The sequence below is a fragment of the Dromiciops gliroides genome, chromosome 6 (genome assembly GCF_019393635.1).
Source record: "Dromiciops gliroides isolate mDroGli1 chromosome 6, mDroGli1.pri, whole genome shotgun sequence".
In the NCBI taxonomy this organism is placed as follows: domain Eukaryota; kingdom Metazoa; phylum Chordata; class Mammalia; order Microbiotheria; family Microbiotheriidae; genus Dromiciops; species Dromiciops gliroides.
In genome coordinates this window covers 49,162,110-49,284,005 of record NC_057866.1, presented here as the reverse complement: position 1 = coordinate 49,284,005, position 121,896 = coordinate 49,162,110, and the positions used below count along the sequence as shown (strand labels likewise).

The 121,896-nt window shown below is 40.5% G+C and overlaps 2 protein-coding genes across 4 annotated transcripts in view; both read left to right on the top strand.

The window, feature by feature from the left end:
- The first annotated feature begins 1,740 nt into the window (after window positions 1-1,740).
- On the top strand, window positions 1,741-72,220 carry SLC6A5 (solute carrier family 6 member 5). Its single transcript, XM_043973339.1, is given in 19 exon segments — window positions 1,741-1,989; window positions 3,341-3,865; window positions 6,191-6,329; window positions 10,409-10,540; window positions 11,087-11,260; window positions 18,915-18,999; window positions 19,001-19,034; window positions 19,036-19,055; window positions 21,685-21,753; window positions 21,755-21,815; window positions 26,710-26,844; window positions 31,380-31,483; window positions 33,784-33,908; window positions 47,176-47,288; window positions 48,045-48,176; window positions 50,228-50,327; window positions 62,945-63,045; window positions 66,975-67,142; window positions 69,505-72,220. Coding segments are annotated over 19 exon segments (2,376 nt in total). The 5' UTR covers window positions 1,741-1,986; the 3' UTR covers window positions 69,661-72,220.
- An 11,164-nt stretch (window positions 72,221-83,384) lies between these two features.
- NELL1 (neural EGFL like 1) overlaps window positions 83,385-121,896 on the top strand; it is a 909,424-nt gene continuing 870,912 nt past the window's right edge. For all 3 annotated transcript variants that reach the window (XM_043971020.1, XM_043971019.1, XM_043971018.1), the window contains exons 1-2: window positions 83,385-83,759; window positions 94,735-94,863. In XM_043971020.1, coding sequence (XP_043826955.1) covers window positions 83,711-83,759; window positions 94,735-94,863 — 178 coding nt within the window. In that variant the 5' untranslated portion in view covers window positions 83,385-83,710. The remainder of the gene's footprint in view (window positions 83,760-94,734; window positions 94,864-121,896) is intronic.

Below are 121,896 nucleotides of genomic sequence, written 5' to 3'. Positions count from 1 at the left end.
GTTTCAGTCTACAAACGCTTGTGCCCAGGCATGGACCTCCAGGAGGTTAGATGAGCTGTCTTCCGTAGCCGCGATCACCCCTGTCGGGGGCCCCAGGAAGAAACAGAATCGTGATTCTTTTCTCCCCCACCTCTCTGCACCCTGGCTTACTCTGGCTCCCAGCGCGCCTCCGAAGTGGAAAGGGAGTGTGGACCCTGCTACCATTGTTTCCCCTCAGTAGTTCTTTACTAGCCCTGCAATGTAAAACATTGCACTGACAAAGGCAATCAGCCTTCTCTACATGCTCCCTTCTTTCAAAGGTGGAAGAGGGAGGGGAGAGTAGAGGCTGCGGGTAGAGGCTTTCTGCGGAAAGACCTGAGCTTTTATCTGTCTGGGTCGAGTGCAGCTGTGTGTACTTGGGTGAAGCGGGAAGGTGGGAGGGAGACAGGGGTGGGAGGGGGTGGTGGTGGTGATAGCCGCAGTCTCCACAGCTTCTGCAGGAAGACTTCGACTGCCTGCCCTTCCCCCAGTCTCCATTGGCGCAAACCGAACACCCAATACTATGTGGGTTAGTGGCGGTCTCTGCATTGTTCTTCCACTGCGTGGGGGATCCGGAGTAACGTAGTTACTGAGGTGACATAGAAGCTTTGGATCCCCAAATAAGGAGTTGGCTCAATGGGGGTTGGGTAGGGGGAGTGAGCGGGAACAACCTGTGATGTTGGATAAGGGCAAACCACAACCGTTCTTTCAACTCTCTCTTTAGAACCCTCCCCTTCCCTCCCACTCCACCCCCCCCCCCGCCCAAGCCCCTCGACCCTGTTCATGGGGAAAGAGGTTAATAAGGTTGGAAGGTCGGTTCTTAAAGGCAATAGTACTGTAATTTATGTCTTCTTGTCCCCCAGTCTCACTTTTCCGGGGAAAGATTTTTTTTTTACCTAGGAGGCATCTTTAATTCTCGTCCTCACCGCCCCCCGCCCATCTTGCGGCAGCACAGCTATACAAACTATGACTTTCTCTGTTCCACGGAAAGGGGTTGACTTTTTTTTTAATTGAAGGGAGCAAAGAAGGAGAGAAGTGGTGCATTTCCCTCCCCCTCCACTTACAAATAGAACTAAAAGTCACTCTAGGCTTGAAAATAACCCCTCTCCCTCCTAAAATCTTTCCCCTCTTCCTTGGGGTTAGAGGAACTATAGACTTCTTTCCCAAAAAGGGGCAGGGGGGAAGGACATCACCATTCCTCTCAGTGCTCTTGCTTATGTTAACGAAAGTTTAACATAAAGAACGTAAATATAAATGGATTCCACGAATCTTATTTAGAAAAATAAAGTGTGAGTGAATCTATGTATACCCAAGGACCCCATACATAGATAGGTGTTCCTTTATTATGAACACCCTGATCCTTTTAAACACCCTCAAACCTAACTCAGCACTGAGTACTGCTACTCAATAAAGATGGGGGTATCATTTTAGAATTTGACGCCCAATCTAGAGATCTGAGGAGACACCAGTCGGGCCTTGTTGATGAAGAGAAGGGACCACAGGCAACAACAATGACTTAACAACGGAAAAATAATGGGCCCAACCGCTTCTTTCTGGAGCGACGCTTCCTTTCGCTTTAGGTGCAGTGGGACGTGTTCCTCACATGTTTCCTTTAATTAGAAGGAAGCAAACTTCTGTCTTCTCCTCTAGCTGGGTTCGCTTTAGTAATCAGACCCCTATGAGTCACGCTGAACGCGCAAACCCCCTCCCGCCTGAGTGACAACCGGCCGGCGCACTCTCCGCTGTTGTTGTCCCTTTAAAATCGGAATTCAAGGGGTAATGATTTATCAAACTCTTATTATCAAGAAAATGTCAAACGAAGGGCACCTTGCTATGCACTGACGCAAACCCAAGCTTTCCCAGGGAGATATAGAAAGCTTCGCTCTGGACGAGCAAAATCCATTCTACTGTTTGTCCTGCAGGATCTTGTCTTCTACCAATTCAATCTGTTGCTTATTTAAGACAACAATGGTAAGTGCTTGTTTCTATTCCTTTTGGAGATGAAGAGGGTTGAGGAAAGAGGGAGATTCGCTTTAGAAATCAATGTTTAAAAAATGAAACTGGTGGATTTTCGGGAGGTGATTTGGGGGAGGAGAGTCTCGGCGCCTCAGGTATTTATATTTGTAAGTTTCCTGATAGCTCCCGGGTGCTGTCGGTCTGTTCAAGGTTGGAGGTCTCTTTGAACAGACTAGCCTGCGAGCGCTGTTCGTGGTGCTGAACAGCTAGATTCCTGAATACAAGGCGGAGTAGCCCACGGATATAGAAGCAACTGTGAAGGGACCCTAGACAGAACCACAGGTATTTGAGACTGATAAAAACCGAAGCCTATAGATCGGTGCATTTGTGAGATTGGACGGGGCCTGTTCAGATGTAGATTTATTTGTTGGTTCTAAGGTTTTAAGACGCCGTGAAAAGGTAGCAAAAAGAGTAGGGGGTTGTTTTCATTCCTGGGGGGTACGAGAGGGAGGACAATTAAGAAAATAAATGAGAATTAACAGCTTGCTTGGAAGCCATCGTATCAGATTAACTCTGGAAGGAGATTGAACTGTTGGAAACGGTCGTTCTCAGAAAAACTTTACAAATTCCTTTAGACCTTTTACAGATTTCGAGGAATGCCAACACGAGAAGGTAGTAACCAGTGCACACATTTTATCACTGCTTTTTTCGGTTTTTACACCCTCTTTGTTTGGCCGTGGAGCTCATCCCTTCTTCCCTATTTGACGGTTAATTATGTGGCTTTTTGAGAGCTCGGGATGGAGCAAACGGTATGGCGGTATGAGCAGGGGGACATTTTGGCTAGTGCTAAAGCTCTGGCTATATAGAATCTGCTGCCTGAGCCGCAGCAGCAGCTTGTCCATAGCCGAAAAAAAAAAGACAGTGTGCATTGTTGAATGACAAAGGAAATGGGGCGGAAAATTAAAGAATCTTTCTACACTGGTGATGGGGGAAGCAGGCACCCTACAGTCGTGATGTGAAACCCAAAGAGGCCGGGAGCACACAGCTGTAGAGATATTAGCTCCCGCCTCTCTTCACTCCTCTTACTTACCTCTCCCCCTCCCAAAATCATTCTTTAGGCTCTGCCTCTCTCAATTCACCCTTGAACTGGGAAGGCATATTAGCCTATTCATGAGATGTAGTCATTGAAGAGATGGGCTAATTGAAAAATATTGACTTGTCTATATGAAATCCTCACTCCAAATTACCTTGCTAGACATTTTGGAGCCGGTTATAAAATTATTGAAATATTCTTTTATCTGTGTACAGATACATATCAAAAGTATTGCGATTTTCTTTTTACTCGAAAGTGACATTGTGTTCTCAGGATTCCTCTGGACCGAAGGATATGAACAAGCCACTTGCAAATAGCTTGGAGGCTTCGGGAAACCCAGAAGGCTCCTCAGTCACAAGGACCAGTGTGGAGCCCGATCCTGCCCCTGCCGCCCCTTCCCAACTGACTAGGATTGCCAAGTCGGCTTCCAATGGCATTCAAACTTTCCTTTCGGAAGAAGCCAAAAGCTACGAGTCAGAGCGGACCAAAGTTGGCATCTGCAGCGCTAGGGCGCCGCTAGATTCTGCCTCCTGTCAGGATTCTATCGAAGCCCCTGCCCTGCAGACCATTCCCCCTACTGGGGGCCCGGGCCCAGGCAATGCTCAACATTGCAGGATTCCGGCCCTTCGAGGCGCCAGCATTGGAGGGGATGAGAGCGGGAGCCCGGGCAAGGGCACTCTGGAGAAGAACAGTGCCCAGGCTGCAGGTTGGATAAACATGAGCCAGAGCACCGTGGTGCTGGGCACAGACGGTATCACTTCGGTTCTGCCAGGCAGCGTTACGACTGCTACCCCCGCGGTAAGTTTGGGTTTTGCCTATCCCTCCCCGAACGCCCTCAGGCTGGCAAGACTTTTTTAGGCTTCACTGCCCTCGGTCCTTCACTGCCCCGCTTCTGCTAATTAGGCAGAGAGCCAGGAGAATAAGCGTTAGCCAAATGTTAAGATGAAACCAGAGTAGGAAGAGTCTTGACCTGTGGTGAATGGGTGGGTGCAACCAGAGGCAGTTTGGGGACTTCAATGCTCCAGGGTCTCCAAGTCATTGAAAGGGAGCTGAGGATGAGGGCATGGGATGTATCTGCTGAAGCGTTGCTAGGGCTGTTATTATGCAAGGCATAACTCCAGATCAGTAGAGGGTGGTAGTTGTGGGAGGGGACAGAGCTGACTCCAAAATATGAGTTGGAGCCTCAGTAGCATGTTTGGTCAGGGCAGAACCACTTCTTTTAACAGGTATAACCCTTCCTATTTGTGATTAATTTTGTGCCCTTACTGCCATTGTCTGTCCAATATCTATTGGAATTATTTATGACAAAATGAACTAAAAAATTCCAGGGTGGTGAAGTGTTAGCATACCCTCCCCCAAAACCCTACTCCCATACAAGGGTAGGCAAATGCTGAGGAGCTGAAAGTAGCACTTGAAACAATTTGTCGAAACATGGTCAGCCCTTTGCCCTTTCCCTATGGTAGATAAATGCCTCTTCCCTTTAGTTCCTTTCTTTTTCTTCCTTTCTCTCCCTTCCCATTATTTTCCTTTGACCTCCTTTCCTGCCTACAGTCTAAACATGTCAATGGTTCCCAAGGCCATTAGCTAAATCTATTGGGGGGGCCCTTTTCCACCTAGGAGTTGGGGAGCTGAGAGTTACAAAGATTGCCTGCTTGGGATCAGGTAATCCTATCTGCAGGATTTGAGGTGAAAATTCTCTTAAGTAGCCTTTCTTCCCTGAACTCCTGGTCCTTCATTTGAGAATCCCTTCTTTATTCTTCTCCCTCCATGTTCCTTTGGCCCCCTTCCCTCCCCCCCCCCACATCTCTGAGTCAGATTAAATATGTATCAGAGGGCTCTAACTCTTAGGCAAGAGAAGGGATTGTACTGAGATGGAGAGGATAAAGGCAAAGGACACATTCCCTCCACTTGCTTTAAAAACAAATAAATTTCCATGGAGCAAAGATGTTTTACGATTCTTTCTGGGCCTGCCCTCCGCAGAATCAAAAGCACTTAGCCAGTTGGTAAAAATGCAGATGGACAGAAAGACTTGTTATTTTTCTTTCTACCTCTAAACTGTCCTTGCTTTTTTGAATGAACAGGGCAGAGCTTCAATTCCATTCTGTCCCTTTCTACATGTCTCCCTACTCTCAGACCTATGGAAGGAGAGAAGGGAATATCCCAGGAAGATCTAGTCCTTATTCTTGCCTGATTTAAGACCTATATCCCTCCACCCCCATCGCTCATTCTTTCCAACCTTTGCCTTCTCCTCTCCTACCCATTTATTCCCTTCGAATTTCTTCTTCACCTTTTCCTTAGCATTTTTCTTCGTAAATTATCCCATTTTCAGAGGATCGAGATAACAGGGTCCCTTTTCGAACCCAATCGACAAAAAGGTCATAGAACACAGGCTGGTGACATCTGAGATATACAGACGTTTTGGAGGAGGAAGGGAAAGGAGCTGCAGTGGCCAGGGCCCCTAAAATCCCAGTCTAGTGACCTGCTCCCCACCTTTTAAAAATTTGTTTGCCAGACAGACGTCTGTGGGACCTGCCTCGCCATTCCTGAAAGCCTAGTTCGTATATTAGCTGCCCGCAGGGGTGAGGTATTTGGGCGAAAGGCTTCTTTCAGATATCCATTTCCAAAGAGTAAGATTCAAGGGAAAAAACAAAAACAAACCAAACAAGGTTTTGGACGACAGTGCAGAATGTACTTCCCTGCTATTCTCTCCCACTCTACTGCCCTGAAAATACCTTGGAGATTGTTTCACCATTTCGAAAATCTAGACCTTTCCACCCCTCAACCATGCCTTCCCTCCAACCGTAGTAGAAAGCACTTCCAAGCTAAGCACACCCCTCCCCCATCCCACCCGATGTAGGAGCTGTGCATACAACGTCCCTAGGTTACGTAGTGAGAAAGAGTTCAGTGAGCTTCCCCAATTTTGCTTTAGCTCAGGTACCTACGGAAAGTGCTTGGTCAGGTGTATTTTGTTTGGTTGGTTTTTTGGTTTTTTTGAGGGGGGAGGATAAAAGAGGAGGGATGGGCTTGGAGGGTGAGGGGTGAAAAGGGAAGCATGAGGAACTTGCTTGCGGAATGGACATTAGGCTTGTTATAGGACCGACCAATGTGCTTTTCCACCCCCAGGATGACGATGAAGGGGATGAGAATAAAGCCCGAGGGAACTGGTCTAGCAAACTGGACTTCATCCTGTCCATGGTTGGGTACGCAGTGGGGCTGGGCAATGTCTGGAGGTTTCCGTACCTGGCCTTTCAGAATGGGGGAGGTAGGACTTTCTGTTCTATTTCCTCCGGGAGGGGTTACCGGGCGCGGCTACTGGGCGTTATACCGGGTGTGGGAGGGACGGTAATTCCACCTGGAATGGAGTTCTGGGCTGTTTCCCACAGTACTTGAGGGCTCTGACACCATCCAGTCTCTTGCTAGTTACTTAACCGTATAGATTCACGATCCAAGTAGGACTCACCACTTACAACCCTGAGCATGGGAAATTAACCTGGGAAGTTTGGGCTTGGGGTGTGGGTCTATTTGCTTTAATAATCACCATCCTGTCCTCGGGACAACGGAGTCCTTTATCACACCCCTCTCCTACACACACACACACACACACACACACACACACACACGCACACGCACACACACACGCATACGCACATGAAGCAGTAGGGTCTTAATCGGTCTTTGCATTAACTGCACCAAGAATCGTGTGCGCTAAGGCTGATCTAGGCGCCTAGAATCTTAAAGGAGATTGAGATCCTATCCCTCCAGGAGAACACACTTAAACCAAAATTTTACAACCCAGAGATTCCCCACTCCAAAGAGGTTATTAACAGTAACTTGACAATTGTTCTACTTATCTGAAGTGGTTCCATGCTGTCTAATGTGAGTACCATATTAATTAATCTGGTATTAATACTTGTTAAAAAGAATTGAGTGATGGGGAGGTGACGGTAACTTCTCGAACATATATGACTGCACACACAATCATACACATTGGCAGGACACTCTTTTCGGGGAGCTAAATACGACCTCGAGCAATTTTTGTTGCTTTCACCTTTACTGCGAGTCGAAGGGACTCTTTTGGAAGGGGGAGCCTTTTCTAAATGGGGTAGGCGTCCTCTAACAAGCGAGAACCAGTGGCTGGAACTTTCAGGGTCCTCGAGTTCTCTCTTCACCCGCCCGGATTAGATGGTTCCTTACTCTTTCCGCGCCTGCTGGAAAATTTAGCAAATTTTGAAGTGACCCAAGGCGCTTCTGACTCTAGTAACTACTTTCGTAGTTTGCTTTGGGACCGCAATTCTATCTAATCTCTGATGTCCTCGGGCCAATCCAAGTCACTTGGCTTGGCTGTCCTAGAAGAGCTATCTCTAAAGTGGAGGTCCGACTTTAAAGCCCCCAGTACATCTCGGCTCCCCCATCTCACTTCGGAAATGCTCAGTGTTGAATAGCGAAAAGGTAGCTCTCAAGTCCACCTGTACTGGTAGTTCTGTGAACCAAGGAAGTCTCTTGAGTCTTGATTCCTCCAGAGGACGAAGGTGGCTTCTAGGGCAACGAAAGGATAGAAGTTGTGTTGATTGCCCACTCTCCCCCACCTGGAAAAGCTACGTAATGCTGCCAGGAGGAGGTGTGATGAGTTGTGCAGTGAGTCAAGAGAGCTGGTTTAGGGCTCACCCTGACACATACTAGCTGTGTGACCTTGGGTGAAGCACCCTTTCATTTCCTAAGCACCTCTCTAAAACTGAATTCCAAGGTGTGATCGGCATCTCTGAGGGAATTTCTACGGTGGGAATTCTTCACACAATTGTAATCTCAAATCGAGATGGAAAAAAACAAACATATTAGCCCCCCTCCCCCTCCCAAATACTCACTCGGGGACACAACTTTTGCCATGCAGTTAGTATCTATAAGAACATGTAGAGATGTCAGTAACTAAGGTTCTTTTTCCCCTCAAGAATAGTTTTGCCCTGTAATTAGCTGGGGGCCATGAATATGGATATTAAAAAAAATACATATTTTTTTCCTCCAACTACTTTCGAACAGAAGTTGAAGCAGTTCCTTGAATCATTAAAACCAGCCTTGGATTCAAGAGTACTGCGTTCAAATCCGCCCTCAGACACTTTGACCTTACTAGCTGTGTGACCCTGGGCAAGTCACTTAACCCTCATTGCCCTACAACAAAAAAAGAAATAAAAAAACCCATTATTCTGAGAAAGGATCCCGCGACCCCAAAAAGGCGAAGGGCCCTTGCTGTACTTGTATTTCTCTATTCAGCTTGCTTAGTTTTCCTACAGCGTAATGTTGGCGTTTCTGAAATTAAGTACCTAGCAGGTTTGCTTAAATCCATTTTAGTTATTGACTCGCCTTGGGGGCTTGGTAGGGTTCCTACTTTTTCTACCGCCTCCAGCACTAGATCTAGGATCCTTCCTTTTTCCGCACGGTACCCTTGCCCTGGAGCCGGGCACCCCTGGCGGTTCAAATCCTGGAGGCCTCGGACTGAGTATCTTTCTTTTATACACCATCGTTTGGGGGAATTGGAGGGGCGCTTACAGCCACGGGAGCATCCCCATCAACCCTCCCCCCCCCCAAAAAAAAAAAAGAAAACAAGCGCAGTGAATTCCAAGCAAAAGAACTCTGGGCAGTTGGCCAGGCTGTTTTCCCGCGCGTCCCTGAGCTGAGCCAATCATTTGCCTTCTTTCCTTGGCGGGGGCGGGCAGGAGAAGAAGCCCCTGGAATAAAGCGTTCTCAGCGTTTTTCCGCACTGCGGCTCAGGAAAGCCATGTTCTGAGCTCACCTTTCTTTGGAGCTTGGGTTGGCTGGGGGAGGGATGCGGCCCCTGAGGTTTTTCTAGAAAGGTTTATAGGGAAAAGATAGATCCCCACGTCCTGGGGCAGAGGAGGGGTGTCCCACACAAGAGCTCACTGCTGGGCTTGCTGAGTCTGCCAAACTGGCACTGCACCTACCGAGTCCTTGAGATCCTCTTGTTCAGCCTGCTCCCCTTCCCGTCCCCTCTCCGGCCACAATCGGGCACTCCGGATCTGTGACTGGCTACCTACCCCTGCAGCGAAGGAGCGCCCACATTATAGAAACAATCTTCTTTCACCACTTCTCAATCTCGATGCCCTCTGGATGGGAGTCTATGACCTGTCAGTCAGTTAGTTTTTAGTAAGCTCTTACGTGTGCCCTAGACAGTGCCAAACAGTGGAGTTATAAATAAAATTCACACACACACACACACACACACACACACACACACACACACACACACAGTCTGAAAGGCAGGGTTGACCTGGTTTTCATTTTCAGGAGAAACTGAGATTTCATAAATTCTAGAATTTTAGAATGGGAAGAGAATTTAGGGATTAATTTCAAGCCCCACCTAAAGCCAAGATATTCTGGCTAAAGATGCCAGTCTGCCTTGGGTGTTTTCTTGGATTCCAGGCCCTTACCACAGCACCTAATCACACCACCCCCAGTAGTGGCCTTGGCGTCAAAACCCAACCAAGCAACCAATACATCTTCCCACATGCAATGAAACACTCTTCAGGACATCAATGGCAGGTCATTCCACATCCTTGCAGAAATGTGCAAAGATGCTCAGATGATTCGAGGTGGTAAAAGGATAATTTTAGCAATCAAGTACCCAGTCTTGCAGATATAAAGGTGTTCTCCTAAACAAGAGTGATCTTATGAATGTTAAAGCAACCTGCCCCCACCCCAAACCAACAGCCAGCATGAAATAGTGGGATGTCTGCTGGTTTCAATCCAGTTCAAATCTTTTACTGTGGTCACAAATCACTTAAACTCTTAAGATTTTATTGACTATAAAATGAGGAGGTAGTAGTAGACATCCTCTGCGATTCCTTTTAGTTCTTTTTTTTGGGGGGGCAATGAGGGTTAAGTGACTTGTTCAGGGTCACACAGCTAGAGTCATGTGTCTGAGGCTGGATTTGAACTCAGGTCCTCCAGGAAAAGGGCTGGGCTTTATCCTCTGGCTGCCTGGCTGCCTTTCCTTCTAGTTCTTAATCTATTATCCTAAGATTAAAAAAAAAACTTCATTAAAAAACCTGAAATGACATGTCATGAATCAGTTCAACCAGAAGTGTTTTATAAAAATAATTGAAGTAGAGTACTAAAATATAATGTAAGATGGATACGAACCCAAAGATGGCTATCTTATGCTGATTTCTTACCCAAACTATCTGAGAGTTACTCCAAGGGTTAAGGTATAGTGGTACAGATGGGCAGGTGCTCTTCTTCCCTGCCCTATCTTGATGGCACATATTTTTTTTAGTCTTACTTTCTCTTTTCTGTTCCTTTCCCCCCCCACTTCTTGCTCTAATATCCAAGGTGCTTTTCTCATCCCCTATCTGATGATGCTGGCTCTGGCTGGTTTGCCCATCTTTTTTCTGGAAGTATCATTGGGGCAGTTTGCTAGCCAGGGCCCTGTGTCCGTTTGGAAAGCGATACCTGCTTTGCAAGGTGAGTTACTCTGCCCCTCTTCCCCAAAACAAGTCTTTGTTTAGTTTTCTTTTTCTCCCCCCCCCCAGGACACCCCAGTCTCTCTCCAAGCTTCTTCTTTAGGGGTAGTTACTATTAATTGTAGCTCTGGAATCTGGCACCATGTAACAGTGACCTTGGTATACCAAGAAGCAGGAAAGGGGTAGTCAGTCTTCAGTCCACCAACTCCAAGGCAAAGAGTCATTCCCATGGACACATGCCAGTTCCCAGCTTGCTCCACTGCATTCCAAACAGCCTGCCTCCTAATATCCAGGAAGGCTGCCTCACTCCCAGATCTGTTTCACTTAATGCCCAGCATTAGGAAGGTGCTTCAATCATGAAGTCTAGTTAGCCTAATAGTTTGACTTTCTTTGTTCTACTATTAACATTTTGGCTGCAAAAGATTCCATGTTCTATGCTCCTTCTTCTTTTCCCCTTCCCCCACAATAGTCCCTGGGGCAAATATCTGCATGGGATGGGATAGGATTTGTATTTGTGTTTACTAACCTGTGGTGTCTGCCTCCTTAGGCTGTGGCATCGCTATGCTGATCATCTCAGTTCTAATAGCCATATACTACAATGTGATTATATGCTACACACTTTTCTACCTGTTTGCCTCCTTTGTGTCTGTGCTACCCTGGGCTTCTTGCAACAACCCATGGAACACACCAGACTGCAAAGACAAAACCAAACTTTTATTAGGTAAGTTTGGATCAGCCCATATTTGATTTTCCCCCTTAATTTTAAAGATCTTCATGTGGAAATGTCTTTGTGATGTGACACAGTTGGACCTGAAAGAAAGCTGTCTATGTTTAAGGTTTGGGGTTAGGAAATGAAGAGAGCTGTCTTTAAAGGGTGGGGTTAGAAACTGAAGATTTGGGGACATTTATCTTGATTCACTTTCCACCTCTGAGTTAATACTTGAAAGATCATGGGAAAATCACTTGCACATCAAGTCACTGGCCCTGTTTCCTCATTTGTAAAAAATGGGTACCATTTAGTCCAGCATTCATATTACAGGTAAGGAAATTGAGGTTCAGGGAAATTGTGACTTGCCCAATGTTAATTAGTAGAACTCAGACTTGAACTCAGTTTATGTCTCTAAGTCCTGTATTCTTTCTACCATACCTTCCTGTCTTTGGAAAGAAGGAAGAGATGTGTGTTTGTGTGTGTGTGTGTTTGGGATATTTCCCAATAGGTGTGATGCTCTCTAACATTTTTTTAACACGATTCCTGGATCTGCTACTGAATAACTATGCGATGTTAGATAAGTCAAGTGACTGATATGGATTGTTTTTGTGAGGCTAGTATGAGGTAGTGGATGAAAATGTGCTTTGTAAAATGTTGTATATTCATGAGGGAATATGATGATTAAGATTAATATTTGTTAATTAAGTTTTCTTTGAAATTTCTTCAGTTGTCATGAAAATTTCTTGATACCTCCTTGTTAAATATTTGAATATCTCACCATTCATAGACTACTTCTGTTGTTGACAGGGTCTGTGTTGTTTGAAGAGGAAGTCATGAGGGTCAGTTAGAATTGCCTTTTCCCTCTAGTGTTGAGGTCTTATTTACACCTTTGAGTAATTTGGAAGGGAAAGATGAATCTCCCTCTCCCTCCAGAAGATATGCAGATGCATAATTAAACACAGTTTGACACCAATATGCTTTAGCCAAAAGAACATTAGATATGAAGTCTAGAAATCTGGGTTCTAGTCTCAGCTTGGCAACTTAATAGCTGTGTGACCTTGGACAAGTCACCTAATCTTTTTTAAACCTCTGTTTTTTCATCTGCAAAATTGAGGGGATATTGCCTGCAAAACCTTCTTACCGTTGTTTAGGGAAAAGTGCTACAGAAATGTCAGTAATCATTACTGTTTCTCAAGAGAGCTTTAACTTTGAAAGGTTAAAATACAGATGTCAAATTGAAGCCATCATTGTCCAGTAAAATGCTTACAACCAAAGACTTAGGAGGCACCTTAGGCCAACTCAAGCATCTTGTATGTAAGGAAACTGAGGCTCAAGGGGATTAACTGGTCTGTCCAAGCAAGGTCATATAGATAGTAGTCATCAGAGTTATGACTTAAATCTGGGTCCAGAGCTAGTGTTCTTTCTAATATAAAATCCTACTTTCTTATTTGGGGGTTCTTCCTCAAGCTACCATGAAGTCTTGGCACCTCCAAGGATTTTGTGTTCAGTCTTCTATGCAGTCACAGAATTAAAAAATCTGTTTGCCATAACTACTGGCCCCAAACCACCCTGATATATAGTTATTCTTACACTCCCACCTAGCCATCTGCCCTTGGCATGGGAGCCTGAATATCCCTTCTCCGTATTCTTTGGCTGTAGGAATCAAACCAAATAATGGATTCAGGCCATTTTAGATTTAAAGTTAGCCTGGAATCTTGCCCTGAAGTCCTGTGAGGCTATTTCATAAAGCAAGGTTATACCTTGGAGGCCAGAGGACCTCCAAGGAAATATCAGCTTGGAGCAGGGAGTTTTATCCCTGATTTAGCAGTTTGAGGATGATTTCCTCTGAGACACTGCAGAACTTGGACTCTGCTCTTGTGTTGTGCTCAATGTGAGCCTAAAGGCCAAATCCAGAACCCAAGTACCCCAGATCTTTCTCTCTCTCTCTCTCTCTCTCTCTCTCTCTCTCTCTCTCTCTCTCTCTCTCTCTCGGTGAGGCAATGTGGGTTAAGTGACTTGCCCAGGGTCACACAGCTAGTAAGTGTCAAGTGTCTGAGGCCGGATTTCAACTCAGGTCCTCCTGAATCCAGGGCTGGTGCTTTATCCACTGTGCCACCTAGCTGCCCTCATTTTCTCTTAAGAAGAATGTGGTTCTCACTCATTCACTCATTTAGTTTGGAGGGAGAAAGGTCTCCACCTCCCTCTTCCCTCCATACCTTGGTAGTTGTTACTAAGAATCAGTTGACTCCAGGAGCATCTGTGGTCTTGTAAGTGAAGTACAGTTATTCTGGGTGGATGCCTTATTTAATGTTTGTGATCATGGGCTAAAAAAAAAATCTGGGCACTCTGATAAGTACCTATTAAGTGTAGACCTCCTGCCATTAAATGTTTGAAAATGATGAATACTGTGTTTTACTGTCAATTGGATGTATTAAGTTTTTACCACATATAGCTTGAAATGCCCATGTGCCATTAAGAGTTGGATTTTCAGGGGGCAGCTAGATGGCACAGTTGATAAAGCACCGGCCCTGGATTCTGGAGGACCTGAGTTCAAATCCAGCCTCAGACACTTGACAGTAGCTGTGTGACCCTGGGCAAGTCACTTAACACTGCCCTGCAAAAAAAGAGTTGGATTTTCTGGTGTTAAAATGGCAGTATCTAATACTGTGATATTTTAAAAATGTATACTGTTTTGCACCCTCCTGTGGGTACAGCACCTTTGCCAGCTGCCTGCCTTGCCTGCTTCCTCCTCCTCCAGTATTAGTTCTGTATGGGAGAGTAAAAGACAAAAAGAAATAAAAGATTGATTCCTACCCTTAAGGAATTTTTAGTCTAGATGGAGGAGTAGCTAGGTGGTGCAGTGGATAGAGCACTGGCCCTGAAGTTGAGAGAACCTGAGTTCAAATCTCACCTCAGACACTTACTAGCTGTGAGACTCAGTGCAAGTCACTTAACCCCAATTGCCTTAAACAACGAGAGCCATCTCCAGTTGTCCTGATATGTATCTTGCCCGTGGACCCAGATGACTCTGGAGGAGAGAGTGAGATTGGTGACCTTGCACAGCCCTCCTTCATTTAAATCCAATTCAGTGAAAGTCCTGACATCACCTCCTGATGTCATGGTCCTCTTTTGGAGAATGACTGACAAACAACAGCAACAACTCTAGAGCTGGGTTCAAATACTGTCTCTGCTACTTATACCTGTGTAACCTTGGATACATCATTTAACCTTGTGGGGCTTCAGTTCCCTTCCAGTAATATGAGGGTAATTGGATTTATGGCCTCTGAGGTCACTTTCAGTTCTAAATCTATGAACTTACACTATGGTTTTCTTACAGATGAGGTGTAGGGAATAAGAATATCCTTGGCGATTTAAAACATGAACCCTTCCTTAAAGAACTCAATAATTTAGCAGCTATGACAAGTAAATTGGTTGTTCAGAATATGAATATAGGAAAGAGGTGAAATTGTTTATTTTGATTATATCCCTATAGATTATAAACTTGGTGGAGTGTAGGGTTAAATGTTGAATTTGGAGGTAGGGGGATATGGGTCCAAGTCTTGGTTACATTTCTCTACCTATGTTAATGTGGGCAGAAATCACTTTAAGTTTCTCTGGGTCTTAGTACCCTCATCTGTAAAATGAGGTGAATGTGACCAATTGCCATCTAGGACCCCGCAAGCTCTAAATTTGATTCTATGAGTTGTCTTTTTCTAATTTTATAGCAATGTATGTTTCTCTAGATTCCTACCAGAGAAACTTTGAGTAAATTGAGTAGAGGTATTTGTATGACTGCTTGGGGATGGTCTACTAACCTTCGGTGATTTTGATATTGAGGATTCACTTAAGTTGCTCACTGCTCTAAAAACTTCAGTGACTCCCTATTATCTCCTGAGCGAAGACCAAGCTTCATTGCTTGCCAAAGTCCTTCAAATACATCATTTCATGTTATATTACTTTTCCAGTTCTATTCCTAATAAATTTCCTGCCATGCATTAGGTATTTCAGCAACCTGGTCTCCTTTTGTCTTCTGAACATTGTGTCTATGGTGTGTTGCATTGAATTTAAGGTAGTTCTATATGCTTGAATGCTTTCCTTTCTTCACCTGTCGAATACCTACCTATCCTTAAAGTTCACTTCAATGTCATCTCCTCCAGGAAGTCTTCCCTGATAGCCCTTCCTTTTTGGACCTAGCCCTTAGTTTTGCTCTCTGCAGTGCACTCATCATGTACTATTGTGTAGTTTGTTTGTGTATCACTATCTATCTATCTATCTATCTATCTATCTATCTATCTATCTATCTATCTATCTATCTAGTCTGCGTCTGTCTGTCTGTCTGTCTGTCTGTCTGTCTGTCTGTCTGTCTGTCTATCTATCTACTATCCTCTCGGGGCAATGAGGGTTAAGTGACTTGACCAGGGTCACACAGCTAGTAAGTGTCAAGTGTCTGAGGGTCGAATTTGAACTCAGGTCCTCCTGAGTCCAGGACCTGTGCGTTATCCACTGCGCCAACTGTGTAGTTTATTTTTGTCTTACTCTTTGAGATCTTGGAACTGAGTGGTTCCAAACCTGCATCTCTCTAGTAGTGTTCACATAGCAATAGAAGTTAGTCAATATTTGTTGAATTGAGATAAAGAATAATTTCCCAGTAAAATGAGTCCTGTTGACTTTTTGGAAGAATGGGCACTCTATACCTAGCCCTGAAAGATAACAGAGACACGACCTATTTAAATATATAAATGTATCTTAATTTTAATTAGAATCTTTAATTAAATGAGCCACTCTCTTCCTAGTCTTAAGAAAGAACATGCTTTCAGTTTATTAAAATTGCCGCAGTAAACATAATTCCATCCTCACAATTAACGTGATCATTGTTTCCCTTCTTTGTTCAGGGTTGGTGAGCTGCAGAAAACGGGCTGGGAAGTTATCACTTTGTAGGGAGGGGTGCTGGGTTTAAGGGCTGGAAAGCACACTTTGCCCCTGGTGGTAGAAAGGGAATGCTGGAGAAAGGAGAGAAGGTCTGTACCGCAGAGTGGTGCAGTGCAGCAGAAGTCAGTGACCTTGCCTCCTCCCAGCACTCTCAGAGAGATATAATCTAGTGAGTGACTTGTAGTCACATGGTTTTTCAATGTCTTCTCCCCCATTTTTTTTCCTCTGCTTCAGATAGGTCAGAAAGACTTGCAGTTTGCTTATTCCCTACACCACCATGTTAGGTAACCATTTTCATGAAATGCTGCAGAATTAGAAATTACTGTCCTGCTAATTACAGAGACGCCTGTTTTCTGGGTTTAGTAATTTGCAAATAAGCCTGGGTGTTGGTGAACAAATGTTTTCTGGGTAAATATTTAACAGTTATTATATTGGTCCACCTGGAATTCCTTGTCATTTTGTTAAGCAGCACTCTGGTGATGATGGCTGCAAGGCAGTAGGTAATTACTACGTGACTATATAAGGAAATCTTGATTCATGGCTTGAAAAGTAGAACTAGGAAGAGATGTGAAGCCACGAAAAGGAGGCACTGAGCCATGCCAGGAGAGAATTGTTTAACACATGCTTTCTTTTTGTTTTATGCTGAAAAATGGCAGATTTAGGAGACTGTGCTAGTAGAGGGGAAAAAGCATTGGATCAAGAGGCAATAGACTTGAGTTCCAGACCCAGCTCTTCTACTAATTCCATGTATAATCTCACAGACCATAGATTTGGATCTGGAAAGGACCTCAGTGATTATCCATTCTGGTCTGTGTTTCAGAAAGGATTAGACACTGGGTTTGGAGTCAGGAAGACCTTAATTTGAAACTTCCCTGTGACTCTGGGCAAGTCTCTGAGCCTCTGTTTCTTCTGTTGTAAAATTAGGATGATAACAACAGCCCATATCATAACTACTAGCTAGAAAAGCCCTCTCTCTAGGTAATCTTACACTTCCACCTAGGGAGCTGCTAACAGTTGTTGCTAGGATCAAATGAGATTGCGTATATAAAGCACTTGGAAAATCTTAAAGCACTGTATAAATGGGGACAAAACAAATCATGACCTCCTGCCATTTTGTAGATGAGAAAAATGAGGCCCAGGAAGGTAAAGGTTTTGCCCAAGGTTACAAAGGTAGAGAAGCAGCAGAGTTGGATTCATACCCTGGATCTCTGACTCTAAGATCAGCCTTCTTTCTATTGTACCACACAGTGCCTTCCGTAGACAGATTTAAAGGATCTACTATGGGCCAGACACTTAGTAGGGAACTGGGGGAAAAAAAGGTAAAAGCAGAACAACCCCTACCCTCAAGGACTCAATTCTAACAGGGGAAACTACATGTACACAAAAATATAACATATATGCAAAGCAGCATAAAGGGTGATGATAGGAGGGGAAGGCACTAGAAGCTAGAGAGACCAGGAATGGGCTCTTGTAGAAAGTGGCACTTGAGCCATGTCTTGAAAGAAGCTGGGATTCCAAGAGGCAAAGGTGCGGAGGGAGGAGTTCCAGGTATAGGGGATGCCAGTGTGAAGGTCAGGTTTCAACCACCTATTAAAACCTCTTAATCTTCCAACTTTCATTCTCATTCTCCTCCAGACTGTAATTTCTACTTCCAACTAGATTAATTAATTAGTGCATGAATCTGGTCATGTTACTCAAAAATCTTCTGTGACTCTCTTTTTTTGTCTCAACTAAAGTTTAGACTTCTCAGCCTGGCATTCAAAATATTTGACAACCTTGCACCAAGTCTACTCTATAGTCTCATCTTAAATTACTTCTCTTCACCCACCATGATCTAGCTAAACTGGAAGTATTCTCTATCCACAAAACGTGGTCTGTATGTTCCTGCCTACATGTTTTTGTTCACTCTAGTTCCTATACCTAGATCAGTCTCTTTCTTCCATTGAATTCTTGGCTATTTTTTAAGCAATGCAACATGCTAAATGAAGTCTTCCCTATTTTTTCTCATGGGTGTGCTAGGACCAGCTTAAACCAGCTAGTGAGAGCTGATTTTTAAAATTTAAAGTGTGAGCATTTATCTTCTGGAAATCTGCATAACCTGCCAATTCAGGGCTTGATTTATTGTTTGTGATCTAAATTTAAGAAAGTAATGGAATAATTGTTTAATAATTCAGATTAAACCTAAAAATGTGTCATGGTACATTCTACCTTGACCTACCCCCCCCAGTCAATTTTTTTTAAACATTTACCAGCACATCCCTGCTCATTGGTAGCAGTCATGACCTTTGGCCCTGATACATCATTGTTTTGAACTTCTCCAATGTATGTCTCATATATTGTGTATTGTAATTTTTGGTCTAGGTTTCCATGACTCATATAATTTTTATATCGCTCTTAACTTCTAGCACAGTGGTCTGTATAAAGCAGGTACTAAATAAATGCTTGTTAAATTGTTTTTCTTATTGGTTTGAAATCCAATGCTCTGGATCTTTTGGTGATTTTCAAGAGGTTTAATTTGTCTAATTCCAGAGGACATCACTCAGTATTTTCCTGAAATCACTATATTTGGGAACTATATTTAATCTCCATTTTTAGAATTCCTGAACATATGCAGATGCTTCTTTTTTTAAATATTTAATTTTTGCATCCCTCATGCCTGATATAATTCTTGGCCCATGACAGGTTTTTCATAAATGTTTGCTGATTGATTGATTTTTCCTCTTCATCTCCCAAACAGATTCCTGTTTTGTTGGTGATCATCCAAAAATACAAATTAAGAACTCAACTTCTGTATGACTTGCCTATCCAAACTTGACAATGTTAACTCACCAGCCAGGCCAACAAGACATTCGTCAGTGGGGAGTGAAGAGTATTTCACGTAAGAAGGAAGTTTCTTAGAGAACTTCCAATTCCCTTCCACAAGAAGAACACATGAGATCAATTGGTGAACATATAGCAGTCCCAAATCAGAGTCAGCCAAGGTTTTCTAGTCTGCAGATCAGAGGAAAGGGTCGCATCACTAATTTGTCACATCTCCCATATCTTCCTTACTGAAGTGGCAAATGCTGGGTTTTCTCTGTGGCATGCTGCCTGGAAGCTTCTTTACTTTGGTAAATGTCTTGTAGAACCAGCAGAAGGAGAGTCAGGTTGAATAATAGTAATTAGTGAGTCAAGTAATGTAACCCCCTAAACCCCCTCATACATAAAAGCTGGTTCAGGTTTGATGCCCTCAGTGGGTCAGTACCCACTCAAAACCTCAGCTCATAAACTCTTTCTGATGTATTTACCTTGCTAAGACGACCATGAAAGACACATTAATTCAAAGCAAAAGACAAATCCAACAGTATAGGTGAATTGAGCAGCAAGAGAACATTCCTTCCATACCCACTGGGTGTACAGTTCTCCCATAGTTTCTGTATCCCCAGCAGTAGGGTGCATATTCATGCAGAAATCATGAATGTTCATGCATGTATAGACTCTATACATGCAGGGAGTACGTACTTTGGTAGTTGTGTTTAGGGCACACTGTGTGTCTAGGGTAATTGACACTTCTGACACTACAGAACAATGTTATTCACGGGTGATGTCATCATGCTGTTCTCTGATGAGTTCCGTGTTATAGCTGCTGGGTCCTCTTTGCTGTCACTTTGCAGTGCTCTCTAAATTGCTCTCTGCTACCACCTTGTGTTTGCAGCTGCTAGTATACTTTTCCTTTACTCCACAGTTCTGGTCTTTTATACCACACAAGCCATTCCTAAGACTGTGAGTAACGTAGCTTAGCCTCAGAATCAAATCCTAAACCAGCAAAAGGTCCTCAATCCACAACTGTCTATTTTTAGGCTACTCTTTTCCCAAGGTTACTGTACCTGACACTACCTAGATTTGGGGTTGGAATATATATTTTTTAAGGTCTTCTCAAATTCAGATTGACAGTCTGGATCCCTTCAAACCATTTTGGGGACCTGACTAAAAAAAAAAAAAGCACCAAAGAATTATTTATGTGGCCCATTGTGATGAAATTCTTTGTGTGTGTGTTGTGTGTGTGTGTGTGTGTGTGTGAATAATGTTTCTAGTTGAAATGTAAATAAATATGAGGACAATAATAAAAAGACTAGGTAAGGTCTGAGATAATTGTCATCGGTATGCTGTTGTTTGTACTTTGTCCTCCAAGAGGACCATGACATCAAGATGTGATTATGACTTGCAGTGAATGGATTTAAGTGAGGCAGGGCTGTGCAAAGTCACCAGCCTCACTCTCCCCTACCCAAAACCATCTGGGTCTAGTGGCAAGATATACATCCGGATGACTGGAGATGGCCCCAGATACTGTGGGAGACCTTGGACTTTTTAAGCTAAGATCTTCCTTGGTCTGTTTGCCTGAGGCAACACCCTGTCAGTGATTAAGGCAAGTAAGGAATGAGGCAAAGAATGGCTTCCTTTACTCAGTCAAAACAAACAAATAAATAAAAATCTTCAACAACCTACTTCCTCCCAACGTGGGCAGGACGCCTTTAAGTTTAATCAAGATCATTAACATTTTCTCCATCACTTTCTTAAGTCAAGAGACAATCAACAAAACAATGAATTAAACCCTGGTTTGTAGTTTGCAGGTTTTCAAGCATAAGATTCTAGCAAACCAGTTCTAGCACACTTCTACATATAGACCATCTCTTTATATACTTTGTTCTCAGTTTCTTTCTTTATTACACATATCTGCCAAAATACAGTGCCTTACTGATCTCCTAAGAACTTCCCTCCTCTGGTAATAATACCCTTATTAATCATGGTTATGATAATAATATTACTAAGAGCAAAATTTTGATGAACTCAACCAGAGCTTTCAATTAATTGGAATTTCTGTCTCAAAAAGAGGAAAATGACAGGAAAATAAACTTTATTTCTACATACTTGGGTATTGATGTCTCCCTGGGTATGTTCTGGGGTCCATACATTTTACCTCCTATAACTATATACACTATATCACTGGACAACAAGAATTGAGAGTCACAGATTTTGGATCCTCAGCCATTAAATAAACATTACAATGATATACTCTAGAATTTACTTAGGAAGGCATTACATACATTTTAGAATGGCTTTGAATAGATGTATACAAAGAAAGGCTTACTTAGCTCTGGGAGGGTGTAGGGAAAGGGATTAACTGACCCAACAAAAAATGTACTTACTGAGTACCTACAATGTTCAAAGTATTGTAGATACAAAAACAACTGAAAAAAGATTATTGTCTTCAAGGAACTTCTATTACTGTTTTATTGAACTGTTAAGATATCCTGAGTGTCTCCAGCATGGTTAAAACCAAACCCAAGGAGGTATGCCTGCTTTGTGTAGCAAGGGCTCAAGTCACTGTATCCTCCTATCCATTAATTTAAAGTCTCTACCCTAGAATGCTCAGGGACTCGGGAGTGATCAGGTGTAGTGGTGTTAAAACCCCCCTCTGCTGTTGGTTGACTACAGCCTAACTTACTGTCACTGTCTTTTTGACTCAGGTACTTTGTGTTGAAGATTTCTGCTGGGATTGAATATCCTGGTGAGATCAGGTGGCCGCTAGTCGTAGTCTCTTCTTGGCTGGGTGATTGTATATGCATCCCTTGCTAAAGGCATCAAGACATCAGGCAAAGTAAGAGTTTCTCTTTACTTACTAAAGCTAAACTTCTGACCCACTTTCTAGGTGGTAAAGCATTAAATTATAGTTGTCACCAGAGGCAGTGCCCTGGGGTGTGATTGGTCACCTGGAGGCCATTGGAGGCAAAATGGATCTTATTTTCACCCATAAATAAGGCCAGTGAAGAGATGTGAAGAAGATGGAATGGCCCCCTGCAAAACCGCTCCCCAATTCCATTTTGGTTACACCTTCCTACAGTGCTGGTCTATGGTCTCTTGATCTCAACTTAATGTTAACCAGTCCTCACCAAGTATTGAGGACTTTGATATTAGCTGGTCAGATGCAATACCTCCTACAAGTGATAGTATTTAACAGGGGAGACCAAAATCCCTTTAAGAGCCAAGGTCAAAAAAACCCAACCAACCAACCAACCAAACAAACAAAAGAAACCCAACAACAACAACAAAAATATCCAAGGGCATATAAGTAGACTATGGATTTTGGGTGAGCAGGTGATTATGTTTGAGTGGGAATCCTTGGATTCCTGCTTCTAAATTCTTGCCCCTTATCCAAGACAGCATGTTAAGGTAGTGATTCTTCATGTTTTTGTGTCATGATCCCCTTTGGCATTTGTTACCTACATTCATAACTAAGGTAACTGCTGAATTTTAGTTAGAGGTTAATGTAAATAAGGATATTTTTCTCCATACAAGTTCACAAATGCCCTGAAATCTATCCATGAACCTTTTGGGAAACCTTGGGCATAGATTAAAAATCTCTGCTTTTGGGGCAGCTAGGTGGCACAGTAGATAGAGCACTGGCCCTGGAGTCAGGAGGACCTGAGTTCAAATCGAGCCTTAGAAACTTGACACTTACTAGGTGTGCAACCCTGGGCAAGTCACTTAACCCCAACTGCCTCACCAAAAAAAAAACTCTCTGCTTTAAGTGTTGCTGTACTAAAATAAGCAAAGAAACAAACAACTCTATTTAGAAAAAAATCAGACAAAATTGTGAGGTCTATCTCGGACACTTTTTGTCTCCCAGTACTCCAGGGAACTCCAGTCTACTTTTAACTTCTCATTGCCTTGGACTTACTTTCCTGATTTCTGCTATGTTGGGGCTTGCTGCTGCCCTGTTTCCTTCCCATTGAAAAGATTTGTTGAACCTTCCAATGTGTTAGTGACCTTATTTCCATTGCCCCAGGTTTTTAGAGCTAGAAGGAACCTCAGTCAGCCTACAATTAATTTCTCTTCATTTATTTTTATTTTATGTTTGTTTGTGGGGCCATGAGGTTAAGTGACTTGCCTAGGGTCACACAGCTAGTAAGTGTCAAGTGTCTGAGGTCGATTTGAACTCAGGTCCTCTTGAATCCAGGCTGGTGCTTTGTTTCAACTGTATCACCTAGCTGCCCATTTCCTTCATTTTAAAGATAAACAAGACCCAAAGAGGAGAAGTGATATATTGGGTCACCTAACTAGTTCTAGAACATCTGGGACTAGAACTCAAGTCTCTCCCAATTCCCTGCCTAATTTGTTTTTATATTGCTCCCTAAGCTGTAGTTTTTATTTAGTATATGAGAAGACTTGAACCCACAACCTTCAACTCCAGAGGCAGTTCCCAGAGAATAGAAGGCTCATTAGAGATTCTGGGCTCTCTCTTTGGATCTAAGTTTAGTGTAAACACTCTTCCCATTTCTATAACCTCTTTAGGACTCATTGGACCCTGGTTTTTAGCCAAATAACTTTCTAGAAGAAACATATGAGGTGTTTGGTTAGTGGTAATTACTCCAAAAAAGAGAACCAGAAAAACTCTGGGAATGATCTTGTAAGCTACAGAGCAAAGGTTGGTTGGCTCAGGGAAGGTGTAAATGGAAGGAGAGATGCTTCTAGGTTATGACAATTTGGGTGAGAGTAGGAATATAATTAGTGTGTACTGACCAATTTCATAAACTGAAGGACTTCATTTACCTAGAAAGTACTGGCCTTGGTGGTGAAAAGGAAAATTTGAAAACTGACAGAAAATGGAAATTTCCAAAATCCCATTTGCCAAATTCTCATAAGTCAAAAGAATGCTAGACTTGCATCATGGAGGAACTAGATTCTTGGCTTTGCTCTGCTACTATCCTTCTGACCTTGGCAAAATTCCATACTCCTTTTGGCCCCTAGTTTCCTCATATGTAAAATACAAGAGTTTGGACTAGTTGATGGTAAAGGATCCTCTGTCTCTGCATCCTATGGTTTTTATCTAGGAGGGTATTTACCCACTTCTTCCCACCACCCTGGAATATGGTCAGAACTCTTGAGTTTTATGTAGTTTCTAAAATTATCTCATCAGGAGCCATAGTTAATGGAACTGTGCAGATAGGTGTTTTATTTCAGAGTAGTTAACTTGTGGCTCTGCATGTCTGGGAAGGATTTCCAAACGGGGATTAAGTATCAATTACTTAAATGGGATATATTTAAAAAAAGTGACAAATCACTATCCATCATCCTGGCCAAGGTTGCAAAGGCCTTAATCACAATGCAGTACCTGGGAGTAGAGGTGAATGACCTGCTTAACTTTGCAGGAATGTTTGGTGATTGAAATTCCATGAACAATGTCACTGCAAAATGATAGAGATGTATGAGTTTTTTCATCTTTGCTTGAGGATGAATCTGCTTCCTCTGTGAAGTCTTTAAGGAGATTGAGAATACTTGGTCACTATTCTGTGTAGAATAGCTCTACAATAAAGAACAAATGAATACTAACTTGGATTTAAAAAAATACCCAACATTTTTATTGATGTTCTTTGGTCTTAAAATGGTTATTTTCCAATATGCCCTCCAACATTCATCATTTTCCCATCACAAAGCAAAACATGGGATAGTTGAAAGGGTGTGAAATTTGTAGTTACAAGACCTTAGTTGAAATCTTGGTTCTATCATATATTATCTATTTGATGGTGACCTTGGATAAATCACATACCCTAACTGGCTCTCAGTTTTCTTGTCTGAAAGTGAGAAAGTTAGACTAGATGACCTTTAAGATCCTTTCTAGCTCTAAATCAATAATCCTAGAACCAATGGACAAAGTAACTACATTGTCTCTCTCAAATCCTGTCAAAATTTGCTCTCAGATCTGTCATTCATACCAAAGTATCATAAAGTATTATCTCCCCCAATGGGTAGAGATATAATTTGCATTTTAGCAGGTACATTCAGCAGGAACTGAAAGGGTTAAGTAGCAGTGATTGAATTTCAGGCTTCAGTTAGTAAGTCAGAGGTGACATTTTGGAAATGGTGCCTTTTTTATGGCCCCTGAGATGGGTGCTTATTCATTCTGTCTTTTGGAGAAGGTTGAAGTCTCTCCTCAAACTTCTCTTTTCTAGATCAAATCAACACATTTCTTAGGTTTTTGCCTTCCATCTCTTTAATTATTTTTGGTGCATCATTAACCCTTCTCTTCCCTATGTCCCTCTCAAGTTGTCTAGTCCTGAGTCAGGCACAGCACAATGGTGAATGGCTGATTGGAGATGGTATAGTGGGAAGATCATCTTATCACTTCTATCTGATTTGATCCTATTTATCCTTCCCAATAGCATGTCTGCTTTGAAATAAATAAATAAATAAAGTTCCCTGTTACTGCATTGCTGACTCATGGTCCATTTTCTGGATGTTATTTTTTTCTGCTGCACTTGGATATGATTGTGTTCTTCCCTAGCATATATTTATTAAGAAATCAGAATGAGACTGATAAACCATTGGCTGACTCTTAGTTACCAAAGCACTATCATTTTTTTCAATCAGATCGATGAAGAAAGATTCCTCTTTTTCACTATTTCACTACAAGAAAAAAGACCCCCTAGGTTTTTTTTGTGGAGCAATGGGGGTTAAGTGACTTGCCCAGGGTCACACAGCTAGCAAGTGTCAAGTGTCTGAGGCCAGTTTTGAACTCAGGTCTTCCTGAATACAGGGCCAGTGCTTTATCCACTGTGCCACCTAGCTGCCCCCCCCCCAGTTCTTAATAGCAAAAAAGTCCCAGATTTCCTAGACATGACTAATGAACCTACTGCCTCTTCTAAAAGCCATTGTAGAACCAATGCCTACTCATTTCTTTCTTCTTTCCTGCCTCTACTACCTTTTACACATCTATTTTTTGAACCCCAAACCTGTTGCCATTTAGAGTGCAGTGAGGATAAGTGAGAATGGAGAGTATCTATTGGAGAGTAGGCTGCATGTCTGATTTCCATAGATATTATGGGGGTGAGGTTCTTCTCTCTCCAGGTGGGCATTGCTCCCTCTAGTTATATCACTGTAGGTAGATACTCTGTTAGTGTGGTGACATGCCTCTTTTACATCCATGTCATTAGGATTACTGATAAACTAAACTATGTATTGAATGTCTTTAGCCTTTGACTGGATGTGCACAACAAAAATAAGTTTCCTCTCATGTTTAAACATTCCTGATTTCCAGCCTTCTGAATATAAGCAAAAATTCTTTCCTCTAGAACCAGAATTCGTTAATTTTTACTATCAGGGACCCCTTTGGCAAAGTGCTGAAGCCTGTGTACCCCTTCTCAAAAATGTTTTTAAATCCACAAAATAAAATCCATAGGATTACAAAGAAAGCCAAAGGTTAACCAATGCTTACATGTGTTTTTATTCCTATCCAAGTTCCCTGATACCCTTGAACCCTTGGGTTTGGCAAACCTCAAGTTAAATACCCCTGCTCTAGAACTTTTGAATAATCCAGGTCTCTCTCTTCTCTACAATATCAGTTCCAGCAGGACTTGGGAACAGTAGACCTGCTATCTTGACAGCATGTCCACCTACAGTAGATGGTTCTTGGAGGTTTCAATGCATGAGCTGTCATAGGAACCAATGTCTCAAACCATTTCCTTCAAAGTAAGACTGTTTCTTGGCCTTTCTAGGTGGTATACTTTACTGCTACATTCCCTTATGTCGTACTTGTGATCCTACTCATCCGAGGAGTTACCTTGCCAGGAGCTGGAGCAGGAATTTGGTACTTCATTACACCTAAGTGGGAGAAACTTACTGATGCTACAGTAAGCTTATTATTTCACTTATGATGTTCTAGTGAAAGGTGCTGTGGGGTCGTGGGTAATATACTGGGTTTGGAATTAGAAAGAGCTGGGTTCAGATCCTGATTCTGCCATTTACTTACCTTGTGATCCTGAGACACTTTGCCTAATCTGTAGGACTAATCTATTAAGTTATTGTATTGGATGGGGTGCTATCAGTGTTGGTGGAGGGTATAATTTAGTAGGGTAAATAATAAGCTATATGATTCAGTGTGTAACAGTGCTAGACATGGAGTCAGGAAGGCCTGAGTTAAAATCTGGCCTCAGACACTTACTAGCTATGTGACCCTGGACAAGTCACTTAATCCTGTTTGCCTCAGTTTCCTCATCTGTAAAATGAGCTGGAGAAGGAAATGACAAACCACTCCAGTATCTTTGACAAGAAAACTCCAAACAGGGTTGGGGAGAGTCAGACACAACTAAAAAAGGAAGGCAACAACAGAAGTGGTGATAATAATAGCACCTACCTCCCAGGGTTGTTGAAAGGATTAAATGAGATAAGTATAAGGCTTTGTAAATCTTAAGGTGCGATATAAAGGTTAGCTAGCTATTTAGACTTATTTATAATGTATGATGGGTTGGGTAGATGTATAGGAGGAACCAACTTAGTATCAGCTCATCAATATTGCTTTCCTTCCCATCGCAATCTGGGAAATCTCTTGGGGTTGGTCTGCTGAGTATACAATGGAATATGGACATCCCTTCTAGAGAGAAAGGATGGTTTCATTCCTTTCATTGTAACTTCAGAGTCTAGCATAGTACCTGGTACATAATTGGTGTTTAATTAATGTTGGTTGATTGATTATTTATATCTTTATGTAGTCCTGGAAATAGATGGGACATATACATTTAGGAAATTTTAATAAAAAAGGAATTTAAACAATAAAAGATCTATATTCAATGTTTTCCAGATTGCCTAGAATAGTTTTCCAAATCTCATGCCTCATATGTGGTCATGTGATAGTGTTAAAATGAAAAATGGAATTCCCTTGATGATATTCAGCCTATCTCATGATGTCAGTATGGTAATAATGATTATGTCTAGGAAGCCAAGTTACACAGGTTGGAAATTAACTGCACTCAGCAAGCCGTGAAGCAATTATATTTCCAAAGGGACCAGACACACTAATTACTCCCAGTGTTCCAAAGTGGGCACAAGATGCATAGTTGTTGTTTTTTTCTATCCCAACTTCTCTCATGCTACATCACTGTGTTCCTACTTTAAGAAACCCCAGTGTACAAAACCCAATGGTGCAAATAAAAAAAGAAAAAGAATAAAGAAAAAAAAAGAGAAAATATAAATGAGGGTTTAATTGTTTAAGTGACAGGAGTTTTCTTGCTTTGCAAAAGGATTAATCTAGGTTTCCTTTATACATAGTATTATATGGTACATGTGCCAGTGGTCCCACAGTAATGCAAGGGGAAACCACTGCTTTTGAATTGGAGGAAGTTGGGTTGAATCCTTGCTTGGTTACCTGTTTAACTCAGTCAAATCACCTTAATGATCATCTGCAGAATTAGAGGCTGTACTTCATGACCTTGGAGGCTTTTCTAGCTTTAGAGCTAAGTTCTTATGAGTCCTAGGGACCATAAGACAGATTATATAATATAAGATATAGTATAAATATATATAAATATATATATATATATATATATATATATATATATATTTAGAGTTTGCAGAAAACTGGGAAAGGATTTTTGAAAAAAGTATCTCTGATAAAGGATTCATTTCTCAAATATATAGAGAACTGAGTTAATTTATAAAAATTCAAGTAATTGAATTTATAAAAATTCAAGTAATTCTCCAATTGATAAATGGTCAAAGGATGTGAATAGGCAATTTTCAGACAAAGAAATCAAAGGTATCTATAGTCATATGAAAAAATGCTCTAAATCCCTATAGATCAGAGAAATGAAGACAGCACCTTTGGGTGTAAGCCTTGGTTGGCAGTTTTGCTTTGGCAGCTGACATGGGAGTGAATCACTCATGAACACTGCTCTCAGCCCAGTGGAAGCACTGCTGAAGTCGTGTTGTTCACAGGGAAGGCTGTGATTCACCATTGATCTGTCAGCAGGCACTATAGTGCCCATCACTATAGTTGATGGGTTGCTCTCATTGGTCTTGAATTTGGACTGGGCTTTTGCAGTGTTGGCATCTGGCAAGACTCCACAATCCAAAGGACACTGTCCCTATAGGTGTAGGTGACCACCTCCTACTGCTTCCTTTGTTGTGAATTTCTGGCACTCTGCCCAGGGTCAGGGGGTTCAGTCATTGAGTCAGGATAGGATTATCTTGTCCACGTCCCTGGAGACTGGGGTTTTATTGTGCAATGCCTCTGGCACCATCTTGTCATATTTAATAAGAAAGATGAGGCACTGGGCAAGTCACATTCTTACCCTGGTAGATGTGCCTCAGACTGCATTGATGTGCTAGAGATTGGTTTTCAGAGTAGAAAGGACAATCTATTCCCAAATTTCCCCTCTCTCTAATGAATGAGAAAGAATCTATTAAGAATTTACTATGGGGGCAGCTAGATGGCGCAGTGGTTAAAGCACCGGCCCTGGATTCAGGAGTACCTGAGTTCAAATCCGGCCTCAGACACTTGACACTTACTAGCTGTGTGACCCTGGGCAAGTCACTTAACCCCCATTGCCTGAAAAAAAAAAAGAATTTACTATGTAAAAAAATTACTATGTGCCAAACCCTATGTTAAATGTTAGGGATCCAAATACAAGACAGTCTCCACTCTCAAGAAACTTACGTTGAAATTGGGGGATAAAACATATATAGGAGGATTCAGCTGCAATGTGGATGGGAAGACCCAGTTGTCCTTAGGGCTCAGTGGTGCAGATGGCAAGACCTAGGGGTCTTTCAGCTACATTGGTCTCAGGTGAGATCCTGGAAGGATTGAAGCTGGTGACTCACTGCTCATCTAAGCAGGGTGGCTCTGCCATCTTGTTAGTCTAAGGGGCATGGTTAAGGAGTCTCTGATGTCATACCATCTTAGATTTGGAGTTGAAAGGGACTTGAAAGGTTATCTAGTCCAAACTCTTCATTTCACCTATGAGAAAATTGAGGTTTAGAGAGGCAAAATGACTCTGACCATCATTACTTCACATACCCTTGTCTGAGGTAGCACAATCTAAAACCCTATCTTCACTTGTGAACTGGTAAACAAACCAATGATTACAATGTGTATAAACATATGCTTATAGATATTAAAAACAACTTTATAAGCATGTTTTTGAAAAGATTATATGTATATATACACAATATATACAGACACATACATATCTATCTATCTACATCTACATCTACATCTATATCTATATCTATCTATATCCCCTCACACTTATGTCAGTTTACAGGTCTTACTTTGTTTTATGAGGGTGATTAAAGGCTAAACATGAAGGGGGCAAGATGTGTTATCAGTTACATTATGGTGAGATGGAGGATATAAAATAATCATTTAGCAAAGCTATAAGAAGAAAATACGGGGAAGATTTGTGATATCCTTAATTTGGGAGTCCCCTAGTATGGGTAACATCTACTTTCAATAATTTGCAACTAGTCTATAATTTGGTAGATAAATCTTGGGATTACTTTTTCATTCATTGAGTCATTCGTTTATTTATGGTGAGTAGGGGATTTTTACCCTAAGTCACACAGCTAGTATATGTCAGAGGCAGGATTTGAATCGTAGGTCTTCCTAACTCTAAGCCAGTGTCTTATCTACTATATGGTACAGTCTTCCTGCAAGGCAGAGATAAGGACAGTTGTTATCAAGGACCAAACTCTTCTAGTGAGACCATTGAGTAGAAAGGTAGCTGTGCAAGAAAGAAAGCGTTTATCTGTGTTGGATTCCATTATGTGGCATATTTGATGAATTTCTCTATCCCAGCAAAACAAAAATGGGAAGCTTATTTATGGAGTAACTGAAGAATAGAACTTTGTTTATTGAGTAGAGCTGTTGGGCTGAAATATATGCTCTCCCAGATGGTTTAGTCCAAGCCTTTATCTTAAGTTTTAAGCAGGAGAAATCTGTTAGGAATATCCCAGGTCAATAATTGCTTTTTCCTATACATTGGTTTATACATCTGTAGACAGATTTTTGTGATGTCTATGTATTTCTTCAAATAATAGGTAAATATATTAACTAAATTACTGGATTTCATCCTAGACCTTGGGAAAAACTTTTGGCAAGGAATTCTAACTTAGGTTCTTTATTATCAAGTGTTATCTGATATGAGTTAGTCTACTGGGAGTCATTCTCTGGGCAGAATTTAGTTACTATTCCCTGGATCAACTTCTGGCTCATTGAATTCATATTGTAAACCAATATATTTGACTCATTCATGTTTTGAGATAGTATACATGCTGAGCCTCTTGGTATAAATCCTTTGGGATTTTGTGAAACTGGGAAAATTCTCCTTTTTAATTCCACTGAAATTTGCCCCTAAAGTTAATCTGACATTTCCTTTCCCTTGTTTTGCAGGTATGGAAAGATGCTGCAACCCAGATTTTCTTCTCTTTATCTGCTGCATGGGGAGGTCTGATTACTCTTTCCTCTTACAACAAATTCCACAACAACTGCTACCGGTAGGTTGGAATCTGTCTATTGTTGAGGTGGCAGTGGAGAGATGAGGGGGTTGAGAGCATGGAGTCCTAGGATTGAAATAAGAGTTCTGGGGTCAGAGATGGTGAGTCTATCCCTGACTCTTTTTTTTTTTTTTCAGTGAGGCAATTGGGGTTAAGTGACTTGCCCAGGGTCACACAGCTAGTAAGTGTTAAGTGTCTGAGGTTGGATTTGAACTCAGGTCCTCCTGACTCCAGGGCCGGTACTCTATCCCCTGGGCCACCTAGCTGCCCCCTATCCCTGACTCTTAACCTGATTGAAGAGCCAGTGTCTTTCCTAGGGGCAGGGAGGGAGTCAGTGGTAGGTCAGGATTACTGTACTGTAAACTCCTGGGAGTTTTGTCCTACAAGGTCCCTTCTTTCCATTCCCACAGCAGTTATCCTGATGTAGGTCATTATAACCCTAGGCCTGGATTATTTCAATAACCTTTTGTTTTTATATCGGTCACTACCAGGTATACACACTGGTCCCCAACATGAGAATTCCCTTGTAACAAAGAAAAATAGTTAAGCCAAGTCAACATACATGGCTATATTTGATGGCTTTTTCAACATTCTATATATCCATAGTCCATCAACTCTCCAACCAAAAGAGGGAGGATTATTTTAGACTTCATTCAACACCATTTACTGTCAACCTATTATAGGTAGAGTTCTGTGCTAAGTGCTGTTCAGAAATACCAAGAAATATAGGACATGACCTTTACCCTTGAGGAGTTCATAGTATGGACAGGGAGAAAAGACCTGCCTGCCTGAAAAGTAGATGAGAATATCAGGCATTGCTGTCCATGAAAGATGCCAAATGAGTGGTATGGAGATTAAGACTTATCAGAGCTCAGAGGAAGAAATCACTATGGCCTGGGGTCTTTGTTAAAGTTTTCCTGAATGAGATGGGATTATTTCTAGACTTCCAAGAATGAGAAAAATTTCAGTAACTGAAAGGAATGGTTAGAACAGCCTAAGAAAGATTTGGAAAACAATCAGTAGATTCATCAAACAGGAGTGGAGATATTTATTTGGGGAGAAGAACAAAACATATTGGAGCTTTATTAAAGAAGGCTAGGTGGCACAAGGGCAGCTACGTGGTGCACCGACTCTGGAGTCAGGAGTACCTGAGTTCAAATCTGGCCTCAGACACTTAACACTTACTAGCTGTGTGACCTTGGGCAAGTCACTTAACCCCAATTGCCTCACTTAAAAAAAAAAGAAAAAAAAAGAAAAAAGAAGGCCTTCAATGCTTGGCCAAGGTGCTTGAGTGAATAATGCCATAATTACTTCTTTTTAAAAAAATTGATTTATTATCTTTTTATTTTTTTGGTGAGGAAAATGGGGTTAAGTGACTTGCCCAGGGTCACACAGCTAGTAAGTAAGTGTCTGAGGTCAAATTTGAACTCAGGTCTTCCTGAATCCAGGGCTGGTGCTCTATCCACTGCGCCACCTAGCTGCCCCCATAATTACTTCTTGACGAAAATTTGTAGGCACATGGAAAATGTAAAGGTATACAGGATCCCTGTTATTTTAGAAAAGACTTCCAGCTAGTTCAGGTTGGACAAACATGGTCACTTGGGGGAAACAGAGGGCTTCTATAAGGATGATGTTTGGGAAGTAGGTGGAATTTCCATTCAGCTCCTCCTACCTCCTCTCTTGGATTCTTCTTCTACCTTTCAGTACCCTGACCCCCTAATCTGAGGCTGGCTGTTCAGTTCCTAGTGCAGTGTTCCAACCAAACGTGCTGTCTCCAGCAGTCCTTATCTTCCAATCCTTTGCTGCCATCTCTTTTCCCCAAAGCTCTTCTGTTCTACATCCTCTCCCCTCAGGGTCCTGCTCTGCTCTCCTTTGATAAAGAAATCCTGGCACATGCCATAATGGGTGATAAAAGACTGCCCTGTTATCCACTCCAGGGGACACATTCATATTTAAACTGACTTTCCAGAGATAGTGTCTTGACACAAAGATACTGGGGCAGATTTTTGGGTTAGGATACTCTTGTGAACCCTTCAGATTACATGGTGGAATTGTATAGGGGTCCTGCCTATATGAGTAGGCTATAGAGAAGAAACCTATGTATGATAAAGATGGATTAATGTTCCATTGACCAATCAACTAAGGTTTTCAGGTGCTTACTATGCTAGTCACTGGGAATAAAGGTACAATGAATGGCATAATCCTTACCGACAAGTCTCAGCAGTAGTTTTGAAGCCATGGCTCAATGCCCACTCCCACATGGTAAATGTAACATGATTACTCTTGTCTTTTCTCTTCAGGGACACACTCATTGTCACCTGTACCAATAGCGCTACAAGCATCTTTGCGGGTTTTGTCATCTTCTCTGTTATTGGCTTCATGGCAAACGAGCGCAAAGTCAACATTGAGAATGTGGCTGACCAAGGTAATGTACACAACCCACATTGGGATAGTTCTTTAAGAATGACACCACGCGTGTTACTACAATAATTGAATCCTCACTGGATCATGGTCACCTCCATACACTGCCTGGTATTCAGGTCCTCAACATGTGATTGATTACTTTCAGGAATAGGGGGTGGGGACAAAGTGGATCAGACCCATGGATCAGACAGTGGAAACTGGATGACTTTTATTGATTTCCCTGGTGTTTTCCAAGTCCTAGAGATCTGCAGACTAGCAAAGGGGATACTTTGAAAGATTCTTTTCCTGTAGCACCATTCTTATTTTTCTTCATTAATTTCAAAACAGAGTAAATAAGTTGTGAGGTTTACTTTAGTAGAAGGGGAATTATTTATTAGACTAAATTGATGAGTATAAAAGCAATGTCAGACACAACCATTCAGGTAATGACTTTAGGACAGTTTTGTGGAACTCTAATAATAACATGAATGCAAATGCCTTACTTTTAGAAATTATTTTTATTTCCAAAGCACTTTTATGAATTTCATCTCAAACCTACACTTTGCAAAATATGTCTATAGTCTTTTCTTTTCTTTGATAGGACAGGAGGAGAGGAGGAGTTAGGGACAGGGGAGAGATAGTAGGGGGAATTTATGGTATGATAATAAGAACTCTGAATTCTGTCATTTGACCTCTCTGGGCCTCAGTTTCCTCTTTTATAAAAGGGTTGGATTAATGGTCTCTGAGATTCCTTTTGGCCTTCAGCTTCTATGATTATGATTGGATGAGAGATGTTCCTTTCTACACTGTGTCTCCAATATACCTACTACAGTGTCTTGCATCTTTTTTTGCAGTGAAGTCCTATAATTTAATCTTTGTGGGAAACTATCTCTACTGTGACACATCTGTAATTTATAGTCTTAAAAACTTGCATGGGACATTGAGAGAAGGGACTTTCCAGGGTCACATAGCTTGTATTTGTCAGAAGTATGTTTTGAATTCAGATCTTCCTGACTCCAGGACCTGTATTCTTTCTACCGTCCAAAGCTCTCTTTCCTTTTGTAATCAATTAATCTATGTTAGTAATTGACTAATGAGGGGTAGCTAGGTTGTGCAATGCATAGAGTGCCAGACTTGAAGTCAGGAAGACTCATCTTCCTGAGTTCAAGTCTGGTCTCAGACACTTACTAGCTCTGTGACCCTGGGTAAGTTACTTGGCCCTGTTTGCCTCAATTTCCTCATCTGTGAAATGAGCTGGAGAAGGAATTAGCAAACCACACCAGTATCTTTGCTAAGAAAACATCAAATGGGGTGAAAGAGTCAGACATGACTAAAACAACTGGACAACAACCAACTGACTAATGATCCTAAGGAGGTGGTTTACACCACGGGTGAAAGTTTAACAGACAAAATGAAGAGGCAGAGCATTTTGTTAGTGGTTTTCCTGCACTACTAGCACCTCATGCCCCCCCCCCCTTTTCCCCCAATCTGTCTTCACTAAAGTTGTTCATTCAAAAGTGTGCTTTAGCCAACACAAACCAGCCTGGAAAAACAGAACTGGGAAATGCTACAAATTAGGGCCTGATTAATTGTTTTGTTGGTTAACTTTTCTTAAGAAAGTTTCAGTGATGCATATCGAACTTAAAATTTTTGGTGGGTACATTTTTTCCCCTTGGAGAGATGGTTGTTAAATTTTTACTGGCACACCCCATTTGTGATCTAATAATAGGAATCATTATAACAGAGCTGAAGGGGTTTAGAGGTTACCTAGTCCAATTCATTCATTTTACATGGGAAAACTATAGTAGGGGAAGTGACTTCCCCAAGATCAAACAGGAAGCGAGTAGCTAACAAAGCCAGGATCTGAATTCAGGTCATTTAATAACAGACCCTTCAGTGTGAGTAATATCTACAAAAAGATGAAAGGAACCTGTATGAATATAGGAAGGATCCAAGGAATAATGAGTTAAATGTTTATAAGTATTCCAGTGACAGTGACCTATCAATCATAGCATATGGAATTGACTGAAGGTATTAAGGTACTTTTCTGGAGAAGCACCTGGGAAAGGCAGAAGGGAAGATATAGGAACTACTTTAAAAAAAAGGAAGAAAGGACGACTGGGAATGTTTACATCTGGACAAATCTTAAGATATAAATAGCTTAAGAAATTCTAATTAATAGCTAGAAAATCACAGGGCATTGTGAAAGAAACTACCAGGGTTCTTGGGCATTAATTCTGGGTCGTTTGGCTAATAGGGAGAGGAAAGATTAGATCAATGCTATTGGCTCCACAGTAAATAGAAAGAGAGGATTGAAGCTTTGTTCTCTAAAACATATAACAAAGATGGGTTGGAAGTAGGTGTTTAGCAAAAAAATTTATTAACCCCTGGACTGGATAACCAATGGAATGGAAAGAGAATGGATTTGGCATCTGTCTGGGCTGTTTGGGCTGTTACCCAGTCTGGAGGGAAGAATTCAGAGTTGGATTATACCAGAACACAAGTGACCAATGGGCTATGATGTAAGTTATATATATATATATATATATATATATTTTAGTGAGGCAATTGGGGTTAAGTGACTTGCCCAGGGTCACACAGCTAGTAAGTGTTAAGTGTCTGAGGCCAGATTTGAACTCAGGTACTCCTGACTCTAGGGCTGGTGCTCTATCCACTGTGCCACCTAGCTGCCCCAAGTTGTACTTTTTATCCTTTTATCAAGGAGGGAAATGAGGAGTAAATGGCCAGTCTTTGAAACTGAGGATGGGACTCTGCCTGATTTTCTGAGCTTTCTACATACACAGAACATGGTATTATAGGCTCTAAAGAGAGAATGAGACAGCCATAGGCAGGATTAGCTTCATGTGTAGGGGGCCCTTCCCTCATTTAACACTTGCTTGAGGCTCCCCAGAGACAAAGCAATGGGGAATATGGCCAGAAGTCTTTTGCTGTCATTCTTATAGACCTTTTGGAATAGCAAGCACATTTTTGCCATTGTTAGTGATAGATCTGGTTATGCTGACTGGATGGCACTGCTCCAAGTCGTGTTCAACTGGAATGGCTTGTCTGAGCCCAGCTCAGAGGGTACCCTCCTGGAACCAGGTTGATGGCAGGGCACTTCATGGCCAATACCCTGTTGAATGACACCTTCAGACTTTCCACTGCAGTTAGTAGTTCCCTATCAATTCAATAAGCATGAGCAGTACTGCGTGCTGGGAGAGAAGCAATATTTCAAGGACGTGGCAAGAATTGGGAAGCAGCAAGTTTGTATTTAAGAATGGAACACTTCCAGACCTTGCTCCATATCTTATTGGTTAAGAACACTCATTCAAAGTGCTGGTGTAGGATTGGCACTTAATAAAGGCTTATTGATTGATGTAATTGATTCAAGTTGGGACTTTAACTTATTAGAACCCAAGTCTTCTGACTCCCAACTCAGTGCTCAACACAATATCATCCTGTTTACTTCTCTTAAAAGTGAAAAAAAGTGGGCAGCTAGGTGGCACCGGCCCTGGATTCAGGAGGACCTGAGTTCAAATCCGGCCTCAGACACTTAACACTTACTAGCTGTGTGACTCTAGGCAAGTCACTTAACCCCAATTGCCTCACAAAAAAAGTGAAAAAAGACTAATGAAATAATTGTTCATATTTATTCATTGATAAAAGCATTTATTAAGAACCTATCAGGGCAGCTAGGTGGTACAGTGGATAAAGTACTAGCCCTGGATTCAGAAGGACCTGAGTTCAAATCTGGGCTCAGATATTTAACACTTACTAGCTGTGTGACCCTGGGCAAGTCACTTAACCCCAATTGCCTCACCAAAAAAAGAACCTATTATGTCTCAGGCACTGGACTAAGTGTGGGTGATACAGAAAAAAATGAAACAATCCCTACCCCCAAGGAGCTTATGTTCTAGTGGGGATGGTGGTGGTGACATTAACAGAACTAGATTGGAAGAAACCTTCCAAAGTTAGAGGATCTAAGACCATAGATATAGAGCTGGAACCTCAAAGGCATCTTATAGTCTTAGTTGCCTAGAGCACTGAGAGGTTAAAGGACTTCCCCAGGGTCATACAGCCAGTTCTAGGTCATCTTGGAAGTCCAAGGTTAGTTTACTATCATCTATATCATGTTTTCCCTTTTGGGCATAACTATAGTTTAAAAATCTCATCTTCTTGGGAAAAGCTATGGGCTTTCAAATTTAAGAACTGAAAACTTGGATTATAGAACTAGGATGTTTTAGTAAAGCCATGTGTTCTGGGGAGAAAGGACATCTATGGTGACTTGGAACCTAATGCTGAAAATCCTTATGTTTTTTTTGTGAAATGATAGAAATAGAGCTCGTTGAAGTAGGGTGCATGAATGAAGAGCTTTGGATAGCTCAAGTTCAAAGTGTTTGTTTTTCTCATTGCTGAACAATGAGAATGAATATTCACAGTGATGAACCTGAGGCCATACAAGAGCCTCAATCATCAGAGAAAGATTCAATTATGATCACTGGATTCTACTTACTAAGGCAGAAAAGAGGATTTGGACTTTGCAAAAAGATTTTCCAACCACAAAGCTGACATAAAAGTTTTCTTGGTTGTTCTCAGTGAAATCAATTCATGTAAATGATTTGAAAATGGCAAATTTTGGCTTGACATCAGGAAAAATTTCCTAAACTAGAGCTATCCCCAAATGGAATGGCTGACTTAAGGAAGCAGTGGCTTTTCCCTCATTGGAGGTCTTCAATGACCACTTGTCTGGGATATTGTCCAGGGGATTCATGGTGAAGTAGATAGCCCCTCCTACTTCTGAGATTTTGGAGCCTTCTATCAGCCTTGACTACCATCTTTTGGGCCATTCTTCCCACTTCTTGAACTCTGAACAATGGGTAAAGGAGGCATTTTATGATTGACTGGTTGACCACTGGGTCTTTACATTTCTGTCAACAAAACTCTGAACAGGCAAATTCTTCCCATTGTGGTTCCAGGTAGTGTTTACACTGTTTAAACCTACTGCTATTTTATAAGAACTTTTATTAACTTCATATCTCTTATTCATGTTATTAGTTGGTCACTTAATAACTTTTCTGAATCTCTGCTTCTAGGGAGTCTGTATTAGTTTCTTTGAATAAATGGGTAAAGTTTTAAAAAAATAAAGCAAGTGGTAAGTACCATAATTTATTTTTTTCACTTAATAATCTGAATACTTTGATAATTAGTATCATAGATTTAGATGTGAAAGGAACCTTGAGAAGCCATCCAGTATAACTCCTTCCTTTTACAAAGGAGGAAGTGATTACAAAGATTTGCCCATGTCTCCGGCAGTAAGTAGCAGAGCTGGAGTTGTATCCCAAGTCTTCTGACTTGGAAATCCAGGATCCTGATTGTTTTATCATAGTTCTTTGATCATGTTAGAGTGCTTACTCCCTTTGCCCTTGCTGATTGTAATTTACCACTGACTTTAAAAAAGTATATTTATTTTTAAAGTACTCAGGAATCATTTTTTTTTTAAATTTTTGCAGGGCAGTGAGGGTTAAGTGACTTGCCCAGGGTCACACAGCTAGGGTCAAGTGTTTGAGGCCGGATTTGAACTCAGGTCCTCCTGAATCCAGGGCCGGTGCTTTATCCACTGAGCCACCTAGCTGCCCCCTACCATTGACTTCTAATGTTTTGTGGTTCTTATCCATGTTCTTTCATATATTCTCCAAATGCACTGGTGGCTTACCTCTGAGTTTTTTTTTTTTAATATTTTGTGGCTATTGATGTACTACCTAGTCTGTCCATATATTACCTCTCAATCTGGCTACATGAATGGTTTGCATCATTTTCTGGTCACACACGTAATTTTATCTTTTTTCATGTAGAATGCTCAAGTATATGTAGTAATATGCTGTGATGTACCTTGACCCATCTTTCCATTGGGTCACCTGCAGTTTTGATTCTTCTAAGATGCAAAATGGCTCTTGGTCTTCTGCGATGTTCTGATTTCAGTCCACTAAAAGTAGAGTAATTAGGTATTTTCTGAGGTTATAGAAAGTAGCACAAAGCAGTAAAGTTGACCATGGGTCCCTTGGTATGAGAGATAACTGAGTCAGATCATCTTGATGAAACTGCAGGGCAGAGAGTAGATTAATGTGAAATGGAACATATCTAGGGCAGCTAGGTGGCACAGTGGATAAAGCATCAACTCTGGATTCAGGAGGACCTGAGTTCAAATCCGGCCTCAAATGCTTGACCCTTACTAGCTGTGTGACCCTGGGGAAGTCACTTAACCCTCATTAGCCTGTAAAAAAAGGAACATATTTGCTGGTGTTTTTGTAGCAGCTTGTTTTCATAATTGATGACAGTAGGACCACCACATTTGGACCTCAGTATTTAACATGCAGTATGACCAAGTGTAGAAGGCATTGAAGAGAATGAAGTAGGGAAGAGCAGCTTCATCTGACAAGATCCTAAGCCAATTGCTGCCAAAGATGGCAAAATTTTAAAGACACTGGGCATATTTTTCAAGAGATCTCAAAGAAAGAAATAGTTTGAGTGACTACTCAAACTGTTTTAATAGTTTAATCCTCTAAAGAAGGAAGTAAACAATCCACTTACCTGTAAAGGTCAAGAATAAATCTTTGAGAAGTTCAGTAAGGTATCTTTTTTCTAATACATGTAGAGGTAGATGGACTATGCCTTGGGGTATTCAGAACTTGGTGCTTGGCCTAGACCTGCAGTCTGCACATGGAGATTCTAATATCAAATCTGTTTACATTAAATCCCAATGAACCAAGTATTTGAGAGAAACTGGGGGCATTACAGTGCCTTTTCATCCCAGTTTTTCCCCTTTGCCAAGAAGCCCTTCACAAACAATATACAAATACAAATTCCATCTTTGAATTCAGAATGAGAATTATTTAGAAAAATGACCACTGTCCATTTATTCACACTCATTCATCACAAAATATTTTAAACTTCCTATTCTGTATAAGGCTCTTGGGAGGGATGCAAAGGTGGAGGCTCTCAGGTAAACTGAATAAGAAAATACACTATTAGCAAGGGGGTAGAGATATTTTTTAGATATTGTTTGACATCCTTCTAGGTGAGAGTCAAATCCTGGAAATGTAATTCCTCTGAGGCTGCATTAACTTCTCTAGGCCCCCTAGAGATTATTAATTCATGCTCTAGGGCACTAATAGTACCCCTTTTCGATTGTGGAGTCATTAGCACATAAGGAGCCAGTTGATCCATGGAACTTAATTATCCCTCCCTGAGAGTGAGTTCAATCCTGAGGGAAGCTCATCTTTGTTGCAGCAGAACGCTATTCCAGACAGGGTCCTAGAGAGCCTCCCTCCTTGGGAACTCATGCACTCTCAGGGAAGGGCTGTTTCTCTTTGGAAGAATTTGTCATTCTAGGTGCCTACATTTCCCCCAAAGGATGCTTCATCCACTGGGCAGAATTGAGTTGACCATTCTATGAACTTCCTATCCCAATAGAGTAGATGGGCAAACTTTTGTATAAGCAGACTAGCTTTTTAGGTGAACTGGGAAATGTATATGGTAGTATATCAATAATCTATGAATGGGGATCATAGGATTTTTAGTTGTAAGGTTACCTAACCATAGAGACATCCTCTGTTTCGATCCCTTTCTTCATCTTCCAGAGGAGCAAATTGAGGAAAGAATTTTTGAAACAAGTATCTCTGATAAAGGCTTAATTGCTCAAATATATAGAGAACTGAGTCAAATTTATAAAAATTCAAATCATTCTCCAGTTGATAAATGGTCAAAGGACAGGCAGTTTTCAGACAAAGAAATCAAAGTGATCTTTGTCATATGAAAAATGCTCTAAACCACGATTGCTCAGATAAATGCAAATTAAAACAGCTCTGAGGTATTACCTCACACCTATCAGCAGAAAATATAAAAAAAAGGAAATGTGGGAAAACTGGGATGCTAATCCACTGTTTGTGGAGCTGTGAGCTGATCCAACCATTCTGGAAAGCAATTTGGAACTATGCTCAAAGGGCTATAAAACTGTGCATACCCTTTGATCCAGCAATACCACTGCTTGGATTAGATCCTAAAGACATCCCTCCAAAGTGAAAAAGACCTATTTGTACAGAAATATTTATAGCAGTTCTTTTTGTGGTGGCTAAGAATTGGAAATCAAAGGAATGCCCATCAAATGGGAATGGCTAAATAAACTGAGTTATATGATGGTGATGGAATATTATCGTACTATAAGAAATGACAAGCAAGTTGATTTCAGAAAGGTCTGGAAAGACTTATATGAACTGAAGTATAGTGAAGTAAGCAGAACCAGGAGACCATTGTGCACAGTGACAGCAGTATTGTTTCATGAAGAACTGTGAATGACTTAATTACTTTCAGCAATGAAATGGTCCAAGATAATCCCAAAGGACTAATTATGAAATATACTATCCACCTCCAAAAAAAGAACTGATAATGATTGAACAAAGACTTAAGCATGCTGTTTTCACTTTCTTTCTTTTGTTTGAGTTTTCTCGTACAAAATGACTAACATGGTAATGTTTTACATAAATGCACATGTCTAACCGGTATCTGATTGCTTACTGCCTTAAGGAGGGAGGGAATGGAGGGATAGAATTCGGAACTCAAAACTTTAAATTAAAATATTTATTATTTTAAAAGCTTTTTTTGAGTTCCAAATTTTTCTTTCTTCCCCCTCCCTAAAAATGACAAGCAATTTGAGGGATCCAAGATTCTTCAGGATTCAATGCTATGGACCCTTCTCCTACAAACCACCCCTTGACTTATTTTTTTAAAAATCTTATTTCTGTTGGTATTTTTTATTTTATGTAATCTTCATTTCTGAATGTCTCTCTTCTTCTCTTAACCAGCACATCCCAAAGAATAAATCAGAAAGAGGAAAAAAGTAGTTCAACAAAAGCAATCAAACTCATCAACTGTGTTTGATTGCATATCACCATGAGTCATAGCTAGTATTTATACACTTGTACATAGTATTTTAAGGTTTGTAAAACATTTTACATATTTTATTTCATTTGATCTTCATTAGAATTCTATGAGATAATTGCTTTAATTATCCTCATTTGACACATGAAGAAGGTGAGACTCATGTCTCACTCATGAGAGCTCATGGTTATATGACTTTCCCAAGGTCCATCTTGCATCTGAGGCAAGATTTGAACTCAGGTCTTCCTAGCTCTAAGCCCAATAGTCTCCATTATACCACCTAGCTGTCCTATGTTGGTTGGAGTCAGATTGTGAAAGGTGCCTCACATTTCCAGAATATAGTTTAGCTGTGCATTTATAAGATTATAGATTTAGAAATGGAAGGTCTCTCAAAGGCTACCAGTTTTAACCCTATCATTTTAGAACTGAGGAAAGATACAATGGAGATACAAAGATACATGGAGAGATACAATGACTTGCCCAGGGTCACATAGTAAGCAGCACCAGGGGCAAAATTGGAACAAATATCTTCCTGACATCCTAGTCCAACACTCTACCCGCTGAGCCACCTAGCTGCCTCATTTCTTCAGTTTATGCAGTACTTTGCACTTCAGTTCTCCAATTTCACAAAGAAGGAAGGAAAGAACATTTTGTAAGTTTTTCTCTGGCTTATTGAGTTTCACCAATCCATCTTTTTTCAAAACTTTTTAAAACACTCTTTAAAAAAGTGAAAGCTGAAATTATAGGTCCAGTCCCTATTCTCTTAAATAAACACAGCCTCATTAATGATATTTGCATAGCACCTAGATCAGTAAATTTTTTTTTGAATTGATGAAAACAGGATTCATCTTGGAGACAATGGGCTAAATTAATTTGGGGAATTCCATGTAAAGTGACTTGGTAAAATTCTATTTAGTTTCAAATCCTAAATGACATCCAGCCTTCTGGGGAAGAGGCATTTCTGCTCAAGATAACATTTTTCTGGAATCTTATCCTGGAAAACTGGTACAAATAGATTCCCCCTCCTCTATTCCTACCACCTTAATTCTGATATCTACTTTTATAAGAGAAAAGCAAACCAAGTACCAGGGGTTTATTTCAAACTGCTAGGTTTATTGTAACCACTAAGAGATTCCATAGGGTCCATATGCCTCCATTACAGGTTTCTATGACCTTTGTCCTGTATGGCAATGTCATGTTCAGAACCTATGACCCTGGGCCATTGGACCTACTTCCCTCATCAAACAATGGATCAAATATATTTTGCATAGAGTCCTTTATATTCTCTCAGTGATGCTCTCTTTGACTGAGAATCATGGAGCTGTGACCTTAGAAGACTCAAAGTGGCATGTGACCCCAAGGGATATGGTCAGATTTGTGAGCACCTACAACATACTTGTGCCCAAGGAGTGGCATAGAAGACATCAAGGACATGAATGACTAGAGAAAAAGTTGGGCCGGTCTTCACAAATTTTAGGGGGAACCAGTGGACAACAGGAGTGTTGTATTGGCTTCTTTGAAACATTTAAAGAACCAGCTCCAGATTTGCTACAACTATTTCCATTTCAACATTTATTATGTGCTTATTATGTGCAAAGCACAGGTATTGAGGATGAAAGAACAAATGGAAAATATTCCCCATTCTCAAGGAGTTAATATTTTACTGGAAGATAATTCTCTTCTAACCAGACTAATTATAATGAGAACATTCTATTGTCTAGTAATTTTGGATAAATGGAGTTTATAATAATAGATTTTTAAAAACAGAGACAGCTTGGTATAGAGGATAGAGCCAGTTTCAGAGCCAGGAAGACCTAGATTTATGTACTAGTTCGGACATGTATTGGCTGTCCACCCTCCATCATGGTTTGAAATCTGAGTGTCATCTTCAACTTCACAGTTTTTCAGCCTCTATGTCTGATCATTTATCAGGTCTTGTTTTTATTTTCTTGACATCTCTCATATATGCCCTTTTCCTCCTCCAATCCTTCCATCATCCCCGCTCCCCCATTCAATAAAGTACCATGGTTCCTGATTAGTACAGAATCAAGGACTTTTATAGCCCTTTATAATCTGGCCTTTTCTTACATGTCCAGTCTTTTTCAGTCTGACTCTCATCCTTATTCACCCTGAGGTTCCTCACATATAACAGTATCTTCTGATCCCAGGCATTTTCACCAGCTGTCTCTTGCCTGGGTTTTCTCTTCTCACTCTTAGCTTCCTTGGCTTCCTTTGGGTATCAGGAAAAGTTGTACATTCTTCAAGAAGTTTTTCCTTGTCCCTAATCTTGGTGTCTTCCCTCTGAGACTCCTTCCAATTTGTCCTGTATATATATATACATATATATATATATATGTATATATATATACATACATACATATATATATATCTATATATCTATATATATATATATATATCTTGTTTGTGTACTATTTCCCTTATTAGACTGTGAGCTCCTTGAGAGCAGGGACTGTTTTTGGCCTTTCTTATTTCCCCTTTGCTTAGTGATTAATTAGTGTTGTGTGACCCTGGGCAAGTCATCAAAGCATTTTGTGCTCCATGCCAGTGGTGTCAAAGTCAAATAGAATCATAGACCACTAGCCCTGTACATGAGGATCCCTGGGCATATTGACTTTGAAAACTACAAATTGATACATCATCTATGTTCTATTGTATTTTTATTTATTTAAAAATATTTTCCAATTACATTTTTATATGGTTGAGACCTCATGGAGGAGTGTTGCTATAGGGCTGCATTGGATTTCTTCTCCGCTTTAGGCAACTCTCTAAGACTATAAATGTTTGAAGGAAACCACAGGTTCACGTCCTATTTTTATCTGAATGGTAACTGAAAATGAACAGAGCTTAAATTCATTAAAATGGATTTTCTGTTTTAAAGCAGATTTTCAATCTTCCTCCTCCCCTGAATCTCCATGCACCTAGAAAACCAAGTTGTGCTCAAAGAGTACCCTTCTCTTGATGTACTTAGAGAATGTTGGAAGACATATAGCCTGACTCTACAGGCTCATCTATTCCGAGGGTACTCGGCAGCCTTCCACTCATGACTGGCTTGCTTTTATGCATTCTGAGCCATACTTGACTTCAGACTTTTCCTTTATGTTTCACACTGGGAGTATTTAAAAGTAGGGGTTATAGTCTGCTCAATACATAGATAAAGCTGTAGTGTTTTAGCTATTCAAGTCTTTATTTTTTAAATACCCCAAGGTCCTAGACAGCATTAAGAGCCAACAGCCTGAAAAAATTCATTTTTAAAAAGTGCTGTTATGTTTGAATTATAAACTCCAGATGCTGTGATTCCTATTTCACCATCTTACTTCAGTGTAGGTCCCTCAGCGCAAGACATTAACTTGTCTCTGCCTGTTCTAATGTACTATTTTTAAAGTATTTAACAAGGAAATTTACATCTGCAAAGTTCTTAACAGGAATAATTTCCTCAATAGTTGGAGCCTGTCCATGAGGTTGTCCCCATTTTAAGGAAGAGGAAACTAAGTCCTATAGATCTTTGGCTGTTGTCTATGACTTACCCATGGTGTGATACAGCTCATCTGTTGACAACAGTGGAATCGTTGTTCCACCTGGACTGATTTTGCAGAAAAGGACATTGAAGCCTGAATCTGGTAGTTAAGTAACTTCCCAGAGTCACACAAGTAATTAATTGAATAGGATCATGTCATAGGATCAGAGCTTTAGACCTGGAAGGGACGTTCTGGGTCATACAGGGAGTAAATGGAATACAATGAGTGATTTAGACAGGAAAAAGGGACATTACAGGTCATCTAATCCAACCTTTCTATGTTAGAGAGGAAGAAACTGAGACCCAGAGACCTCAAGAGACTTGCCCATGATCATACAGGTAGTAAGTGACAGTACCACTTGTCCTCTGACTGCCACTCCATCCTGCTTTCTGCTGTACCATGCTAGAAGCTGAAAAGCTGGGAACCCAAATCTAGTATTCTTTCTGCTTTATTGTATTGTCTCCCCAAGTCCAACCCTCTAATTTTACAAATGAAAGAGCTGAGGTCCAGAGAAGATGAATGATCTAACTAAGTTCACACACAGGGAAAGGTAATGGTATACTACAATACAGCTCACAATATGCATTTATTAAGCACCTACTATGTGCCAGCCACTGGGCTAAGCAGTAGGAACACAAATCAGCACCACATTTTGTCTGTGGGAGATGACTGCAGGCTACAACAGTGAGAGAAGATTTTGTGAAGGTCCTCTCCGCCACTTGAGCTTGGCCTGATGCCTGAATGTCTTTCCTGGTTTGTGCCTTGATGGTCTACATGCTATGGGCTAGTCTGTAATTATTTACATTTTGTCTTCTTCAGGGCCAGGTATTGCCTTTGTGGTTTATCCTGAAGCATTAACCAGGCTTCCTCTCTCTCCATTCTGGGCCATAATCTTCTTCCTGATGCTCCTGACTCTTGGGTTGGACACCATGGTGAGCAGCCTTGTTTTCTCGCCTCCTTGACTTTTCCCAAAGTACATCTAACAGGGCCTCTGTGGGGTAATGATGTGACACAATTGCCCTTTCTTCCAGGGGGGAAAAAGTAGCTGAAGAAGGATGAGGACAGTTAGGGACTTGATGATTTTCCCAAGGAAGGTGCAGAGAGATGTATGTGTGTTATTGTGTGTGAGGGGGGATTTCTGAAATTTGTAGGGGTCTGTGTTTCCAAACAGCATACCAATATCTATTCCATATATTTTGGTTGTCACTAGAATTTCTCACTAAAAATTATCAGAGGATGGGAGAGAGGAAGAAACTGATTCGGAAGAAAGAAAAATGATCAAGTTTTTAGGAAATGACTTTTTACAAATAATGTGGCTAGGTTTATAAGTTTAGCTAGTTGAGTATAAAGTGTTTTTCCCCTAAGTAGAAATCATAGGAGATGTAAATGATAAAAGAATCTATAGCTTTCTAACAAACAGAATAGTTTCCAATGTTCTGATGGATGAAGGAAGCGAGCATGTGTGGCTGTGGGGATAGGGGGTAGGTAGCAGGGAGAGAGAGAGAGTTCTAAGACATAAAACATCATCTTTCTCCTTGTCCATAATTGGCCATAAGATCCTAGAAGGTTCTTTTGGGTTATTAAAAGAGCTAACTTTCTTTTTCCTTTATAGAATGAAAAATGGCTGTTTTCATTGTGTTTGTTTAGGCTGAATGATGAACATTTTCCTTTACCATTAACCTTCACAGTTTGCCACCATTGAGACCATAGTGACCTCGATCTCGGATGAATTTCCAAAGTATTTGCGTACACACAAGCCTGTCTTTACTCTTGGATGCTGTGTTTGTTTCTTCATCATGGGCTTTCCTATGATCACTCAGGTAAGTTGTTTGTTTGGGAGTCTTTTGGGGAAATGAAGGCAGAGTAAGACATTGCTCTCTACTTTATTCATTCCTTCCTTCATTATTTATTTATTCATGCTATTGCTATGGACTTAGTACTTACTTGGCACTTTGCTAGACAAATGTTGCTGCCACAAAAATGAGGTTTGCACAAATCAATTAGGGGTTCATAAGGAGAGTTAATTCTGCCTTCATTTTGGCCAGTAGCAATGGATAGATGTATCCTTGAGACAGTATGCAGACATACAATGGATAAGCAAGCCCAAAACAAAGAAATCTGAACTTGCAAAACAGAGAAATTTCTGAATAATTATTTGCTTTAAAGGAAGGTCCACCACAAGATTCTTTTAAAGATCTAAGTTCCTCAAATGCATTTGCGTGTGTGTTTTTTTCTACAGATTAAACATTATTTGACATAAAGCTTTGGGAAGGGAATTCAGCAATGAAATTCAATAATCATTTAGCAAGCATTTATTATGTGTAAAACATCATGTTAGTTTCTGAGAATTCAGAGATAAAGGAGACATAGCCCTTGTCCTTGTGGAAATTGCAGTCTAGTTGGGGCCCTGAGACAAATTTATCATACAAATTAGAATTTGAGTAATATAAATCCATTAGGTAGAGGGGTTAGGAAGAGAGGATGAATGTTCAAGAATTAGGACCCATTAGACAATTGAGGAGCTATAAGAAATGCAGATATTATAGATTTAAATGATAATTGGATTATTGCAGCATGTAGTTCTAATTATTTGGAAATGTTTCCTTTATTGAACAGAGAAGAATTGGAACAGTTTGCTTTGTAACTTTCAACCACTACCCTGCTTGGGACCCATGGAGGACAATTCTGCCCTCCTTTTCCTTATGATAGCCTCGCAAAAGCTTGAAGAAAGCTATTATAGTGCTTCTAAGCTTTCTCTTCTCCAGGCTAAATATCTTCAGTTTCTTTAATTGATTCTCATATGGAATATTCTTGATATCCCTAAAAATATTGGTCATGCTCTATGGATAAACTCTAGTTAATTAATGTCCTTCCAAAAATATGGCATTCAGAATTAAGCCTAATATTCTAAATATGATTTGATCAGAACAGAGAACAGAGAGATTATCACCTCCTTATTTCTAGACATTCTATTTCATAGCATCACAGAGTTTGAATCGGAGGGGACCTCAATGGTCATACAGTCCAACCCATGCATGAATGGAATTGCCAATATAATCTAATGATCTTCTATTAATGCAACTGATGATTATATCAACATTTTCCCACTGTCTTTTTTGAAGTGTAATTTATTGTTTAAAGTAAGGTATGCTTATAAAGAGAAGTATTGGTAACACTCATATGGCTTTTCTTATATTGGATGTTGATCCTTTCAGTTTAAGAGATCAGATCCTTGCCTGTACTTGTTCTATTTATTGGCCTAGAATATTTTCTGAGACAGATTTAATAATATAACCAGATCCCCTTCTTATTAATTGAACTGAGGCATACTCAGTAGTCACAAATTATCCCCAACCTGGAGTAGTTATTGGTCCTCTCTATCAACTCTGCAGTGTTGAGTAGCAATGTATGCTAGTAAAAAGAGCTTAAGATTTGGAGTCAGCAAATCAGAGTTTGAATCCTAACTCTGCCACCTATGACCCATGGAGCCTTTTGGAAAGGTCATTTCTTCTTGATGGACCTCAGTTTCCTCATCTGAAAAGGAACTAATTTAGACCTGATGAAGGAACAAAGAATTTGGAGCCATAGTGCAATGGATACTGCAGGGAGTTGTAGTTTCAGAGGCTGGATATCCACTTGTCAGGAATTAAAAGAGGGAATTCATCTTCAGGTACAGATTGAACTTCATGGGTTCTCAAGTACCAAAGAGCTCTGAGCTTCTAAGATTTTATGACTGAACGACACCCAGTATTCCTTCCAGTCTGAAGCCCAGCTATCTCCCCAAAATAAATATGAGAGAATGTGGTGCATAGAAAGAGAAAAATGATGTTGAAGGTGCATATAACTGTTGAATTTTCTTCATTTCCATTAGGGTGGAATTTACATGTTTCAACTCGTGGACACATATGCAGCCTCATATGCACTAGTCATCATCGCAATCTTTGAGCTCGTTGGGATTTCCTACATATATGGTAAGGAGTAACCAAGCATTGTTTGGAATGGCTTCTTGGCTTCAAGAGTGTTGTTTTATGTCTTATGTCTCAGAAGAGAACAACAAGATATAGATACTACTTTGGGGCCGCTTGAGAAAGGCAAAAAAAAAAATGTAAGCAAATGAGTGTGTGCATTGATGAAGAGAGGAGGGACTATTCATGGACTCCTGGAATCTTAGCATTTCATAGATCTAGAGCCGGAAAGCCCTCAGAGGCCATCCAGTCCAGCCTCATCGTACAGATAAGGGAAACAGGCCTGTGAATCAGATTTGTCTTCTATGTTGTGAATGATAAAAGATGAATGATGCCTTTGGAGAAATGATCTTCTCAGAGGCAATGTGGGTTGGTGAAAAGAGAATACTAAGACTGGAGTCAGGGAACCTCGTTTTGAATCCTACCTTTGATGGTGACTCCTGTAACTTTGGGGAATTCACTTAACCTCCTGGGATCTCAATCTCCATAACTGTAAAATGATTGCATTAGAGTAGGTCAGGGATATGTTGGAACCACCTTGAGCCGGCTCTCGAGATCCCATCGTTAAAATTTCAATGTGAACATTTACACCTCAGAAATTGGAAAATTCTACAAATTATGTATTGATTTATTGTTTCGCTGATTGCTGAGACTTAAAAAAGTGATGGAGAAAGTGTTAATGCAGATAAAGTGTATCATACATATAGCTTTTTTTGGGAGCAGAGCTGATTGCTAAACATTTATGAGCACACACCAGAATTAGTCTTTAAATGATGATGAGAGCAGCATCTGTGAGAAGAAAAGAATTAATCTATAGTTTTTGACCACAGGAAGGATAGGAAGCAAGTGTGCTGCCTTGGTAGATTTAGCATTATTCTCAGGAGCAGGTAAATGGAAGCCACCTAAAGTGGCATATAATCTGACTGTTCAACATGAAGGACTACAAGGCCGGCACTCTTTGAGATGGGATAAATGGCAGCTTGGCATATCTACTAAATTTGGCATCTCTATACTAGAAGTGGCATGAAGCCACTCTTCAAAACACCTTGTTTGCTACTTAGGAGCTTTTAAAATTTTTGCCTAAGAAACTCTTTGAAATGGAAAACATGAAGATGGAAAAAAAGAACAGACTCCTTGAGAAGTAGGAGACATTAATTGGTTTCCAAGTCATGATGGGTAGATTTTCCCTAGGCTTAGACTCTTGAGGGTTTTAGAAAGGCACCCTGCTCTCCAACCACTTTGATTGCCTCCTTTGAGAAAAGTGAGTATAGGGATCCTAGTGGAATTGGTGACCCAGAAACTGAACAACTGTGTCTGATACTGATTTTGTATGAATGAACAAATGAGTGAAAAAGCATTTATTAATCACTTACTATGTACCAAAGAGATATAAACACAGAATTGAGATGGTTCCTGCCCTCAAGTAGCTTACATTCTAATGAAAGGAAATGAAATATATAAAGGACTGATAGCCAGGGAAGGGGATTTTGGTTTGGGCAGTTGCAGGAATGGTGAATTGAGCCATGGGGAAATTGGCACACTTGCCCTCTCCAGAAGCAATCATAGCAATTGAGGATGAGGTGGAAATTGGGGAAGGGAGGTACATATGTGGGCCCCAGGGCAGATGGATAGTTGGCCCAAATTGATGGCTACATGGGCTGTGAAGCAGGGTCTCATCTATGACTGGCCAGATGTAGGTGAATTTGCCCTCACTCACCTGCCAATCAAGTCAGTTCTGCCCTAGAATGAAAGAGCCAAAGCTGAGTGGTCCTGTAATGATTTTGAAATTGAACAAATGTTCACAGTCTTAGGAAAGCACTTTCTCTTTTGAGTGGAGAATGACAAAGGTAAGTACAGGATTGAGTTAACTATAAATTTGGGCCTAGAGAGCAGAATTCCTGGTTTTATACCATGGAAATTTACATAGGCTCCCCATGCTGAAATGGGGTTTTAGAGGTATTTTCATTCAACACACCATTTCCCAAGGTAACTAGATGGGCAAGTAAAAGTCTTTACTTGATATTCCATCCCAGTGAAAGGTAATGCTCTAATTTACCCCTGTTGATATCCATATCCTCATAGACAATATTCACAAAAGACACATTTACATAGTTCTCTTTGCTAAAACAGGATTATTTAACAGCTTAAAAGCATCATTAAACAAAAAGCTTTTTCCACTTCAGATTTAAAGCATGAGAATGTGAGATATCTTTTTGCATAAGAAACTGGAAGTAGATTCTGTATATCCCAAAGGGGTTACACACACATATGTACATCTTTTTTCTTTCTTTGTCCTTAGGATATCTATCATCTATCATCTATCTATCTATCTATCTATCTATCTATCTATCTATCTATCTATCTATCTATCTATCTATCTATCTATCTTTCCATCCATCTATATTTTGAAAGTTTTGGTCTTTGTACCCTGAGTGCTCTGCAATACTTGAACACTTTTGAACATTTTTGTGGACCAGTGATTTAATAGACGTGGGTACTTCGTCTCTTTATGAAGACTCAATTCCACTGGATTACTTCTAGCAGGAACTGCCTATATGTTTTAGATGAAAATTTCAGACTGAACCATAAATGGATTGTTTTTCATTTTCTTTTAGAATTTTAGTTTTTCCCAAATTACATATAAAAACAAATTTTAACATCAATTTTTAAAAATTTATGTTCCAAATTCTCTTCCTTCCTTCCTCCCAACAACCCTCCCCTTAAGAACTCAAGCAATTCAATATAAGTTATGCATGTGTAGTCATGCAAAACATTTCCACCTTAGTCAGGTTGTGAAAGAAAACTGATCAAAAAACTTTAGAAAAAGGAACTAACAAAAAAATTATGCTTCAGTCTGTATTCAGATACCACCAGTTATTTCTCTGTAGATGGATTTTACTAAATGAATTTTTAACCCATTGATAGGAATAGAATGTTTCCAGATAAAGTTCATAGTATTACAGGATCATGTGACCTCAGAGGACATCTAGCCAAACCTGTTTTACAGGTGAGAAAACGGAGTCCCAGAGAGGTTAAGTCACTTGCCCAAAGTTGCACAGGAGTGGGATTTGAATCCAGGCCTTCAAACTATAGACCTAATTCTCTTTTAAAAAAAAATCAAATTCAAACTCATTTTACTTGTAGTTCCAAATTTCACCCCTCCACCTTTCCTCCCTCACCCACTGAAAAAGCAAGAAAAATGAAATGGATTATAAATACACATAGTCAAGTAAAACAAATTCCTTTATCTAATTCTCTTTCTATTGTATTCCAGTATAGTTTGAATTTATAGTTGATAGTTTAATATTTATCATGCAGGAAAGTATTGCATTTTGGCATTCCACTTCAATAGGATGAGGCCAAATAAAATGCCTAGTCTGTAGAAGGCAGGACAAAAATGGAAACATATTAGGAAAAACATTGCACCGATGAGTACAATTTTCTTGTAGCAGAATTTTGTTTTAAATTAACTGAGTTGATGAAACAAGAGGAAGCAAGTTGAAGTGAAAAGAACTCTGGATGGGAAGTGAGGTGACTTGCTTCTAGCCCTTGCCTTGTCAATTACTAATTGCAGTGATTTTATTCAGTGCAGTCTTTCTGGGCTTAAGTTTCCTCATTTGCCAAATGAAGAGGCTGAACTACAGGATCTTTGAGGTCTCTTCCAGCTTCACCAACTGGAGAATTGTATTTCCTTTTTTTTTTTTTTTTTTGGCAGGGCAATGGGGGTTAAGTGACTTGCCCAGGGTCACACAGCTAGTAAGTGTCAAGTGTCTGAGGCTGGACTTGAACTCAGGTACTCCTGAATCTAGGGCTGGTGCTTTATCCACTGTGCCACCTAGCTGTCCCGATTGTATTTCCTTCTTAACAGAGGGGATGCCATTCTTACTGATTTTTAAAATACTCAGGGATATGAGAAACATCTGGGACTTCAGTCCTGTTGGGGATTCTGGAAATAGGAACTTCCACCATTGAAATAGAACTTGGCGGAGAGGGGTGGGAGAGCTAGGTGGTGCAGTGGATAAAGCACTCGCCCTGGATTCAGGAGGACCTGAGTTCAAATTCGGCTGCAGACACTTGACACTTACTAGCTGTGTGACCCTGGGCAAGTCACTTAGCCCTCATTGCCCTGCAAAAAAAGAAAGAAAGAAAGAAAAAGAAATAGAGCTGGGAAGGATCTCAGAGTCCCTCTACTTCAACCCTTAAATTTTACAGGTGAGGAAACGGAAGCTCAAAGAAGATAAGTAACTTGCCCAAGCTCATAAAAGTAGTATGTATCAGGGCAGCTAGGTGGCGCAGTGGATAGAGCACTGGCCCTGGAGTCAGGAGTATCTGAGTTCAAATCCGGCCTCAGACACTTAACACTTACTAGCTGTGTGACCCTGGGCAAGTCACTTAACCCCAATTGCCTCACTAAAAAAAAAAAAAGTAGTGTGTATCAGAAGCATAATTTGAGCCCAGGTCACCAGACTCCAGAGTCAGTGTTCTTTCCACTTATACCTACATCCTTGAAAGATATCTGAGAGAGAGGTTAAATAATGTACCCAAGTCATCCCACTATGATGGGTCAGAGGGCGGATTTGGACCCAGGTCTTCTTAGTTCATCGCTTACACTCTCCACTACATCATGCTGTCTCAATTAAAAAAATATATGTTGGGTGTTCAATTCTGTGCTTGGTTTCAGTATCGATCTTGGTTCAATATTCCTGAAGGGTCTTGACCTCAGTATAGGTTTGGAAGCTTGGCTCTCTGAGTTTGATTCAGGCATTGTGCCTTTAAGCACCTTATAAATTAATGAAATAGCTTTTAAAATTTCTTTGAGTTTTACTGGGAGCCAACACACTGACCTTGTGGCTAGAAGAATAGGAGATCAGATAAGTGACATGGAGTTCTGTAGAGGCAGGATAGATTGGTTCCACACCAGAGCTGAAATTCTTAATTTCATCTGTGCATTTCCCCAGATCACAATGCTTTAAATTGGTGTGATTTATTTTCCACCTCTAACAATTGCTTGTTTTACACCCCTTGGAACATCGACTTCCACATCCTTGTACTTTTCATAATAAGGATGTTGGCACCACACCAGTCAGTTGCTTTTATGATGGAATAAATCTGTCTTCAGCTCTTGTTACACGTTCTGCTTGCTGAGCTCATCAAGATTTTTAATTAAAAAAAAAGCCCTTTAATCTGGACTTACTTTTCCCCCTTCTCACCCGGCTTCCCATCCGACCCCTTTATTTGTATTTTGGCTCTTTCACAACTCTCAAATTTCTGTATAAAGCTGGTGTGCAGGATGTAAATCTTCCTAGCTTTGCTTGATGGGAGACAATAGGCAGAAGGCAAAAAGGGGTTTCCCTTAATTGTTAAACCAGTGAAAGAAGCCTTCAATGAATACTTTCTATAAGTTTCATGCTGTGCCAGGTAGTTTTGGAATTAGAATCTGATAAGACACACCAAACATTTTCCTAATGCCAGCTACATGTAAAGCACTGTGCCTTTTGGTTCTGGGTGTGATACAAAGCTTAGAGAAGATATAGTCTTTGCCTTTAAAGTATGTAGAGTGCGCTGTAAACTTTTAAGCTCTATATGAAGGTCAGTTATTTGTTCACAGTTAATACTTTAACAGGGATTTTTTTTTAAAGGAGAGGGCAGGTTAAGGGTGATAGTGGATGAGAGAATAAATTGAAGACAAGGTTCATCTGCTTCACAATTTTACCCATAGTCAACACCCTTCACATGTTAATTAGCTTCTTGTCTCTGGGAACAAACTGTTCCTAGATGGTCAATTAATCAACAAACATTTATTAAGCACCTATTGTATGATCAGTACTGTGTTAGGTTCTGGGAATGCAGATAGAAATGAAATTTTTCCACCTTCTGGGAGTTTATGTTCTAAAGAGGAAGACGATATGTACATAAATAGTTATATGCAAAATACATACAAAAGAAATAGATGGTAATCTTTTTGTAGAAGACTGAAATTGTTGGGACATGGGATGGAGGAGGGAGGAAGGAAGAATCAAGAAAAGCTCCAGGTAGAATAGGATGCTTGTGCTGAATTTGGAAGGAAAAAGGGATTTCCAAGAGGTATAGGTAAGGAGGGAATGCATTCCACTCACAGAGGTCAGCCAGGGCAAAGGCACAGATAGAAAATGAAGTGCCATAGGGGAGGAACAGTGAGAAGGCCAACTAGGTTGGATCCCAGAGTGAGTATAAGAGGATAATGCATAATAAAACTAGAAAGATAGGTTATGACCAGGTTGTGAAAGACTTTTTAAATGTCAGGGAAAACATGCATTGTATTCATGGAAAGTAACTTCTTATGGGCATTTTTAGGAAGCTAATTAATGTTTTTTTTTAATTAGGAACTAATTTCTATGTCATATTATTCATCGAAGGTACAGACTGTGAGATGTTTCTTTTGTATCTCTCTTCCCTTACCCCTTCCAGTGCCTTATATTGGCTGCTGGCCCACAAAGGACATTCATTTGACTGGAAGATCTCTAAGGTCCTTGCTATCTCCAACATTCCATGATTCAAAATGTGTTTGACTTTGTCCAAAGGTGAAACAGACCTGCTCTCCTCTGACACTGCCACCACTCAGGAGTGGGTCTTCATCTCTTCCTGCTTTGATTATATCAATAGCCTTCTTGTGGACCTGCCTGTCCCCACTCCAATACATTTTCCATTCATCTACTAAAGTGAATTTTCTAAAATGCAAGTTTGATCACGTTACTGCCCCCCAATTGCCTCCAGTATAAAATACAAAATGTTCTGTTTGGCATTCAAAACTCTTTATAACCTAGCCTCCTTCTATCTTTCCAGACCTCTTATACCTTACTCCCCAAAATTCAATCCAGTGACACTGGCCTCCTGGCTGTTCTATGAATGAGACACTCCATTTCTCAGCTCTGGGCATTTCCCCCATGCCTAAAAGTCTCTTTCTCTTCCACTCTGACTACTGACCTCCCTGGCCTCCTTTACATTCCAACTAAAATCCCACCTTCTACAGGAAGCTTTTCCGAGTCTCTCTCAATTCTAGAGCCTTCCTTCTGTTAATTATTTCCCATTTACTCTGCATATAGTTTGCCTTGTATATATTTGTTTGCTTGTTTTCTCCCACATTAGAATGTAAGCTTCTTGAGGGCAGGCACTGTCTTTGGCCTTTTTCTTTTTTGTATCCTTAGCACTTAGCACAGTGCCTGGCACATAGTTGGTGCTTAATATATGTTTATTGGTTGAGGATACCCCGAGAAACATAGATTTTCAGAGTTGAAAGGGACTTCAACAGCCATCTCATGCAAGTGATACATGAAAGGAATGCCCATTGTAAAATACCCAGCAAGTGGTCACTCAAGCTCTGTTTGAAGACCTCTAAGGAGGGGGTACCTACTCTCTCTTGAGGTAGGTAATTTCACTTTGGGGCAGCAAAGCTTGTCGATAGAACTGAAGCATGGAGGAAACACTTAGGCGATTTTAAAATAGGACTTTCAAGTTTTTCTTAAAGACATTCAACATGAGTCATAAACTCATATACTGCAAAGTAAAATAAAAAAGTTTTCCTTGATTTGCACTTAGATTCTGTGTTGCTAAGGCCCAGTTTGGTGATGGGAGCTGTTTTCCATTATTATTGTCATGGGGAAAATGGGATAAGGGGTAAGGGGTAAGGGATAGGGGTTTGGGGTCCTTAGGAATTCCTCTTTAAAGAATTACACCCTTGGGGCAGCTAGGTGGCACAGTGGATAGAGAACTGGCCCTGGAGTCAGGAGTACCTGAGTTCAAATCCAGCCTCAGACGCTTGACACTTACTAGCTGTGTGACCCTGGGCAAGTCACTTAACCCCAATTGCCTCACCAAAAAAACAAACAAAAAAGAATTATGCCCTCTTGCACACAAAAGCCATTAGGATAAGATTGTAGTTTATTTAGAGGAAGGGGAAGGGGAAGGGAAGGGAAACCATGAAAGAAGTTGGACTTCTCATGGGGAGAAAGGCATGGCACAGAGAGAGTGGCTCTGAGATACCAATCTCCTCGAGCAGGAGACAGGCAGGTACTTTTATAGAGGACTGATGGGGGTGACCATCTGACTGTGGAAAGTTCCTTTAGTGAGGGAGGACCATCCCCCACTGGTGGTGGCTTGAGGAGTTGGGTGAGGGGTGGCTGGGGATCTCTCAAGTCATCTCTCTCCTCAGGACACAAAGGCAGCAGCCACACCCAAATTTATCTCCCCAGGGTTGAGGGAGCCTAGAATGAAGGGTGTAGGTCCTGAAGCTAGCTGAGTCCAATCTGATTCCACTTATCTCTTTAGGTGTGTCTGTCCTTTGGATTAGTTTCTCAATCAGAAGTTTCTTTGCTGTGTCCCAGAGAACTTCTGGGGTGCTATGGGCCCATAACATTATGACTTAGGTTCATGGTTCACTGGTGTCCATTTTTGATTCTTACTTCCTCCCCCTCACCTCTTGGTGAATTTTCTGCTCCTGCCTTTCAGATGTAGTGGGAAAAGAGTCTGGCTTTTTTCTTTCTCATCTTATTCCTTGGAAACAGCATGTAACTCATTTATTTCTTAAAAAAAAGTTTTGCTACTAATTCTTGGTGAAAGTTAGGTGGTCAAGTGGATAGAGCACTGGACCTACAGTTAGGAAGACTCATCTTCATGAGTTCAAATTTGGCTTCAGACACTTACTAGCTATGTGACCTGGGCAAGTCACTTAACTGTGTTTGCCCCAGTTTCTCATCTGTAAAATGAGCTGGAGAAGGAAATAGCAAACCACCCCAATGAATCTGCCAAGAAAACCCAAAAAGGGGTCATGAAGAGTCAGACATGACTGAACAATAACACCACTATACCTGCCTACTGGGAGGAATATGATGGAATAAAGCAACAAAGAAAAAGGAAAATTCATAAGTGTACAAATTAATTAATTGGCTAATTCTGATGCTATCATTAGAAATTATGGTTTTTATTTTGTTTTTCATCTTTCCACTGGATCCTTGTCCTCTGCCTTGTCCTAAAAAAGTCTTCCCTTGGCTCTTTGTTCCCATATAGCTAACATCCTATCTTTCCCCTTTATTGCTAAACTTGAAATAATTATCTGTGATGAATATCTCCATTTCCTTACTACCCACTCCCTTCTCAGACTCTTATATTCTCCCTTCCATCCCCAACACTCCACAGACACTGCTCCCTTAAAGGGTCACTAATCATCCCATAACTATCAAACCATCGACTTTTTTCTTTCCATGATCTTTTTACAGCTTTTGTTCTTGAAGAAAACTCACCTTTCTTAGCTTCAAAGATACCACACTCTTACTTCTTCAGCTGCTCCTCTTCTGTGTCCTTGGCTCCCCATCTTCTTCTTAACCCTCAAATGCAGGTGCTCCCCCAAGATCTATCTTTGGTCCTTACTTCTTTTCATATTCTCTCCCTCAGAAATCTCATTCAGTCCTAAGGTTTCATATACTACTCCTACTACCAGTAATTCTCAATAATCTTTCTCTAGTCCTGACCTTCTGAGTTCCAGAATAATGTGTGGGATATCTCTGTTCATATGTCCTACCAGCACCTCAAACTCAGCATGTTTAAAATCAAGTCTATTATATTTCTCCTCAAGCTAGTTCATCTTTCTGACTTTACTGTTTGTCATTAGCACCTCCATGCTTGGAATTTTGGGATTGTTGACTCCCCTCTCCCTCATCTTTCACATCTAATCGATGATTAGAACTTATAGTTTTAATTTCTGAACATCTCACATCTATCCCCCTCTCTATCGCTACTGCAACAATTCTAGTCAAAGCTCCCATTGCTGGCATATAATATTTTCCTTTCAGCTTTCCCCATCTTCATTCTTTCTCTCCCCTTCAATCTATCCTTCACACTCCTGTCAGAATAATATTTTTTTTAGTTTATCCATCTGTTCATGTCATTCCTATGCTGAAAACCAGTTCAGTGAATCTTTATTGCCTACTGAGAAAAGTTCAAATGACTTTTCCTCATACTCAAGGCTCTCTACAACCTACCACTGACTTATTAATCTAGCTTAACTCATTATTCCTATCTGTGCATGCAACACTGCCCTTTCCTTGCAGAGTAATTCAATTAATAAATAAGCATTTATTAAGCTGCTACTTTGCAGCAGGCAATGTTCTAGGCAATGGAGAAACAGATACAAAAGTGAGTCAGACCCTGCCCTCAGAGAACTCACGTTCTGAATGAGAGAGACAATACAAAAGGGGGTGAGGTGGCCAGGGAAGAGAATTTTGGTCTGGGCCATAGGGTAGGTAATTAATACAACTTTTAAGATAGTAATGATTTGGTTATTATCAGAAAAATAACAAGAAGGATATTGAAGACAAACCCCCTCCCCAACTCCCACATACACAAGCTATTTCTCTGCCCCCTTGGTCCTATAAGGAATATTCTAGAACCTACAGATAGATAACAAGAAATGATTAGACCTCTCAGACTATGTTTAGTTATAACTCTAGGGGCCTGCTGTTTTAGCAGACTTTATATTAAACCTCCCCCCTGCTTCAGGAATGATTTTAGTCACAGCAGGCTGGCTCCTGTAGAGTCGAAACAATAAGCATTCTACCCATGAAATGTGGGTGAATGAATGCTTGGCAAGTTGGAGATCATCTTTCTTGCTAGAGTTGCCAGGATGCTGGTGATAATTAGCAAATAAAGGGAAAACTGCATGCTTCCTAGAATGTGTGCTCTTGTGGGAAGTAAGCAATCTTCTACATGATGTGAAGACAGGAACACTGAGAAGCCTTCCACTAATCAGAACTGATCTCTCTCATTGGTTTGTTAGTCAATGGCACCAAATGACACAAAAAGGTAGTGTGGTGTAGTGGAAAGAACACTGAGCTTTGAGTCTGGAGAGACCTGGGTACAAATCTTGCCTCTGATACTTACTAGGAGGGGCACCATTGGCTATCGGTCTTTTAATCCTCTTGAATCTCACTGTCCTTATTTGTAACATGGAGTTTAATAATACCTTTAGTACATACCTCCCAGCATTATTGAGGGGTTAAAAGGAGATAATGTATATAAGGTGCTTTGCACACTTTAAAGGGCTAGGAAATATTTGCAGTTAGAGGGGTAATAATTATCTAATTAACCTGTTGTCATTCATTTCCATGTCTAAGAGAGTAGGTCTCTCAGGCAGAGACACAGGAATAATAATAACAGTAATGATATCTCACATTTATCTCACATTTACAACCTTAAGGTTTGTAAAATTATTTGCATATATTATCCCATTTGATCCTTACAACCACCCTATGAGGTAGATGCTATTATTATCCCTGTTTTACAGATGAGGAAACTATGACCGAGAGGTCAGGTGACTTGTTTAGGGTCTCACAACTATTAAAAGTGTCTGAGGCAGAATTTGAACTCAAGTCTTTTTGACTCCAGGCCCAGTGCTCTACCATGCCACTTAGCTGGGCAGGAGGTAACAGAAGATGTCATTTACATTGCTGGCATGATAGAGAAGGGTCAGATGAAATGCTAGAAAGGCAAAATGGCCCTTTGTAAAAGTGAAAAGGTCTTTGGCATGATTGATGCATCGATTCCTAGGGTCATACAATCAGATATTTAGAATTGGAAAGGATCTCAGAGTTCATCGAATCTTACCAGTCCTTCATCTTACAAATGAGGAGACTGAGTCACAAAGAGTTTAAGGAACTTGTCTAAGCTCTGGTGGTAGCGAAGACATTCAGATGCAGGTCCCATAACTCTTTCTACTGTACACCCTGTCTCCTTTAACGTATTCATTAGAATTGAGTCTGTGACTAGGATGACAATAAGCCTCACTGCACCAAGGAAGGAAGCCAATCAGGAGACAATGATTTTACAATGGGAAAATTTTTGTCTGATGGCTCTGCAGATATCCCCACACATGAGAGAAAGAAAAATGTATCCCAGATATAAGCTCATGAAAGCCCATTTTATCAATTTGACTAATGGGGAGGGTAGAAAAATCACATTAAGTATGATAAATTTTGAACTGTTTCTGTGAGGCTATTTCATCATCTGCTGTATCTATTGGATGAGATTTTCATAGACAAGTGGCATGGCAATGCAAGGAACTAAAAAACCCATAGGATTTGGTATGGGGTTCAATCTTGGCTCAGTCACTTACTACTTAGGTGACCCTGGGAAAGTCATTCCTCTTTTTGAACTCAGTTCCATTTCTAAAATGAAGGCTTCAAATGGGATGACCTCCCAAATACTTTCCATCTCTGTCTCTGACCCAATGAACCTATGAGGCTTTCAAAGACAACAAGATGAGCATGTGTGCAAGTCTGAGACAGTATTAGATGGCTTTGATGTGGCCTAAGTGCTACTTGTGGCCCAAGAGTTTTTCCATGTCATTAGGGGATAGAATCCTTGAACTGTACCACTGCATGTATTTAAGAGCTATTTAAAGTTTCAATTTTCCATTATCTTCTAGACAGAGTGAGAGGGAATAGTGCATCAGATGGTCTCCTTGCATAAGTGGTATGACCTTTGTATCAGACAGGTGCCATCTTGGTTCAAAGAACTTGAATTTGTTTCTGTAATGAGACCCAATTTTTCTACATTGCCTGATGCCCTGACTGCCTCTACTTGTCTGTTTGCAGGTCTGCAAAGATTTTGTGAAGATATAGAAATGATGATTGGATTCCAGCCAAACATTTTCTGGAAAGTCTGTTGGGCATTTGTAACACCCACAATTCTTACAGTAAGGATCATATATTTGCAGTGGATGCTTCAACTCATGAATTAGATTTCTCTGCATAAATTTGATTTGTTTATCCTTCTCTTCTAAAGAGCAGAACACGGTAGCTTTGGGTAATGAATCTTTAGATTAATTAATTAATTAGATGAGAATATTTTGTATATCCTTTCCAGTAGCTATGCATACTTACATAGAGAGCCATTCTCCTTTCATTGTATGAAAGGTTGCTTGATGACTTCCTTAAAGACCTACAGATGGAAATGGGTCCCTGGATTCACATCGCAGATTCTCCTCCTGATCCCTGGGACAGTAGTGGTTTAGTGAAAAGCCAATTGTTAGAAGGCCTAGGTTAAAAATCCTCCCTCTGGTGATAACTCCTTATGCATCTTTGAGCTGGTCATTTAAGCTCCCTGGTCCCTAGCTTCCTCCTTGGAAGTTCCTTTCAACTCTAAATGTAATGCTCTCTGGAAAGTTGTGGATGCTCCCATACTCCCATTTCCCAGCAGGTGGCGCTAGAAGCCAGACTAAGACCGATTACACGGCCAAAGCTTATGTTCTATCTCTCTAAAGGAAATCAAGCAGGGGGCGAAGATAATGAAGAGTATAATGACACCATTTCAACTTCTTTCTGAGAGGCTGGAACAAGAAGGGGAAAAAACCTACGTGATGCATTTGTTTCAGTCTACGTGGAAAGTGATTAATACTATTTTGGGGTGCAGTCCTCTCTTTCCCCCTGCCCATTATTCACCATGAGATTTTAGAGGCTCTAAGATATGTTTACATTCTTTTAAAACCAGAACCGAGTCCACTACATGAAGGTCTGAATTACCAACTTGGTAGAAAGAACGTGACTCTATCTCCTGTCATTAGCAAATAAGTTTTTGGCTCTCCACTCCCAACTTTTTTATTTTTATGTTTTTAGTTTGCTCAACTTTATTGATGGAATGAGAACATGCCCTTCAGCTGCTGCCGATGGTGTTGGGTTTTTTTTTATTCACCCAAATAAAAATTGGAATTCTTATGGGAGTCTGCCTGCCTGATTTTACTCTTTTACCCGAGGGGAATAGTTGGCGACATTTGAGCTGGAGAGATGCATGTTGGATTCTGAGGAGGTGTCGTATATACATTTACATGTGCCATATCTGTCTCTGGGATGGAAGTAAATTATAGATTCCTATCTCTCTGATGAGAAGCGCAAAGCCAAAGGCATATTTGATTAATCTATCATCTCTAAAGCATGCTTCCCATCCCCATACAGAAATAGTACAGTAAAGAGGATTGTTCTGCTTCCTAGACAGAATGACACTCAGGGCAATTATATCCCTGACTTCTTCCCTCAGGGTCTCTTTCAGGTGCAACTGAATTTAGGATGTTGTTTTTTTGTTTATCATGCTCTTTTTAGATATAGGCAATTGAAATGAAAACACTAGGTTGCTTGTGTGTGTGTGTGGGGGGCGGGGTTTGTGTGCTGTTATTTTTGCATTTTCTTTCTTCCTTTCCCTTATGCCCAGAAGAAACCACTTAGAATTTATAGTATTAGATTTCCTTTAACCTGTGCATTTCCACTGAGATTTAGCCTTTACTTTTTTTCCCCCCATCCCTACCCACTTTCCTCTTGCTATATGAGTGACGAAGTTGTATGTTTCACCCAAGGTGTGTTGCTTACAATTTTGTAGTTCTTTATGGTGGCATTTAGAAGCATATTGAATTCACTAAAGGGCTCAGATAAAGACTTTGGAAAACCCCCTTCCCCCACCTCTCATTTAGCATGGACATGAATCTGCGACTTTTCTGTGTTAAAAACACCAAGATCCCCTTAACCCCATTTAGCTCTTTATTCCTTCCCTGAGAGAATCTGCTATTGTTCAGACATTAGCTAATGGTGACAGATTGCTTTCCCTTGAAGAGAGGCATTTGTTTGTTTATTTGTTTGTTTTTTCCCATGGGCCTGGCCTACCGAACAGAATAATGAGGGGAACTGGGTTCTAGCTTCAACCTTTCTAAGGCCTTTATGTGTTTCTTGTGTAAGTAACATATCTACTTGGTTCTTTGTTAAAGATATGATCTACTGCATCTCACCCTAGGGGGAAAAATGAGTACAATGAGGGAATTTGTTTTGCTTGATGATGAATATTTGTTACAAGTTTTTTTTTTTAATTTAGGATAGGATGTGGGAGGGAGAGAAAATGAAATTAATTGAATTAAAAATAAAAGCAGGTGTAATTCCAAAAAGAAAAGAAAAAAAGAAATTAAAAAAAGAAATGATAAGAACAAAGGAGAAACCAAACCATCTTCTTTAGAACACTGAGGATTTCTACTCTGAGGGCACTGACCTCGAGTGGTGCCAAGTTTTGGAAACAGTTTCTGAAGGTCTAAGTTAATAAATACACAATGTCCTTACCAGTGTACCATTTTTTGGGAAGGAAGCTTAGGTGTTACCAGTGGTGGGTGAATCTGACTCCATCCCTTAGTACCACATTGTCACTGGATAGCTAATGGGTGAGATTTTATTGAAACAAAATTCTGAGAAAGGAATTTAGCATTAAAAATTATCTTACATTGATCGGCATGGTATAATATCTATATAACTAGACACAGAAGAAAAAAGACCCAGTCACCCACTGTTGTATGTTCTTGTTGTATCCTCTTACAGATCCAGGATTGGTAGTGAGTTAAGAAGGGCTAATATTATGGCTTCAATGACTTTGTAGCCCCAGAAATAAAACTGATGATTTTTATACATGCCTCCTTGGATTTATAGGGCTATAAATATTCTCTATGCAATTATTGTATACATAGTCAGATCACGTTACTGAATTATGCACAAACATAAGCAGACGTATTGCTATTTATATAGTAAATGAAATGGAGCAACTTAACATAATTACATTAGGCCACAGTGCCAATAGACTGTGTAATAAAGCTTATAACTCTAGGGGCAAATGTTTAAAAGGAACTTGGAGTAGAGCTCTTTGTAGGAGCATGAAAAAAATTGTCGCTGATGGGCCAGGATTGTTTAGAATTTTTGTGCTGAAATCTTATTGCACAGGAATGACTGCTTGGACTGGTATGCTTTGCCTGTCAGTAATGGTAAGGATAATAACAGCCATGATGAGAAAGATGTTATACAAATATCTTTCATGTGTACAGGACCTCATGCTTTTCAAAGTTCATTCATGTGCTCCATTTACTATAATAATTTCTCTTTAAACACTGTTATTTTTCATTTTCAGAGGAGTAGGAAGGAGAATCATGTGATTAAACTGCTCCAGGCCACTGTTCCTAAAGATATAATAAAGCCAGCAAACCTTGCCTTATGGTCCCTGGGAAATGATTCTGAAGGCTTGATGAGAGCAAGATACACTTGTTTACATTTCTTTAGTTCTTAATTCCAGCAAATAGGATCATTCATGTTATTTCCTGACCAAGTCTTCAGAGGATACTCTTATATCCTTCCGGTGGGTGGGTGGAGGAATTAGTCTGTTTTTCACTTTTGTCCCTGAAAAGTAATTAGCAATTATTCCCATTTTGCATAGGAGGGATCTGAGACATACGGAGTGAACCAAATAATGAGTGGCAGATTTAGGATTACAAACCTGGACCCCTGGTTTTTAGTCTGACCCACCATGCTGCCTCCACCCAATTGCAAGCACAGAGAGCTATACCAACACTCCATTCCCCACTGTTTATTTAAAAAAACCCCCATAGATGAATTAGTCGTTATAGCTGTACTTTATAGCAAATTACTTCTCCAGTATTGCCCTGGGTCTAACTTTGGAAGGAGCTACTTATTTGATATGAGTCATAGTTTGGGTCAGGCACGTTAAGAGAAGGGTCAATTTAATTCCTTTCTGTGTGGGATGACATACTTCAAGTCATTCTTGATGAACCTGCATTAACCATATGTTGCTTTCTTTCCGCTTTCTTCCCAGTTTATTCTTTGCTTCAGTTTTTATCAGTGGGAGCCCATGACCTATGGCTCTTACCGCTACCCCAACTGGTCGATGGTGCTTGGATGGTTGATGCTGGCCTGTTCGGTGATTTGGATCCCTATTATGTTTGTGATAAAAATGCATCTAGCTCCAGGGAAATTCATTGAGGTAATTCTATGGATTTCTATTCCCCTGCTATCCCCTCCCAAGGGAAAGTCAGGAAAAGCTATGAACAGAAAAAAAAAAAACCAAAACCCAAAAGATTCAGTAAACTTATTCAAGACCTGGTGATTAAGTGATTACAATTGCCACAGTTTTCTATTAAATCCATTTTTATTATGTATTATTCTACTAATGGAGGTTTTCAGCCAATCCAAATGCAGAGCTATTATTATGCTATTCTTCAACCTGGTGACAGCTCTGTTGAATAAATGATCATAGCTTCTGCTCCTTTCCCTGGAGTTCCCTTCTTCTCTTTCCTCATCCACATTTAAATCCTAGTATTTAGTTTTTAACTACACATCAAATTCCTTTTTTCTCACTAGTTTTCCCCTCCACCCCAGTCTTCTTTCTGAACTCTCCCATTATTTCTGATGTTAGAAATACATTTAATGTAATTATTCTGTCACAGTTCTCTTTCCTTCTTGCTGCCTGTTGTTCAACCCAGGTTAACATTGATAGAATTGGCACTATCCCTGTAGGAATGTGATGAAGGTCTCTGAGCAATAAATTGACTTTGAGAACAAATGGCATGGATGTATCTCATGTGGTACCTCTTGAACAATTTTGGGGGTACATGAACCACTTTGGTTGGTCAGATGAGACTACAAACCACCTACCTTCAGATTCAGTGATACTTTATATCTCTGAGCCTTGATTTCCCCTTTTGTAAAATGAGGGGGCTAGAAAGGAAGGGTACTCTCCAACTCAGAAGTGTTAAGATGCTATCATTCTACAGGACATATTCACCTTTATCAATGCAAAAACCACCTCTTCAGAATAAATGAGAAAATTCATACTACTTTATATAAGTTACTAGTAAGGCAAAATCTCGATTTTATAGCTGTCAGAATGAAACTTATTCATGCTGCACTAGTAAGAGAAAAACCTGGCTACCACCTAGAGCACTCTTGAGGATGACCACTGGTCTATGGAGGGCAAGGAAGAATATGGATCACTGGAGGGCAGGAAAATAACTGGCATTGAGTAGCTTGCATCCTTGGGGTCCTTGCCCTTTCAGTCAACTAGAACTAGACATGAAGAAGCCCCTTTGGATCTGGGATACAAGAAATAGAATAAGTTAGTGTCAATCATGGGGCAATATTAGAAAATGCACAAAAAACCAGGGGAATGGAAGTTGAAATTCATTAATTTATAATGATGTGCTTAGAATGTGTTAGTTATCCCTGGCAGGTATAGGAGGGAGACTTGTTCTCATTAAGTCAGTAATCCAGTTTTCATCAACAGGAATATTTCCTGTATTTCATGTTCTGTTTTTAGATTGCTGTTACGTAGTGAGACCTAGTAACTGTGTAATTGTTTCCCAACGAATCACTTTGACACACTGTTCTGAAATTCTGCTCAATTTGGACAGACACAGTGTTAGCCATGGGTATTTCCATCTTCGCCTGCAATGTCTTAACCTGATGAGTCGGCTATATACATTTATTATGGTTGATTTGGGATATAAAGGTTGCAAACTGATAATTAAAATGGAGATTAAAGTAACTGATAGAGGAGCCAGATTCATTTTAATAGGTAATAAACATATAATTGCTCCCTCTACAAAGGCAGAGATATGTTTTCTTTCTTTTTTTAATACAAAATTCTCCAATCAAATTAAGTTTTCAATAAAGATTTCAATGAGAAAATTAGATAACTCCCATTATTTTTAGCTTGACTTCAGAACTCAGTTCTTTGAACCAAAGAGAGAAGTAACCACTTTTTTTCATAAGATAATTAGCATCTTTGCTCATTCTTGACAATATATCTTTTGAGTTTGGATTAGGGTTTTTATTTGGTCATTTATATCCTTTTGGGAAATAAGTTAAAGAAAATTTAGTTATTTTGATGTCATGATTACCCACTGTTGAGACTCTAGAGCTGAAGTAATTGAGCATGTGTCCTTTGAAGAGCATGTTTGGCAGTTGGGGGGAAAATCTTACACATTTTCTTTTGGAGGAAAAACTATCTAATGAAAATCTGGGCTCTTTATCCTTTATTAATCTTGCAAATTTGTGTGCAAAACAAACCGTAAGCATCAGTGCATGATAATTTTGCTTGCAGGGTGATGTAAATAATTTCAAGTGAACCAAAGTAAATCTCCTCTTTAACTTTCCTGGCCCAGTTAATTACTGGGCCTGATCTTGTGGAACAACTTCTTGCCAAAAGAGATTCCCTTTTTTAGAAAGAGTCACAAGCTAGGTGGGTCTGAATTCTTAGTTTAAGAGGTGCAAGGAGGAGAGTATTTGGTTCCTGTGACTTGAAATCCACGACCTGTGACTGATGTGTCTTTGGTTCTTTTTTACAGAAGCTCAAGTTGGTCTGTTCTCCACAGCCAGACTGGGGCCCATTTTTGGCTCGGCACCGTGGAGAGCGTTACAAGAACATGATTGACCCATTGGGAACATCCTCCCTGGGATTGAAACTGCCTGTGAAGGATTTTGAACTGGGGACCCAGTGCTAGTCCTATGGCAGCAACGGCCTGGCCTTGATTTGATGATTTTTTTCTTGTTTCCTTCCCATGTCCTTAGTTCACTCCCCATTTGCCACATCTCCCTTCACTTCTGTGCATGAGAGTGGTTGCTTAGAGAAGTAGGACTTTTTGTCGCATGCTGTAGTGAAGAACTAGACAGACCACTTGAAGCAATGTTGGCTTTGAGTTAGTGGTGTCCTATATATTGGGTTTACCCCTTGTGTAGCATGCTATTATTCACCTTTTGGGAGCGGATTGGAAAAGTTGTTTCCACCAGTTGCTTGGGCCACAAGAAGGAATGGTTTGATGAGTGTGGTATGTTTCCTTTTGGTGGCCAAAGGAGAGTTGAAGCACAAGGTGTTGTGACCTCAGTCATGAGGCCACCAATAATTTGGAAGGTATTAACATGGGGCATCGAATGAGTAATTTCAGTGATTTTTTCCAGAGAATTAAAGTACAGGACAAAATGTATTTGGAAGGAATTGAAATGGCAATAATCAGAAAGTATATTTGGCATAAGACCAGGTGGATACATCTGGACACCACTAAATTGGTTGATTTCATGAGTTTCCATGAATAATTTGAGTTTTGTCTCTTTCATTTGGACCAAAGGTCTCACAGACTGAAGCCCCTGATTTTTCATTCTCTGTATAGAACTCTGAAATATAATTTCTGTTCCTTCCATTTAATTATTTCTTTTTGAAGTCACATCTGTGGGTTTCTGGGTCATTTTTTTTTGTCTTTCTACAATCTCTTCTCAAGAAGCCATCATATAATTTGTGCCTGATTTTGTATTCTTACGGTAGTTCTATGTTCTAGTTTCAACATGACATTTAGCCGTGAGGTTCGATGTAGTACTCTCATTTCTTCTCTTCTAAATGCTTTTCTATAAGCTGTAGAAATATTGTTCTCTTTCGATCTCTGGGAAAACAAGACTTACCCCAACTCTGTCTATATATTTTATATATATAGGACATAAACTCTTAAAGACAGACTGATAACTTCTTAATTTTTACTCTCAACTTTTTTCACTCACAGTAACTGCCAACTGTGGTCATAAATATATAGAGAAATGGAGAGTTTAGTAGAAGGCAATCATGCTGTCCCTGGACTGGTAGAACATTTCTAGGTCACTGCGTTTACAGAACTTTCTGATAAATACAGTTTAGGTAAGTAGTGATCAAGCCAATTAAGACTCTAGCTTTTAAGAATACATTTAGCCAATCCAATTTTAAGAATTCCCCATTTATAGCACTTATTGTAATTGCATTATAATGAGAGAGAAAAATATGTCTACCAAGATGAGCAAAACTGTAACCTTTATTATCTTCTTATATCCTATACATAAGTAGATGAGCTTTTAAAAGAATGATCTGTGTTCATGTAGTATGTACCAGTAGTGCTGTTTTATGTCCATATAATATATTACAAAATAACATAGAAATGGTGACTTTAGGGTAGAGTAGTCTGAGTTTCTTTTCTTTTCTTTCTCTCTCTTTTTTCTTTTGACCCACTATAGTAGCATCAAATCTAAAATTGATTCCTTTCAAGGGACTGTTTCAATTATTTTTTTTTATTTGTCTCTGTGTCTTTACATTACAGGGTCTCAGGTAAATATTCAGTTAAACACGTGTTTATTGATGTGATGCTTTCATCCCTTTAAAAAACAAGAAGACCCCAAACCAGACCTTAATGTCACATTTTTTGAGAAAACCTATTTCTTTTGTATAAAATACTGACTCATTTTGCTTAGCTTTCTCTTTTCTAGGGCAAATAGTGTTGCCATTTGCTGACATGGGTGTGGAACTTTAAAGTTTGCCTAATCAGTGTGTGAAAAATGAAATGAAAATGGTTTGGGAGGTTTGGGTTTTTTCCCCCCATAGTCTTCAAGGTCCCCTCCACCCTGACTTTATGGTAGAGTTTATTGTTAATCACAGAGGCAGAATAATGCTCTTTGTACAGAAACTTTACCAAAATTAGCACTCACAATTTAGCCTTACAGAGCTATGCTGTTGATTCACCTATGCCAGTTGGGTTTCATAGGGGCATGGTGTGCTCACTTCCTGGAAAAAGCCATATTGATAAGAAGCTACCACTGGTTTGGCGGAGCAATTTGATTAATGAGTATAGAGAATAGGCCCTACCAAATGGTTATTGTGGTAGGGGAGGGCAGCTGGGGGAATTAATGAATTACTTTTCCAAATCAGAGAAGCCTTTCCATTTTGATTGTTGGAGAAAAGACCACAAATCAATTACCACCATGTAGCAGTTGGTGATGATTCTTTTCCCCTTTCTATTTCTGTCTTTTCTCTTTCTATTCTTTCACTGTCTCCATATCTTCTCTGTTTTTGTGTCTCTCTGTGTGTCTCTGTCTCTGAATTTCTCTTTCTCTCACCTTTCTTTTCCTCTTTATGGCTAAAAATTGAATTTGATTTTAGATGCCAATGCAATTTCTTACAATTATTGCTTGGTGATTAAAAGAAAAAAAATCTTTCCAATATTTCCAGGTTTGTTTTATCCATAAGTTAACCTAATTGCTAGTTAAACTTTTTTTTTTTAAAAGTGGATAGTTAAAAAAAACTGTGTAGTTGGAAGTGGCTGCTTTTGTGTTAATTAGAATTTACCTATTCAAGAAGATAAAACCCAGGTATCTACTCTTTGGCTATCTGTTGTTTTTTTTTTGCTGTCTTGAAATGTTAGATGAAAATCATTTAAAGTGGCAAGTGCCAGGTGAGAAAATCCCAATTTTTCTTGGGGGCTGCAAATCCGAAGAATTATAATTTTTAGATTTCCTTTCTTTCATTGTGACAGCCATTCCCAATTTTTAATCTTTTATGTTCAGAGATGTTAAATAAGACAGATTTATTTCCAGGCATTGCAGTCCAGTGTATCTCAAGCACTTGATCAGTACTATTTCAGCTAAAATGTATACAGCTCTGACAAATATTTCTGTGGTATTAAAATGCTTGCACCCAACTCAAGGAAGAAAAATAAATGTATTTTTAAAAATTACCAATATCACCATAAACTGCATGTGGAGCCTCTACTACCTGACAATTTTCCATTTGATTAAAAAGCATTGGAGCTGTTGGGGAAAGTGGCTCATTTATTATTGTGCAGAAGAGCTTGGTAATTTTCCATTGGTGAAATTATTTTGGTGACACCAACAAATGCCAGAAACCCATTCCAAAACAAAAAGCCATATGTGAAAAACCAGTGACCCTGTAAGATCCTCCAAGGAGAATAATTGTATATTTCTTAACTATCGGTGTTGTGGCTTTCTATGCAGATATTAGTCTTGCAAATTAGTAGCTTTCAATCTGTTCAGAATTGTGTTTGTCACTTGTTTATATGCTCAAAAGAGGTAAAATTCTGGGACCAGTTCAAATGTCCTACTTTTTTGTTTTGTGCATGAAAACTACACTCAATGCAAAATCCTGGATGATCTCAATTGCTTTGGGATCTTCCAAGTATTTTTAATATGCAAGAAATGTAATCAACTTGTGTTTCAGCAAGAAGCAGCAGCACTTTATGCTTCAAAAAGAAGGGTTGAACAAAATGACTCTTAATTGAATCAGACGTGGATTGTCTTTATAGCAGTATTTTGTTTGGGTTGAGCTAACCTTTAAGTAGGTCCTATTTCTAATCATCTAGAGGTGCCTCAGTGCTCAATATCCCCTTCTACCTACCTACCAGTTAGCTTGATTTTTTCCCCATACATAAGTCATGGTTTCCTTGGTGTTCCATCTCATTGCTCACTGATCATCTTTCCCTTCCTGGAGACTTGTATATGATCCTATTGCTTTGGATGACCATGGATAACAAAATCCTCCTGGTGTGTATCTGTTGATAGGGATTTGGCCTTGTGTTGCTCTTCTTTTCAGGGCTTATGTTTTGGCAGCATAATGCTAGAAAAATGGATTGAAGGCACTTTTAATTGTAGGCTGTCCAGCAATGACAAGTAGGATGAGGCATGCAAGGACGGGGTGTTCCCCACTTGCCCAACCATAGTTTGTTAGGGGAGTTTCCAGCTTGGAAGAAACAGATTGGGAAATTGGGCCTTAATTCCCAATTTTCTGCAAAGAGAATACCTGGTGCTCATGAAATATTAGAACTTCTGTCCTCCTGAGATTTGACTCTCCAGGCCCATGGAGATCATGGAGGATCATGTGCTTCTGCTCTCTCATGGTCCCTGCCTTTGCCATCTCAAAGCAGCCTGCAACCAAAGAAAGAGTGCATTTCTGAGCTGAGGTTTAACTTGTCACTGGAGAGCATGCAGAATCTTATGATTTCAAGTTTGGTTTTCCTGCCATGTTTTCAATACATCTTCAGGTTACCATTTGCCTTATAGGTGTATTTCATCATTAGGATAAGAATTCCTGTTGAACTAGAATCTGTTGTCTGTCATGCATAATGTTTTGCGTCCTTTATGTCTTTTTTGGCACTTTATTACAGACCTATCACTGAATAGGTTAATTGGTAATTACATACTTGTGTAATGTCAAAAATACAGGCACTCCATATGGAAACAATTGCCTGTGAAAAATAAAGATATGCTCCCTAATCAGGTCATTCTATTTTTTCATTAGCTATACATGAAGAAAATATATTATGTTAAAAAAATGATACATCATATATATCTTATATAGTGCATATTATATACTGTTCATTTAAGAAGTCATTATTCTTGAGGCCCTACCTCAGATTTTGTATTTATGTGTACAAATGCAATTTATTGTATTCTATATTTGCCTATTATATAATGATGTTATAAACTAGAATTTATCCTATAATGTATGAGTTCTAAAAACACTAAATAAATGTCAGTGGTTAAAACATGATGGCTACTGTGTTGTTTCTGCCCATCACTCAACATCAGTCTTACTTAACTAATGGCCTTTGGGTATCTGCAGGATTGATCCATTTTACTGTCCGAAACCCAGAACAGCAAGGGAAAACTACTCTCCTGGGGAAATGAAATATCAAGCTACTGTAGAAACAAATATCAATTAAATGGTTATATTCTTAACCATCAGAGTGCTTTGTTGCTTTCTAAATTATTAATTACTCCCTCAAAGGGCTGTCTGTGGTGCAGTGTGTGTAGGTATATGCAGCATATGAGTGAGTAGAAATGTTGGAGGGAAGTAGTAAAATCTTTTGATGTAGATTAACTATCACTTTATCAACCTTTCAGATGGTTTAGGTAGGGGAACTGGATGTAAGACTTTCCTGTCTGGAGGACCAAAGCTTGAAAAGGGGCAGCTGGGTGGCACAGTGGATAGAGTACTGGCCCTGAAGGTGGGAGGACCTGAATTAAAATCTCGCCTAAAACATGTACTAGCTGTGTGACCCTGGGCAAGTCACTTAACCCTCATTGCCCTACGAAAAAAAAATAAGATAAAATACAGCTGTTGAAGGCTGAATGATATCCTGACTAAGCTTGAGAATGACTTCTGGTGACCAGGCCCACATACACCAAGGTAGACATATAAATGATGTTGGAAGAGAAAACTGGTTCAGCAACTCTAAGCTCCTCATGGTGCTTTATCCAAGGAAGTGTCCTCCAATGATCACAGAAAGCTTCCTTGGGGATGAGAGGCAGGGGGTGTTGGTTGAGAAACAGATGATGTCTAGCAATTCTTAGGTCTTCAGCTTGGACTCCATTCTTCCAACATATTTTTCAGGCTTATTTTTTGTTATACTTTTAAATAGGGATGAGAAATGGGAGATAGGGACTGGATTTGTGCTATTATTGATACAGAGACCTCCCAAATGAGGAAATGCCTACGAATTAAGATTAATAGGTCAGTGCCTTCATTGCAACTTTTAGTATTAGAGAGTTGTCTGAAGCACTGAGAGGTTAAGTGTCTTGCCCATGATCACACAGCCATCACTAGTAAGAGACAGGACTTGAGGGGGCAGCTAGGTGGCGCAGTGGATAAAGCACCGGCCCTGGATTCAGGAGTACCTGCGTTTAAATCCAGCCTCAGACACTTGACACTTACTAGCTGTGTGACCCTGGGCAAGTCACTTAACCCCCATTGCCCCATAAAAAAAGAGACAGGACTTGAACCCAGATCTCTCACTTCAAGGCCAGTTATTTATTCATTATACTATTGTGCCTCTCCATTTAATTGGTATTTGTGATCTTTTTTTTTTTAGAAGAGATGACCAGGACATAATATGCACATGGGAGCAATAAGGTGAAGGTACTATGGTCTTATGTCTAAAGGAAATAATTTTGGTCTAACCATATATCATAGCTTTAGAGCAGGAAGGAATCTTAGAGATCATCTAGGTCAGTCTATATGAGGTAAAAACCTGATTTTTCCACTAAGGGAGCTGAAGCACTGAAAAGTGCCTCACATATCACATATCAATGACCTCATAGGCAGTAGGTAGCAGAGGGCAGAAATGAACCCAGAAGTCAGTTCTTGGATCCACATCTGCCTCTCTTCCTTTGTGATATTCAGTTTTGATTGCTTGCTTTGGTTTTGCTGTTAGCCCCATTTACTTTGTTGTTGTAGTCATTGTGTATGTTGTTTTTCCGCTTCTACTTATTTCAAAATGCATCATTTTTATATGTCTTCTCATAATTTCCTGCATTCATAATATCCTTCCTTCCTTCCTTCCTTCCTTCCTTCCTTCCTTCCTTCCTTCCTTCCTTCCTTCCTTCCTTCCTTCCTTCCTTCCTTCCTTCCTTCCTTCCTTCCTTCCTTCCTTCCTTCCTTCCTGCTTTCCTTCTTTCCCCCTTCCTTCCCTCCTTCCATTCCTTTTCTTCTATTCTCTGCTCTCTTTTCCTCTTCCTTCCAACCTTTATTCCCTCCCTCTCTCTTTTTCTATTTTTGTCTCAGGCTACTTTCCCCCTCTTTAGATAATCTGGTGGTCCCACACTTTCAGGGACTCACCATATTGATGCTACTTAGTGTGGACACTTGATTGCCTTTAGCACTACTGTAACTTAGAATTCCTCATTCACAAGCATTCCACCAGCCTTAGCTTCCCTGATAGCTAGGAATACAGGCATACTGGCTACCACTGAGTTTTAATGGAGGGAGGAGGGGGGGCAGTTTTGGAACTGAGGTTGCTGCTTGGGTAAGGCGGGACTAAGTGGAGGAAATTCAGTGTTTTTTTTGGGCAGTATAAAGGCCATGTAATTTGGTCAGTATTCTTGCCTAGTAAGAAAAGAGAGTGTCCCAGGACTTGAACAAGAAAAAGAAGATGGACAAATACAATTTATTCACAGTAAGGCTTAATGGAGATAGATTGTACAGGGAATCAAGACACTTGGGTACTTGACTTGAATCTTCCATGTAATCAAGTCCCTTCACTTCTCTGGACCTGTTTTCTCAACCATAGGATGAAAAGGTTCAACTAAATGCATTCTAAGGTCCCTTAGATCTCTAAACATCTATAACTTTTTTTGAGGGCTTATGTGGTGGATAGGTATATGTCACCACCTAGGTGCTGTAGGATCACTTATTGCCCATCAATATTGACCATCTTTCCTTAACAAACACTGAACAAAACTGGCAAAGTTCAAATACTTATTCTCATCTTGAGGTACTTGCGATTCTAAGCTTCTTTGACTAATTACAATAGCTCTGTATGAAGGATGAAAATTTGGTAAAAATGTGAACATAATGAACACTGGAGTTATCAGAGCTGGTCATAGCAAATGGGCCACTGAATTTAGTCTATTCACACATATGCTATTTGTCATTATTCCACAGATGGATATCAGAAAATCAAAGAGATTCCCTGAGACTAGGTTTGAAGAATTCATTTGGCAATTTGTCTGAAGGTCAAAATGGGTGAAATATTTTCTTTTTGTACTTTTCCATTTGTGAACAATGACAATTAATGTTCCACCAATGTTGGAAACTTGAACACCAATATTTTCTCCATTTTCCCACTGTCTGTGGAACAAATGAGGTGATACAATGACATGGGAGACTTCTTGAATTTTTTAGCTAGAAGGGGGCTCAGAGATCATTTCCTGCAACCCTTTTTTACATATGAGAGAAACAAAACCTAGAGAGTTTAAAGGTCATATCCAAAGTCCCATAGCTAGTATTGACAGTCAAAACTAGAAAACAGTAAAGTCTGTCCACCATGCCTAGAATGCCTTTTCTCTTCTTACCTCACCCTTTTGATATTCCTAAACTCTTTTCAAGTGTCAGCTCAAGTGCTACCTACTCAGGTGGATTTTCCTTATTTCCCCAATATTTAATGCCCCTTTGTTACTTGTATTCACTCTGTACATATTTTATATTTACTTATTTACATACATATTGCTTTCTCCCTGTAGAATGTAAATTCATTGAGGGCAGGGACTATTTTGTTTTTGTCTTATATTTGTCAATGCCTAGAATAATGCCTGACACACCATTATGATGTAGTAGATAGAACACTGAAATCAGTTAGGAATCAATCAATAAACATTTATTAAGTACCTACTATATACCAGGCATTGTGCTAAGTTCTGGGGATACAAAGAGGAAAAAGACAGTTCCTGCCCTCAAAATGATTACAATCTAACGGGGGAGAAAACATGCAAACAAGTATATACAAAGCAAGCTATACATAGGATAAATGTGAAATAATTAAGATTTGAAATTGTATTCTGCCTTAGATACTCATTACCTATGTGATCTTGGGCTAGTCACTTAACCTCATTAGCCCTAAGTCTCCTCATCTGTACAATGAGAGGACTGAACTCAATGACCTTTGAGGGTCTTTATCTAAATCTAGAATCCTGTGAAATGTTTGTTAAATTGAATTGAACTGAACTCAGGTCTCTTGATAAGTCTACTTCTTTTTATATTACATTATGTTATAGATTTGGTGGGAGGTAGATAGTTGATAAAGAGAGAGAGAGAGAGCAAGGGATTGTACTCTAGATAGCATCACCACCTGCATTTCCCACACCTGCACTTGAACTCCTGCTGGAAGAAGTCACTTAACTTCATTATCTAAACTTAACTGAGAGTCCATCACTGCATAGCAAGCCTTTTAACCATCTTAAATTGCATACCAGTTGTATTCCCTAGTGACACTATGCCATATCTTCTCTTCTCAAAAAATGTCAACTATTCCCCTTTAACTATCTCAGATGACCTCACTTCCTATTTTATTGAGAAAATAGACATCATCAAATATGGACTCCCTCATCTCCCCTTTGCCATACATAAAACTCTACTTACTCTCTTCCTTTGCTTCAGTCTCAGAGTATAAAGCAGCCCTTCTTCTGGACAAATCCAATACCTCTGCTTGGTCATTTAGCTTATTTTCTCTTGCCTTCTCCAAGACTTCTTGACATTAACAATTCTCTGATATCTATGTTCCTCCATCCCTCAGTGAGATTTTCAAGCACACACAAAATGGCATCGAAGATGCTATAGATAGTCCAGAGAGAAGTAGCGTCCCAAAAGATGGTTCAACCACTATTAATAAATAGCCAGAGCTGTCCCAAGTACCATTTCCTGGGTTGGCCAGCTGGAGTGGTGGTAGAGATGAGGAGACAAGGAAGAGCAGAATAGCCTCAGGTCTGTGAAACCTTGGAACTCCTGTGGCACAAGATAATAGAATTTAGTGTTGGAAGGGACCTTAGAAGTTTAACCCGAGGAAACTGAGGTCAAGAGAAGCGATGTGACTTAGCCAAGACCACTTCACTTTATATTACACCATTATGCCTATACTAAGAGTGCATGTAGTTGTAAATAATAAAAAGCATGGAATTTGATAAACTGGTATGTGGCTGTTTGGACACACAAATGAGGGAACACTGCTTTTTATCATGGACATTTTCATGGGTTTGTGCTGTGGAGACCACCTGATTCTAACAAACACCTACACTAAAAAACTCTCCCGAGGAATCTGTCTTTCTAAAAATGATGAAATGTCCAGTTATCAAGGAAAGATTTATAACCTATTAACTCTTCTTATTATTAAAGATACAAAGCTACATTGCTGTGATAAAGCATATGTCTTATTTTGTTTTCAGTGGAACAACCTAAAAGCCTAGTCTCACAGGGATTGTTGATTGCAGAGAGATGGATAGACCCAGATGTCTTGCCCCATTTTTGGCCCTGAGTAGAGAAGTCTCAGAGGGGACCCGATATCCATCTTAAAGTATTTGGAAGGCTGATATGATCAGGACAGATTAGATTTGTTCTATTTGGGACCAGAGAACTGGGGCTGCTCCCAGTCAGAACAGGGAGCAATGGGTAAAAGTTGAAAAGAGGTCAATTTAGGGTCGATAACAGGAAAAACTCCTAAACAATAAGAACTGTGGCATAGTGGAATGGACTGCTTTAAGAGGTTGTTGTTACCCCTCTTAGCAGGTTTTCAGCAGAAGCTGGATGACCAATTGTGGTGTGGGTTTCCTCTCAGGTCTGGGTAGGCCTAATTGGTCTCTGAGGTCCCTTACAACTCTCAAATTCTGGGATTCTGTGGCTGAGTTATTGCAGATTTCAAGATATATTGGGATTTTGAAGTTTTCTAACAGATCATTGCAGGGATTAACGACATTGCCACCCACCATTGCCAAGGTCTAGTTGAAAACTAACTGAGGAGGGAGGAAACATGTCTCCTACAATATTATAGAATTTCTGGTGTTCTACTCCAGAAGACTTAACTGGACCTGGGGGATTCTTCCTTCTAGTTTCTGCAAGGTGTTATTTTAATGTTAGACTTACAAATATAAACCTCCAGGCGGAAAGAAAAAGTCCTGCTTCTAATGAAAACAGTAAGGTCTGCTCTCCCCCTGGGGCCAGAGTTGAATCCCCTTGGAGATGGAAGGAGAATTGGTTGAAATGAGATTAGGCCTGAGTCTTGACATCAGTTTACTTCTTCATCTTCCAACTTCAGTTTTGGAGTGCACTGGGCACTGTGATTTGTGTGTTCACTTTCCTTTCCTTTACTAGGGCTGTCAGCATCCAGAACTAACCTGTTTGCTCACTCTCCTTTCTGCCTGCCAAGGGACCCAAATGTAGAGCACAAAGTGGGACAAAGACTCAGAAGGAAGAATGACAAGAAAAATAGGGCAAGGACCAAAAAACAATGTAGTCAAAACTTTCCCTTTTTAAACATCTCCAATCTGGCAGACCAGAACAAAATTATTTCCCAGAATACAAATAAAATGAAGGAAGATGAGTGTGTAATGAGAACAAAGAAAGTCAATACTTGATCCCTTGTGGTGAAGGGGACTCTAGGTAGTGGTCTTTGTAGGAGGAATGTTGAAGGATGGAAAGAAGGAATAACTTATGGGAAAACATTCTTCTCCAACTTCTGGGGTTTAGGGAGAGGGTTATGAGAAAAAGAGCTAAATTAGGAGCTTTAAATCACGTGGGACTAACTTAATATAAATCATATTTTCCATGATTTCTGTTTTCATGACTCTGAATACAGTCAGATAACATATCAAGATGAAAGTGAAGATAAAATGTAGGTAGGGGGCACAGGGAAATCTCAAAGGCCAAAGTTCTTTATGGAGAAGGGTCATGGAGTAGAGAAGGTAGTATATGGGGAGTTATATGCTTTTGTCTTCTCTTGGAGAAACATGACCCTTCTCAGAAGGGGATCCAGAAATCCTATTCCACTGCAGAAAAAGACATAAAGTTTCTGAGGAGTAGGCAGGGAGCTGCCACCCCAAAGGTCAATATGTGGATGGATCTGTGATCTCTTTAATATGGATGCTCACATAGGTCTTTATGCTTTTCCATTCTGGGCTGCATTTGCAGATGGCCATCCAGAAAGTGAGGATCTGTCCAAGGTGCTGGAGGTTTGCTCTAAGTTTTTTAAAGCCAGTGGGAACTAGTAGAATACCCTGGTCCTGTCATCACTCACTCTCAGCTCCATTATTTGTCCACTTTCTATTCCAAGCACGGTTTTCTCAGGTCAAAGCTTGCACCCCATTTCCCATGGTCAGTTCATATTTGAGTAATATCCTACAGGCCTATCGCCCACCTTTTCATTGCCCTTTGTTATTCCTTTAGTTTTGATCTTTTTTTTAGTCATTGCTTTAGACCAGTGGTGTCAAACTCAAATAGGAAGGGGAGGGGTGGAATTAAATTTTATACATACACACACACTTACCTATATATCTCTATCTCTATCTCTATCTATCTATCTATCTCTCTATCTCTCTATCTCTCTATCTATCTATCTATCTATCTATCTATCTATCTATCTATCTATATCCCTGTGGGCTGCAAATTGATTTAGTTTGTGGTTTTTTTTTTTTTTTTTTTGGTTTTGCGGGGCAATGACTTGCACAATGACAATAAGTGACTTGCCCAGGGTCACACAGCTAGTGTCAAGTGTCTGAGGCTGGATTTGAACTCAGGTCCTCCTGAATCCAGGACCAGTGCTTTATCCACTGCGCCACCTAGCTGCTCAAGTTTTAAATGTAATGTTATCTATGTTTTTAGTATTTTTATTAATTATTTCCCAGTTACATTTTTATCTGGCCACACTCGAGGATGTTGCCTGCTCCGATGCCAGGGGAGTGTTTGATACCTCTCCTTTAGACAGAACCAAAAAATATCGGGAAGTGTAAGGGGCGTTTGGTCCGGAGGAAGGCAGGGGTGCATATAGACTCTTAGATGTCTTGAATGCCAATTCCAGTACCCCATCCTGCTCCTGAAACCACTGATCACAACTTTTTTTTATCCTTGACATCTGTTCTGGAATAGGTCCTCCCCGTGCCCCTTTCATCCCTTTCTTTCAACCGCCAAACTCTATAAACTCAAGTTTTCAGGAGGTTTAATTGAGAGAAAGTTGTTCAGAGATGGAAAGGAATCAGGAGGTGGTGGTGATGGGAAGAGACAAAAGGATGATAGACAGTGCCCAATTGTTTCTTCCTTTCTCTTTCTCTGCCCTCCCTATCCCGCACCCCCACCCCAAGCCAGCTGCCAGGGAGAATCCTCTCTTTTAGAAAAGCAGTGTCCTCCTGGGTGTTCTTTGGGGAGGGGCTCAGCTGACTGGCTCGGTGGCTGTTCCAGGTTATTGCTTTCGCTGTAATGAAGCCAGCCACGAGTGCTCTGGTGGCTCCTGGATTCTGGCAGGATGAACTGTAACAACTTCCATAACCCTCAGAGCAGCTCAGCGGTGGCAGGGGCGAGCCTGGCCCCTTGGTCTGCTTGTGCTTAAACTGGAGAGCGGCTTTCAGTCCGCATCCGGGAGGCGGCGCGCATTTATTTATTTATTTATTTATTTATCTTTTCCCCTTCTCGGACTCGTTGTTCTGAGTCCAGCACGAGCGGCAGTGGTGGCGGCAGCAGCCGCAGCCGTAGCCTAGCAGGAGCAGCAGCAGTACTAGCAGCAGTCACCGCTCTTTGCCGCTCTCCTCCTCCTCCTCTGGCCCCTCCATCCTTCTTTCTCTTCCTCCTGCCCCTCCATCCTCCTTCCTCCTCCTCCTCCTGTCCCTCCATCCTCCCTCTATCCTCCCTCCTCCTCCTCTTCCTCCTCCTCCTCTTCCTTCTTCTCCCTCCTCCCACCTTCTCCTCCCTCCTCCTCTTCCACTGCTGGGGCGAATAAGGCAGATCCAAGAGGCTCAGGAGGGGAGCGCAACCTGCCGGAGTCGCCAAGACCCCAACGCTTCCACGAGCCAGAGAAGAGCTGAGCCGCAGCGTCTGGGATTCTGATCCTGAGCCGCCGCCTGCTGGGCGGCCCAAGGGTGGGGTGGGTGGGTGGGAGGGCAGGGAGGGCGGGGCAGGGCGGCCCAGGCAGCCTCCCCGGGCACGGTGCACCCTCTCCCGGCAAGGCGCATGGACTGATCCCGGAGCGCAGCTCAGCACCGCACTACACCGGCCGCTGCTGGCTGGCCGAGTCTTCTCTCGCCCGCGGTTGTGCTCGGGGTTCTGTGTGGTCTGCCCCGGCCCCTCCGGCCCCTCGAGGTCTCCCACTCCTCACCCTCCAGCCATCAACTTTGAAGGGTCCGTGCATTGCGGGCCACAAGATATCCGAGAGCTTTCTTTATTTCTGCTTTTTTTTCTGTGCGCCCCTTCCCGAGGGGACCCACTGGGAGCCAGTGCCCATGGATGTAATATTGGTCCTGTGGGTTTGTTTGAGCGCGGCCAGGTCAGGTAAGTAGAGTCCGGGGTGCGTGGATATTATTGGAGAGGGTTGTGGGGAGGGAAGACTCCTAAGGGAGACCGAGCATCGGTGCAAAGCGCCAGGGGAGCTGGGGTGCTGGCATCTCAACTGCTCTCCAGCATCTCAGCGCTTCTTCCTGGGGGTAGGGGGCGGTGTAGATTGCAAGGCGCTAGCTCTTTCCTTGACCCGCCAGTCTCGGGGTAAAGGGAGATGGAGCCCTAGAGATTGCGAGGCATAGGTGCTAGCGGAACGAGTGCTCTTTGGGAGTGTCCGCTATGCTGATTCTCCCCCCCCCCAAGTCGAACCCATACCCTGCCTTCCACAAGGGACAGTGCTTGGGCGTGTAGAAGAAGCCAAGCCCAGATGGCAGACCTTCCCCCCCAACCCCTTCCCGAGTCCCTAAACTTGAGAGGCGCTTTGGACACCGCCCTCCCAGCCGGTAGCGGGGCGAACACAGCCGGGTGAGGGATCCAAGCAGCCTTGAACCTAAAGAGAACCCTGAACGTGTAGCCCAGACCTTGTACTTGGGGCTGACAGTAGCTGAGTGGAAAAGCTGGCGGGGAGGAGATGGCAAAGCATCCCGACCCACCGGCTGAACCAAGTGCCCCCACCCTCCCGGGCCGTGGGGACCTGGGACGTGTCCCTACGCGGAAAGTGGCGAATTGAGCAAATGTCTCGGAGAATCGGAGCCATGGTGACTGTCCAGGTGGCTCATTCGGCCCCCTACCTCCCTTTCCCCGCCTCTTTAGAAAAGATTGCTTTTTTAGTTCAGGATAATGAATGGCCTCAAGTCGCCGCTTCACTTTGCCTTTCAAGTAGCATCCCACTCTTTGCCCCTTGCCTCTTTTCCCTTCCCTGGGCATTCTGGGGGCTGGTGACGGGTGGGGCACAACGAGGAAAAGACCTGCTCCATTCTTTCCTCTTCATTTGACTAGTGGTCCCCACTATGTAGGTGGGAGAGAGAAACGAAGTCTCTGACCATTCCCAGGGAGTTGGAAAGTGGCCCAGTGCCCCTGACCAGGGGACCTTTCCAGTTCCTGCCACTCAGGCTCAGTTTCCTTACCTGGGTGGTTTTGCAGGCAATGCCTGTCACCCCATCCCACCTCAGTCCATGCTGCCACTAGAACCTCAACTACAAGCCTGACGAGGTTCCCTTTCTCTTGGAACCTCGGCGGTTCCCATTCCCTTCTTTTCCCCACCTGGGGAACCCAGATATACAAGAAGAAGGTTGCAGGGAGAAGGGGAGGTTTCAAAGACAGAAAAGTTCCCGTAGCTTTCCCCCATCATTATCACAGCTCGTGGATTGAGTCAGAGTTGGGTTTGGAGAGAGAAAAGAGGAGGCTTGTCCTTTCACCTGCCTCTACTAACCCCCTCCCTGCTCAAATCCTTTCTCGTCCTTTCTCCCTCCCCCCACCACAACACTAGGAATTGTCTGGGTCCAAAGATTCCGTTTCGGCCTTTGCCCAATTCAAGAAACATTTGGATACTCTTGTATGGGCAGGGCTTCGGTAAAAGGGCGAGAAATGAAGAGGGACGCTCCTCACCACCCTCCCCAAGCAGCCCCAATTACACCTTTGGGAATCAGTTTCTTGCCGATTGCTCAGGTTTTGTCTGCTTGCCCATCTCGTCCTGGTCCAGGCTGAATGGAAACCGCAAGCTCATTTTAGCTTCGCTCAGCTGTCTCTTGAGTCAATGCCTACCAGGAGGGGTTATTCTTAGCAAAATCCAACCGCCAACACCGAGTCCAGAGCCTCAGTCAGGCTGGCTAACTCTAGCCTCACCCGGGCTGAGGGCTATACCTAGAGCTGTCTCTGGTTTCAGATATCACCCTTTCCCATACTTCGAAGGGAGGACTCAGTTTTGAACTGACTTAAGTTAATTCTTTAGATGCCAGAACACCAAGTATTCCCAAAAACAGACCGGAGGAAATGCCAAGTGTCCAGCTTAGCCACTAGAGCAGATTGAACCTTTCCATAAATATTCATCTACCTATGCTTCCCTTGGAAGAGAAACATGTTTTCTACTACTTGTTAAGCAGGACACCTTAAACCCCTTCTTAAAAAGTGAAATACTATTTCCTCCCCTGAAAACTTCATTATTGTTTTGGAGGCAACCCTAGGTTCTTGAAGGCTGTGCCTACAATTATTCTAGGTGTTACCAAGCTAACTGACTATATATCTATATACACATATGTGTGTATATGTCTATAAATGTATGTGTATATGTGTATGCATACATATGTATGTATATGTCTATAAATGTGTATATATGTGTGTATACACACATATGTATGTATAAGTATATGTATATAAATTTGGGTTTTAAAGATTAGCCTGTCTAAGCTTGAGAGTTATCATCAGAGGATTGATCACTGGGGAATAAGTTTTGTGTGTGTGTGTGTCTTGGTAAAACATTAGCTGTCTATTAAGGGTTGAGTCAGCCTTGGTGAAGGCAATGTTACCCACATGAGTAAAAATCATAAGCTCTTAAAACACAAATACTTTAGGGAAGATATTAGCCTGGAATGTAATTGTCAATTTATAGACTTGGGGCCAGTGGCTGTGTGTAGAGGCTCATGAATGTTTAAGGGTGGTCAGTGGGGGAAGAAACACACCCTGGGGTGGAATAAGGTCTTCTCTTGTTGAAAAGGAAGAAATTGATCCAGGTTGGAACAGCTGTCTCCAAACTTGTAGGAATAGAGACATGGAAGGACAGGAAGTGCCCTTGGATGAGGCTGTTGCCAAGTGGACAGGTCTAGCAAGGGAGGGAACACTCCTAAGTGTTGTGATGCTCTCTGTACCTCCTCCATCCATCCTGAGATGAAGTTCTAAGTGTCTCATCCTGGTTATTTATAGCACTGATGTTTTGGAATACCATTGGGAAAATGCTGTTTTATGCTTTACTTGCACATGGCCACATCTTGGTTTTCTGAGAAAGAAGCAACAAGGGACCATGGAGACATTTGGGGGCAAGGGAGGATTCTGACCAGATTCTCTCATGTGCCATTTGTTAGAATGTGAGAGGTAAGGTGTTTTTTTTTTTTTAAACTCTTCCAAAGAACCCATTATCCTAGGGTAACACATCAGTCCTCTCAATAAGTAGCAAGGCTTGCCTAGCGATTAGTTTATCTGAAACTGCACACCCACTTGGAAAGTTTATTTATCTGGTGTAACAATTGTTTCTTTGGGTTGTTAACAGTCAAGGATGAAACAAACATGCCATTCGCTTAGTGAGGCTACTCAAATATCGCCTCTTTTTAGTGAAATGAATAGATCCTATCAAGCATACTTAATTAAAGTGGACTCAGAGCAGCCAGGCTAGCATATAGTTTACTTAACTACATATGAAAGTCTAATGATAGGTGCCACATAGAAATGCTGGGTGAATTGTTATTACTGATGACATTTATTCAAAAGATAATGTAGAAAATGTGAGGCAGCCACATAGAGAGAGCAGCTTGAGGGTTAGGAAGACCTTAGTTCAAGTCTCACTTCAGACACATATTGGCAATGTGATGCTGGGCAAATCATTTAACCTCTCAGTGCCCCCATTTAACCCTTCAAGATTAGAGATCAAAGAATAGTTGAAGATCTGCATTGTTAGAGGAAGTTTCTTTGCTGGTTGTTCTTTAACTAAGAAAATAACAGGTGAGAATGAAATGAAAAACTAAACAAAACACATGTGCAGTATGGGTAAGAAGAGCTCAAACCAGAGCTTCCTGACTCCAAGACTGACTCTGCATCCTCAGGTTTTCAGATTAAAAAACCTGAGTTTCAGAAAGGTTCAGCTGACTTGTCCAGGTTCACCTAGTTACCAAATGCTCAAGCCCAGGTTGTTGGACTACGAGAATACTGCATCTGTGTCTCCTGTTCTCTCCAAAGCTCTAGGACAGAGGTGTCAAAGACAGGGCAGAAGTACTCTCCCCAGTGGTGGCCCACCAGATGAAAACGTCATGGAGAAATAGTTTAACAAATAAAAGAAAAATACAATAAAACATAGATAACACCACATTTTAAAACTAACTTAATACGTGGCCTGCGGGGACACTTATGGATGGATCAGTGGCCCCCATTCTATTTGAATTTGAAACCACTGCTCTAGAGGAGGGGGGGGGCTGCCTGAAAAGGAGAGAAAAATCATGAAAAGGATGCCACTCACCTGTTATTAATTTATTATTAGATGAGAGAGTTGGTGAGCATCTGCTGTAAGCAGACATCTAAAGGAACATAGCTTGGGTAGAAGAGTTGCTGAGAAGGGAAGTTAATTTCCCCTTTAATAGCACAGTTGGAGTTCAGTGGATTAAATAAATTGCTGATAGAAAAGGTGTTAAGTGGGAGATGAGGTAAAACAACTAGCCTACTTTTTTGTTTTGTGCGATTTGGCTAAGAAAAGCAGGACTAGAGTGGTAGTAGATCAATGTGAGGATGAATCAAATTAAGGCTGATTTGAGTGGGAGTCCTGGCTCACATGGACCAAGTGAACTAAATGGACTTTGTCCCAGTGGGCAGTGAGAGAGAGAGGTGGGCCAGCAGCAGGTGTCAGAGGAAATTAAGGCAGAGCTTCCTGATGCTGGGCACTGGCCCTAGAGCCTCTGGGATATTTACACTCTTTTCTTCAAAGTTGTTTAGAAATTGCTTATTCTGAGTAATTCCAATTCCCAGCTGGTGACATTTGTAGAGCAGTTATATACTAAGTGGGAAAACTTTTAAGAGTTTAATAGGCTTCCTGAAAAGGGCAGAGGCTCCACACTCTGGATATGAACAGAAACCATTTCTCACTCTGCTCTTATGAAGCCGGTTCTCTCAGACCATGTTTAAGGAGACCAGGTAAGTGCTGCCTCATTAATAGCTTTTCTGATTCCCTGGGCAATGTGTGAAACGATAGCCTTTGCACAGTCCTACTGTTGGCACAAGGCATTTTCATCTTGTAGAGGGTCATTTTTTTAAAGGAAGAGGGAAAAAGTGTTCAGGAACAGAATTGATTTCTTTCCCTCTCAATTCATTAGATTATAGGTTTGGGGTTGGGAAAGACCTTAGGAGACACCTAGTGTAATCGTTTTTTTCTGGACGAGGAAACAAAGGCCCAGAAAGATGATAGATTCATCCAAAATCACATGGCTAGTAAGTATCACAGCCAGGATTCAAACTCAGGGTCCCCTTAGGTTACCAATCCAACACTGCTATTATAATATACTATATTTTGAGGCAGCTAGGTGGCGAAGTGGATAAAGCACTGGCCCTGGATTCAGGAGGACCCAAGTTCAAATCTCAACTCAGAAACTTGACACTTACTAGCTGTGTGACCCTGTGTGACTTAACCCTCATTCCCCCCCCAAGTCTATTATACTATATTTACTTATTTATATTCTTATATCATCATACTATATTTTCTGTTAAAATCTTAGCTTGTTTTTACATTACATTTATTTCTGAATCCCAACCCCCACTTCCCCAGTAAGTCTTTTTTTTTTGGTAACAAATATTAAAAATGAAAGGGGAAAATGGCAATTTGGCAAAACCAACTATGTTTGATGGTACAGGGTGGACCAAAGTCATGATGTTTTAATAAATTTTTGAAAATTATATTTTCTTTATTTTTTGCATTTATGAGATTTGATTTTTCACAATATTGTAAATTCATCCTACATATGCTGTATAAGATGATATTGTGAATTAAAAACAAAAAATAAAGGAGTTATTAAATATTGAAAACCTTTCATGACTTTTGGCCCAGCTTGTATATACAATATTCCACATCTACAGTCTTCCAGATCAACAATAGCAGCACAGAGGTATTTTCTTAATCCTTTTTGGGAGTTAAGCTTGGCCAATATAATTAGATAGTATTTCTTCTTTTTTGTTCTTTCAATTTACATTGTTGTACTGATTTTATGTATCATTTCCTTGTTACTGGTTATTTTACATCATATCAGTTCAAACAATTCTTCTTATGTTCCTTTGAATTGCTAATATTGTTTCTTATAACACAGAAATAGTCTATTACATTCACTTACCATATAACAAGTGTTTTGCTATTTCCTAGTGGATGGACTGTGTGACCATGGACAAGTCAGTCATCTTAGTCACTGAATGATCTATCACCAGGCAATTCTCTAAGACAATAAATGACTCTAAATTGGTGGAGGGAGTTTTCACACCTACAGTTATCCATCCTATTGAATTCACACGACTGGACTTTGTTTCCATTTCTTTGCTACCTAAGTGCTGCTCTGAGTATATTGGTGTATAGAAGGAAGGAAGGAAACAAGCATTTATTAAACATTTATTATGTGCCAGCCACTGTGCCAAGCACTTTAAAAATATTATCAAATTGGTAGGTGTGCTATTGTTATCTCTATTTTGTAGCTGAGGAAACTGAGACAAGGAGAAGTTAAACGACTTGCACAGTCACCCAACTAGTGTTTGAGGCTGGTCTTCCTGAATCTATGCCCAGCACTCTCTCCATTGTGTCACCTAGAATCCTTTCTTGTGTCCTTAAGTTTGACCTCCTTGTTGGTATATACCTAGAAACACAGTACCTTTGAAGAAACAGCAATTCAGTGTTTTTTGAATCAGAAATGAATTTCTATTCTCAGAAACAGAAGTAGTGATAGGTAGTGGGTGGGAAGAGTATCCACATACATTAAAAGGCTAAAACAAAGACATGGTGGGATTTCTTCATAGGGCATCTGAGCATTTCTTGAGGACATTGGCCTTGGGGGGAAGCAAGTATGCACTTTTTGTACATTGGTGGTGGAGTGAAAAGGAATGTCTTGTTTCTGGAAACTCAGTTTTAGATGCCAGAAACATGAGACCATGTACAGCTTGTTTGCTTTCAGAAAAATCACTCTGTCTGAAGAAGGGGCATCTATTACTTTCAGTTAAGGTTGTGTTTCTCGGGGCATCTAGGAGGCACAATGGATAGAACACTGGCCCTGGATTCAGGAGGACCTGAGTTCAAATCCTACATCAGACATTTGACAATTATTAGCTGTGTGACCCTGGGCAAATCACTTTACCCCAATTGCCTCACCAAAAAAAAAAAAAAAAAAAAAAGGTTGTGTTTCTCAAGGTGTCCCTCACAGAAAAAAAAGATTGATTTGAAGATTCTTTGGATTCATCTCTGGTTTGCCTCCTGAAAGACATGCACAGGGAGTGGACAAATCAGATGGTAATAGGAATCTCTTGTCTTATATTCTCAAGGTTAAAATAGAATCCTGGCATCTGACCTTGATTTCATTGCCCCTTGAATTCACTAGACACAAGCTGATGAGCCTTGTCAGGTCACTGTGGGTAAGTTGGTAGGATCAGGTGTCCTGTCCCACGGAAGGCACATTGGAACTGGTTCAAGGATGAGTTGCATGCATTCTTGCAAGGCACAAGGAACACTCAGGTAGGACTTCTTGGCTTTGGATCAGCTGTGTGAGTTCTGTCCTTGCACATAGTGGTCTCCTAATAAACACTTTTTGACTTGAATTGCTTCTTATGAGTGGAATTCTTCCTCACTTAAAGCTGAATCCTTGTTAATGGTTTAGGAAAGAGCTTCATGCTCCTCCATACATTGTGGGCTTGGCTGGGTGCCTAGGTTTTCTCTGGTAGTGGTGATGTGGGCTGTAGAGGGTCATCTTATGTGACTCATCCACACCCTGTGGCAGGAATGAATAGAGGTTAGAGGTCCTGACTTATGAACACAATCTTGACTAATGAATTTGCTAATTATTCTTTCTTGCTGAAAACATTAGTGGACATTCTCCTCTGCCATCTGTATTCTTTCCCTTCAGGAGTTGAAAAAAGATGTTGATAGCATACCAACTTTTTTAGAGTAGAGGTCCAACTTACAAAGAAATATTGGCATTTCTTCCTCTATTCATCGATCTCTTGACTGTTTTTGGACTATACTTAAGACTTTGTAGATCAATTAATTATTGAAGTATATCATGGCATCTTTCAAATGGGCTAGGATAGGCAACTTATTATCCTGACCAGATTTTTCATACCCATTTTTGAGGGGTTGGGGTAGGAGTCCAGACCTGTGAATTCAACAGCATGGGGTACTCTAAGTGTGGAAACTACCTCTACTAATGCAGAATCACTTTCAGTCTTAGAGATTTGTCCACAACACTAAAAGCTGAGTGATAAAATGCCTTCCATGTGGGCACACAGGTAGCACATATGCTAAGCAAAACTTGAACTCAGATCTTCTTCCATACTTCAAGGCTCACGATTTATTTGTTATGCCAGGTTTCTTCTTATCCAATTAATACTACATTAAAATATTGCAAAAGTTGACTATTTTAATTAGGTTTTGGAGCATTCCTGAGATCATTTTCTCTTCCTTCTTCAATTTCCTCACAGAATCCCTACCTCTTCCGAGCCATATTTTCACCCAAGACAAGATTGAAGGCATTAGGGATCTGACACTATGGAAAGATTGGGGGTTGGGTGGGAGAGACGGGGTACTCTAAGGAGTGTGCTGGAGCCAGCTCAGAGCAGCTGGAGAGAACTGATTATTAAATTTCATCGTGAGTATTTATAACTCTTAAATTGGCAATGGTTACAAATGGGGGCTTGATTTATTGTTTTTTTTTTAATTTAATTTAATTTTTGCTTTCCTAGACTTAAGTAGTGGAGAAAATGTTAATATAGCAGATTCAATTTACAAATGTATCCTGCATATATCTCCTGTTCTCATCCAACCCCCGCTCCATTGTTAAACATTTATGGGCACGCTGATGGGAACTCTTTTTAAGCTTGCAGGGCATTAGTGGTAATTAATGTAGGTCAAGAACCTAGAAGTTGGAGGAAAAGAGATGTGGTTCCAGCCCAGTGTCTCATTCTTGGAATACAAGTAATCTCAATATCAAATCCAAAAATGGGTGGTAGATCTGAGATCAAATCCAGGAGCTCAAGAAGGACAATCAGTGCCTACTATGGGCTAGGCATACTATGTGCCAGACATTGTGGAGAAGGTGATGTGAATCTGAGAGCAATGAGTCCAAAGTAAGAGGTAAGAGCAAGGTCAAGGACATAGCAAGGAGAGGGAATTCAAATGCAAAAGCAGTATTTGGGATGAAAACATGCTAGTTGTACCCTTCTCAGTCAGCTGAAGACACCTGTGTGTCCCTAACCCCTTGGTAACTTCCATTATTCAATTGAAGAGCCCTGGGAAAAATAACTATATCCACTAAATTTCCTCTGTGGGATAAATTTCTGCTATTCTCTCCCATGAATAAAGTGACTGACCTAGGGTTATAAAACAATCAATAGCAAATTTAATTGGAGTCTAGATTTTTCAACATTTCTCCCTTTCTTCCTTGCATTTTCTCCTTTCTTAGAGAGAATATTGAAATAAAGGAAGCCTATATGCATTCGTGACAAAAGACTGAAGGCAATGATTTGCAAATAATTTAACGGTTTAGGATTTTCTTTCCTCTCCAGGGGTGAGGATTAACTCATTGGGGCTTGGAGAAGACCAATGCGAGAGCTGCTGCAGCCCCTATATTTGGAGATTTAAATCCCTGCACCCCCTCCCCCAGGCCAGTAGAGGAAGGAGACAAGCAGAGATAGGGAAGGAAGTGAGTTAGAAACAGCTTGGTGGGGGCACAGGCGTAATTACTCAAATCCTTTTCCCTATTCCCAGGCCAGGCAATGGCCAGCTGTGCCTTTAATTTAACCCTTTATTTGAACATTGCAAAAAAAAGTGGGGACTTTATTCAGAGAAAACTTGGCTGGCAGCAATTATTTGGGACAGGAGGAGAGAATGGAATTATTTGGTAGCAAGTGTTTTTGTTTGCATGATTTTCTCCAAATGTGCAGGACAGAGGAGGAAATATGTAAGTAAATAAGGTAATAATAGTTCACCTCGTTTAAATGACCTTCATCCCTTGTCTCTACTGGACAAATTGAATGTGAGATTTACAAAGCTTCCATAGCTTCCATGCTACCATTAGGCAAAAGTTGACAGCTGTAGCTGATTAACGCATCTCCAACAGCGCAACCAAAATTGCACTATTGAGATGCTAAGTGTAGACCCAGACTTAATGAATGATTTAGCATAGTCAACTGTATAGATTGTGCCGGGGACATTATTAGGGTTTGCTTTTGCTTTTTTCCTTTGATAATTGGGAATCACTTTGCAATCAGGAGCAAGTTATTCCACCTTGCACCCTCCCTCCCCACCTCCTGATTCCAAGCAGGCTTTCTTTGTTGCTCCTCTTCTCCGAGGAAATAAAAGGCTTGGGGCTCTGAGATGAGTGGAAGGGACCCAGGCCCATGCCCTTGGTCCAAGTGGGTGGAGTGTGCACGTAGGCTTCCATCTGGAAGTCATCCTGGTTGAAAGCTTATGAGGAAGGTACAAATTGTTTGTCTTCCTAGAGAAACAGCTTGGGGTTAGAGTGCCAGACTCTAAGTCTGGAACACAGTTGAAATCTTGTCTCGAATACCGACTACAAGTTACTCAACTTCCTTATCTTGAAAATGGGGGTGATAATACTTCTAGCATTGTTGTCTCAGTGTTGCGGTAAGGCCTAAAGGAGTTAATGTATGTAAATCGCTCTGCAAACTTTAAAGCACTGTAGAAATGTCAGCCATTATTATTATTCTGTTCCATTTCTGTCTCTTTCTCCAGGCAAAAGCCTCCTTTATCCCCTTTGTTACAGGCAGTTAAGTTTTGATTAATTGGGAGCACTCTGGGGACATCCCTGATGGTGGTGGTAGCATAGGCACTCTCTTGTCTTTCTCAGAATCTCAGAGAGTGGGGAGGGGTGGGATACTGATTTTAAAAGCTAGAGTGAAGAAGGAGTGGTGATAAGGAAAACCAGATATTCTTTTTCCTTTTGGGGGTGTTATTGTAGTTAAATCCTTGTCTCAGAAGGCATCTATATTCTCTTCACACTTGACTCTAGTCTTCTATATTGCCAATATGATTTTGAATTTTAAACTGAAATGTCTCTTTGTTTCTTTGCAGTGGTAGGCTTTGGAATGGACCCTGACCTTCAACTTGACATTATCACTGAGCTTGATCTTGTGAATACAACTGTTGGAGTTACTCAGGTGTCAGGACTACACAATACCAGCAAAGCATTTTTGTTTCAAGGTAAACACAGTTCTTCATTTGCATGAGGGTAACTTTTTGATGAAAAGAAATTGCTTCTCTGGGGACAAGAAGATTTCCAGAAATTATTGTTCTCTTTTTCAATCCTACCCCTGCCCTTCTACTAGGTGACTTCAATAATTTATATTAATGTATCCTCAAACACACTGACCTTCCAGTTTATCAACATTTTCATTTTCTATGACTTCCCTTTTCAGTCCATCTCAGCAAGCAATAAAGAGTTATTATTTGTGATATAATGAAAACAGCCTTGGCAGTGGAGTTGGAGGGTTCCAAATCTGAAGTCCTCCATTTCCTGGAGTGATCATAGGCTGAGACTCGTTTTCCTTATCTGTAAAATGAAATGGACTGTGTTAGATGGCCTCCTTCCTTCCAACTCTTAAATGTATAACGTAGTGACCTTTATTCTGCTTGACTTTAGAAGTCATGACTAACATGAATGGATACCTCAGGCTGGCAGGCAGATTTTGGTCTGATATAGGCAAGAACTTCCAAATGTGTAGACACTTAGTAAATGTTGATTGATTGATGAGAACTTTTCACAAATGGAATGGGCTGCCTTGGTAGGTACTGAGTTCCCTGTTGCTGCATTATTCAAGCAGAACTAGAGGATGCTCTCAAGAGGTGATTTACTCTTTACATCAAGGTTGAATTAGATCACTGAAGTTATTTCCAGCTCTGAGATTCTATATTTGCAGTCTTATTTTAGCTTTTGTTACTTAAGTAGCTTAAATATGTCTGATAAAAATCTGACACCTAAAGTGTGTAAGGAATTAAGAGAAATTTATGACAGAGAGGAAAATGCTTCAGTTGATAAATGGTCAAAAAATGCATAGGCAGCCTGTAAAAGAAGAAAAAGGAATTAATAAGCACCTAGAAAATTGTTAAACCTTCCAATAAGGAGAAGCACAAGTTAAAACAATTCTGAAATATAATTTTATAGCTATCCAACTGGCAAAGACAGTTAAAAACAATAAAAATCAATGTTGGCAGGGGAAAATGGGCTTGCTGTACAGCTAGTGTAGCCATTGTAATCTCTTTGGAAAACAATATGGTTGAATACAGTATATGTACAATGTAGGAAATGCATTATACATATAAGTATACATTGTACATGTGGCCTCTTAGAATTCTTAGATTCTTTCAAAGTGTATCTGGGATGCCGTCTTACAAGACACTTCCTAATTCTCTGAGTTGTTGGTAGTCTTTACTTCTGGAAATTACTTGACATATACTTTGTATTTACCTAATCTTGGAAATGTTTTATTCTGCCAGTAATACTGAAACTCCTTTTCTTTTTTTATCCTTTTCCTTTGTAACCCTAGCACCAAATTTAGTGAGGCAATTGGGGTTAAGTGACTTGCCCAGGATAACACAGCTAGTAAGTGTTAAGTGTCTGAGGCCGGATTTGAACTCAGGTACTCCTGACTCCAGGGCCAGTGTTCTATCCACTGTGCCACCTAGCTGCCCCCAGGACTATATCTTATTAATTTTTTTTTTTGAGATTGGATCTTCCCGTTTTGTTGAAGCTATTGAAGTAAGATGTCCACTTCGGGGCCTGATCTTATTATTGGTTAGCACAGAAGTTTTGACCTCCATTTCTCTTCCTGCCCCTTCTTAGAAAGGCTGGTGACTCTTAGCTCCTAGGGGTTCACTCTATTGGTGCTGGTTTTAGTGTAGACACACAATTGGCTTTTGCTTTGCTGCAACTAAGAACTTCAGTAATCTATCAATTTCGGCCTCTCCCAGTAGCAGGGATAATCCCTGGATATCCTGTTAAAATAGAGACCCATGCATGTAAAAATATCAGCAGTTTTATTACTCCTAGAATAATCTGGAAAATTCACATATCTGACTGATGAATGGCTAAATAGAGTATCAGAGCAATGTCATGGAATATTGTTGTCTCATAAGATATGACAAATAATGAGGAATCCAAAGAAACAGGAAAAAAACATGAAAGGATGCAGAGTATAAAAAAGATGGTTAGAACAACAACGTTCATACTTAGGTTGTACAAAATAATAAAAAAAGAGGAGTGTGTTGCTTTACCAAATCAAATACTTTTATGTAACCAACAATCCATAGATAATGGGATCTTGTATTTTTCATACTTCTTAGTTATGTGACGGGTGAAGTGGAAAGAACACCAAAGTTGGAATATTGTACCTGGAATCATGAGATCTGAGTTCCCATCCCCACCCCTGCCCCTTATTACCTGGATGACTTTGGACAAGTCACTCTACCTGGCTGACTTTCAGTTTGCTCATCTATAAAATGAAGTGGTTGTACTATATGGCTCTGAAGGTCCTTTCCAACTCTAGAATTTTGATCCTATGCATTCTGCTATAAAAAATTGACTAGTGACACACCTGTTTCTTCCTTTCTATTTTTTTTGTGAGGCAATGAAGGTTAAGTGACTTGCCCAGGGTCACACAGCTAGTAAGTGTCAAGTGTCTGAGGCTGAATTTGAACTTGGGTCCTCCTGAATCCAGGGCCAGTGCTTTATCCACTGCAAGACCTAGCGGCCCCCTTCCTTTCTATTTTTTAAAATCATGGATACCCTTAATGCCTACAAAAACAAGTTTCATAGAGATTTTCAGAAAATGTTTTTTAAAAATAGAAATGAGAAAGTCTTATGTGTCAGTATCTAGTGATCCTTCTCTCCTCCCCTCCCCTCCCTTCCCTTTCTCATCTCTGTGATATTTTACAAATCCATCCTTGACTATCTTTAAAATTGCATTGCCATTAACATGGAGTCTTAATTTCAAAGGTCCATTCCAGAAAGGTATCATCCATGAATATATTAAAATCATTCACAATCCCATGACAAATTCAACCATAGAATTACATTTGTCCAATCATCCTCAATCATCATTGTTCCTCTGTATTCTGCTCTGATGTAACCACATTTAATGTGTTGGGTACCACATTTCAGGAAGTGTGTTGGTAAGTTGGAGAGTATCCAGAAGAGGGTGACCAGGATTGTGAAAGGCCTTGAGCTAATGCCATTTTAATATTATTTTTCGGAACTGGGGCAGCCTAGTGCAATGGAAAAAGTAGTTTCCTTTGTAATCCTATTTAAAATATATTAATTTAAAATATTATTCTGGGGGGGCAGCTAGGTGGCACAATGAATAAAGCATCGGCTCTGGATTCAGGAGGACCTGAATTCAAATCTGATCTCAGACACTTGACATTTACTAGCAATGTGACCTTGGGCAAGTCACTTAACCCTCATTGCTCCACCCCCAAAACTATTATTCTGAGAATAGTCCTTAAGAATCACCAGACTGTCAAAGGAGCCCATGATACAAAAGAGATTGAGGATTTCTGATTTAATGGAAAGGGGAAAAAGTCAAGATTACATTTGTGATATGAGATGTCAGTAACATACAGCTTCACAGACTCTAGGACTAAATAAAGGAATTACAAATGATGAAAGTTCAAACAATAGTAAACGTGAGAACTGGCTTGATTTTATCTGGTCCTAAAATAAAATTGTTATGTAACCCTACTTTGGTGAGTATCCCAGAATATACAGCACTGGATATTTTGGAGAGAAATTCTGGAAGGCTGTGAATGTAGGTAATTGGATGAGTTCTTGAAGATGTCATTAGATGAGGAAAAGGATCATAGTTAGAGAGGAATGAATGACAGAGGGGGGGGGGAGAGGGGCAGGCAGGGAGACAGAGACTGACTTGTGGGGCAATATCAGTAGTCCTAACTTTGTTTCCTCACCAGCATTTAAATCCTTAAAAAACTAGAACTGCTGATTAGGGTGGGGCAACAGGAGGTATGGTCCTTATTCTGTGGACTGAATATGGATTGGGTGAGATGCCTACCTCAGAGTAATATCCCTTCTCCATAGCCCCAAGAAAAGGGGGAATGAACTTATGAATTTCCCTTACTCCCTTCAGTGTCTAAACAGGAAGCCCTTCCATCTCTCTGCTGTCAGAAAGTCACTGGCTACCATATTTCCATTGCTTGTTCTGATCAGTCATCCTTTCTATTGAGTCTTCCGTTTGCTTCTCCCTTTCTGTGTTGATTCATTTTCCACGAAAAATAAAATTATTAACTTGCTAGACTTGTTTATGTGATCATTCGGGGAGCACTAGAAGTGGGAGAAGTCTGGAATACTTACAGTGGAGTATTCATGGAATGCGGCCTTGGTTGAGTCTCTGCAGTCCAACAATAGGTTTTCCCTGATGGATTTACCAACCCCACAGGGCTGGCTGTAGCTTTCTGAGCTGGTCCAAGGTTATAAAATGGGAGAAATGAATAAAGACCAGGGAGGGTGATTTATAATCTTTTATTTGAGGCCATAAATACCCCCCTAGACATATTATTCCTTAATAAGCCCAGTAGCCAAGGACAAAAGAAACAATAAGAAGAGAGACATGTGCCTGGGTTCCTATTCTCTTCAACTCTTCTTTCCCTATTCTATGGACTCCCCATTATGTGGAATTATCCTACTGCAGGAATTCCTTTCACATGTTGGGAATAATTGTTAATGTCAGTGCCTCTTGGTTCCTTATAGTATATACTAACGTTTGTACACAGGTGGTTTGGTGTCAAACAGCAACCAGTACCTTTTAAAGCCAGAGACCTTGATAAGCTCAGATAAGCACAAGTCCTTTCTAAATTTCCAATTCATCAGTAAGCTTCAAAACCCTTCTATTCTATTTCTATAGTGTTGTAGGGTCTATAAACAATAACCTGATGCAACCCCTGTCCTAAAGAGGTTTAGCATCTACTTAGGAATTAGATTACACAGTAGGAGCTCAATGAATGTTTGATGTATGGTTGCCATGTGCCCAGAAATGGATATCAACACAGCTAAGTAAGCCCTTCTTCTCTGCTACTTCAATTGAGTTATGAGATCATACACCATCTCTGATGGCACAGACCCATGCCTTCTTATCCCTTGTCAATCAATCAGTAATGCCAAGTGACAAATGAATGATACAAATGTTAAGTGTTCTTGGCATTGAGGAGGAAAATGAGTGTTTCTCCCTGGGGTGATCAGGGAAGGCTTCATAAGGGAGATAGGTTTGAGGCTCAGCAGATAGATCACTGAACTTGAAATCAGAAGCTCTCAGTACAGGTCCTATCTCTGATGCTACTACTGTAGCTAGCATTTATATAGCACTTATGTGCCACACACTGTGCAAAGTGCTTTATAAATACTACCTCATTTTATCCTCAAAATTACTCTGGAAGGGAGGTGCCATTATTGTCTGTTTTACAATGGAGGATGTTGAGGCAAATGGAGATTAAGTGACTTGCCTGGGGGCAGGGCACACAGCTAGGAAGTGTTTGAAGCTGGATTTCAGCTCTGGGATTTTTGGTTTTTTGACTCCAGGCCCAGTTCTCTATCTACTGTGCTATCTAGCTGCCTTATTTTGTAGGCAAAGTACATTGACTTTGCACCCAGAGAATCAAGGTTCAAATCTGGGCTTTGTGTGACCTTGAGTAAGTCATTTAATGTCCCTGGACCTCAGTTCCCTCATCTGTAAAAATGAGGGGTTTGGACTAGATGAACTTTATGCCTATGTGAACTATGCTAGTTCTATAATCTCCAAGGACTTGTTCAGCTCTTAAATCTAACTTTGTGAGCAATGGATTGGTGACAAAGACCCATATTTATTGATTTATTTTTTTTGAAAGAGACCCTGTTAAAAAGGTGGCAAAGTGTGAATAGAAAATCGGTCTCAGTGGTGGGGAGATATGGATTCGTGTCTTGCCTCTGATCCATACCAGCTGTTTGACTTGAGGCAAATCATTTAAGCTCTCCGAACTCTAGGCAAATTTCTAACACTATAAATGACAGAAAAGGGACTGACCTGGGAGTCCTCTATGCAAATTAAAGCACAAGTCCAGTCCCTATCCTTGTTTAAAAAGGCTTCTGTTTAGGAGGATTGTTAGGGGGAGAATTTGATTAATCAGTGAAAGTCTTCCAATATAGAATGCTTGCTTGGTCAGAAGTGTGATGGAATGAGCCCATCTGCAAACACTGTTTATATTGCCGGCTTCCACCCCCTTCCTCCCTCCAGATGGTAGGCAAATACCAAACCTTTTCGGCTGATTTCATGGGAGGATAATCTTCCCCTTCCAGTTGCTTGGTACTGCCATCAGAGACAGACTCCTGGCTTGGGTGGACCACAGGGCTGATAATGTATCATACATCTCAGGTGCTGATCTTTTTAAGCAATGAAATATTTCACCATTAAACTTTGTATGTACGTGTGTGAACTCCTTTGGATTCTGCAGCAAAATTTCCTCCTTAGATGGTTCCCTGCTGCTGCCCAGTAGACTGCATTATGCTTGGCTCTGCCTGTTGTTGGTGTGTTCTCAGGGAATGCAAACTACTTTGAGCCAGCTAATAACATTAGCAAGTGTGAAGAGGGGAGCCAAATCTACTGGAAAACAAAAGTCCAATTGGAAAGTCAAATGCAAATGATTCTTGGATTATTTATACCACAGCTCCACTCTCTTAGCATAGATCATAGGAGCAGAGATTTAGAACTGGTAAAGATCATCAGAGTCACCCATTCTGACATTCCCATTTATATATATATATATATATATATATATATATATATATATATATATATATACACACACACATATATGTATATATGTATATGTATATGTGTATATATATATATATATATATATATATATATATATATATATATATATATATATATATATATATATATATATATATATATATATATATATATATATATATATATATATATATATATATATATATACACACACACACATACATACATATAGCCACTTAGGCTCTCAGAGGTGATTTGCTCCAGATAACACAAGTAACAAGAGTCAGAGCCTGGTTTTAAACACAGGTGCTTTGATTCCAAATATGGCCTTCCTTGCCCTGCCCAAGCTACTTCTGTTGACAGACATTTACTGAGTACTTGCAATGGGCCAGGTACTTCCAGGTTATAAGAACCTGTCTTTAAGTTTTATGCCCTAGTTGAGCCAACAACACAAGACCGTAGGATTGTAAATTGAGAACTATCAAGGACCTAAGAAGCCATGTAATCCAAAGGAAGCCCAGGGAAATTAAACGACTTGCCCAGGGTCAGCCAGGTATTAAGCATCAGAGCTGGATTTGTATCTAAGTTTTCTAAATCCACAGCCAATGCCCTGTATTTTGCTATCTCCAGCACTTAGGTATATGAAATCTTGAAAAAACCCAACCCTATTTTTTTAAAGCATCATTCAACATGATGATCGAAGAGATGTACAGAGAAGTATCAGTCAATTTCCAAATCAATTTCATAGATAGGATACACCATGGGAGCTAAGAGCTCTCAGTTTGGGATCGTTAGGACAGGTTTCATGGAAACAGTGGAAATTTGACCTATATCTTGAAGATTAGGTTTCCTTCATATGTGGAGAACTAGGTTATAGAAGCTACCACCTAGCATCATTACATTGTAACCTCTGCTCACCCTGCTGTAGACAGATAATCAAGGCAATTATGGAGTAAAATTCTCCTAAGAGGATCTAAGCTGTGAAAGCACATAGGGTCAGGCAGCTAGGTGGCACAGTGGGTGAAACACTGGCCCTGGATTCAGGAGGACCTGAGTTCAAATCCAGGCTCAGACACTTGACACTAGCTGTGTGACCTTGGGCAAGTCACTTAACCCTCATTGCCCCACAAAAAAAGAAAGCACATAGGGTCACAATGACATTCTAAACTGAACCTTGGGGTTGCTTAAACTCTTGAATTGTTCATTTTCATCTGCTTGGCATTTCCTCTTCCCTCCTGGTTAACTCATTTCTCTAGCCTACCTCCTATTGACTCATTCTCTTAATTCCTGTTATTCAAAATATACCATCCTACATACAAACAATGTCTTACTTTCAATTCCCTTTTCTACTGCTCACTTGTTAACAACCTCCCCTTTGTCCTTTATCCTCATGTTAACTGACAGCTGGTCATCCTCTGAATACTTTACAGCTCTAACTGTTCTATATAATGCTGGTGACCCCTTTCTTCATTTACCCCATCTCAAAGATCCTCAGAGTCACCATATTGTTTGCCATCTGTTGTCATTTCTAGACCCTCACTCGACCACCATCACAATGGAACCCCTTCTCCTTAGCCTTTTCAAGCCCTTTGTCTATACTGTCTATACTTTGTAGTAAGAGGACCTGAGCTCAGATTCTGGCTCTGCTATCGTGTGGCATTGGGTAAATTATTTCATCTCCATGAACATCAATTTCCTCATCCTGAAATGAGAGGGACCTCTAAGGCCTTTTCTAGCTCTAGATGGGAAAGTGAACTCATGATTTATGGCAACTTTTCTACCTACCTTGATCTTGGAACCCAAGTTCACCATTCCTTCCCTCACTAACTCTGATATTTCAGTAGTCATATGGATAATCCTCTAATACTCTCTCCTCGGTTTCTTAAAACTCTCATTCTTATGACACCCTCTCCCACTTCCCTGCCTCTATTTTACTCTAGTCACCTCTTGGGGTGGTTGAATCTTTGACCTCACCACCCTTTAAAATGCTCCACTTCCGACATCCTAAACTCTGAACTTCTCCATTCTGACGATGATCTCCCTCATCTCTGCCTCCTGGTTTCCCTAGCTTCCTTCCAATCTCAAATTAAACTTCCATTTCTTCAGGGCAGCCTTTTCTGATTCTCCTCAATGCTAGTGCCTTCCCTCTGTTGGTCATTTTTAATTTATCCTGTAAATATCTTGTTTGTACCTGGTTGTTGCAAAGTGTGTTGTTCCTATCATATTAAACTAGAAGCACCTTGAGGGCAGGAATTGATTTTTGCCTTTCTCTGTCTAAACAATGTCTACCATAGCACCTGACACATAATCAGAACTTAATATATATTTGTTGACATATAGAATATTTCCATTTTTGGTAATATTTGCCAATTAGCTGACATATAGTAGGTACTTAAAATGGTTGTTGACTGACGTATATTTCTACATTGGTCATCTTTGCCAATTATATGTCACAAATATTTGTTGACTGTCATTGAATATTTCCACTTTTGTCAACTTTGCCAATTTCCTGGCACAAATTAGGGACTTAATTAATGCTTGTTGACATTGAATATTTCCACTTTTTTCATCTTTGTCAACTTGCTATCTCTGCTTTCTTATTCTGTGCAATTGTCCATGGCTTGCCATATAGCCATCATAGAGAACTTTCTGGTCTTTTAATAATGGACAAACATCAGTGCAAGACCTGGATTAGCAATTGGTCACTTTTGCTACTTTATAGGCTTACCTCCTTTTCAGGTCACATGTATACTTGATATGAAGTCTTTTCCATCCCTTATGTGCAAGCCATCATTGGTAATGTACTGCAGCCTACTTATCCACCATGTAAATTTCTATTGCCCTGCATCTGTAAACCATGACACAGATCTATGCATAAGGAAGATAATCCAGCAGCAGTGTGAAGAATGGATTTGAGGGAGAAAAATCACTTAGAAGTAGTTCAGGAAGGTGGTATGTTGGCCCCTATGGGGGTGACAACAATGACAATAGAAAGGAAATGAGGGAAGCAGCAGTGGGGTAATGGAATGAGCAGTGGAGTTAGCATTTGGGGATCTCTCTGAGCTGTGCTCAGGGCCTGCTCTCCCATCCTAAAGCCTCCCACCAGCCCTGGAATTCACACACTGGAAGTTTCCTTCTCTCCAGCAGCCTCTCCTTCTGATTGGATGGCTTATCTTAGACCATCAATTTAAAGAGAGTACCATGGCTAGTCATGTCCCATTTTTCTCCAGGCTGCACTGTGGGCTTCCAATACCATGCTTGTGTGCTTGTGCTATCTGTCTCTGTCTCTGTCTCTGTGTCTCTCTTTGTCTCCTTTCAACCCTAACCTTCCAATCCCCTTCCTCTTTTCACCTTACTTTTATGTGTTTTCTTATTTCCATTAGAAGGTAAACATCAAGAACTGTTTTTCTACTTGTATTTGTATTCCCAGATCTTAGCACAATTCTTGGCCTACAGTAAGCACTTAATAAATGCTTGGTGACTAAGTTCCACTGCGCTCTTAACCTTTTAATCCTGTATAATATTGGCTAAGTCATTTGACCTGTATAGATCTCTGTTTTTGCACCCATAACATGAGAGCATTGGACAAGATAACCTAGAAATGCCATAACTTCAAATTCATTTTTTTTCACTATGTTGGCCTATATATAGTCTCTTCTTTCAGGACCAACTTCAAGAGATATTTTAGGGAAGTAATTGATAGGACTTACTAAATGATTGGTTGTGAGAAGTAAGGAATAGATATCAACAAAGTTTCTATGCTATATGACAATGAATGGTAATTTCTTTGGTATAAATACATAAATCAGAAAAAGTTGATGAGGGGGAGTTATGACAGGAATAATAAATGACATTTATATAGTGCTTTGGGCAGCAAGGTGGCACAGTGGATAGAGCTTGGAGTCAGGAAGACTCATCATCTTGAGTTAAAATCTGCCTCAGATATTTATTAGTTGTGTGACCCTGGTAAATCACTTAATCCTGTTTGCCTCAGTTTCCTTCTCTGTAAAATGATCTGGAGAAGGAAATGGCAAACCACTCCAATCTCTTTTCCAAGAAAACCCTAAATGGAAAAAAACCAACAACTGAACTACAACATTTAGTGCTTTAAAGTTTACAAAATTCTTAACATACTTATTTGAGCCTCAGAATAACCCTGTTTGATCAGTTCCAAAGGTCTCAATATCCACATTTTACAGACAAGAAAATGAGAATTCAGAGAAGTTGAAGGATGAGGCCATAGTCACAGAGTAAGTGGCAGAGGTGGAATTTGAACCCAGATCCTCCTGACTCCTAGTCTGGCACTCTATGTCCTACCTCCACAATGCTCTTGTTTTAGACAGGTTTAATCTTTATCATACACACAAAGTGGCCCAAAAGTCAGAGCATTTTTAAGCATCAGTAGCTTAATAAATGTTTGCTGACCAACACTGATATTTCTATTTTTGTCTTCTTTAAGCCTCAGTATCTTAAAACTTCAGTAAGACTTTAGGACCATTCTACTAACTTACTAAACTGTAATTTATGTATTTCTTTGTGGTTTATTAAAAGCATTTTATTTTTTCTTTTCTTTTCTTTCTTTTTTTTTGGGGGGGCAATGGGGGTTAAGTGACTTTCGCAGGGTCCTACAGCTAGTAAGTGTCAAGTGTCTGAGGCCGAATTTGAACTCAGGTCCTCCTGAATCCAGGGCCGGTGCTTTATCCACTGTGCCACCTAGCTGTCTCCTGGGTTAAGTATTTTAATCTCCATTTTATTTATTTATTTAGAATTTTCCCCAAGCTACATGTAAAAAACAATATTTTTCTTTTCCACATTGATTTTTTAAAAAAAATTGTGTTCTAAATTTTCTTCCTCCCTCCCTACCCTATGAAATCAAGCAATACAATATAAGTTATACATGTACAGTCATGCAAAACATCTCCACATTAGTCAGGTTGTGAAAGAAAAGAAAACAGACAAAATACCTTTAGAAAGAGGAACTAACAAAAATATGCTTCAATCTGTACTCAGATATCATCAGTTCTTTCTTTGTAGATGAATTGCATTTTTCATAAGTCCTTCTGATAGCATCCCACTCATCATTTCTTTCATAGTTACTATTGCTAACTGCTTTGCTATCCATTTTACAAAAATCTTATTGCACCATGAGACTTTTGGGGTGTTAAGGGCTAAAATTCTAGCTAGTCTGTCTAAAATATCTAATGAGTGGTCGCCAATAAATTATAAGCTTTAGCAAGAGTTAGACTTTTAGGCATTTATTAAGGAGAATAAGAATTTGGTAAAGAGAGAGAAAGGCCTACATTCATCTATCTATTAAAGGGAGAACAGGTTTCTAGCTCCCTTCTCTGCCAGAGTCCCCAGGAAAAAGAGTGAGACTCAGCGCCAGTCGCTTCCTTCCTCCTCCCACTAGCCCACGTCACTTCCTGACGCCAAACAAAAGACTTCTGGTCTTGCCCTCAAAGACCTTCACTTCATGGGTGGAACTCTTCTACAGTAAGTCTCCAGCAGGTGGTGTCATTCCAATCATTACAGGGGGCACCTCATCTTTAAAGCTGGAAGGATCTTTGAGGCTGTCTAGTAGCGACTTCCTCATTTTTCTTAAATGAGAAACTTGGAACTAGAGAGGTTGTAACTACCTCACATCAGAGTAGCAGAGTTGGGATTTGAAATCAGGTCTACTATACTCCCTACCCCGTTTTCCTTCCCAAAGTGCAGATTTCTACTCATTTGGGTCTTCTCATCCTGAGCTGCACTCGTCCATGGCCTCCCAAGCATCTTCCACATATCCATCCACCCAGCAGACTGGCTTTCCTTTAGGTCTCTTTATTGCATAGCTGAGGGCAGATAAGTGGTTTAGTAGATAGAAAAAGAGGTCTGGAGTTAGGAAAACCTGAGTTCAAATCTGGCCTCAGACACTTACTAGTTGTGTGACGCTGAGCAAGTCACTTAGCCCTGTATGCCTCAGTTTCCTCATGTATAAAATAATCTGGAGAAGGAAATGGCAAACCACTCTGATATCTTTGCCAAGAAAACCCCAAAAGGGGTCAAGAGAGTAGTACACAACTTAAACAAAACAACTTAAGGGGCAGCTAGGTGGCACAGTTGGTAAAGCACTGGCCCTGGATTCAGGAGTACCTGAGTTCAAATCTGGCCTCAGACCCTTGACACTTACTAGCTGTGTGACCCCCATTTCCCCGCAAAAAACCCAAACAAACAAAAAGCAAACAAAAAAAAACTTAACAAAAACAATAACAACATTGTGTAGATGTCAGTGTAGGATACAGGCCATAGGACCCCTTTAATCTCCTTATACAACTGGCCTGCTCCTTTTGTTTTTTTGATCATATAAGTCTGGTAATATATCTACACTGCAGCTTCTATACTGTTTTCTTAGTACTATAGCCCCATTTATATTCATGGTGCCTTTTAGGTGACCTGAAACTTTAATTGTTCTGGGACATTGATATTCTATGCTTCCTAGTGATGTGCATCCCTGGAATATATTAGTGTCAAAAAGATGAACTTTTTTTTTAATGGAGAGAAGTTTAGGGTCATTCAAAACTCTGCATTTTCCTAAATCTAGCTTAGTCCTTTGGCCCTCTTTTATTCAGTCTTTTTGCCCAGTTTGTGGCCCCTTTTCGGGGAGCTAGCTGAGATATATGTACTCATGGACCAGTTTTGTGGGAGAAAGAACTAGGAATTGTTCCTTAAAGCCAAAGCACCTTCTGAAATCTGCCACGAACCAAATCCTTTGCAGGTTGTGTCACCTATATTAATAATAAAATCACAGATATTTATCTATTTCTTGGTTGTTTACTAAGCTTTTTGAAATACATGATCTTTCATGTCATCCTCACACTTTACCCTAACCCATTTGTTATATGGGGCAGGTATTTTTATGCTTATATGGGGCAGGTATATTTTACTTAAGAGGTTGAAGCTCAGGAAAACCAAATAATAGTAACAACAACAACAACAACAACAACAATACATAGTGTTCAAAGGTTTTCAAATTTCTTTTATGAATATTATCTGATTTTATTCTTTCAACAACTCTAGGAGCTAAATGTTATTATAGTCATTTTACAGAAAGTGAGATAGAGGTGAAGTGACTTGCCCAGGGTCACAGAGCTAGTGTCTGAGGCTGCCTAAATAACTACATAACTAGTAAGTAGTAAAGCTGAGACTCAAATATGGATCTTTTAACTCCAAATCCAGGACTTTTGCCAGTAGGTTGTCCTATATGTCCTTCCTTTTTTTGAGCAGAGGGTTGGTTTGCTTGATATGCAAGTACTTTTCTGCTTTCTTATAAGCTGCTCCCAGCTATGCATGAGGAGCTTTTGTGGATTTGTTTTCCTTTTTGGTAAAATGGGAATAATATTTAGAGTGCCTTCTTTGTAAGGTTGGAGTGAGGCTCAGGTGAGATCCGTGTAAATACTCAAGTGGTTGTGTTACCTCATCCACTCAGAAATTCCCTCCATACCTGCTCTTCTGGTGCCACTCTTGTCCATGTTGCTTCATATATTTGCTAGAGAGGGTTCACCCAACATGCTGATGGCCTCATTCACTTTCTTCTGACACAGTGAGGGTTAGATTTTGATGTGACCAGCCTGTCTTTGCTTGGCACTCATTTCTTTTCTTTTTTTTTTTTTTGGGCAGGGCAATGAGGGTTAAATGACTTGCCCAGGGTCACACAGCTAGTAAGTGTCAAGTGTCTGAGGCTGGATTTGAACTCAGGTCCTCCTGAATCCAGGGCTGGTGCATTATCCACTGCACCACCTAGCAGCCCTGACTGGTACTCAGTTCATTTTTATCTTTGATTGTTGCCCTTCTACGGAGTTCCTCATGGGTTATGTGCTGTGGCCCTCTCACACCCACAATGCATTTCTTTACTGATTTCCATGTAATATTCATTTCTCATTCTTTAGACACTTGTATTATAGATCTTAATGCCACATAACAGCACTGTTAGAATCTTGGTGTAACACTAAATGACATTATGGATCATGAGAGTCTGTACTTTCCTCAATTTCCTTTTGGGTAATGTGAGTAGAATTTAGCCTCCCTTGGAATTTACCTTTAGGGGTCCATGCTCACACTCTCAGTGACATCAACCTCCAAGGACTCATTCTTCCAGGGGAAATTAAAGTGTGCCCCAAACTAAAATTTTAGAGTTCTGTAAAATTGAGTTATAGTCTCATTCATAAAGCTAAACTGTGAATTGCTATCCCATAGGGAATTCTTGAGAGCCCACAGCAAAGTCCATTCCATCATTTCTTATAGCATAATAATATTACAATTCCTTCATATATGCTGCAAGTTATTTAGCTATTCCCTGATTGGAGAATAGCACCTTCGTTTTTATTTTTTTGACTAACATGAAAAGAGCTGCTATAAATATTTTAGTATAAGTAGATTCTTTTCCTCTTTCTCAGATTTCTTAAGGGTATAGACTTAGTAAAGGTGTACTTGAGTCAGAGGGCTTCTGGCCTTTGATAACTTTCTGGGCATAGTTCCAAATTGCATTCCAGATATCTGGACCAATAATTCACAGCTCTGCAAACAGTGCACCTATATCTGTTTTTCCACAGTCTTGCCAATATTTATCAAGAATTCTTTTGTTTTCTTTGCCAGTCTGATAGGTGTGACTTGGACTTTGAAGTTGATTTAATTTGTATTTCTCTAATTATTAGTGATTTAGACAATTTTTGTGGTATGATTGTAAATAGCTTGGCTTTCTTATTCAAAAAACTGATTATTCATATCCTTTGGCCATTTATTTATTGGGTAATGGCTGTTAGTCTTATAAATTTGAATCAGCTCCTTATAGGTCTTCGGTATAATACTTTTGTCAGAAACTTGTTAAAAAGATCTTCCCCTCTCAGTTACTTGTATATCTTCTAATTTTTATTACTTTAGATTCGTCTGTGCAACCCCCCCCCCACCTTTGTTATATAATTAGAACTGTCCGTTTTCTCTTGTGTGATTGTCTCTATCTCTTGTTTATTCATGAACCCTTCCACTATCCACAGAGCTGATAGGTAATTTTTTTCTTGCTCCTCTAATTTGTTTATGATGTGAATAATCTGTGAAATACAAAACCCTGCAGGTCTGTCCTTTCATGCACACTTATCTCAATGGGAATAAACTAGTTCGTAATAAGAATCAGCATCAGAAAATACCACAGGTTGTGGTGGAGAGCCACATAAGACACAGTTGCTTTCTGTTCAGTTCTATCTAAAAGCACAGAAGGAAAGGAGTAAGGAGGAAGGAGGAGAAAGAAGATGGATCTCAGCCATTCTGCTTCATGAGGGGAAGACTGCTCAGGTCTTTCATCTAACTGGGCTGCCACGATCCTATTTGCCCATTGTTGACCATGACACAGGACACATGGGGGAAGCCCAATTGTTTTCCATTTCATAAAGGGACTCTGTGGTCAGGGACTGAATGGTCACCACCCCTCCCCCCCCCTTCCTCAGCTGGGTTCCTCCTCCACTTTCCTTGTACCCCAAACATAGTATAGCTTTAGGATCTCAGCCCTTCTAGACAGCCCATTCCCTCAGGGAGCGAGCTTATTAGTCTGTGGAAGTTTATAAAAGGGCTGAACAATATTTATTTACCAGCCTATCAGTTAATTATTTTTCAATAAATCTATTTTTATTTTGTAGTAAAAATCACCTTATGATACAGTGTAGCTGATGGGCAAGGTTGTGCTATGTGAATTAAAGCAAAAACTGCATCATTTTCAATAGAATTCATGGTTATAAAAAAAACCCTCAAAGAATAGAGCTGAGAATTTTAGAGGGAAGCTTTTAGGTGAACTGGATGTTTGAAGGACTATATGAATACATCTTTCATTTAAGATGCTTGATTTGGGTGTGGGGTGGGAGGGGGTGAGGGGTAGGCTATTTATTTTTTTGTCTTTGTCTTCCTAGCACTTAGCAGAGTGTCTTGAACAAAGGAGGCAATTGATAATTTCTTATTGAATGGAATTATTTAAACAAGAAGGTTAAAATGACACAATTATTTTTATTCATTGATACTAATGATATTTCAAATGCCTTAAAATTAAAATATTATGTCATTTAGATTATGTGTTGAGTTTGGTCCTTAATCAAGCAAAAAAGGGACTAATAATATATTTGTTTTGGTGAGGCAATTGGGGTTAAGTGACTTGCCTAGGGCCACACAGCTAGTAAGTATTAAGTGTCTGAGGGCGGGTTTGAACTCAGGTACTCCTGACTCTAGGGCCGGTACTCTATCCACTGCACCATCTAGCTGCCCCACTAATAATATTAAAACAAAACACACAAACACTAAGACTTTGATTTCATGAGAAGCTTGGGGGTCATTAAAAGAGCTTGGAAATTTCCTGGAGGAAATCCAGACTCCTTTCCTCCCAATTCAAGTCTGGGTCCAGCTTAGTGTCATCATACTGTCTATCTCAGATTCAAATTCTGCTGGATAAACACTACTGGTTATATGTAAAGCATTTAGAAAAAAATTAAAGTACCTTGAAGACAGTTATGTGGTATCATAATGCACAGAGTTCTGGTCTTGAAATCAGGAAGACTGAAGTACAAATTTATCCTCTCCTAGCTGTGTGACCCTGGGCAAGTCACTTAACCCTCATTGACCCACAAAAAAACAAACAACAACAAAACAAAAAGGAAAAAGAAAACAAATTCAGCCTCTGGCACTAACTGGCTGTGTGACCTTGGGCAAGTCACTTAACCTCTATCTGCCTCAGTTTCCTCATCTAAAAAAAGGAGATAATAGCACCTACCTCCCAGGGTTGCTGTAAGGATAAAATGTAAAGTATTTAGCATAGTGCTAATACATAGTAGGTGCTATGTAAATGCTACCTATTATATACACACACATCAATGTCAGTCATTAACTTCATTATTACAGTTAACTCATTCTTCTCATCTTTAAAAAAATTAAATTTATCTATCTATCTATCTATCTATCTATCTATCTATCTATCTATCTATCTATGGAGGGGCAATGAGGGTTAGGTGACTTGCCCAGGATCACACAGCTGGTGTCAAATGTTTGAGGCTGGATTTGAACTCAGGTACTCCTGAATCCAGGGCTGGTGCTTTATCAACTGTGCCACCTAGTTGCCCCCAAGCCTAATTTTAAAAATTAAAAAAAAATTATTAAGGCAATTGGGGTTAAGTTACTTGCCCAGTGTCACATAGCTAGTAAGTGTCTGACCTGAGATTTGAACTCAGGTCCTTTTGACTCCAAGGCCAGTGCTCAATCCACTGCCACCTAGCTGCCCCTCCTTTCATCTTTTTTGATCGGGTTTAGATAGAAATGGTCCAAGGGCAAGTCACTCTCCTATTATTATTCCCTTATACTTAATGTTTTGTACACTGTTGAACAGGTAGGTGACTGCTTTTTTTGTAGATGAATGAAAGGGCTCCCATGCAACATCTTTCAGGTTCACTGAGAGCCTCGGGACAATTCAAGTAGCAGACAAAGCAATAAAGACAGTAATGTAGCTTGTGCTGTCCTTGTGCAATTCTGATCTTTGCCAAAACTCTATATTTTGAAGGCTTCCAGGTAACTTGTAAACTGAGTATCTGGTCTGATGACATCTCGTTCAAAAATGTTTTCAGGTTCAGATAAGTCAGTGTTACTTCTGGGCAGTTGTGGGTTGTAGCTGGGTTGGTAAGAAGGGGTCAGTTCAAATCCAGTTTAATTATTGAGTTCTCCAGGATTTTTTGAGGTTTGCACTTGCAGTTTGAGCATTATCCCTCCATTTTTAGTCCTGAATTTCATCTCTTTATAGTTATTACTTGTTGTAGCCCTCATTATGTTCCTTCTCCCACTTTTTTTCTTTCTTTCCTTCCTCCCTTTTCTCTTTCTCTTTTTCCCTCTTTCTCTTTCTTTGTTTCTTTGTTTCTTTGTTTCTTTGTTTCTTTGTTTCTTTGTTTCTTTGTTTCTTTCTCCTTCCTCCTTCTCTCCCTCCTTCCCTTCCTTCTCTCCCTTCTTCCCTCCCTCCCTCTTTTTCTTCCTTCCTTCCCTCATTCCCTTCTTTCATCCTTCCGTTTTTCCCTCTTTTCCTCCTTCCCTCTTTCCCTCCTTCCCTTCTTCCTTCCATCTTTCCCTCCTTCCCTCTTTCCCTCTTTCCCTCTTTCCCTCTTTCCCTCTTTCCCTCTTTCCCTCCTTCCCTCCTTCCCTCCTTCCCTCCTTCCTTCCTTCCTTCCTTCCTTCCTTCCTTCCTTCCTTCCTTCCTTCCTTCCTTCCTTCCTTCCTTCCTTCCTTCCTTCCTTCCTTCCTTCCTTCCTTCCTTCCTTCCTTCCTTCCTTCCTTCCTTCCTTCCTTCCTTCATCTTTGTGGTGCATAGTATAAAACACTGGAGTTGGAGTCAGGAAGAACTGGCTCAGATACTTATAAGCTATATGGCACTAAAATGTCACTTGGCACTTTTGTAAAAAGGGGATAATAATAGCACCTATGTTCCAGGAATGTTGTACGGATCAAATGAGATATCATGCAAAGCACTTTGCAAACCTTAAGGTGATATATGAGTGCTAGTTACAATAATTGTTATTGTTCAGTCATTTTCAGTTGTGACTGGCTTTGTGACCCTATTTGGGGTTTTCTTGGTAAAGATACTGGAGTGTTTTTGCCGTTTCCTTCTCCAGCTCATTTTACAGTTGAGGAAACTGAGGCAAACAAGGTTAAGTAACTTGTACAGGGTCACACAGAGAGTAAAAATCTGAGGTTGGATTTGAATTCAGGTATTCCTGACTACAGGCCTAGCACTCTATCCACTAGGCTACCTAACTACCAGGTTACAATGATGATGATTAAAAGTAGTAGTAGTAATAGTATCATCCTTGGCATACCTAACACAGGCTTGGTATCTAGCCTTAATAAATGCTTGTTTATTGGCTAATTATTGATTTAGCCTAGATCTTATGAATTTGAAGATGAATAAAACTCTAGTCTACATTATCAAGTGGATTGCAATTGAATAATATTTAGGATTCGGTCAGTGTTTGGCAAGCATTATCTCATTTAATACAATAACTCTTTGAGATGATTGCTACTATTTTCATTATACAGATAAGGAAACTGAGTTAGGCAGAGGTTAGGTGACTTGCCCAGGGTCGCACAGCTAGTAAGTCTCTGAGGTGGAATTAGAACTCAGGTCTTCCTGACTCTAGGCCCAGTGATCTATCCAGTGTCCCATCTAGCTTCCTAGTTGAAAAGATAACATAAACATGTCCAAAGAATTGTCAGTTATTGAAGGGATAGGACAGGAGTGAAGTATTCTAGGAATTCAGAAATCATTCTGGGCTGGAGTTATCAGGGAAGGCTTCACAAAGAAGAAGTGGCACTTGAGCTAGGCCTCGACGTATGGGTATGATTTGGATCAGCAGAGCTTTGGAGGGATTGGAGGGATTGGAATGGACAAACACATGAATAGGAATGTGCCAGATGTTCTGTGAAACCTAGTGTTTGGGTAAAGCAGAGGGTTTGTGTAGGGGAGCACCAGGTAAGACTGGAAAGCACCTCTGAGCCAAAGGTAGCCTGGAGAGGCATCTGTGGGGAACTGCTTCTACTGGAGCAGTCACAGTGAGGCTTTAGAAATGGAGACATAGAGGCAAACAGGAATATTCCAACTGTTTATCAAAGGGCTGCTCATCATAGAGGTGTAATTCTTCAGAAAACACCCCCTTGTCAGCTGATCCAGCCTGACAGCCAGAGGCTGTGGTTCATCAATTTGGGGCATTGGGGCAGGGAAGGGTTACACAATACTCAGCAGCTCAGGCTAACTGCCAAGGTCGCCAGAGATTGACGGGAGAGCTGGAAGTTGGGCTCACTACACTTCATCCTTTGGTTCTCTTTGGGTTATCTCTGTGTTATTATCCTGTCCTTCCCTCCTGAAATGGTATTTAGCCTAAGCCCCTTCCCAACATTTGTTGTTGGAAGAGTTTACAAAAAGCTGGTGAATATGTATTTGCTTGGATTAGAAGTCTTGAGCAGTTGATTAAGAGGGCTGTGAGGTGCAATGAGATGCAGTGGTGGGAAGAACCCATACCCACAAGTATGATATCCCAGGACACATCAGCTTTCACACAGGTAGAAGGCTATAAATGGAGAAGACCTTTTTGGGAGACAAAATTCAAGAATGGGGAGAGTAATGAAAACCATGGCTTCTGATGTCTACATATATGTATGGAGGTTGAATAATAAACAAGATAAATGAGACAGCCTAATATAGAGAAAAATTAATCTCTTAAATAACAATGAGACTTGGTTGGAAGGATGTGACTTGTCACTAGATTTTGGTTATGAAAAGGTACACAATAGCCAATAGGAAGAAAGTCACTAAAAAGGGACACATTTGCATTGTTTAATAGAGAGGTATGCTTGTAAGGGAATCCAGAAATGGAATGTTATATGCCACACAAAGGAGGCATCATGGATCACTGATCAAGAGGATTGAGCAAGGTTATCTTCCTCTGGGGAAAAGAGGAGCTTGTCCCAAATTGGAATATGAGTAAAATGACCCAGAAATCCAGGCCAGGTCTGTATCAATCAAGCAACATTTAAGTGCCTACTATGTGCCACACAGTGTGCTAAGATCTAGGGATACAAAAATAGGCAAAAGACAGTCTCTGCCCTCAAGGATCTTATAATCTAATGGGGCAGACAATGTACAAACTATATATAAAACACCCTCAATCCAGGTAGTCATTGACTATGGAACCATATTGTATGGGGCAAGTTCAGGAAGGAGAGGCATTGTGATGTACTGCTTATAGAAGACCAGCATTAGAGTCAGGGGGATATGGATTCAAATATCACCTCTGACATACGTTGGCCATGTGACCTTAGGGCAGGTCTCAGTGACCCAGGGGAGTCACTAAGACTACAAATTTCACGCAAATTAGAGGGATTTTTTGTATCAGAATTCCCTATAACAATGGAATTACAGATCTGAACCAAAAGAAATGTTTAGGAAAAAACTAAGGGTGAAAGCTATAGATTGCATGGATGAGCACATTTCTGGGAGGATAGATGGACCAAGTTATTATGACAAAACTTTGTGGTCATGAATGGGACCATAGGAGGATTAGCACTGAAGATACTGTCCCAGAATTCACTTTGGGTGCTGTTGGTGACCATTGGTTTGAGGGGGAAGTGCTATGGAAAGTACAATCTTCCCCTCAAGGGTTTTGTTCAGTGCAGTTTGGAAATATAGGATTCACTGGGAACTTGTATTGAAGGTAATATGGAAGGGAAGGTTGTAGAGTCAGAAATTTTTCTTCAGGAACAAATGTGTAGCCTTGAGAGTGGTGTGAAGTCTGGCACAGGAGAGGAGGTGAGCCAGTTGACCAGGATGTCCGCTTAAGGAACCAGTGTGGTCTAGTGGAAAGAATGGTGGTTTTGAAGTTCTAGGACCTGGGGTTAAATCCTCCTCTTGAAATTACCAGGCTGATCTTAGGTAAGTCACGTAACCTCTCAAGGGCTCAGTGTCATCACCTGAGGTTGTACTGGCTGACTTCTGAGGTCTCCTTCAGCTCTAAATGTATGATCTTACGATTCTATAACCCCCAAGGTGGTATCAAAACCCTAGTACAGGGGAAGGTCTATATTGATATCGATGGTTTTTTTTTACCATGAAGGGAGGAAGGGGGAGTGGGTCAGGGTTGCAACAAACCTTCGGCCTTTTTCTGAGCTCATAGTTCATGTGACTGGCCACATTGGCAACTGACTTGTTGCAGTCACAGCCCACAAAACTGTTGGGTGACTGTGTACAAAATCTTGAATAATCCCCCAATGGTCTAATGCTAAGTTGTCACAGCTGAGATGAAACATTGATCATCAGGCCTTGTTAGGAGGGGTATCCAATTGGGCACAAGTGCAGAAAGTTCAGCCAGAACTGGATTCTCCACTCAGTGTATGCATTATACCTTTTAGGATGGTAGACAACCCTTACTTTTTACAGATTAGGAACTTGAAGTCTTGGGAGAGTAAGGGATTTGCCCAAGGTCACACAAGTAGTGATCAGGGCTAGATTTGAATTAAAATCCCCTGTCTCCAAATTCAGGGTTCTTTTCTCCTCTTGTCACATTGCTTCTAAAACCCAACAAGCCCTATAGACCTCTAGTTGAGGTTTAGAGGCTGCAAAGTTTATAATCTGTAGACAAGTCTTTGAGCACTAAGGATTCATCAGGTGTCCAAATTCACGGTTTCTTGATGACAAATTTGCCTGCAGATCAAGATGTCTGAAAGCATAAGTAATAGTAAAGTTAAGTCAGCTGAAAAATAATGCTCTGCAGCTGTGGCATTGATTGATTGAGGGGCTGCACCTGTCTTAAAGGGCTGTATCCTGTAAAGGTCACTGTGGATGGTGATGTAGTATTTCATACCCTACCTTGAGAGGGCGCCAAAGGGCTTCAAGTGCTTACTTGGTGTTTTCAAAACTCTACCTTCCATCTCCTCCCTTTGTGCTTCTGCACTAGCAGCTTCTCATCTGGGCCTGGGATGCAAGCTCTCTTATTCTGTCTTTTAGGATCTCTGGTTCTCTTTAAGACTCTGCTCATGTGTCAACTCTTATGGGAGCCTCATCTCTCTAGTTAAAGTCATCTTCCCTCATCCAATTATTTTGTGCTTATTTAATTGTTGAAATCCCCCTATAATGTGAAATGCATTGAGAGCAAGCCTCAGTATCAGGAAAATTTGAGGTTCAAGTCCCACTGTTGATACATATTATCTGTGTAACCCTAAGGAAATGGTGTAACTTTTCACTGTCCCAGTTAGTTCTCTAAGGATATAAACTGGAGAGAAGGTACTACATAGGTAAAAGGAATGTGATCATTCAGGAGTCCTCTATGGCAGGGGTCTTTATCTCTTTCTGTATCACAGACCCCTTTGCCAGTTTGAAGTCTATGGACTCCTTCTCTGAATAATTTTTTTAACCTTCACAATTGAAGGAAATGCTAAATTTCAACTAGAGGTTAGAGAAAATATGGATAATTTCCCCCCATTTACTTTACCCTCATACATGGTTACCAAGTTAAGAACCTCTCCCTTATACCACTTAAATCACAGGTTCAGTCCCTAGCCCCGTTTCTCTACTTGTGAAGGTAGCATGGCAACATAGATAATGCAAGCTCTGGAGTCAGCAAGACATGAATTCTAGTCCTTCCTTTTTTGACCCTGAAGAAGTTGCTTACCTGTTAGTGCTCCAGACAGTTTTCAAAGGCTAGAAATTGTAGAAGCACTGATCATCTGCTTTGGTGGAAGAATTTTCCTCAGTGGGAGTTTCCTACACCAATAAAATTGGAGGACTTTGCAAAAACAAATCAAAACCAAACCTTTTACACTCTATTTCTATGTGTGGTAGCAAGGGGGACAGAGCATCAGGCCTGAGGTCAGGAAGATATGAATTCAGGTACTGTGTAACCCTCAATATGTCACTTAACCCTTATTTGCCTCAATTCCCCATCTATATGGAGAAGGAAATGGCAAACCACTCCAATATTTTTGCCAAGAAATTCCATGGACAAAGTCAATAGGGTCATATAGAATTGGACTCAACTGAATGACCAAAGAACAACAATTACTTTTGTATATTTTAAGCTCCTTAACTGTAAGACTATTTTTTCATTTTGTCTTTGTATTTCCAGAACATAGCACGGTGCCATACATATAGTAGGTGCTTAATAAATGCTTTTATGTTTTGGATTAGGTTGGGGTATGGCTTTGAAAATTAGCAACTCATTTTCTTAGATTATATAGTTTTTTGCATCGGCCATCTTATGGAAGAAGTATGCTCATGCTTCAAGCATGGATGATGGCATGACTTTTTATAAGATGATGGCTTCTGCCACAATGCTAAGCCTCAGTGATGGTCTGTCTGAGGATCAGGATATGTTGAGAGAGGCATTCAGGAGAACTGCATGAAATAATATATGTAAAGTGATTTGCAAACTTTGAGATGCTATGTAAAATGTGAGCTATTATTATTAAAGTTAAGTACTGTGGCTCAATTTCCCATTCTACACTTAGACTAGGAGGTCAGTTACCTAAGGGATAATTTCAACTTTTTCCCCTTAGAATTATAGTGGTAACCCTGAGGGTCTCTCTTTTTAAAATTATTGTTTTCCAGTATCTTTTTTCTCACGAGCCCCCATCTAGGGTGTTTCCCCAGAACAGATCAATTAACATTTCCTCAATATCAATTAACCAATTATCATCAATTATCTTTGATCACTACTGGGAAAGTATAGTAAGAATCAGGTTCAAAATGTGACTACACTAGGACCACACTTTTCTCTACCATCTAAGTCCCTGGGGAGAGTAGGCTCATATGTAAAGTGGCTTCTCCAAAACATTTCCCTCACCAAATTTACTCCTGGCTGTGGTATAACTGATGCACAGGACATTCTTTTGCTTATAGAACATGGTATGGTACCTTGGCTGCCAGGTTCATTCATTGATAGGGATGCACTGGCTTGTATCCTGATTTGGTTACTGCTGCTACTAGCTCTAGTTTCTGAGGGGAACTTTGATGACTCTTCTGGCCTTTTGAAGTTCACAAGATCATAAGTAATCTGACCCATTCAGTCTCTAGTACCCATTTTCCTAAAATAAGGAAAAAGGGAAATACTGTAGAGACAGAAGACATAGAAGCACCTGAGTTCATGTTCCTGTGGCATCTGTGTGGGCCTATAAGGCATCTGGTTGGCAGGCAGCAAGCTGCTGCTGCATTTGCCTCCAATACATCTATCTGAACCTGGAGGCCTTTAGCAGTTCTGCCCTCACCACCATCAACACAGACACACACACACAGATACAGAGAGAGAGACAGGGAGAGAGAGACAGAGAGAGAGAGAGACAGAGAGACACACAGAGAGAGACACACACAGAGAGATTATTTACTCTGCATAATTGTTTTGGTATGCATATGCAGTTCTGGCTCAGTTGTAAATTAAAAGGCATCTTGTCATCATTCAGTAAGCTGAAAGGAAATAGAGAAAATCTTTACCTACTTGGAAATAGAGAGGGAAAGGGCTTCTCCATCACATATTTTGGAAATAGATTCACTATGCCTACACATTGGTTGATACCAGTCAGGGTATGTTGTATATGTTCTAGGACTGGGTCCTCAATGGCCGATCTCCCCATTGTTTTCATCAAGATCATTAAACATATCTTCTACCTCTCATCTCTACTATAGAGTCTTTGGGTGTTTCCACAGAAACACTACTGGGTAGAGAACTTGGGCATGAAGCTGTAGTCTGCAAAGCCAAGGAGAGTCTTTGGTGGAAAGTAGGTGGCTCTTGGCTGTAGAGGACTGACCATAACCCTGGCACACATCCACAAGGACTCCCTGCTAGATTTTATCCTCCTCAGGAATTGTAGCTCCTCTTTCTCAAATAGTCATTTCTGTACTTTTGCACAGACCTGGAGCTTGTGTACAGGTGCTGGAAGATGGCTCAGATCCACTCAGCATGCATCATAGAGGCTATTGTCCATGAGTCTTGAAACAGTGAATTTAGAAATCTCTAGAGGTCTGCAGGGAAGTTGCATGAACCAAACATCATGACCCAGTCAATATTCCTACACACTGTACTACATTGCTTCTGCCCCCCTCCTCTGTCATAATTTTTTTAGGGTTGAGAATAACAAGGAAAACTTGGGTTTTACTTTATTGATCCATATTACTCTGGTTAACAGCTGTGGGGAACAAGCTCTCAGTGCTTATAAAACAGTCAAGTTTTATGGCTCCTAGAAAATCACAACTTCCAATTCACTGAGGATCATTATTGCCTCTTTCTGTCCCCATGAGGTTTGTGGAGGTTGTTCCTATCTTGCCTTTTCCCAAATGTTGCCCTCAAATTGGTCCAGGACATCAACAAATCAGCAAGTCTTTGTTAAACAACTATAATGCAGGCGGATATTATTCTAGGTCCTAAGGACAGACTTACTAATGTGAAACCCCCTGTTCTCAAAGAGCTTCTATGGGGGGGGGTCCAACAGTTTCATAGATAAGCACTGAAAGTGGGCTAGGTTGGCTGAAATGAAGAGTGTATGGGTGGAACAGTCATACAATGAGCCTAGAAAGGTAGCCAGGAAGCAAATTGGGAAGGACATATATGTCAAACAAAGGAATTTGTTTAGCACTAAGGAGGTAACAGGGAGCCACTGATGCTTTTGGAGTAGGAGAATGCCATGGTTAGAATTGTTTAGAGTTATTCATTTGGCAGCATGTGGAGGATGACTGTGGAGGGGAGAGGATGTAGGGTGACTAATTAGGAAGCTATTACAGCAGTTCAGATGAGAGGGGTTTGTTGTGGTTAATACTAGTTAACATACAATCATATGCTCATCGATTTTGAACTAAGAGGGATAATACCTGTATTTTAAGGATTTAACCCCCCTCCCTCCCAAAGCTGAGACC